The sequence below is a fragment of the Tursiops truncatus genome, chromosome 15 (assembly GCF_011762595.2).
Source record: "Tursiops truncatus isolate mTurTru1 chromosome 15, mTurTru1.mat.Y, whole genome shotgun sequence".
NCBI lineage: Eukaryota > Metazoa > Chordata > Mammalia > Artiodactyla > Delphinidae > Tursiops > Tursiops truncatus.
In genome coordinates, this window is record NC_047048.1 from 57,331,337 (window position 1) to 57,439,864 (window position 108,528).

The 108,528-nt window shown below is 47.2% G+C and overlaps 3 protein-coding genes, 5 non-coding genes and 1 pseudogene across 14 annotated transcripts; 1 reads left to right on the plus strand and 8 right to left on the minus strand.

Moving 5' to 3' along the window:
* Positions 1-3,575: 3,575 nt before the first annotated feature.
* EBF4 (EBF family member 4) lies at positions 3,576-61,481 on the minus strand. Of its 5 annotated transcripts, none has more exons than XR_004522080.2 (18): positions 61,077-61,480; positions 60,441-60,562; positions 47,909-48,065; positions 47,606-47,669; positions 47,378-47,433; positions 45,667-45,740; positions 44,511-44,579; positions 13,116-13,197; positions 12,215-12,332; positions 11,982-12,115; positions 11,763-11,889; positions 10,133-10,221; positions 9,943-10,008; positions 9,668-9,845; positions 9,385-9,573; positions 6,089-6,170; positions 4,761-4,836; positions 3,576-4,522 (listed from the first exon to the last, which is right to left on the minus strand). XR_004522080.2 is itself a non-coding variant. In XM_033839976.2 (18 exons), the coding sequence occupies exons 1-17, from the start codon at positions 61,401-61,403 to the stop codon at positions 4,766-4,768; spliced, it is 2,121 nt and encodes a 706-aa protein (XP_033695867.1). In that variant the 5' UTR covers positions 61,404-61,480; the 3' UTR covers positions 3,576-4,522; positions 4,761-4,765. The 5 variants fall into 5 exon arrangements, 4 of the variants coding, with proteins under 4 accessions (XP_033695867.1, XP_073648897.1, XP_073648895.1 ...); XM_033839976.2 differs by having other exon boundaries at positions 6,089-6,286; XM_073792796.1 differs by lacking the exon at positions 6,089-6,170.
* Positions 61,482-75,260: 13,779 nt separating this feature from the next.
* LOC101332413 (STE20-related kinase adapter protein alpha-like) lies at positions 75,261-76,729 on the minus strand (annotated as a pseudogene).
* Positions 76,730-86,288: 9,559 nt separating this feature from the next.
* On the plus strand, positions 86,289-91,430 carry IDH3B (isocitrate dehydrogenase (NAD(+)) 3 non-catalytic subunit beta). Of its 3 annotated transcripts, XR_002179551.2 has the most exons (13): positions 86,290-86,361; positions 86,481-86,561; positions 86,673-86,771; positions 86,870-86,990; positions 88,889-88,949; positions 89,027-89,159; positions 89,260-89,393; positions 89,484-89,586; positions 89,676-89,822; positions 90,062-90,156; positions 90,270-90,330; positions 91,019-91,216; positions 91,310-91,430. XR_002179551.2 is itself a non-coding variant. In XM_004317991.3 (12 exons), exons 1-12 carry the CDS (start codon positions 86,326-86,328, stop codon positions 91,103-91,105), a joined length of 1,158 nt encoding a protein of 385 aa, XP_004318039.1. In that variant the 5' UTR covers positions 86,290-86,325; the 3' UTR covers positions 91,106-91,430. The 3 variants fall into 3 exon arrangements, 2 of the variants coding, with proteins under 2 accessions (XP_073648898.1, XP_004318039.1); XM_004317991.3 differs by having other exon boundaries at positions 91,019-91,430; XM_073792797.1 differs by lacking the exon at positions 89,676-89,822 and having other exon boundaries at positions 86,289-86,361; positions 91,019-91,430.
* Positions 91,431-91,432: 2 nt separating this feature from the next.
* Positions 91,433-96,888, minus strand: NOP56 (NOP56 ribonucleoprotein). The gene is made up of 12 exons (XM_019950806.2): positions 96,809-96,888; positions 96,577-96,666; positions 96,008-96,122; positions 95,265-95,426; positions 94,909-95,107; positions 94,352-94,539; positions 94,119-94,270; positions 93,838-93,938; positions 93,325-93,473; positions 92,987-93,108; positions 92,665-92,802; positions 91,433-91,894 (listed from the first exon to the last, which is right to left on the minus strand). The coding sequence occupies exons 1-12, from the start codon at positions 96,809-96,811 to the stop codon at positions 91,526-91,528; spliced, it is 1,788 nt and encodes a 595-aa protein (XP_019806365.1). The 5' UTR covers positions 96,812-96,888; the 3' UTR covers positions 91,433-91,525.
* Positions 92,872-92,942, minus strand: LOC117308358 (small nucleolar RNA SNORD57). Its single transcript, XR_004522343.1, has one exon. It is a non-coding gene; the product is annotated as a small nucleolar RNA SNORD57 (small nucleolar RNA).
* Positions 93,196-93,267, minus strand: LOC117308359 (small nucleolar RNA SNORD56). Its single transcript, XR_004522344.1, has one exon. It is a non-coding gene; the product is annotated as a small nucleolar RNA SNORD56 (small nucleolar RNA).
* On the minus strand, positions 93,690-93,775 carry LOC117308376 (small nucleolar RNA SNORD86). Its single transcript, XR_004522358.1, has one exon. It is a non-coding gene; the product is annotated as a small nucleolar RNA SNORD86 (small nucleolar RNA).
* Positions 94,663-94,794, minus strand: LOC117308369 (small nucleolar RNA SNORA51). Its single transcript, XR_004522352.1, has one exon. It is a non-coding gene; the product is annotated as a small nucleolar RNA SNORA51 (small nucleolar RNA).
* On the minus strand, positions 95,583-95,650 carry LOC117308378 (small nucleolar RNA SNORD110). The gene has a single exon (XR_004522360.1). It is a non-coding gene; the product is annotated as a small nucleolar RNA SNORD110 (small nucleolar RNA).
* Positions 96,889-108,528: the final 11,640 nt, after the last annotated feature.

The following is a 108,528-nucleotide window of genomic DNA, read 5'->3' on the forward strand; positions in this document are numbered from 1 at the left end:
AGTATCTGACCCCCATCTTACTTCCACCCCATCGGCCCTGTGGAAAGAAAGCCTGGCAGTAGGCTGATGCTGGGAAGGGCCCCTTTGTCACCTGGCATCTTGGTACCTCAACTAGAAACAGTCTGAACAGAATTTCTGTCACCTGGTCCCAGGAGAGGCAGGACCTACAGATGACGAAAAATTCATAAACTTACTTCAACTAGGAAAAACTTCCTCTTCCACAGGCTGACTGCCCGGGGCCACCTCCAGTACACACTGTTGTGCCCCATCCAGACCCCCTCATCTTTACCTCTTCAGTGTACACCTGTCTGACCCCATCTGCCAGCACTGCATCTCTTCCCCTGAGAGCTTTCTCTAGCTTCTGTTACCACCTGCGAGGCCACCTAGAAGTTCCAGGAAGGTGGTGCTCCCCTCCTGCTGCCCCCGGAAACTTCTGATCACTGACTGACAGAAGTCGGTGTATAAGTAAGTACACAAGCTCCCTCGCCCCTCAGGTGGGAAATCTCTGAGGCGTGTGTTTTATACAGTTTCCCAGAGTTCCCTGGTGGGATTAAGCTCCAGAAAACTCACAGGAGTGACTTGCTCACCAGCACACTGTATTGGGCTCCCTTACTCTCCCTGCCTCCCTTCCCCCCTCCCTCACTGGTGCTTCCTGAGATTGCCTCCCAAATAAACCCTCTGAGCACAAATCTTTGTCTCAGGCTCTGCTCCTGGGGGAATCCACACAAAGACAACCTCCATTCCGGGTGCATGATGCCACTCTGACTGATATGAACGTAGGCACTGGGGCAAGGTTAGAACCTCCACCACTGGCCTGGGATGTCCAGCACCTGCAGGGGTCAGTCCCCATGAACCAATCAATCCTGTCTTGTCTACAAGGCCTCAGGACTGTCACTAGGCTAGGACCTGGTGATATGCTAGCATTTAGGGGCTTCCCTGGTGGCGCAGTGGTTAAGAATCTGCCTGCCAATGCAGGGGACAAGGGTTCGAGCCCTGATCCGGGAAGATCCCACATGCCGCGGAGCAACTAAGCCCGTACACCACAACTACTGAAGCCTGCGTGCCTAGAGCCCGTGCTCCGCAAAAGTGAAGCCACCACAATGAGAAGCCCGCGCACCCCAATGAAGAGTAGCCCCTGCTCGCTGTAACTAGAGAAAGCCCATGTGCAGCAACGAAGACCCAATGCAGCCAAAAATAAATAAATAAATATGCTAGCATTTACTGGGCAGTGGGTTCTCCATACAGATTTATGTAAGATCAAGACCGAGCTTCTGCCACTCAGTTTAATATCATCCTGAGTCAGGATGGCTGGATCTATGGAGAATGGTGTCCCTTTCGACTAGAGAATGTTGGAAGCCCAGAGAGGTGTTCTGGCTGTGAGGCCCAGGAAAAAATGCCCTTGTTGCTTTGCTGGAGTTGCTGCAGATCCAGATGCAGACCCAGACTTGGTTGCAGGCTTGTCTTGCACTGACCCATGACTCATGGTCCAGTTTCACTCACTCCTCACTGATTTATTGGCTACAAAATGACCTGGTGTGATATTTGCCAGATTTGGTTAATAGTTTTCATCTCAAGTGATGGCCCTGGCTAGAGACTGTGTTAAAAATGATTTTGTGACCCTGGTGGGTCTGTGGCATAGAACTGTTGGTTCTACTTGTTCATACCCCCTCAGACTCACTGCTCCAGAATTTGCTTACAATATCCTACAACAAAGTCTACTGATGGCTTTTTCTCTGCAGGAGGGACAGGCAGGCCAGAAGGGTCAGAGAGTTAATCTCCTGGGAGCAGCCCCCAGGCAGTGACAGATGAGGGCTGGAGGATCAATATCCCAGATCCTCTGCCCCTTGGGTGGGAAAACCCTGAGTTATGTTCTACACTGTCTTCCAGAGTTCTCCAGCAGGGAACCTGTCTCAGGTTCTGCTTCTTGGGGAACCAAAACCAAGACATGCGGGAAGAACATCGTGTTAGTCAGCCTGGGCTGCCATAATAAAATACCATAGACTAGGCAGCTTAAACAAAGAAATTTATTTTCTCATAGTTTCAGAAGCTAGAAGTCCCAGATCAAGGTGCAAGCTGATTTGAATCCTGGTGAGGACTCTTCCTGACTTGTAGGTGGCTGCCTTCTTGCCTGTGTCCTCACATAGTGGACAGAGAGCTCTGGAGTCTCTTCCTCTTCATACAAGGACACAGTTCTGTCAGATTAGGGCCCCACTCTTATGGCTTTATTTAACCTTAATCACCTCCTTAAAGGCCCTGTCTCCAAATATAGCCACAAAGGCAGAGGGGTTTGGGCTCCATGCATGAATTTTGAGAGGACACAATTCAGTCCAGAGCAAACATCATAGGGATTAGCTCTGCCTGCTGTGGATGAGGGAGTGGGCAGTATTTATCTATCTATCTACCTCTCTCTCTCTCTCTCTAACCTGCCACACTGTGCTGCTTGCGGGATCTTAGTTCCCTAAACCGGGACCCCTGGCAGTGGAGGTGCAGAGTCCTAACCACTGGACCACCAGGGAATTCCCAGGAGTGGGCAGTGTTGACTCAAATGGTGGCTTGAGGACAGTTGTGAGATCTATGAGGACAAATATCACATCTTACTTATACCAACCACGGCACCTGACCCATTCCAGGAACCGGTAATAACCTGCATCTGGTACAGATTAGAGCTCAGCAGATTATCAACCTGGGAGGGCCCTGGACCGTGGAAACTGCTCGGAGCCTGAATGGAGCAGGGCATGGCTGGCAGGCTTTGGGGCTCTGCAACACAGGCTGAAGGCAGGAACTGAGGGGAGGCCAGGCGAGCACTGAGAATAAAGCAGGATTCTTAGGTAGGAGGCTATCTCATCACAGGCCCCGGTGAGATGAATCCCAGGTATTGGCAGGAACACAAGAGAGGAAAGTGGAGGACTCTAAAGGACAGGGCCAGCCTATCTGCCTTGGCAAGTATTATTTGTCCAGAGGGCTGCAAGGCATGGGCTCATGGGTTGGGGAAGGACAGGTTTCCAGAGGTCAGAGCAAAGGACTGCTGTCGGGAGGAGAGAAAAGGAAGCTTGAGGCCTGGAGTTGGACCCTGGGATCTCTGGACAGTGCATCAAAAAAGTGGCTTCCAGTGTCAGAAAGCTAGACCTTTGGGGTCTAGGGAACACGTTTCAGGGGGACAACTGGGATTCATCCTAGAAGTTGGGTAGATGAGCCTGGGAATCTTGCCTTTCTACCACCCATCCTCCCAAACTCTGAGACAGGAGAGATGGAAAGTGCCTAGGCCTGGGAAGGAGGGAGGAGGTTTGGGGTGTCACTTAATTATGCAATCCTAGGAGGCAAAATTTGCCCCACCCAGCAGCCTTCAGTCAAGAAGGATTTCACTTCTGAGCCTCTGTACATCTGGGTAGTATTTAGTTGGCTCTGTTCTGGTTCCCAGCAATGTCCTTCTGACACCCCCAACTTTGGTCCTGCTCAGACAGCTGCGGGACTGAGTCCTCAGTGCCCAGAATGGGCTCCCAGCCAGAGTTCTCAGGGCTGAGCCCGTGTCCTGGGTCTTCCCACCCCTCCCCAAACCCCCCAACTCAGTACCCAAGAGCAGATATGGGGCAGGGAATACTTGCTCAGTTGAACTCTGATGCTGTTGAAAAAGTCCAAGGTATAAGAAGGCTGCCCAGGGACATGGTTTAGAGTTGCAGAGCTGCTGAGAAAAGCAGACCCACACCAAGGAAGCAGACAAGAGAGGCTGGGTGGCCACCTGCACCTGTGTTTATTGTTTTCTCCAACCTCAGCAGAGCAGAGTATGAGACCAGGGGCAGCTGGACTCGTTCCATGGTTCTATGGGGCCAGCCAGAGTCATCTGTGTGTGGGGCCAGAGTCCATGAGACATCCATTGAGGGCGAGATCCACAACCAGGGGGCCTGGCACCTCCTCTTCTGCACCCTTCATGCCCAAAGCCCCCACCGGGATTCACGATGTGGCAAGCGTGAGTGCTCAGGACTCAAAGGAAGTGGGGCAGCCACAGAATCAAGTGGCTGTCAGAAGCTCCATGGGAGCCTAGGCAGGCCTCCTGAGGCTGCTGGGCACCACCCCTTGTCCTGGAGAGTAGTTGGGACGCCGGGATGGTTGAGATGGGTCAGACGCAAACAGGACCTCCCCAGGCCACCTCTCCCTGAGCTCCTTATCATACTCCCCATCCCATGCTCCTGTCACCAGATGCCCTTGGTCTGCAAAAGGTCCATCTCTTCCAGAGGAACCGACCCAGCAAGTGAGGTCGGGCATCCAGCACCTCCACGGGATGCTCTCCTAACAAGAGCATCAGCACAGTGCTGGGGCTTCCAACCAGCCTCAAGGGAGGTGAGAGAAGCCTGTGGGACTGAGGGGCCCTTGAGCACAGGGAGGAAGGCCTCTCCCTGTTCAGGCCTGTGGGTTGAAGTCTGCCTGCAGCCCTGGCCCTGCATCTGTCTGTGCTGCCATCCAGGGCATGGGCGTGAATCCTGGAGGGACCACTAGTCCGGGCTCAGTGGGGACAACACCTGTAGGCCTGGTGGGGAGAGGAAAAGACGAAGGTCCTGTAGGAAGGCTGGCTGCAAGGGGACAGGAAGCCACTTCTCGCCTCTTGTTCAGCCTGGGCCACTGAGCTGGGCTATGTGGCCCAGACAGCTGTCTAGATGGGCCCTGGAGAGGGAGACATGGACCCCAACTCCCCATCCCTGCTAAAGTCTTTTGGAGAGAGCCCATCCAAGGTCAGGAAGGGAAGCAAGACTCAGCCAGAGACCTACCATAATTAGGAGTACGCCAGGCCCTGAAGCCCCCGAGCTGGAGAGTGGAACTTGTCAGAATCTTCAAAAGGCTGGTCTGCAGTAACCAAGCAGGGGAGCCATAAGCCATGTGTAGCCTGTGTCCCTCTCGACTGGGGGCAGCATGCAGGACATATGGCACTTTTTGAGGGCAGAACTATCAAGAGTCTTGAAGGTAGTCAGCCACCCCCAGTCCTAGCCTAGACCCAGCACTGCAGACAGTTAGGTGAGGTGTGCCCCCCAGACCTCTTAGGAGCTACAGCCCCAAGCCCTTGACCCCCTAGTTTCTTCAATCGAGAGACATGACTCTGGGCTCTTCTTCCCAGCCTGTCTCCTTCAGAGGGCCTGTCTCAAGGTGAGGAAGCAGACGGCCATGTATCAGGACAGCAAAGGGAAGAGGTCAGCCTCCAGGAGTACAGATACCTAATGCAGCGGTAGCAGCATGTCTTCCTCCCACACCCCCACGAAATTCATCACTTCCATCACCCTTGCCTCTTTCTAACCCCCTTCCCATGGTTTGCTGCAGGAGAAACTGGTGGCCTTCTGTCCTTCCTATTCCCTGCATTTTAAGATCCAGACACACTTAGTTTAAGAAAAATTATCCAAAACTTGGAAACAAGGCTAAATACAACTGTGTTCCACTTTGAGTTATCCTAGAGCATCACCTAACAAGCCCACCCCAAGAATCATCTTATTCTAAGGGATGCAACTCTTTTTGACTTGCTATATACACTACTGGTTAGAACCCAGGCTTTAAGCTGGATGTTGACTTGGAGGAGATTGATAAATGGCAAATAACAATCATTTCACTAATGGGCTGCAGGAGGGGTGACCTGGTCTCAATTCCCTATCTGTAAAATGGGGAAGGAGAAGCTGGGCTAAACCTTATCTAAGGTCAGTCCCCCTCCATCCAGCAAGTGACGTGGTCTCTCACAGTGGTGTATGCTATCCTCCAGTGGACATAGGGAGGTACAGGTCAAAGGTACACAGCCCACGGTGGGGTTTTTCCAGCTCTGCATGTTGGGTCTTTACTCTGGGCTCAACTGGATGAGGCCTCGAAGTGGTTTCCAGACCTTCTCCAACTGGTATTCTTGTCTCCTTGATGGTCCAGAGTGAGACCGTCCCAAGCTATGAGGCCCAGGGAAGTGGGGTCCAGATGGACCTCCTTGAACCCCTGCGGAGCTCCCTCCTCTGCAACCCCCAGGGAGAACTGGTCACCTGGCTTGAAGCTCTTGTGAGATGTGGATGGAGTGGGCTGCGCAGGCCCAGCTGTTCTGCCAGGTTCCAGCGAGGCAGCATGGAGCACTCACCTGGAAGCCCCTCTCCATGGGCTCTGGGGCAGGCCTGGGGTGGGGAGCTGGGTGGGCGCAGCACGGGGGCGAAAGCACTCCTCTGTTTGACAGCGGAGATCATGTTGACAGGCGAGAAGGAGAAGACGCTGGTGGTGGGGGCAGCCGCCGGGAGGGACATAGAGGAGGCAGTGGCCAGCGGGGGGCTAGAGGGCATGACTCCAGGGCGGGGAGGGGCAGGCGCAGCAGGGAAGGCGGTGGGAGACACAACAGGGAGACAGCACCAGAGTGAGCAGCTCGGTGGCTGCCCTGGCATGAGAAGTATGCCCTGTGTGGGCTGCTGACCTGGGTGCCAGGCTCAGCCCACACTGTGGGCTGTGAGGGTCCTGGGGAGACCAGTACAGGGTAGAGTCTGGAGGCAGGCTGGGAGCCTCTGGGGTTGCGGGCTAGCATTTGCCCTTTTGGGGGTTCTGGAGACCCTTTCTTAGCATTGGAGATGATAGGGCCAGATGAGGTTAAAAACAAACAAACAAAACCCAAAAAACGAAAGCAAAACCAGAACATCCAACAAAACCAGATACTGAGAGGTGCCCGCAAAGATGAGGCATGAGCAAGAAATGGAACAGGTTAGGATTCCTGCTGAAAACCACTGGGGTTCTGAGACACCAAGAAACACTGACGGGCCCTGGGGCATCAAGGTTAGAGTCAAAGGTCAGGGTTCATAGCAGAGCTGGGGCAAGTGGCCAGGGACGAAGTTTGGGGGGTACACATAGGCTCTTGTTATAAGGCCCCTCTGTCCAGGATCACAGCTCACACAAGAACCCTTACTCCCCCCACAAATATGTTCCCCTTACCAATTACACTCCCCCCAACCCCCGACACTTTGTTCTCTTCCAGCTTAATGCAGGTCCTCATCATATTCAGCCCTGGTCCTGGACGCCTCCTGTATCTCCCTCTTCCAGCAGGTCAATTTTAAAGAAAGGTACAGAGATCCAAATCCTCAGATCTTCCTGTTCCCTAACCCCCTAGCCCCCATGGCTGTGGCTTGCTCTCCTGGGAACAGCCAGGGAGCCTCCTGCACACAGCCTTTGCCTGCCCCTTTCTTGCAGCCTCCTCTCCTGGGGGCTCCTGCCCAGGCCATCTCTGGATTCCCCTTTCTACAACCTCATCTGAACACAATTCCCTGCCTCTCTCTTCTAAAGACCAATAAGTCTGTGATTTGAGTGTTGTCCAGGCAGCGGGCAATGGGATGAGGGTGGGGGTTTCCTGAAAGAAACCAGCAGCCTGAGAAAGATGCTTTTGGTATCAGAACACCCCCCACCCACCCCCTTTGGAACAGTGATGCCTTCAACAGCTGCCCCTGTTCCAAATGTACTCGGCCCCATGGATCACCGTCTCCTTTTAAGACAATGCTGACTGCTAGCTCATGAGGCCCATGGAGCTCCGTGGAGGGCTTGAAATAAATGCCAGAAAATGTACTGTATCTCTCAAGGCCCAGAGCTCACAGCCGCATTTTGTAGCTTGGGTAGTACTGGGAGATGTGGTTCAGTCCAGGGCTGCTGGCGGCTGAAGCAGAAGACAGAGGGGAGGTCCGAGCAGACAGCCTCTGGCAGGGACAGTTCCGGAGGTCATTACAGGCACGTCCTGGCAAACTCAATGAGAATGATGCCCACTGGAGCTTCACCACAAAGCGTCATGCACAAGGGGGAGTGGATGGGGACTGGACAGGACAATCCCACCAGATGGGACTGACCCTTAGGCCAGCCCAGGGTGTCCCCAGTTGATGCTGGAGTGAGGCTTAAGCAGCTGTAGAATTCTTGATCTCCTGGCTGAATGGGAAGACCCCGGGTGGCTGACTTTTGCCCACTGGGGCAGTGTGTTCCTCCACTGCTGACTGACTGCACTGTGTGTGCGGCGGAGAAGGGGGGCTGGTGTTCCAAACTCCACCAGCTTCGACCTGGGGGGCACCCTGAGAGAGGTGGTAAGAATACTGTCCAGAACTGAAGGGAAGTAGGAGCAGTGGAGCCTGCCCTGAGCAAAGGGGAGACGGGAGTCTTGGTGGGGACACCGGAGGGTCATGGTCTGTGTGGACACCAGCAACATGGGGCTTCTGGTCCCAAACACTGAGCCCAGGCCAGAGGTAGAGAGCCAGACTCAAACCCACAGCCAAAAAGAGCAGTACTCAGGATGTAGGCCATGGGAAGGAAGGCTAGGCAGGTGCCAGATATGTTGGTCTTCAGCAATAGCAAACATATGACAGGGGACAGGGGAAGGAATGGCAGGAAAAGCCTTCTTGGCCAGCCTTCCCCATTCCTCTGGCACAACAGCGTCTCCCAGGACTCAAGGTGCAATCTCTCTTACAATTGATGGGGAAGGCTCCTTGTAGGTGCGCAGGGGTGGAGCTATCCCCCAAGCTGGGTGCTTTAAAAACATGTCTGCTGAATAGCTAAGCTATAAGAACCTGCAGACAGGCTGTTCTGGAATTTGCTGTTGGAAGGAGGGACTCGAGGGCAGTGCATGGTAAAAGCATAAACGCCCTGTCGCCCATCCACCCAGCTCTGAGCTGCCCACCCCAAGAAGCCAGACAGAAGACGGTTAATGCCCACAGCCAGTGCTGGGATGTAAATTCACACACTCTTTCTGAACTGCGTCTGGGCCTTTTATGCACAGTGGCACATTCAGGTCTGAGAACAACCCTAGGCAACAGGTGGTACCGATCTGGTTTTACAGAGAGGAAACTGAATGTCAGACAGCTCCTGATTTGGACAAACTGTGAGTCCAGGTGTCTGACTACACAGAATTCTGGCTCTGCCCAACCAGATTGCTGGGAGCCACGTCTTTCCTCCTCAGGCCCCTGCCTCTCCTGGGGGGCGTGGGGCCAGGTGGAAACCTACTTTTCTTGGGCCCTGAGTTCCCTTGGGCTTCCGGCAGGGGGCACCAGCCCTCCTCCTGAAGTCCTGGCATAAGATTGGAAAGGTTGGCGGTCCACTAGGTTTAAGCAGGATGTCCCCGTGTTAAAGCTCGGAGGGGAAGGCTAGAAGCGATGTGCACAACTGCTGTCAGCAAAGAGAACTAAAAGTGCAAGAAGTGCCCCGGCGCCGGGGTTGAGGGCTGGGTCTCCAAAGGCACAGAGAGAGAGGTCGAACACAGAGAGGGCTGCCCTTGCCTCTGAGGGCAAGGCCAGGGTCGGTGCTCATGCGACAGGTGACAGGAGCTCCCCCCACCCCTCATAGGCTAGGATGGAGCTGGGCTGAGCCCCATTCTGCTCCCCGGGGCCTGGTCCCTCCCCCACTCCCCGGGAGGCAGGGGACACTCACTGGCGAAGGGCGATGTGGCCGTGGAGCCATTGAGGAAGCTGGGGGACGCGGGAACACCGAGGCCGGCCACGCCCGGCGCCCCGTAGCCGCCGAGGCCAGCTCCGAGGCCGCCGCCGTAGCCACTCTGCTGCGAGCCCGGGCTGGGCGCGAACCCGCGGGGGGACGCACTGCCGCAGCTGCGCGCGTAGCCTGCGGGAGAGCGGCCGTCAGGGGCGCGCGCCGGCAGGGAAGGGGCAGTCCGAGCTGCGCCGGCGGCTGGGAGGGCGAGGGCGGCGGGACGCACCCGGCTCCGGCCCTGGCGTGGCGTCCCCGACGGCAATGGCCAGCGGGCTGCTGAAGGCGTTGATGCCCACGACGGCGGGGTGCGGGTGGCTGGGGGCCAGGGGCCCGAGCGGCGCGGGCGCGCGGGGGGCGCTGTACAGAGCCTCGGCCACGTCTGCTGCGCGCTTCAGGAGGAGCTCCTGCGAAGACAAGAGCGGGCACGGCCGGGGCAGCCGCGGGCACCGGGAAGCGGGCAGCCCCGGGCCCGGCGCGGGGAGGCGGGCGGAGGCGCCATACCTGGTTGCCGCCGGGCACTCCGTACAGGGCCTCCGCCAAGTCGGCCGCCCGCTTCAGCAGCACTTCCTGGGGGCAAAGAGGAAAACAGCCGGACGGAGGGGCGGCCCCGGGGGCGGCAGAGGGGCCGGGAGCCGCCTCTTCTCCCCTCGGCCACCGGACACCCTTCTCCCCGCCCCGCTCCTCTGAGTACCTTGGGCAGCCTCTCGGGGTCTCCGGGGTGTCTGGGAATGACTTTCTGTAGCCTCTGGAATCCGTAGTCAATGGTAGGCTCATTCAGGGCTGGGGAGAGGGGCGGTGTTTGGAGGACGCCCCTCCAGGCACGGCCCCAGAGCAGGGCCAAGCCCGCCAGCAACCAGTCCGGGAGCCTTGCTGCAGACCTCCTCCAAGGCCAGCCCAAGCCTCTCGGAAAACTCCGGGCACTCGGGTCAGCGAGGCTCGGGAAGTTTCCTCAGTTCCTTTCTTGCTCATTCATTCAACAAATGTTTACTGAGCCAGGCCCTGTGCCAGCTGCTTGGCATTAACACACATGCACTATACGATCCCATTTGTGATTAGAAAAAAGGCAACTGTATATATATTAGCTTCAGTATTCCTAGGGGCAGGACTGGAAAGTTTTGTCTGCATTTGGTCTTATCAGGAGTGAATTATTTATTATAAAAAAAGAAAAAAAAATAACCAACAGTCTTCATGTATCACAGCTCTGGTGGCCTCTCAGCGGCACCTGACCGTTAAGGGTATGCCTGTGTCCCAGGAGTGGGCTGCCCCACACCCAGGGCTCTGGGGAGGACGCTGCAGCCTCCTGACCTGGCTCCCGAAGCCCTCCTCCTCCTCCTCACCTCCTCCTGTAGCCTGGCCCCGACCTATCTTACCAGCCTCAAAGCCCTACCTACCTTCTCCACCTCCAACTCTAGATTTAGTGAATTTCCTTTAGTTTCCCCTAAAACGTAAGGCACTCCTTCACCGGTCTTCGTACTTGCCATTCCTTCTCCGGGGATGCCTTTTCCTCCTCATCTCTACCTCCTTATTCACCCCTCAGGTTCCAGCTTAGCAGTTTAGTCCACACTCGTGCCTGGAGGTTTTCTCTGACAACCACTAGCTCCTCTATTGTGTAACTCTACCCACCTCATGCTGTGTTCCCTGTGTTCCCCCCTCACTCTTATACTGGAGCTCCCCGACAGTAAGTAGGGTCACTACTGAGTGTCCAGTGCCCCTTGAAGGGCTTGGTGAATGTCTGTTAGGTGGGGTGGGGGAATGGGGAAAAGTGCCAGATGGTGGAGGTGGAGAGGATACAGGCCAGTGGTCAGATAGACCTGGGAAGGGGGATGAAGCCACATCTTCAGGAGTAGCTTACACTCCTGTCTTGTGTTAACTTCTCGCCCTGGCTTCATGCAAGGTGTGTGTGTATGTGTGTTCATGTGCATGCAACGTGAAGCCTGCGGTGGCTTGGGGGAACCAAGAGAACCGGGAAGATTTGGGGAGCAGCAAGCTATTTGGGGGCATCTTTGAAATAAATCTCCCTGTGGAGATGTTCTAGACACTGGGGAGTGCAGAAGGTGAAGGGGGTGGGGGGAGTTGCTCTGGAGAATGCCGGAGGCAGAGAGAATGTCCGGGCAGGGCGTCTGAGGACGTGGAGGCCAGGGAAGGAAACAGAAGCACAGGGAAAGAAGTTCCAGAGAGGAGGTGTCCTGGGATGTGGGGTGAGTGCCAGCAGGGGCTTAGGGGGCCTGGCTATTCGCTGACTCCTACACCAAGGCTGGTGTGTGCGGCGTGGGGCTCCATCCCAAAACCCTGGGCCTCCCTTCACCCCCCTGACTCCTTACCTGTGTAGACAAAGCGGCCGGGGGCTCCCTTGCAAAATTGCTTGGACTTGTAGGACAGGGTCACCTCCACCACCCCAGGGATGTGCCGTGGGGGCGTCTGCACCCGTATGGCATGGGGCGTGATGAGCTGCGAGGGGAGAGGGGAGGCCTGCGGGTTCTGACCCGGCGAGGGCAGGGTCCAGCCCCAGGCTGGGAGGGAGACCGGCGGGAGCGGCCCACCTCACTCCACACGAGCACGTTCCCAAACACGACCTGCAACCCGTCGAAGAAGTTGTCGCCGATGACAATGACGGTGGCGCCGCCCGTGGTCCAGCCCTCCCCAGGACTGATGGCCTTGATGCAGGGGGTGGCAGCTGGGAGGCAGGAGAGGAGCCAGGTCAGGGGCCCATGCCAAGGTGGGGACTGGGGCTGGCTGGGCCCGCGGCAGCCAGGGCTGGCCTGGGGGTCCTGACCTTCGGAGGGGTCCAGGCGGCGCGCCCTGCGGCCATGCTTGGAGTTGTTGTGCACAAACATGTTGTCGGACACGGCCAGCACGTGTCCATCCACGCTCACCGTTGTGGACACCACCACCTGTGGGGAGAGCCAAGGCCAGCCTGGCTGGGGCTTCCAGTAAGGGACTGCTGGGGGGCACTGGCAACTTGAGGCCGGTGGCTGGATACTGTAGTTCAGGGTCACTGGCATGGGGAAGAGCTTCAGCCCCTCTGGAGCTGAGTTGGTGGGAGGGGGACCAACTGGGTTAGGTGACACCCTCAAATGCACAATCTCTGGCTGCCCAGGGGAACCGATCTCCAGGAGCTAGAAAAATCAAAAGCCCTGAAGAAAAATCTCTGACTCCTTGGGCAGAGTGGCTACTGTTTTTGCACCCACATGTACCACAGGCTGTATCCCTAGCGCTCCAAGGCAGGAATGGGTCTTAGGCAAGTGGGAGTGAGTGTTTTGATGGAGGGGGAGCATTGGCCTGAGAGCCCATCAGCAGGAGCCCCCGCTCTTGGGAGGAAATTGGGGCTACCTCCTTCTCCCCCCTACCCTTCACTGGGCGGGGTGTGCAGGTTGGGGATGTGCTAAGGGCAGCTGCTCTCTGCTTCACGCTATGCAAATTAGCTGGGTTGTTAATCATGTAAAAATGTCACAATTAGCATCTCCTTAAGTGGGACTCTAATGAAGCCTCCCTTGGCAGCCAGCTTAAGTTGAGACAGAGCTGCCCCACCCCCAGCAAGCACCAGGCTCCAAAGCACTGGTCTGTGCAGGGGTCTGTCCCTGGGGCCTTTCTCAGGGTGGCAGGGCCACAGCCTCCCTGGCCGCCCCATCAGGATAGGGCAGGTTTGCAGGGGAGAACTCTCTCCTCAGACCCACCTGGAAGCGGCGCATGTCTCGGGGATTCCCCGCGTTCTTTAGGCAGTTCTGGTTGCATTTGAGGAAGAACTTGAGGAAGAACCTGAAACAGTGTGGTCGGTGGGCTCAAGGGTCTGGGGGTTCTAGAAACAGATCAAGATCCAACTGCTTCCTGCCACGCCCTCTCCCAGCAGGGTAACTTCCCCTCTGCCTGCTCACACGAGGCACATACCCCATATTCCCATCCTAAGCTGCATACACACAGGGTACATGTGACACATTCAGTAGACCTGTCCCAACGACAACTTCCCTATACAGAAAATCCCCCACCTCCACAGTGTACAGATCACACAGTGCTTAATTATCTCACAAAGTATATACTCATCACATCTATACACAGTACATTCATCCTAGAGAATACATCCATTATATATACTATATATACCTAGTACTCATGAATTATTATATACACCATATGTAGCAGGTACTCCCACTTACCTGTAAACTTAACCCACACCATGTATGTTTGTCATAGTATATGCCCATCACACACAGAGGGCATCCATATCACATAGGGTATCCTTCCCCCAGAGTATACCTATCAGCCAAGATGTTTACTTACAACAGTTTACCCATTATATCCACACTGTATATGCCTTATATACTACTACTCACAAGATACACCCATCACACATAATGGAGACCTACCACACTCAGGGTATACCTTCACAGAGGCGTACACAATATGTACTCCACATCAGGTTGGACTCATCACACACATGTGGTATGCTAATCACACAGACTCTATACCATCATGCACAGTGTGTGCCCATCCTACATAGTATATGCACAGAAAGAATATGAGTGTATGCATTAGTGCACCATTTTTATGTTGTATATGATTACCCAGAATATAGTCATTACAAATATTGTACCGTCATTACGGTAAAATATAATGTACTGTATGTAGAGGTCCCCCCTACAACAAATCCCTCTCACACACAATAGACTCCCTGCCCCGGCACATCCCCCGCAAACAGATCTCCCTCATACACATTCTGTATCCCTTATACACATAGCAAAAACCTAACCACACAGAGCGTGTAGCCATCATACACACATGGTATACCTGTCAGACACACCGTACAGATACACGGTGAATACCTCCTTTTTCACATACGGTAATTAGAAAAAAGCACAGTATATGCAGTGATGTGACTGCTTTTTAGACAAACACATGAGAACTTGATCCTCCAGTCCTTCCGGGCAGTTGATGCGGATGGTGAGGCCTTGGCCCTGCCACCCCGCCGTGAGGTAACCATGGATAATACTCTGGATTTGTACTCTTCATGAACTCAGGATACTATCAGTAATCTGCCTTCACCCCTACAGGACTCTGTGAGTATCCGGGAAGATGCCCTTTGCAAAGCTGTAGTGTACTGGGCTAAAGTCTGTGGGGGTCCTGGCACATGGCACAGCTTCCTGGGCCGCTCTATGAGCTCCTCCAGCAGCTGCCTGTTTATCAGCCCCCTGGTCTTGAACTCCAGATATGTATATCCATTTAACTCATCAGAGTTGCCTCCAAACTCTACGAACATGAAATCAGATTTATTACAAGCTCTGAAAGCTTAGTCCCCAAAGAGGAGGTCCCCAAGTTCTGGGAGGGGTGGGCACCACTCCTGGACAGAGGCGTCCCAAGGGGGCCATCCCTCATTGGGAGCTGGCAGCAGTCACTTTCCTGGAGATGCATCTCCCCTTGCACTCTGCCTGTGACCCCCTCAGCCCCTGTCATATTCCCCCACACAATGGGCACCCTTCTGGGAACCGTTTTTAGTTCCCTTTCCATAGAGACATTACATCGGCACACATTTTCATCCATAGTGGACACCACCCAAAGAATACTTTCATGTAGTGTAGACCTTCTATGCACCCCCGCAGAGCATTTGGAGGCGCAGACACCTCATGTGACCCCCAAAAGTGCACACTCGTGTAGACACCACACACGTGCCCTCTGTACCCAACCCCACTCCCAAACCTGCAGAACCCTGGGATGTGGCTGGAGATGAGGGCTTTCCAGGCACTGCCTCACTGTGTGGCCTGGGGTAAATCCTTTCACACCTCTGGGATCCTTCCTTATTCATGAACCAGGAGAGTAGCAATTGATGCTTGCTGAGGTCCCTTCCGATCCTGTCTTCATTTCAGCCTCCCAAAGCCTCAGGCTGCTGTTTCCTGCAGGATCCGGGCTCCCCCTGGAGGGTCCCCCTTGTCATCCCCTCCTGCAGCCCTTGCCTGGCAGGTCTCCTACCCCCTCCCTTCCCAGTACAGGTTGCATCTGTCCTTTGGGTCCACACCAATCCTCACTCCCTGTCTGGCCAACCTCTTCTGGCCCTTCTAGGCTTTGGAGACCACCCCTCCCTGAGAACCTCAGGGCCCTGCCGGTACCTCCATCTATGCAGGCCTGTCCTGGGACATTTCAGTTTCTGAGCCTCGTTGGCATTATCTGCAGAGTGGTGTTGAGTAAAAAGCAGCCACACAAGGCCTGGGCCTTCTGTGGGGGATACTGACGGTCAGTCCTCTTTTTCTTTCTCCCTGAGCCTCTAGCTCAGAGCTGCACACAGTCAATGCCATCAGTGGTGGAAGAAGGGTGGCTGAAATCTCACCCACCACCAGATGGTAGTCGGTGAGGCTGTGACCAGCCGGCACCCACCCAGTCACAGGCCAAGCCGATGCTAACACTGCAGACAGCCTGCAGCCCTACCACCAGTCTCAGGGTTGTTAAGCAAAATCACCTACAACTTGAAAATAAGGCAAAAAGATGACAGTGAGTCCTTTCAAAGTCATTCTGGAACAGTGGTTTTCAAAGTGTGGTGTCCAGACCAGCAGCAGCAGCATCACCTGGGAACTTGCTGGAAATGCAGAATCTCAGGCCCCACTGCAGACCACTGAATCAGAAACTCCTGGGGTGAGACTCAGCCATCTGTGTTTTCATAAGCCCTCCAGGTAATTCCGATGCACCCTGAGGTTTGAGAACCACTGCTTTACAGCTGCACTATCCAATATGGCAGCCACCAGCCCCGAGTGGCACTGAGCACTTGAGATTTGGTTAGTCTGAATTGCTGTAAGTATAAAATACATACTGAATTTCAAACACTTAGGAAAAAAGGAATGTAAAAATATCTCTTTATAAAGGAATGTAAAAATATCTCTTTATAATTTTTTGGTGTTGATTACATGCTGAAATAATATTTTGGATATCTTGGGTTAAATAAAATATATGATCAGAATTAATTTTACCAGTTTCATTTTGTTTTTTAAAATGTGGCTACTAGAAAATTTTAAATGACAAATGTATAATGGCTTACATCATATTTATATTGGACGTTACTGTTCCAGAGTATTACGCTGACAAAGCCACCTAAGAGTTAGCTGATTCTCTAGGAGAAAAAACTTTGACTAATATTTGCTACTAATTGGGGCCAGACTTATAAAGTTAGGTGCTAATTTGCAGAAAACTGATAAGGTGCAAATGATTTTTGTTGGGAGAAATAAATAACTTCTGTTTGGTAGAGAAATGAGCCCTAAAGCTTACAATTTTATTGTCCTATGGACATTAACTAGCTTTGTGTCTAACTTGGCAATCTTATTCAAGTATCTTTCACATATCCTGTTTTCTCTCCCTCCCTCCCTCCTTCTCTCTCTTCTCAACTCTTTCCTCAACTGTCTATATCAGTTTCTCTTAGCCTTCTTTGAACCAGCTTTGTCATTCTGCTGGTTCCTTCATTAATAAGTTACAGAAAACCTCAACACACGCTCAGTAATAATTTGTATGAGAATCATACTTCTAACATTTTGAATATTATGCTTTAAAAAGGGTGAGTAGCACCCAAAGGGTCCTGTCTTCCAAGGTTAGTCTTGAAATTCTGCAGCACATGGCCTGGAGTTGGGGGATTTCCATTCAGGTCTAGGAGTGCCCGGAAGCAGTGCCCAGACCTCTCACTCCTCCCAACAGTGCCTGGCTATTCTCAGCCTTGGAAAGGGGGCTCTGGGCCCTTCTTTCCCCACCACTGGGAGACAGACACACCATCCACACCCCCGGAAGCTGGAAGGCCAGGGTGGGAATAACGTGAGGACAGTCCAGGACACTTCTCCACAGGCTGGCACCACAGGGTGACACTTTGTTCCACCTTGGGGGGTGGAGGAGAACCCAGAGCAGTCCGGGAAGGATGAGAATGGTGTCGGGAAAAGGAAGGAGGGACAGCAGATCCTTCAAGCCATGTCTGTGCAGAGGATAGATGTGGAGGCTGGGAAGTGGAGAGGGTCAGGTAACCCAGTGGGAAAGGGAGCTGTAGGAGGACACCCTACAGGGACCTAAGGCAGGAAGGGATGTGCACTTTGTTGAGGGCCTGTAAAATCCTGCTTTTCACCAGGGAAGCACCCCCCCACCCCCCAAACCTGGATGAGCCCTAGTGCCAGTGTTTTTGAGCATATCCCCTCCCACCACCTAGGGGCTGGAAGAGAGGCTGGGGAAGCCCCTTTTCCCTGGCTGTGATGGGCCACAGCCCACAGGGTTGGCTGACCTGAGGGTGAGCATTTTAGGATGCCCCCTGGGTTGGGGCAATGACCTGTGCCCAGTGCCATCTCTATTGTGGCCTTAAGGTTCTCTGGGGGCACAGACTCCTCATCTGGGCCTCATAGAAAGGTCAAGTGCTAGAAGCTGCCATTAGAATTAGTAGAAGAAACCACCATAAATATAAGCATGAACTACAAATAAAATGCAAAACTATGCAAAAAAAATTTTTTAAGTGATCCAAGTCTAATCTATTGAGCACTTAGCAAGTGCCTGGAACTCTGCTGAGCCTACCACTTGCATTATCTTATTTAATCCTCTCATAATCCCGAGGTGGTGTGGTGTAGGTCTGCAATCATTCCCACTCTACTGATGAGAAAACCAAGGATCAGCAAGGCTAAGCTACAAAGTCACAGTAGATGCCAAAGTCAGGATACGAACTCGGGACTTTATGAACCACTGATACTGACAAGAGTCATGGAAAAGTCCCTGTAAGTGGGGTTTTCGAGTCCAACCCTGCCCCAGCCACGAGGCTGCCAATGCAGGACAGTGCAGCAAGCCTTCCTTCAAAATCAGCCGTGAGAGGCAGGCTGTGCAGGGACCAGATTAACCATTTCATGGGGATTTCCTCGAGGCTACAAATTCATCAGGGGTGCAAAGGAGAGACTCAGGTCCTAGTTGGGGCCTTTGGCTATTGTGACAGCTGCTCTCAGTCTGAGAAGATTTTCAGGATTAAAGATCAGGACTTTAACATGAGTCAAGAGTTGATCATTGTTGAAATTCAGTGAGGGACAGATGTGGTTCATTATTCTATTCTGCCTATATGTTCAACATTCTGTATAATAAAAAGTTCAATAAATAAAAGACCAGATGAAGAGCTCTGAACAGTGGTCATCCAGCTAATAAAGCATGTAAAAGGCGGAAGGTATGCATCACGACTCTGATGCCTATGATATAAGTGAAAGATAAGAGCAGTTCACCCACACACCTACCTTGCCACATCCTGAACTTAGTCTAGCCTTCCTAATCATTCCTATAAATGCTTTTTATTCCTCCCCGTAAACACAACTCAGGACGAAATTAAAATGGACTTTCCTTGTCAATGGAATATTCCATACCAAAGAAGCAAATGCTGGATTGAATATGACTCAAGTGCAAACATGTGACTTGCACATAACTTCTCAGGTGTGACACCATTGCACAAGGAAAGCTCCCCTCGCACAGTGCTTTACTCAAGAGACACTCAATACATAAGGAAAATGTGGAGATGATTGACGTGAGTCCACTGTTAAACTCTGGGTTCTCAGGGGGTGGAGAGCAGAGTGGGATGGAGCTGCTCTTTGGAAGGCTGTGCTCAGGTATCATGGTGAGTTGGTGCCTGCCTGGGTTCCCCCACTCGCAGCTCCTGTGAGTGTTGGCTATTAAAGGGCTCACAGCTGGGGAATTCCCTGGCTGTCCAGTGGTTAGCACTCTGCCCTTTCACTGGGGGGGCCTGGTTTCAATCCCTGGTCGGGGGGAACCAAGATCCTGCAGGCCGCGTGGTGTGGCTAAATAAATGCATAAATAAATAAATGGCTCACAGCTGCCCCCACTACTCGAGAATTATCCTCAGCCAGAAGCATATGCTCCTCACCAGCAGCCCACAACCAAAGAAAGACCGGCATCACAAGGAGGACCAACTCTTAGTACTATTCATACTCAAACTCCCCAAAGGATCAGGCTGAAGCTAGACTCCAGCTGAGACTGTCTCCTTGCTAAGCTGCTTCTCCTGCCCGCTCCTGCTTCCCTCACTCCTTTTCTCCCTAGAGCTCTCCTCCAATAAATCACTTTCACAAGAATCCCCATCTCCAGCTCTGTTTCTAGGAATCTCATCCTAAAAAATCAGGCACAGAACTTTCACCAGCTTTTCCCTCCCTACATCACTCTGAGATACTTACTTAGAGCTAAAATTATGTTTGCGCTTCCAAAGAGAAAGCTGTTAGGAACTGAAAGAGCTGGGCTGAGCCCAAGGATGCTTGCAGCTACAGGCCTGTCAGGAGCAGGGAAATGGAAATCTAGATCACAAATGTGGTCTGATAGAACTTTTCCAAAAATGATATCCACTAGCCACAGGTGGATTTTCTTTCCATTTTATTTTATTTTTAAAAATTGTTTATTTTTTAAAATTAATTTTTATTGGAGTAGATTTACAATGTTGTGTTAGTTTCTGTTGTACAGCAAAGTGAATCAGTTATACATATACATATATCCACTCTTTTTTAGATTCCCTTCCCATTTAGGTCACCACAAGCACTGAGCAGAGTTCCCTGTGCACATGTGGCTTTTGAGCACTTGAAATGTGGCTAGTGTGACTGAGAAACTAAAATTTCAAAATTTTTTTTTTTTGCCATGACACACACGGCTTGTGGGATCTTATTTCCTTGAGCAGGGATCGAACCCAGGCCCTCCACAGTGGAAGCAAAGAGTCCTAACCACTAGACCACTAGGGAACTCCCTCAATTTTATTTCATTTTAATTAATTTAAACTTAAATAGTCACATGTGGCTCATAGGCACCCTATCAGACAATATAGACCTAGAAAGAGGAAGAGCTGCAAGAGATACATGGGTTGGAGCAGGTGTTCAAAGCAAGTGTCCTATGAACGCTTTGGGAGAGAAAGCAGATTGAGAGCAAAGGGCAGAGTCAAACTAGAAATTTATTTCCAAGTGCAAAGTTGGCAAAGCAGCCTGTGGTGGGGAAATGGGGAGGGGGTCCTCCTAATTTTCACCCCAAAGGGCCTCGCCTTTGGGCTCATGAGCCTCAGAGGAAATGGAACATCTGGGACAGGGTCTGTGCTCTCCACTGTTTTCATTGTCTGCTGCTCTCTGTCCCCGGCTCAAGGACAGAGGAGGATACAGATTGCTGGACCATTCACTCACTCAACAAATCCATTAAAAAAGATGTATTAAACACCTGTTATGTCAGGCAGTAGAATCTAGAGGTGAAAAAGATCTTAAGGAAACGACAATCCAGCAAGAAAGACAAAAACTCAAAGTACAACCAGGAAGATAGAATGGTGGGCACAGCAGGATAACTGGCCAATCTGCGGCAGCCACTCTGGCTGGGAGAGGTAGAAGAAGTCCTAGAAGTCGCATGTGATCTTGGGCATTTTGGGTCTTGGAGGACTTGGGGCTTTTTTCCTTGAAGAGAAGTAGGATGCAGGAGCCCTCCATGCAAAAGGAAAAACAGTCCTGCCAAGAGGTAGGTGGTATGCATGGTGCCCAGTGGTGCCTGACAGGACTGAGGAGGGCAGCTATGGACCAGAGCTCTTGGGGGATTGGCACCAAAACATGCAGGATTTGGACCCTGTGGGTGATGGAGAGTCAGCAGGAGGTGCCTTATATTGGCTGTGTCATTTGGAAGAGTCATTTTGCTTCCAAGGAGAGCGAGGCACCAAAGGGCCTAGGCCAGGGAAAGGATGGTGAATGAGGAGGTTGGTGTGATAGTCTAAGCCCAAGTGGGGGTGGTCACAGTGGCGGTGGCACATGCTACTTCCTGGCCTTGGCCTGGGGCAACAGCTAAGGCTGAGTATCCCTAGGGCCATAGACCCCTGCCAGGCTTGGACCTGGCCTCCCTACCATGATCTCCACTTGGGGCAGAGGTGGCTGCAGTGCAGATGGGCTGGGGGACTATAAATAGCTGGGGCGCATACATTAGCATGCCAATGCACCCGCACCCCATCCTCTATGCTAATGGCCCACCATGTGCCTGAACACCTTCTGTTCCCCTGCATGCATTTGCATGCACAATTAGCATAATCTTGTATAATTAATGAACAGCGTCAATTTTAGCTCCTAAGTAATTTGATTAACATGTTGATAGGGCACTTACTAGGCTCTCCAAACCTCAGGGCTGGGCATGGGCCTGAGGAGAGGGGGAGAGGAGGTGGAGAGACTACTAAGGGGCCCCCAGCTGCCCATGAAGAGTGGTGGTGATTCTACTTTCCCTTAATGGGGCCTGAGGAGAGGGAAGAAGGGGTGAAGGGGCTGTTAATGGGAGGTCTCTGGGCACCCCATGTGGAGTGTCAGGGACAGGCTGGAGCAGTGGGTCACATGAGCATGAAGCCTGTTTATTCTTGTGTGGACACAGACATACACATATACCCCTTGCACATCCCCCAGCCTGGGGAATCTTCTGTGAATGCAGAATATTGGATTCCATGGGAAGAACAGAACAGGAGGAGGGACTGAGAAAAAGTAGGAGGGCTGGGCGACAGGGGATGGATGGGCAGATGGAAGCCACAGAGAAGGATGGTGTGCTTGTGAGTGATTTAGGGATGTAAAGGGGAAGGTGGGGTCCCAAGACTGAAGGGAGGAAGAAGTCATGTGTTCCTCTGGCCTTGGGTGGGTGAGCCAGGCTCCAAAGCCAGAGACCCTGGTACTTCCTATTTGTGAATCATGTGACAAAGAGGTGGGGGGTTGGCAAGCTTCCACAATGTGCCAAGCAACCCAGGGCAGAGAGAATAGACAGAAGGTTGAATGTTGCCCCTATCCTATTAGAGAAGGACCCATTCCCAGCTTAGACCTCCCAGGGCCCCTGGCAGAGGCTCACATTCCTCTCCTGCTCATCTGTGTGGTCAGAGTCAGGAAGTACTTCTCTGGCTCTAACTAAACTTCCCTGCTACTGTCTAGGCTCAGTTGTACTTACCCTCAAAGAGGATCAGTTGGGGTGAGGGTGGGATGGGGGATGAAATAATATTGTGGCAGGCGCTATGCTGGCACCGCATCAATACATCTTACCTAACTTTACACCACCCCTACCATCTGACGTCAGCTTCTTTTGACAAATGAGGAGACTGAGGCTGAAGAAGGTGACCTTGCTCCGAGTCATAGGACGAGACAGTCCAGGTTGGCACGAGTCCCCAGCACTGACTAGCCCTTTACAGAGAGAATTTATCATTCAAATTGCAGACAGTTCACTCACTAGCCACGTCCCACTCCACCTATTACAGTCCCCAGGCCTCTTCATGCCTGCACTCCCTCTCTCTTTCAATATCCTCTGGGGGCATTAACCACGGCTCTACTCCTGTCTCAGCACGGGGGCCACTCTGACCCCAGTTGCCCAGATGTCCTCCCATAAGTCCTTGCTCTGAATTAAGGGTGGCTTGGGGACCCTTGTCCTTGTGACTGGCATCCAGTCCACATGACTCCCAGTGTACATGGGGGAATTTCTTATTAACCCCTTCTGCATCTCCTTCCATCAAATGCACCTAGCTCTGAAAAGGCTGGAGTAGGGAAGGAAGTGCAGTTCATTCTGTAGGCAAGAGGGAAAACCTCAGTCCCACTTCAGCACTGACCCAGCAGGGAGGTTATAGGACCTCAGTTTCCCCAAGGGGAACTGCCAGAATGGGCCCTAGACACAAGGCTGTGTTTGCAGCATTAGTATGGGAGCCAAGAGACCCTACTGGAAAGCACAGAAGGAGACAGATGCTACTGTGAGCTTGTTTTGTGGCTGCAGAGAAAAAGAATGAATGTTACATTGACCACTGGGTTAGGAGGAGGGGCTGATTCTTTCACAGCTCCCACAACCCTTCTCATCAAATTGCATTTGTCAGGTTGTACCTGACCTACGCATTGGGGTCTAAGTTTGCCCACCATGGGGTAGACTACAGCTTACCTCTGCCAAGTGGCTCAGACATGACCTGTTTCAACAGTGTCACTGTACAACATCCACTGTTCACCAGACACAGCTACATGCCAGGGAGTATCCATAGCCCACAGTGCCTGTCCAACCGCAGGAGTCAGAGGAGGAGAGCTGTGGGCCTCCCATGGGAGGACATTTTCCCCATTCACTCCTATATCACAGTCATCCTGGCCAATCAAGTAAATATTTAGTCTTAGAGCTGTGGCATCCAGTAAGGTAGCCATATGTAGTTATTTAAGTTTGAATTAATTAAAATTAACTAAAATTTAAAATTCAATTTCTCAGCCACAGTAGCTACATTTCAAATGCCCAATAGGTACACGTGACTACTGACTACCATATTGGTCAGTGAAGCACATTTCCATCATTGCAGGAAATTCTTTTCCATAGTGTCGTCTTAAAGCCTTATATTGTTCTCTAGTTCCTCTTATCGTTATGTAAAGGCTTATGTAATTACGTTTTGTCTCTTCAACTGCTCTGTAAGCTTTCAGAGGGCAGGAATCATTGCTTAAACTTCTCTATCTTTTCCCAAGCATCTATCATAGTGCCTGCCCCACAGCAGGTACTCATTGATTCATAATTACTATGACAGGATGAATGCTGTATCAAAGCCCCCAAACAGAACTTTGAGAATTGCAGAGCAAGGATCTTTGAAAATCTGTTCCTCCATAAAGCAACAGGAACATAGGCAAAAACTGTCAAAATCAAAATTTTCAGAACTCTGAAAATTAACAAAAGGTTTACAACAATCCAAGGGGTGTTTATTCAAGAAAAATGGCTGAATCTTAGTAAAAACAGAGAATTTTGCAGGGGTTTTTGTTTTGTTTTGTTTTTTGGCCATGTTGCACAGCTTGTGGAATCTTACTTCCCCAGCGAGGGATTGAACCTGCTCCCCCTGCAGTGGAAGTGTGGAGTTCTAACCACTGGACCGCCAGGGAATTCCCTGTAGTGTTTTAATTTGCCCTATTCCCAGGCTTGCAACCATGGTAGTTGTAAAAACTAGCAGCCTAGTAGCCACTAAAAGGGACAGATTGGATTTGGAACTTCTCAACAAGTTGTATTCCCAGACAATTGCCACTATTTGATCTGTCTGGCAGTTTCCTGACAGCCCTATTTTCAGGACTTGTTATTTGACCTGACTTAGAACTTGCTTAGTGGGAAAAACCCTACTCTCAGGGTGTTTGTTGAAAACAACCTGTAGCAATTGTTGAACACTGCTGTTGCTTGAGACAGTGACACTGGTTGAGGCAAACGAGAGTCTGGCCAAAAAACTTTAAAGGAAAAAGTGGGAATGAGATGTTCATAGGGGGCTCTGAAAAGCTCTTATATATTTCTGGATATCTAAAAGGCCATGTGTATGTGCAGGGAAGAGAACATGTCAGGAAAGATCTCCAAAGGCCCTAGTCTCTCATCTCTGGCTGACCCTGAAACTCTGCACAAGCAGGAAGTAAAGGTTAAGGCAAAGTTGTAACTTGCTGGGGCATTGAAGGCATGCCACAACACACACACAGAACATTTTGGCAAGGGTTGAAGACTTACTGGTTCAAGGCATTTAAGGAAATGCCTGTCCAAACATGAGCTGACCACTAACCTAACTGAACAGAAACTTCTGTGGCCACACATGACAGAAAATATAGACTCTATATAATCAGTCCAGGAAAGTCACTAAACAAACAAACAGCAACAGCAACAAACACTGGGAAGGGGGATATGATATCAAGAGTTACCACATTATATTATTAAAATATTGAGTTCTCAACAAATAATCATGAAACATGCAAAGTAACAGGAAAGTATGGTCCAAATGTGAGACATAAAGCAGTCAATTGGAACTGTTCCTGAGCAAGTCCACATGTTAGACTTACTAGACAAAGACTTTAAATCAGCTATTATAAATACGTTTAAAGAACTAAAGGAAACCATGTCTAAAGAACTGAAGAAAAGTATGAGAATAATATCTCACCAAATAGGGAACATCAATAAGGAGATACAAATTATTATAAAGAACCAAATTTAAATTCTGGAGTTGAAAAGAAAAACAATTGAAATAAAAATTTTCTAGAAGAACTCAACAGCAGAAGAAAAATGAGTTGACAGAAGACAAATGTCAGTGAACTTACGATAAGTCAATTGAGATTATACAGTTCTGGAACAGAAAGGAAAAAGAATGAAGACTGAACAGAGCCCATGATGTTGTGAGACACCATCAAACATACCAACATATGCATAATGGGGGTCTCAGCAGAAGAGAAGAAAGGAAAAGGGGCAGAAACAATGAAGAAATAATGACCAAAAACTTCCCAAGTTTGATGAAAAACCTTATCCCACACATACAAGAAGCTTAATGAACTCCAAGTAGTATGAACTCAAAAAGATCCACATGTAGACAGACGCATCATAATCAAACTATTGAAAGACAAAGACAAAGAAGGAATCTGGGAAGCAGTAAGGAAGAGAAGCAACTCATCATGTACAAGGGAGCCTGAATAAGATTAACAACTGACTTATTACCAGAAACCATGGAGGTCAGAAGACAGTGGGATGATATAAAGTGCTGAAAGAAAATGACTGTCAACCAAAAATTCTATATCCAGCAAAACTATCCTTCAAACATGCAGGATAAATTAAACAAAATTAAATAAACATGAAAGATTAAGACATTTCTAGATAAACAAAGACTGAAAAAATTCATCACCAACAGATCTTTCCTATAAGAAATAGTAATGGGAGTCCTTTAGTGTGAAATGAAAGGATACAAGACAGTAATTCGAATCCCCATGAAGAAATAAATAATACTGGTAAAAGTTAACTACTCAGGTAAATATAAAAGACATTATAAATGCATTTTTGTCTGTAAATATTTTGTTTTCCTACCTAATTTAAAATACAACTGTGGGCTTTGAGAGTCTGCCTGCTGATGCAGGGGACACGGGTTCGTGCCCCGGTCTGGGAAGATCCCACATGCCGCGGAGCGGCTGGGCCCCTGAGCCATGGCCGCTGAGCCTGCGTGTCCGGAGCCTGTGCTCCGCAATGGGAGAGGCCACAACAGTGAGAGGCCCGCGTACCGCAAAAAAATAAAATAAAATAAAATAAAATAAAATAAAATACAACTGCACATGTGTGGGGCAGGGGGTACATGGAACACTGTACTTCTTACTCACATCTTCTGTAAACCTAAAACTACTCTAAAAATAAAATCTATTAAAGAAAACATCAGAAAGCAGTAATTATAAAACTGTGTTGATGGGCTTATAATGTGTAAAGATATAATGTGATTGACAAGGATGTGACAAGGAGAGGAGGGGGAATGGAGCTATATTGGAGCTATATATGGAATCCATTATATATTATTTTATATACTTGTATACTTAATTTTGAAATTAAGTTTATATTCATCTAAAATAGATTGTCTTAGGGACTTCTCTGGTGGTCCAGTGGTAAAGAATCTGCCTTACAATGCAGGGGATGTGGGTTCGACCCCTAGTCGGGGAACTAAGATCCTACATGCTGCAGGGCAACTAAGCCTGCGTGCCACAACTACCGAGCTCATGTGCCTCAATGAGAGAGCCCACGTGCCACAAACCACAGAGCCCACATGCTCTGGAGCCTGCGCACCACAACTACAGAGCCCATGTGCCCTGGAGCCTGAGCACCACAACTACAGAAGAGAAAAACCTGCCGCCACAACTAGAGAGAAGCCCACATGCTGCAATGAAGAGCTTACATGCTGCAGTGAAAGATCCTGCATGCCTCAACGAAGATCCTCTGTGCCGCAACTAAGATCCAATGCAGCCAAGAATAAATAAATTAAAAAAGAAATAGATTGTCCTAAATTAAGACACCGAATGTAATTCCCAGGGCAACCACTAAGAAGAAAAGCAGTAATGGAGGAATAGAGCAACTATATATATGACAGATAGAAAACATAGCAAATGGCAGACATAAATCCTACTTCATCAGTAATTACATTAAATATAAATGGATTAAACACTCCAATTAAAAGGCAAAAGTTGGAAGAATGGATTAGAAAACATTATCTATATGCTGTTTATGTGAGATATAGTTTAGATTCAAAGATAGAAATAAGTTGATGATAAAAGGGTTGTAAAAGATTTGGAAAAGGGTTAAGAAAGCTCTAACCAAAAATTTCTGGAGCAGCTATATTAATATCACACAGAATAGACTTTAAGACAAAATGGTTACATAAGACAAAGACAGACATTTTATAATTATAAACATGTCAATCTATCAGAAATAACAATTATAAACATATGTGCACCTGATAATAGAGCTCCAAAATACATGCAGCAAAAAATGACAGAACCAAAGGAAGAAATAGATAATTCAACAATAGTTGCAGATTTCAATGCCCTACTTTCAATAATGGATAGAATGACTAGACAGAAGATCAACAAGGAAATAGAAGACTTGAACAACACTCCTTATCGCAACTCACACAATAAATGAATTACATTTTACATAGCACCTTCAAGACTTAGCATAATAAAGATTTCATTTCCACCTACGGTGATCTAAATTAAACATGGTCTCCATAAAAATGACACACAATCAGAGTGTAAAGGCAACCTACAACGGCTTCCCTGGTGGCACAGTGGTTGAGAGTCTGCCTGCCGATGCGGGGGACACGGGTTCGTGCCCCGGTCCAGGAAGATCCCACATGTCGTGGAGCGGCTGGGCCTGTGAGCCATGGCCGCTGAGCCTGTGCATCCGGAGCCTGTGCTCCGCAACGGGAGAGGCCACACAGGAGAGGCACGTGTACCGCAAAAGAAAAAAAAAAAAAAAGGCAACCTACAATATGGGAGATAAGATTTGCAAATCATATATCTGATAAGGGGTTAATATCCATAATATATAAAGAACTCCTACAACTCAACAACAACACTACAACAAATAACCCAATTAAAAATTGGCAAAGGAATTCAATAGACATTTCTCCAAAGATGATGTATAAATGGCCAACAAGCATCTAAAAAGATGCTCAGCATCACTTGTCCTTAGAGAAATGCAAATCAAAACTATAATGATACATCATCTCACACATATTAGGGTGGCTACTATAAAAATGTAAAAAAACACAGAAAGTAACAAGTGTTGGTGAGGAAGTGGAGAAATCAGAAACCTGTGCACTGATGGTGGGATTATAAAATGGTGCAACTGCCATGGTAAAAAGTATAGTGTTTCTCAAAGAATTTAAAAAACAATCATATGATTCAGCAATCCCACTTCTGGTTATATATATCCAAAAAAACTGAAAGCAGGGTCTCAAAGAGATATTTTCACACTAATATTCATAGTAGCCAAGAGATGGAAGCATATGAATGTCTATCAATAGATGAATGTGGTATATACATAAAATGGAATACTATTCAGCTTTAAAAAAGAAGGAAATACACATAACGTAGCATCCTATTACATGCTACAACACGGATGAAACTTGAGGACAGTATGCTAGTTACAAAAAGACTAATACTGCATGATTCCACTTATATGAGGTATAAGTATATAAGTATATATGTATAAAGTAGCCAAATTCATAGAAAAAGAAAGTAGAATGGTGGCTATGAGGACTAGGGAAGGGGAAAATGGGGAGTTGTTGCTTAATGGGTATAGAGTTTTTGTTTTGCAAGAAGTTCTGGAGATCTGTTGCACCACGATGTGAATATACTTAATAATACTGGATTGTACATTCAAAAATAGTAAAGATGACAAATTTTATATTATGTGATTATTTTTTTTACCATAATTTAAAAAATGACATGAGGAAGTAATTCTTTGGTAACATAGACAATCTAACTGTAAGGTTAATATGAAAAATATGATTAAGAATAGTTGGGAAAACATAGAGTAATGAAGAAAGAGTACTAGATCTACCAGTTACCAAAATATTTTATAAATCTTCAAAAAGTAAAAAAGCATCATATTTCCATATGAATAAATAGATAGTAGGTATAATAAAATAGGATGGAAAGTTCAGAAATACATGCAATTACATTTAGACTATAGCATGGGTGATATTTACAATTGGTGGGAGAAAATGGATTATTCAGTAATTGCTGTTGGGACAACTAGCAGCTATCAGAAAAAAATATATAGATGGACCCATATTTCCTACCGTTCACCAGGGTAAATTCCAAATGGATGATTTCCTCTTCCAGCATTATGGCAGACTACATATCTTGAAGTGCCTTCCCATTATAACTAGATCCTGTGCTTTTATCTAAAAGGTAAGGAAAATCTCCAAGGATATTAAAAATCAAAAACAAGTGAGTTGAAATCTGAGTGGAAACCATGAACTATAAGCTAACACAAATATTAGGGTTGTAGTGGTAGCAAATGCCAATATAAACACTGGGATGGAGAACAGAGACACCTCAGAGGAGGGCCCTGGATCCTCTGAGGAACCTAGAAAGGTCCCAGGTTGGTAGCACCCCCTGTTCCTGTTAGAATCAAACACAAATCCTTCCAGAAGAAAGCATACCCCATTTTGGACCTGATTTGGTTCAACAAAATATGAGCTAAAATTATCACTACTACAACAATAATACAAAAGCACCAAACCAAGGAACAAGCTTCATGAATGAGAGTCAGCAGAAGTAATGAACAATAGATTTAGAACCCCAAGGACTTTAGATATTGGAACTATCAAATAGAGAATGTTGTGTTAGTTTGTGCTGTACTTTTCAGCAGCAACAATGGAAATATTTTCAAATTGCTAAGTAAAAAAAAAAACCACAAAAACTATCAATCTAGAATTATATTCCCAGGAAAACCATTTTTCAAGAAAGAGACTGATATAAAGACATTAATAGCAAAACAAAAGTGAGCGTGCTGTTTACCAACACAGACCTTCACTAAAGTACAAACTTCTTAAAAGATGTACTTCAGAAAGAGAGAAAATGACCCCAGAGGAAGTTGTGAGATGCACAGAGGAAAAGAAGAGCAACAAAATTTGGTAAATCTAAAGAAAAATTGTTCATCTATAACAAAAAGAATAATAACAATGTGTGGAATTTTAAAAGAATTAAATTTCTGTGCTACATGGCTTATAAATGTGACAGGGGTAAGAAAACAATCTAAGATCAGTGGTGTGCTGATAAATGTTTAACAACCACTTCTGGGGGGGAAAACCCCTGATTTATAATGTTCGTTGATTTCTATGGTTATAAATATATATGTTTCCCCCATGGCTGATTTCAAGCTACCAATATGATGTCATTAAATATGGAGTTGAGAAGAGATGCTAACAGTTAGCTCCTATGGACCAGTATGAGCCAGCTCCAGCACACCACTGTCAAAAATCCTAGTATTAGTCAGGAAAGGAATTACAATTTTGTTAGGAGTATATAGTAAATGTCAAGGGTAATAAATAAAAGCACAGAAATGAAGTGAATAAACTTCTAAACCAGTAAATGGAAAAACTGAATAAGAAATACATACACTACATCAAACAAAATATTCAATTTATTTTTTTAAATAGCAAGAAAGGAAAACAAAGAAACATGGAAGTGGAACAAATAGAAGGCTCAAAGCAAGATGGTAGAAAAGAGTTGAAATAAATCAATAATCTCAATAAGGTAAATGGATAAACTTGCCAGTTAAAAATAGACTAGATTAAAAAAATAAACTCAGTGATATACTGTTAAAAGAGAAATATCTGGGGCTTCCCTGGTGGCGCAGTGGTTGAGAGTCCGCCTGCCGATGCAGGGGACGCGGGTTCGTGCCCCAGTCTGGGAAGATCCCACATGCCGCAGAGCGGCTGGGCCGGTGAGCCATGGCCTCTGAGCCTGCGCGTCTGGAGCCTATGCTCCGCAACGGGAGAGGCCACAACAGTGAGAGGCCCGCGTACCGCAAAAAAAAAAAAAAAAAAGAAAGAAAAATATCTAAAACATAAGGACACATAATGGCTGAAAATAAAAGGACAGAAAAAGGTATATGAGGCAAATATAACCAAAAGTTGAGAGATCCTTTAAATAATATCAGATAGGGAATTCCCTGGCAGTCCAGTGGTTAGGACTTGGCACTTTCACTGCTGGGGACCTGGGTTCAATCCCTGGTCAGGGAATAAGATCCCACAAGCCTCGGGGCATGGCCAAAAATAAATAAATAAATAAATAAATAAATAAATAATATCAGATAAAATAGACTTTAAAGCAAAACTATTATTAGAAATAAAGGATCAATGCTGATAAAAGGTTCAATCCAAAAGGAAGCTATAAGATTTTAAAACCTGTCCACATTTAACAAAATAGCCTCTCTCTCTCTCTCTCTCTCTCTCTCTATATATATATATAATTAATTAATTTTATATTAATCTTCCACATGAAATTTCAGTTTATCTTTGTGGGATATAATTGATGAAACCCACAAAGGTAAGCTGAAAGTTCATGTGCAAGATTATAACCTGATCTCTCAATTTTTAATAGGTCAAGCAGACAAAGATAAATAAATACAGACCTGAACAACACAATTAATAATCTTGAAAAAATGGGCATATATAAAATGGTAGACTCCTAGATCCAAAAAGATCAATGAACTCCAAGCACAAGGAACATGAAGAAAACTACAACAAAGCACATCATAATCAAGTTGCTAAAAATGAATAATAAAGAAAAAAAATTTAAAGCAGCCAAAGATAAAAGAAATATGTACACAGGAATAAAGATAATAATGGTATCAGATTTCTTATTGGGAATGCAAGAGAAAAGACAGTGGAGCAACATCTTAAAACAACAACTACTACTACTACTGCCAACCTATAATTCTATACCCAGTGAAAATATCTTTCAAAAAATTACAAGAAATATTAAAGGATGCCCTTCAGGCATAAGAAAAATGATACAAGATGGAAATATGAATCTATGGAAAAGCATGAAGAGCAATAGAAATAGTTACATGGGTAAATATATGATATTTTTCATATAATTTAAATCTCTTTAAAAATAATTGACTGTTGAAACAAACATAATATCAATGTACTGTAGATTATAGAACATATATAAAAATAAAATTTAAGACAATAGCACGAAGTGGTATAATTGAAGGTACACTGCAATAAGTTAAAGATGTGTACTTTAAGCCCTAAATCAATTACTAAAATAACAAAATAAAGAATTTTGCTAATAAACCAACAAAGGAGATAAAGTTGAATAATAAAAAATACCTGAATAATCTAAAAGAGTAAAGAAAAAGGAAAAGAACAAAAAAGAGACCGAACACCATAGAAAGCCAATATCAAGGTGACAGACTCAAACTTAATCATATCAATAATCACATTAAATGTAAATGGTCTACACATACCAATTAAAAGGCAGAGATTATCAGATCAGATGAAAAACTGAATGACATGCTGACTATAAGAAATGCATGTTAAGGACTCAGGCAAAAAAAATATACAAATCAATTTTCACTGTAAAGTAAAGGAGCTGTTACAGTGGAGGATTACTGGACTGAATGTCAATATTATGACAGAAAAAAAAATATATATGTGTCACCTTGGGTGTGTTACTTAACTTCTTGTCTCATATGTAAAATGGGATAGTAGTAGTATTGTTGGGAAATTATGTGAGATAGTATATGTAATGTAGAGCACTTAGAATGGTATATGGTTCAACTAAAGACTATATATGTGTTTGCTTTCTTCATGGTATTTTATTGTGTATATGCAATATAATTAATTTAGCTAGTTTCCCATTGATCAATGTATAGCATTTTCAATTCCTCTGCTATTCCAATGTTGTTGTCAATATCCGTACATATCCATTACCATTGGCCAAAAAAAAAGATAGTCTCCTTATTTTTCTCCTAGATTAGCTTTTCATATTTAGATTTTCATTATTCTTATGGTTGTTTGATTTTTGTATTTGGTTTGTATTAGAAATCTATGACTATTCCCACTGCCACCCTTAAGTAAAATAAATCACCCTTAAATAAAATAAAATAAATCTCAAAAGTAAGTTAGCTATGGTGTTAGAAGTTAGGACAGTGGTCACCTTTAAGGAAGAAAGAAAGGTATAATTATATTTACTGACCAGGGTGGTAGGTGTGTTCACTTTGCTGATATACAATGATCTATAAACTAATGATTTGTACATTTTTCTGTATACATGTTGTAGTGGTGTGCTAAAGCTGGTTCACCCTAGTTCATGAGGGCCAATTGCTAAACGGGAATTTGTGAGTCAAGTGTCAAACTGTTGGTAGCTTAAAATTAACCATTAAGAGAGTATTTACATCATTAATTTAACAAAAATTACAAATGAGCAATTTTTCTTTTCCCAAACTGTATGTATTTGTTATACTGCAATAAAAAAAGTTTAAAAAAAAGAAATGCATGTTAAATATAAAGACACAAATAGATTAAAAATAAAACAATGGAAAAGATTTATCATGCTAATACTAGTCAAAAGAAAGCTTGAATGGCTATATTACTATATCAAAGTAGATTTTACGGATTCATAATAAAGGGGTCAATTAAACAAGAGGACATAAAATAATCCTATATATCTATGTACCTAATAACAGTTTTTCAAATTATATGAAACAAGACTGATAGAACCTCAAGGAAAAATAGACAAATCCACAATAATAGTTGGTCATTCCAATACCCTTCTCTCAATAACAGAAAAATAAAACAGGCAAAAAGTCAGTCAGGATATAGTAGACTCAAACAACACTTATCAACTAATGTGGCCTATTTGATATTTATAGGACACTGCATCCAACAACAACAGAAAACACATTCTTCCCAAGTGCACACAAAACATTTATCAAGGCAGGCTATATTCTGGGCCATAAAATGCATCTCAAAAGATTCAAAAGGATTCAATTTATACAAAATATATATTCCTTGACAATTGAATTAAATTAGAAACAAGTAATGGAAATATCCTAAGAGAATCCCCAAACTTTTTGAAACTAAATAACGTATGGGTTAAAACAAAACTCAAAAGGGAAATCAGAAAGTACTTTTAATTAAATGGAAATGAAAACATAACATATCATGATTTGTGGTATGACCCTAAGGTAATACTCAGAGAGTAATGCATAGCACTAAAAGTCTGTTTTAGACAGAAGGAAAGGTCTTAAATAAATGACCTCAGTTTTAACTCTAGGAGACCAGAAAAAGGAGAGGAAATTAAGCCCAAAATAAGCAGAAGAAAGGAACTAATAAATATCAAAATAGGAAATAGATAAACAATGGGGAAAATCAATGAAACCAAAAGGTTCTTTTAGAAGGTCAATAAAATGGATAAACCTGTAGCCTGACTGATCAGGAAAAAAGAAGACACAATTTGCCAGTATCAGAAATGGGAGTGCTGACATCACTGCAGATTCTAGAGATATTGGATAGGGAATATTATAAACAATTTTGTGCCAACAAATTCAACAACTTATAAGAAATGGACAAATTCCTTGAAAGATACAAATTACCAAAGTTCATTCTAGAAAAAGTAGATAGCCTATTCTATTAGAGACATTGAAATTATAGTTAAAATACTTGCCACAAAGAAAAGTCCAGGCTCAGATGGCTTCACTGGTGAATTCTACCAAGCACTTAAGGAAGAAGTAATACCAATTCTACACAAACTGTTCCAAAAAATTGAAGAGCTGGATATACCTCCCAACTAAATCTATAGGCCAGTATATCAGCACACCTGATACCAAAACCAGACAAAAAAGTTATAAGAAAATTAAAGACAAATATTCATCATGAACATTCAAAAACTCTAAACAAAATTTTATTAAATTGAATCCAACAATATATTAAAAAGATAATACACCATGACCAAGTGCAGCTCATCTGGGAAATGCAGGGTTGGTTTAACATCGGAAAACCAACTGATGTAATTCATCATATTAAACTAAAAAAAAATGATAATCTTAATAGATGCAGAAAAGCCCTTGACAAAAATCTAATACCAATTTCTGATAAAAACTCCAGTAACAAAAAATAGTAGAGAATTCTCTCAACCTGATAAAGGCATCTATGAAAAACCTATAGCTACACACACACACACACACACACACACACACACATACATACATACATACATTAAAAACATACATAATGGTGAAAGACTGAGCAATTTCCACCTAAGATCAGGAACAAGATAAGTGTCCATCCTCACCACTGCTACTATCAACATTGTACTGGAAGGTCTAGCCAGTACAATCAGGCAAGAAAGATAAATAAAAGTCATCCAGATTGGAAAGGAATAAATAAAAGTGTCTTTATTTGCAGATGACATGATTGTCTATAAAGATAATCTGTTGGACTCTTTGAAAAGTTACTAGAACTAATAAGTGAGTTTAGCAAGGCTGCAGACTACAGAATCAGTTATACAAAAATTCATATTTATATATACCATAAATAAACCATTGGAAATTGAAATTTAAAACAGCATTTACAATAGCATCAAAATAAAGAAATACTAAAGGATAAATCTGAACAAGCGATGTGAAAGATCTGCATTCTAAAAACTACAAAATATTGATGAGAGAGATTGAGGACGATCTAAATAAATGGAGAGATATGCCTTGTTCATGGGTTGGAAGGCTCAATATTGTTAAGATATCAATTTTCCCAAATTAGTCTAGAGATTCAGAGTCCCAGTCAATATCTCAATGGAATTTTTTGTAGAAATTGACAAGTTGATGCCCAAATTCATATGGAAATGCAAAGAAAAGAGTTGCAATGAAGAAACAAAGTTGGAAGACCTATATTACCTGATTTCAAGAATTGTTATAAAGCAACAGTAATCAAAACAGTGTGGTATTGGCATAAAAGCTAGACTAAGGAATCAATGGAACAGAATAGAGGCCAGAAATAACCCCACACATATATAAACAATTGATTTTTTACAAAGTTTACAAGAAATGGTGCTGGAACATATATATATATATATATTGCAAAACAAATATATATTGCAAAACAAAACAAAACGTCTTGAATCTATACCTCTCATCAGCTACAAAAATTAACTCAAAATGGTTCCTACTCCTAAACGTAAAACCTAGAACTACAAAACTTATAGAGGAAGGGGGAAATTTTCTGTGACCTTGGGTTAGGTAAAGATTTTTTAGCTATGACAACAAAAACACAATACACAAAAGAAAAAATTTATAATTTGGACTTTATCAAAATTAAAAACTCATGCTCTTCAAAAACACTCTTAAGAGAATGAAAAGACAAGCCACGGACTGGGAAAAATTTTCTGCAAAATATTTATCTGATTTTTATCCATAGTATATAAAGAACTCCCACAACTCAGAAATTAAAAAACAACCCTATAAAAAGGGAGGGGTGAACAAACACTTCCCCCCCAAAAAAATATAGATGGCAAATAAGCACATGAGAAGTTGTTCAACATCATTAGTCATTAGGGACATGCAAATTAAAACCATAATGAGATATCACTACACATCTATTAGAATGGCTAACATTAAAAACAGAGATCATTCTCATGCCGATGAGAATGTAGAGGAATTACAACTCTCACACTCTGCTGGTGGGAAACATAAAATGGTACAACCACTTTGGAAAATAGGCGACTACTTATGAAGTTAAACATATACTTACCATACACATACACATATACATATACAACCATTCTACTCCTACTTATTTTAGCCAAGAGAAATGAAAGCACTTGTCCATATAAGGACTTGTACATAAATGTTTATAAAGCTTTATTTATAATAGACAAAAACCGGAAAGAACCCAAATGTCTATCAAGAGATGAAGGCATATTTTGCTATATTCATACAATGGAATACGACTCAGCAATAAAAAGAAATGAACTATTAATACATGTAACAAAGTGGATAACACAAAAAAATTATGCTGAGCAAAAGAAGCTAGACAAAAGAAAAAGCACATACTGTATCATCCCATTTATATAAAACTCTAGAAAATGCAAACAAATTTATGATGACATAAAGCAGATCAACTGTTGCCTGAGGATGGAGGTAAGGGGAGAGAGGGAGAGATTCCGGGGGGGCATGAGAAAACTTTTGGGAATGAAGGATATGTTCACTATCTCAACTGTGGTGATGGTTTCATCAGTGTATACATATGTCAAAACTTTTCAAATTGTATGTCTTATGCCTGTTTTATTGAATATCAATTATACCTCATAAAGTTAATTTAAAAATAAAGAATAAGGAAACATACTTCTAAATAGCCCATGTATTAAAAGAGAAATCATAACAAATTTAACAATCCTTGGAACTGATAATGAAAATATGAGATATAATAATGTGACATAGGGACTTGCCTGATGGTCCAGTGGTAAAGAATCTGCTTTCCAATGCAGGGGATGAGGGTTTGATCCCTGGTCAGGGAACTAAGATCCCACATGCTGCGGGGCAACTAAGCCCCCGCGACACAACTACTGAGTTTGTGCACCTCAAGGAGAGAGCCCACGTGCCACAAACTACAGAGCTCCTGAGCCCTGGAGCCCACCTGCCACAACTAGAGAGAGAAAACCCGCATGCCACAACTAGAGAGAAGCCCGTGCGCTGCAACGAAGAGCCCACATGCTTCAACAAAAAGATTCTGCATGCCTCAACGAAGATCCTGCGTGCTGCAACTAAGACTCAACGCAGCCAAAAAAATAAATAAAAAATAATGTGACATAGAGGAAACATAGTATTTTAAGGAAATGTCATAGCCTTAAATGACTATATTAGTAAAGAAGGTCAACAATTAATGAGCTAAACATCCAACTTAAGAAATTAAAAAAGAACAACAAAATAAACCCAAAGAACTAAGAAGGGAGATGATAAAGATAAATGTAAAATTAATGTAATGTGAAACAAACATTAGAAAAAGATTGATAAAGCTGTCAGTTTTTAGAAGACACAAATAAAAGTAAAAATTGCTAGCAAAACTCACCAAGGAGAAAGATATGATACAAACAATTAATATCAGAAATGGAAAAGGTTCACAGCTAAAGATACAGCAGAGGGACTTCCCTGGTGATCTAGGGGTTAAGAATCCACCTTCCAATGCAGGGGACGCAGGTTCGAACCCTGGTTGGGGAACTAGGATCCCATCTGCCTCAGGGCAACTAAGCCCACGCACTGCAACTACTGAGTCCACGTGCTCTGGAGCCCGCACACCACAACTAGAGAGCCCACATGCCACAACTACTGAGCCCACGTGTTCTGGAGCCCACGCAACACAACTAGAAAGCCCGCACAACGCAACTAGTGAGCCTGCACAGCATAACTAGAGAGAAGCCAGCAAGCCACAATGAAGAGCACACGTGCTGCAACTAAGACCCGATGCAGCCAAATAAATAAATATTTTTTAAAAAGATACAGCAGAGATCAAAAAGATAAGAGAACATTATGAACGACTTTATGGAAACAAATTTGAAAACTTAGGCACATTTTACAAATTCCTTTAAAAATGTAACTCATGAAAATAGAGTAAAAAAGAAATAAAAGGCCTAAATAGTCCTATGACCGTTAAAATATGAATAAATGACTTAAAAATCCTCTCCTCCTCAACCCCACAAACTAAAACCAAATTGTAACAAATTTTCAAGGAACAAATCATTACAAACTAATACAAATTCATTCAGCAAATAGTAAAAGAAAGAACATGCCCCGTCTAATTATTTAAGGGTCTTATACCACAGACTGTCAAAATCATACTAGGACATTGTAAGAAAAGAAAATTACAAGCCAATCGTGTTGAACATAAATGCAAAAATCCTAAATACTATTAACAAAGCAAATCCTGTAGCATTTAAAGAAGATAGTAAATCATCATCAAGCTAGGTTTATACCAGGAGTAGTTCAGTATCAGAAAATCCATTAATGAAATTCAGTACATTAACAGTTTAAAGAAGAAAAGCCATATGATCAATTCAATACATGTAGAGAAAAACAACACATGAAATTCAACATCTGTTCATGAAAAAAACCCAAAAAACAAAAATTAAAAAACTCTCATACCAACCATTTTTAACTTGATCAAGTATAGCTACCAAATAGCTACAATTAGCAACATTTTAAATGGTGAAACACTGGAAGCATTTTCTTTAAAATAAAAAACAAGCCAAGACTGCCCATTATCACTCCTTATTTTTTCAAGGTTGTACTTGAGGTTCTAGTCAGTGCAGTAATGTAAGAAAAATAAATAAAATGCAAAAGAATTGGATAGGAAAAACAAGTCATTTTTTACATGTCTGTCTCTATAGAAAAAACAAAACAAAAGAAATCTAAAGACAAATATCTACATGCAAATATCAATCGTATTTCTTTATACTATCAACAAAGACTTAGAAAACATAGCAAAAGATATAATTTACAATAACAACAAAATATAAATTGTACCTAGAAATAAGCTACCCATACAGCTGAATGGTTCATTCCCTCACCTCTTCAAGTCCTTCCTCAAACTCCATCTTCTTAATTTGGCCTACTGTGACCACTCCATTTAAAACCACACCTCCCCCACCCCCAAATTCCAAATCAGTTTTATTTTTCTCTATTTTTTCCCACCTAACACCTTCTAACATACTTATAATTACTGTTTATTGCCCATCTCCCCAATGTCTTCTCTGTCCATGAATATGGATATTTTTTTCTGCTTTGTTTACTGTGGTATTCCTAGAACCTAGAACAGTGCCTGGTACATAGTAGATGCTCAATAAATATTTACTGAATGAGTGAATGAATGAAAGCAATAAGTGTATGTAGACTTTACTGAGAAAATTATAAACCTTTATTGAAAGGCTTTAAAGAAGATCTATATAAATGGAGAGATAAACCATATTCATGGATAGGAAGACTCAGTAGCATAAAGATGTGAATTCTCCTCCAAATTGATGTATAAGTTAACTGTACAAAACCCCCAGAGATATGTGTGTGTGTGTGTGTGTGTGTGTGTGTGTGTGTGTGTGTGTGTGTTGGTGTGGAACTTTCTACATGGATTCTAAAATTTATATGGAAGCACAAAAGGCCAAAATAGTCAGTTCTTCCCTGAAGAACAAGAGAAGATGGGAACCTTATCCTACACGCTTGTCTGTATTATTTTTATATAGATATAGTGATTCAAACAATGCCATGTTAGCACAGAGATTATCAAATAGATCAAGAGAATAAAACACAAGAGTCTAGAATCGGACACACAAATAGAAGGAAACTTGATTTAGGACATAGGTGGCACTGAAGCTCAGTAAGAAAGGATGAGTTATTTAATAAATGATACTAGAATAATTAGTGATTCATAAACAAAAATAATTACATTGATACCTTAATTCACACCATGCCCCCAAATTAGCTCCACATGGATTACTAACCTAAATGTACAAGGAAAAACTGTGAAATCTTTAGAAGAAAATATAGGAGAATATCTTTATGACTCAGCATAGAGAAAGGTTTCTTAAACAAAATGCAGAATGAAATCCATGAGGAAAATATTGATAAATGCAACTACACTGAGTTACTTGATATACACTTCCCTGACAAAGGATCAGTATCTAGGATCTAAAAAGAATCATTAAAATCAATTATAATTCCTGGTGATTTCAGTATCAATGTAAATAGATAATTCTTCCACACATTCTTCTCTCCATTCCTTGAGTATCTCTCCTCCAATGACCTTCTCTCTACCCTCCCTTGGCCACACATTACCAATAAACGGAATTTCCGAATAATCCTACCTACAGACAACCCACTCCCTAACCACCAGCTCCAACCCCTTCTAGTACCTCAACTCTAGTAATTCTTGGCCCCATCAAAACCTATGTTCCATTCATCCTGCCTTCTCTTCACTCTCCCATAGTCCTCTCCTTTCTGAGCTTAAATTCCTTGTTCCATTTTTGTAAACACTCCTTGCTTACACTTTTCACTCTCTTGCCCTCTCATGTTTCATCGTATTCATATAGCAAACCCCTAACTCTGGCTATATGCAACCACTCAGCTGTTCTGCACCTGCACTTGTACAGCTCAGCAGGACTGGGGAAATTGCTCACTTTTAATTTATGACCACAGGTAATTCCCTGATGGTCCAGTGGTTAGGACTCGGTGCTTTCACTGCCATGGCCCCAGGTTCAATCTCTGGTTGGGGAACTAAGATCCCGCGAGCCACGTGGCGTGGCCCCAAAAACATAAATTTTAAAAATAAATAAATTTATGACCACAGATCTTAGGTGGGCCCTTAGTGCCACTTGGCAATCACAGAACATTTCCATCGTCCATTCACTCTCTTGGACAACTGTTTCATGCCCTAGTGTCTCCCTCTCCATCCTCATCCTCAACTGTTGACCTTGCTTCCTATTTCACTGAGAAAACAAAGCAATCAGAAAAGAACATCCGTAAGCTCCTATGTTGGATATTCCCATTTACCCATGTCCAGGTTCTCTATCTTCCCTGCTGCCTCCATGGATAACGTCTGTGCTCTCAGCTAAAGCCAGTCCTCCACGTGTGCAGGAGAAACCCTGCCCTTCGCTGATTAGAGGACATTGCTTCAGCCATTCTCCCTTCTAACACTTGCATCATAATTTTCCATTTCCTACTGGGTTTTTGTCATCAGCATCTGAACAAGCTATATCTTTTTCTTGGCCTTACACTGTGCTCCTATCACCACCCTGTTCCATCCTGTTTCTTTGATCCCTTTAGGGTGAAAGTCCAGAGTTCCTTTAGTCACTGTCTCTAATCTCTCTTCTCCCATTCTCTCTTAGACATACTCCTATCAGAATTCTGCCCCTTTTGCCACTGAAATGGCTCCTGTTGAGGTCACCAATGTCCCCCACATTGCTAAATCTAATGATTAACCCTTAGTCTTTTTATCATATCCATGAGCAGGATTTGATGCAGTTGACTATTGCCTCCTTTTGGGATAATTTTTCTATCTAGGCTTCTGGCACTCCACTCCCCTGATTTTCCTTCTACTTTACTGGCAGCTGCTTCTCATTCTCCTTTGCTGGTTACACATCTCCATGACCTCTCAACATTGGACACCTCAGAATGCAGTTCTCGGACCTCTCATGTTTTCTTACAACACTCGTTCCCTCAATGATTTCATTCATTCAAATCTACATCTGTAGCCTGGACCTTCCCCTCGAGAGCCACACTCATGTGTTCAGCTCTTTTTCAACATCTCCACCTGGAGGTTTAGCAAGAACCTTAAATGTCATATGTCTCTCCTTCCATAACAAATCCTGTCAGTTCTGCCTATTAAGTGTATCCAGAATCCAACCACTTCTTACAAACTTCTCTATAACATCCCTTCTGTTGCAGCCTCCATCATCTCTCCTGGATTATTGTCATGGTTTCCTAACTCATCTCCCTGTCTCCACCCTTGCTTCCTGCGGGTCATCTTCAACACAGGAGCTAGAGTTAAAAACTTGTCAAAACATAAATCAGGTCATATCATTCTTCTCAAACACCCCCACTGGCTTCCATGTCATCCAGAATAAAAGTCAAAGTCCTTACAGTGGTTTACAAGAATGGCCTACATGCAACCTACAAGGCCCTGCATGGTCTGGCCTTCCTCCTGCCCCACCCATTGTATCTCTGACATCTTCATCTCCTACTGTCCCCCTCATTCCAGTCACCTGGGCCTTCTTGCTGTTCCTAAAACACAACAAGTACACTCTTGCCAAGAACATTCTTCTCCCAGATTCATACTTGGCTCGCTCCTTTATTTCCTTCAGGTCTTGGCTCAAATGTCATAGTTTCAGTGAGGTCTTCCTTAAATACTCTAAAATTGCAGTAGCCCCTTCCTGGGCACTCTCTGATCTTTCCTGATGGCTTTCTTTTTCTCCTTAGCTGTTATTACCATCTAACATGATGTACATTTTATTCAGTTAGTTTAAGTTTATGTCTATCTCTCCTACTAGATTGTAAGCCCATCGACACAAGACTTTTTGTCTGCGTTGGTCACTGCTTAATCCACAGCATATAGAAGAGACCCTGGCACAGGGTCCATATTAACAGTAGATGTTAACATTTAACAATAGATGTTAAAAAATTATTTGTTGAATGAATAAACAACATACTAATCGGCCAGAATACGGCAACAGGCATTCTCAAAATAGCTGGTACGAATATCAATTGGTATAATCTCCACAGAGGACAAACTGGCAGTAACTATCAAAAGTACAAATGCACATCTCCTTTGACCCAGAAATTCTGCTTCTAGTAATTTCCTTTATATAAATTCACACATGTGCTAAGTGACACATGGACAAAGTAATTCACGACAGCATATTTTATCCCTGAAAAAGAATGAAAACAGCCAAAATGTCCAGCAATAGAGACTAAAGAAATTATAGTTCATCCATACAATGGAATATTTTGCAGTAGAAAAAAGAATAAGGAGACTGCTTGTGTCTGCATTTTCTTGCACAGACTATCTCAGGAAGGATACCCATGAAACTGGTGATAATGCTTGCTTATTTGGAGGGCAACGGATGAGTCAGCAGCAGCGGTAGGAGACTTTGCTGTCAACCTTCCTAAACTTGAATTTTAGTACATTGTGAATGGTTTAATGGTTTACTAAAAGGAGAACAAGGCAGGGTTTATGTTCCAATATGGAATGAGTTCTAAGATATATTGTTACAAATAAAAAGGTAAGTACGAAAGACTGTGTACAGTATGCTATACATAGGGGTGGGGCAGACATACTTTTCGTTATTTACTCTTTTATACTTTTCGAATTTTGTACCTTATATATGCATTTCCTATTCAAAAAGAAATAAAATAATTTAAAAAAATCATGGTGGGAGAATGCATTTTCATATGCATCACCTTGACAATCCTATGATTGAAGCTTGCTAAGTATTTCCCTATTTTTTAAACAAAGGAAACAGATGATCAGAGAAGTCAAGTCAAACAGCACAGAGGCACCAGGCACCAGGACTAGAGCCCGCTTCCCTGCCAGGCCCTCCCAGCCCCTCTAGCCCAGCAGCCTCTACCACCCTCCACCCCTGCCCTCTCCAGCTCCTTCCCTCAGGACACAAAACTCTTATGCCCAGCCCCAAGAAGGTCTGCCACCAGGGGCTTCAGTCAGGGGACTGTTTCTCTTTGCTCAGAGTCACCAACAGGGTGGTGGGTGCCCCCGCGCTCTGTGGCTGATCCCAGCCTACCCTGGCCTTGCAGCTGCCAGGCCCTCTTCCCCTGGTCTGTACCTGTCAATGATGACGGGGTCTGAGGGTGTCTCATTCCGGTTGCCACAGCTCTTCCGGTCACAGCACCGGCTGAAGGAAAGATGAGAAGGGAGGGAAGGAGGAAGGGGGTGAAGGAGAGGGAGATTACAGCACGTGGTGTGTGTGTGTGTGTGTGTGTGTGTGTGTGTGTGTGCGTGTGTGCGTGTGTGTGTGTGTGTGTGTGTGTGTGTGTGTGTGTGTGGCTCTGGGGTGAGGATGCTGATGTCCTGTCTCTGAGTATGGAATCCCTGGGCCAGAGGGGCTCACTCTCAGGGCCCTGGGGGAGACAGGCAGTGAGGGTCCTACACAGGGACCTGGAGAGCCCTTATACCTGGGGTTAAGGATGGCCAAGAAACCCTTGTCCCAAAGGCATGCTGCTCCTGGAGGATCCAGGAAAGGGCAGGCTGCTGACCACCTACTCTCTCTGTACACTTTTTATACAAGTAGAAAAGAGCTCCAATTGTAAGCATGAACCTCATGAATTATCACAAAGTGAGCCCACCCATGTAACCAGCACCCATACCAAGAAATACCATGTGACTAGCGCCCCAGAAGCCCCCTCATGCCTCTTCCTGGTCACTGCCCTTCCCAAGGGTAGCCACTGTCCCAACCAGATTTTTGAACACTATTTTCTTTTCCATGTATGAAGAGCTGCCTCGGAGGACCCTTCCTGACTGACATCTCCTGGTGAGCCCTTGCCTAGAAATGCCAAGCTCTGGGGTAATGGGGAAGGGGAGTCTAGCACTGTGTTCCCTCTTCCCCATCCTGCCTGCCCAGGGGGTGCCCTTAAGTTCACATAAGAGGCAGCAAAGTTTCCTCCTCCAGCTTCTGAGCTAACCCAGGAGGCCCAGGCCCTGCCCCCATCTCCCAGGGAGCCCTCCCCAGAGCTTTATTAGTTAAGCTTCCCGGTAGCAGCAGGAGGCCTCTCTTACAAAAACACTCGGAGAAGCCACATAAACAGGCCCCGCTAATGGGTCCTCAAGGACCCTCTCCTCAGCCAGCACGGTGCCCAGGGGCCTCACTCTTCCCTCATCACCCCCCAACCCCAGGCTTCCCTGGGGATCAGTGGGGAGGGGGTTGGTGGCAGTGGCAGGGGTCGGGGCAAGAGGCCAGGGGCAGGTGACCTAGCCCTTCTCACCTGCACATGATCTCGTGGGTGAGTAGCACGCGGCACATTTCGGGGTTCTTGTCCTGCCCCTCGTAGATGATGGCCTGGGGAAGGGGAAGTGCGCAGGCTGGAGGGGAAGGAGGCTCCTCTCAAGGCCAGGTGGAAGGGCAGCTGGGCCCCCGCTCCCGGGGAAGAGTACGCCCTCCAACTCTCTCTGGGAGCCCAGGAATGCAAAGAGGGAGCTGGGAACCTGGCTTCCCAAACCAGTACCACTATCAGAATGGGCAAGAGTGGCATGAGGTCTACAGATTCTGTCTGTCCACAGGCAGCTCTTTCCGGAGCCAGCTCTGCTCAGGGGCAGGGAGGTCTCCAGATCACCATGACCAAGGTCAGGCTGCCGGGAGGGCAGACACACTCCAACCTCCGCGGTTCTCACAAGCATTGTCCCTCCAGGCTGTCCCGCTGGCTCCTTGGCCCCTCTCCCCACCCCTATCACCTCCGCAGGCCAGGCCAGTGGCTCCCTCTTGGACTGCTGGATCAGCCACCCCCCCCACCCCCCCACCCCCAGCCAGTCCCCCAGCCTCTCCTCCGCCCTGAAGCAAGGAGTGAGCTGCCCAAACCACACATTTGGCTTCCACCTTATAACCTCTGTGCCATGCAGCCATCCCTTATTTGTGGGTCCCTCTCTCTCCGGACGTTCTCCAACCCCTTCCACACTTGTTGACCATGCAATCCCACTTTGCCACTGCCTGGTCCGCCTCCCACACCATGGCGACCACAGGCTTCCTAGAAACACACCACTTCTTACTCTGCCCTGGGATTGGGTGGGGGCTGCTGGAAGACTGTCTGTGTGGGAAAGCCCAAGTCTCCACCTCAAGTTGCAGGCCACTGATTTTCACATCTGAGACTCAGCCCTGCTCCTTTACCAGCACACACAACCTCTCTGAAAAGCCTGAGGCTTGGGGCCCTGTGGCTGCACAGTCCGTCAGGGCTGACTCAGGTTTCAGTTGCCCCGAGCTCCTCATGCTGGTCCCTGAGCCTCCTTCTCTTGTCTTTTCAAGTCAGCAAGGTACTGAGGGCCTGCAGTGGAAGCTCTGGGGCCCCACTCAGTCCCCGCTCCTGGACCAGTGCACCCATCCCCCAGCTGTGGGTAGCATTAGCTGCTAAGGGCTTTCTCTTGAGAACTGCTCTCAGCAGACAGGAGCTTGCTTCCCCTGGAAATGTCTGGAAGGTTACACTCTCCCCTTGGGAATGGTCCCAGCCAGTAACTGACCAATACAGGGGACAGAATCCTGGCCTCCTTGCCTCAAGGGGGAACAACTCTGGTGCCATTCCTTCTCCAGGGCTCCTCGTGGATCAGGCTGAGGCTAGACTCCAGCTGAGACCACATCCTTGCTGAGCATCCCCTGCCCTGTCCTGCTTCTCCTCCCTCCCCTTCTAAGAGCTTCTTCCTTCCTCCCCTATAAACCATATGTACCTGAATCCCCATCTAGGCTGAACTTCTAGATAACAGGACCTAAGACAAAGTCGTTGAACAAATATTGTCTTTTTCTTGTCTAGAGAGCAAAAGCTACACATCCTCCTCCTGTGGACAGTGCTGAGAACTGTGGACAGCTAGACTGGTGAGGATGAAGGGCATAGGGGAAGTGGGGGCAGGGACAAGGATGCTTGCTCAGACCACAGGGAGATGGGGGTCAGAGAAGGGGCTGGACAGGCCTGAGCATCCCCTGGGCTGGCTCACCTGCTTGGACACGGAGTCGATGAGACGCACATAGAGGTCCTGTTCTGTCCGAAGTCCTAAGGGTGGAAAGGCAGAGAGGGCTTGCTATTTGGGGAGCCCCTGTGGCTTCTGATGACTGAACACACTCCACACCTTTCCCCGCTGAAGCCAGGCCCCCTCCACCCTGACAGTGGGGCACCAAGTGTCACATGGTGCTGCGGTACCCAGTGGGCAGTGGGCCTCACTCACCGTTGTTATATACCAGCCGGAGGCGATAATGGATCCCGTTGTTTGTCTTTTCAGCCCCGGGCTCCTGCAGGGACAAGATACGGAAGATGCATGGTGCTCCCGGGGATCCTCCAGCCACCGCCCTCCCCCCGACTCCCTTCCCACCCAAACTTCCTCCCTACCCCCCTCCGTCCCATCCATTCACCACCCCCTTCTCCACTTCTCCACCACCTATCCATCATCTGCTCCAGTGGGAGGGGGTTCCCTGAAACCCTCCCCAGCCCCCCACCCTGTTCCTTCCCAGCGAGCCCATGAGCCTCTCACTCGGTCCTTCTCCACAAAGTCGATGAAAGCTGTACGCTCCACCTCCACCGGCTGCCCCTGCCGGTCATACATGGCCAGCACGAAGTGGAAGAAGTTGGATTTCCTGAGGTTGGAGGGGGGCTGCTTCTCAAAATGTGCTCGTGCCAGGCCCACGCCACTGTGGGGAGGAAAGTTGCTGGGAAACCACTGGAAGTGCCCTCCAGAGAGGAAGACCCCATCACCTCTGACCAGGTAGGTGGGCTGGCCAAGACTTGGCTCTGATGTGTCAAGAGTTTGGGCAAGAAATTGGATGGGCCCATTCCACCCTTGCCAGGGCCATCTCAGTTCTAGAACAGGCCTCCGAGCCCTGAGGTTACCCCAGCCTGCTCCCATGGGAATAAGCAGCACAAGCACAGGTGACAACAGAGGCATCCCGGGCAGACTCCTTCCCAGACTTTTCGCTGGGCCTCACATTTTGGAAGGCTGATCTCTAAAACCAAATGAACAAGCAACCCATCTTACCGACCACAGGCTCCTGTGACTGCCCTTTAGGGCCTCAAGGGGAAGCTGGGAGGTTTTGGAATGAATATCCCACTGTACCCCAGCTCCTGGCTATGTGCATGAGCCTACGGTATTGCCTGGGAGATGATGAAGTCCATCAGACTCTCAAGAGACATTGAACTGGCTCAGGGCCACTAGTCTGGCCAGCCTGGATGCTGGGCTATGGCTGAAGGTGGGAATGTCCTCCCTAGGTATAGGGGGACCTGCCTCCATGCTTGGAGGAAGACACCACTGGCTCCCTTGGGCAGAAGGATCTTCTGGTCTGGCCTTGCTTTCTCCTGGCTCATCAGAAACCAGTCCCAGAAGCAAAGCCAGGGTGAGAGCAGGAGGAGGAGAAGAACCAAGGCCCTGTTCACCAAATATTTCCTGAACCCCAATGATGTACCAAGCACTGGCCACATGGCACCACGTGGGGCCAGAGTGAAACACCTGGAAGGGGAGGGAAGACAGATACAGAGAGCTGCAACACAAGACAGAGTGGTGGGTGCCCCCTAAGAGATGTCACTATATAAAAAACCGTAAAAGCAAAGGAAAAACGATTAATTCTTTCTGTGTGTGATGAAGGGAAGACTTCACGGTGATGGTGGCCTTCCCCCGGGTCTTTGAGGAATGAATAGGAGCTCAACAGGGGCAGGAGGCAAAGGGGCAGAACTAACAGCATAAGAAATGGCTGTAGGTATGAGGGTTAGTATCACTGGACCACTTCAAAGACTGAAGTGAGGAGAGAAAGGGTTTTATTGGAAGTGCCAGACTATCCATGCAAACAAAAACCAGGCCATGGAGTTTAGACTTTCTTCTCTGGGCCAAGGTCTTCCAAAGTGTGTTCTTTAGCTCTCTCATGGCTCCAGATCCTCATTCTATGAAAGAGTGCTATACCCACAACTGCTGGGAAGTGCATACACAAGTGTATGTGGGGGGCCCTGGGACACCCTCCAGGAATGGACCCTCCTTGACCCGCTCAGGCCAGTGGTCCCCATGCGGTAGCGAGTCTCCAGGATGGTTCCCCATGATCCCTGCCTCCTGGTAGTCAGGTCCTTATATAGTTTCCTCCCATACTGTATCAGGATTGGTCTGTGTGGCCAATAGAATATGGCACAAGCGATAGCATACAATTTCTAAGGTTAGGTCATACAAGACACGTGGCTTCTGCCTTGTTCACTCTCTTGGATTAGTCACTCAGGGGGAAGCTGGCTGCTGTGTTGTGACGATACTCAAGCAGCCCTATGGAAGGTCCACGTGGAGAAGAACTGAGCCCTCCTGCCAACAGCCGGCATGAACTGATCAGCTGTGTGAAGCCTACCAGCCCCAGTCAAGCCTTCAGATCACTGAAGCCTCATAAGAAACCCTGAGCCAGAACTACCCAGCTACACTGCTCCCTGATTTCTAACTTTAAGAAACTGTGTGAGATAATGAATGTTGTTTTACGTTGCTGAGTTTGGGGGTGATTTTTTTTTTATGTGGCAACAGGTAACTAACACGCCATGCTTACTTGACTACAGAGCATTTTGGTGCAGGGATGTGGTATGGGAAGTATGACTAAAGGCCACCAGAAGGCTCTGGTCAGGCAGGGCTTAGAAGATGCTGTAAGCAAGGAGGGCACAGTGTGGTAGAAAAGTGAGAGGCTGCTTCAGGGATGCAGAGGTGAGGATGAGAATGGTGGAACTGTCTTGAGAGCCATTTAGACCAGAGTCCCATCATGGACATGCCACTGTGACAGCATCTGCCATACTCATCACTACTTAATATTTTTCTTCTTATAATTTTAAATCAACTTACTCTTACTTGGCTTCTTGCAAAGCCATAATATCTGAAATGTCATGGGCTTCAGAAGCTTGTTGTGTTTTTACTCATACAGATTACAGTAAATAAACAATAAAATGAAAACCGTTCCTCCTCTTGAAAGCCTGCTCGGGAGCCTCAGTCGTCCATGTAAAATGCTAATTTTGGAGGCAGAAGTGACGGGTCTTGCTTGTTCCTGATCAAGATGAGGAGGGGGCCACCAACACCTTCTCTTCCCCACCAAAGGTTATTTCTACACGTTCCTTGCTCCAGGATCATCCTCCTCCCTCCTGCCTCGGTGTCCCTCTCTTCTCCTCAGCCTCAGGCTTACAGTCCAAAGTCCAGGTCTTGACCCTCCCGCTTCCCACTTGCCAAGAGGCAGGGAAGCCTGAAGACAGCTTTGATCACAGCAGGTCCCTGATTACTGTTGATGAATATGCTAATGAGGCAGCAACCCTGACTCCTCCCTCCAGCCCCCAGGACCAGCTTAGGGGCAGTGAGGCTCCCCAGGGACAGGACCACCTGGGGGTAGATAAGGTCAGAAGGAGATGGGCTGTGGGGCCATCCCAGATCACTCTGCCCTTTACTCTGTCATCTAGCCCAGGAAAGGTGCCTGGAAGGCGCTCAGACAGTGAGGAAAGAGCTATAGAGAAAGAAAGAGGCCTTAACAGAGGAGGGGTGGAGGCTAAGCGAGCACACAATCCCCTGGACCCCTCAACATACCCTATCTACACAGACGCTCCTGTACTTCCCAGGCCAAGAGTCAATCAATAATGCTGAGCTTCCTCTCCCATCCATCCCTCTTGGCAAATACCCGTCAGTCCTGGGTCCTGGCTGCCTGGGGTTCCTACCAGGCTCCTAAGGACCAGACCTGGGAAGTCTGCCCTAAGCCCCAAGCCAAGCTCCCTTCACAGGGCCTGCCCTCTCAGCAGGAGGGAATTCCTAGGGAGAGTGGTTGGGGGGACCAGGGGAGGGGAAAGGGAGCAGGTATCCCTGCCTGGGGTCTGTGGACCAGTAGCCAGTGCTGCCAGCTGCAGGGCATCAAGGGGCTGCACTGACGTACTCCACAGTGGGATCAGGCTCAGTTCTACTTCCCTCGAGGCAGCCCAGCATCAGCCTCCATCCTCCACCTTGCTTAGTGGGTCTGAGGCACAATCACACACATCCACGCAAAGCAATGGGACAGAGGCGGCTAGTTTATAGCTCTGGGACAGGGATCACTATCATGAATGACAGCAGAACAATATGACCCCAAGCAGACCAGGAGAGGATGGCAGAATAGGCAAGACCCCTGCTGGGCATGCCCAGGACTGCTCCTGGTCTGCGAATGTCTCCAGTTTACCCTGTTCATACCCCTGTGAGACAAGTGAGAAGACCAAGGTGAAATGGAAAAGGTTTTGGTTTAAAGAAATTCTCAGGGCTTCCCTGGTGGCGCAGTGGTTGAGAGTCCACCTGCCGATGCAGGGGACATGGGTTCGTGCCCCGGTCCGGGAAGATCCCACATGCCGCGGAGCGGCTAGGCCCGTGAGCCATGGCCGCTGAGCCTGCGCGTCCGGAGCCTGTGCTGCGCAACGGGAGAGGCCACGACAGTGAGAGGCCCGCATAACGCAAATAAATAAATAAATAAATAAAATAAAATAAAGAAATCCTCATATTTCCTATGAACACAGAGGACATGAGGATTAGAACAGCAGCTAGAGTGCCAGATGCAAGTCTGTCTGGACTTCTGGTTCCCCTAGGCACCTCCATGGCCTACCTGCCCGTGCAGTGGGTGACCAATCAGCATCCCTGAGCAGAGCTGCAAGCTGCAAAGGGAGAGGGTGCAGAGCGGGAGGGGGAGACTTCTGCTCTTCTCCCCTTGGGAAGAGCTGATGCTCTTGTAATGAGAAAGCAAACCAAGATTAAAGAACAGAAAGAAAGAGACACAGAAATATGCTCAAACAGCTCAGAAGATAGACCTGGGCCGTGGAGAGGTCTGAGAGGCCTGCTGGGGCACCCTGGGAGAAGACATGTGCTCCCACAGTACCTTAGAGGCAGAGATGTGGATGAAGGCCAAGGTCTCTGATTCTGTGGTCTCCAAAGTGGGGTGGCCCTTGCAGAGAAACTGCAAGGATGTTTATTGATAGGAATCCTTTATCTAGAAGAAGGGAGAGAGGCAGGAGGAGAGCCCCAGAAGTCTGGAGAGGCAAGTGTTTTATCTGGGTTTCCCCAGAAGCAGACCCTGAGACAAGGATTCATATGTGAACACTTTATGTGGGAGGTGTCCAGGAAACCTTGGCGGGTATGGGGAGTGAGAGAGAGAAGGAAAGGCAGTCCCTAACAGGTGCATTATCCATGAGTAACCACTGTGGGCAGCTGCAGCTCAGCCGCCAGGGAGCTCTGGAAACAAGTCTAGAACATGTGCTTCAGCTAGTCAGAGGGCTGAGCAAGGGAGCTGGGGTCTTCATCGTCCAACTCCAGTCAGTCACTGGCTGAGGGCTTCTGGGGCGTCATCTCTCAGGTGCTTCTGGCCTGTTGTGCAGGTGGGTGGAGCAGGCTCTGGCCATCTAAGAGTCTTAGGAGGCAGTTGCTGGCAGAGGAAGCAGACCCTTTCCCAAGGGTCCCCAGGGACATGGGTGGGGTAGCAACTCCCAGCCATCCAGAGGCCTGCGGTGTGATGGAAGCCAGCAAAGCTACAGCCCAAGGGCTTGCGTGCAGCCTGGCAATATGCACGAGAACTGCCTCACCTGGTGCGTGTATTGCTGGAGCCTGTAATTCAGAAACGTCTCATTCACTTAGCGTGATTAGTGCACAAAGCGTGCCACATACACGCCTTTTCCAGGTAAATGCAGCTGAGTGATGAAAACAGCCACATTAACCACTTTTGTGAGACTCCCAAATGATTTACACATCTCCTTGCTTTCTTAAAAAGATTGTTTTCAACAAAATGTTCAAAACACTTTCCTATCAACTCCGGAGTGTGCTGAGGCGGTGGGGCATGTGCTCCTGTAAAGAGCACGGATGTGGGAGGAGAAAGTGCTCATCTTCATATTTCCACCAGGGCCCACTCACCCCCTTCCCATCTTTTGAAATAGCCCCCAAATTAAAGGAGACTGGGACAGAAAAGCTTCGGTGTGCACAGCTATTTTTTTGGTTGGAGGACATCCGAGCATAGGTGTGTGTGGGCTTCCCGAGTACTGTGCTGGGAATCCAGGTTGAAGGTGACACCAAGGGCAACCTGACCTTCACAGCCTGAGTCATTCAGGTAACCTGTGCTTCAGAGTACAGGGGGATGCATCTGGGGGCATCTGGGGGCTGCAGAGTTGTCTGGCTGCTATTGCTTGGCCACCCAGGAGTCCCTGGAGATGCTCCTTTTCGAGGCTGAGCAGGTTGCCCCAGGAACCTTCTTGCAGCAGCTGGACCTCGCCACAGCTGTCTAGGACAGAGGACGCCTCCCTCACAGTCAGTCTCGGCTCTCGGGTCAGAAGTCCATTCATAAGTCTTTACATCCTTGATTAGGTACTTATTATAAGTGCTAGCAATTTAAAACAAGCATCTCAAATCCCACAGAGGACAATGGCCGAGACTGGAGCTTTGGCCTTCTCCCAGAGGCACCTTCAGGCCTTTGTCTCCCCTGCACCCCTCTGCCCTCTACTAAATGCTAACTCTTGCCTGCCTTGGCAGCCCAAGGTTCCGAGCAGTGCCTTGGCTTGGGCCTGATCCATCTTGGAATCTGGGATGCTGGGGAAATGGGGAGAAGCCCTGTTGTTATCAGCAGTTGCGGGAGGCTCCTTTTTGATCCCCCCTCCACCCTGGAGGTGGAAGGAGTAAAAGTGTGTATTTCCTGCATCTCATCCTTTGTCTCAGATTTCCCTACTGTCTCTGCTAAATCTAGATCTTCTTTTCCCCATCCTAGCATGGTTGCGTAAGTCCCACCTTCTCCTCCTCTGCATCCTCTCTTCCTCCAAGCATCCTACTGGCCGTAGCTCTCCCTGCAGGCATCCTTTGGGTCCCTGGGACTGCTGATAATCATCAAGCTGGGCCTGGCATTCCTGACTCCAGCCAAGATCTATTGGCCTAGCCCAGAGCCTGGGAAGATAAAAGCAGAGGCTCACTGGGGTGCGACAGTGCAGGCAGGAGGACCTGGTGCCTAGAGGCAGCTGCCCAGAACCTGGGTCTAGAAGGGCCTGCCAGAGATGAGGCTTTGGGGCTGCTTCATATCCCCTGTCCCACTGCCCCAGCAGGGGCTCTGCTCACTTGCCCCAGGAAATTATCTCAGCCATCAGGTCCCTGGATGAGGGGGGAGGGGAGGATCTCACTAGCCAGCTTTCCCATGTTTCCTCTTGCTCTCAATTCTACCCAAAGACTGTCCACCCTCTTCTCTGTGCCCACCCCCCTCGCCACCCACCCACAGGCCTGCCTGCCAGGTCCCAGGCTGAGGAAGAGCTATTAATTATTAAAGCAAACAAAAGCATTTCCTAGCAGGGATGCTAGCCTGCTGCTGCTTACAGGAAATGCGGCCCCAGCTGGCTTCCCTCTCATGGCCCAGCTAGTGTTCTGGGACCAGCTCAAGGGGGAGGGCTAGCCTGGGTGCTCCAGGAGTCTCCCCAGGCTGGGAGTCACATCAGAAGGAGAGTAGAACTGCTTCTGTGCTGAGAGATAAAGTCCTGTTGGCCCAGGGTAGGCCAGGGATCCTTGTGCAGAGTTCCCCACCAGGAAGACCCTGCCAGCCTTCCCTCTTACCTCCAGTGTATGGTATGCAGCCTCTCTTTTCTCCCTACCCCTCTTGCGCTCAGAACTTTCCTTCCTGTTGGCAGGCCCTCCCTCACTGATCTTAGCAGGCTCTGGGCTTTCTCCTCCTTCTCCACCTTCTGAAAAACCCTGGCGCTGTAAAGCTGGGCAGCAGCAGCTGCTCCAGTACCTGGTTCCTGGGGTCAGGTAGATCACCAACGTGGACAGCGGAGCCCAACAAAAACGGACTTAGTAACCTTCTAACACGCACTCCTGCTTCCTGCAGCAGATACTCATTACCCCCTATTGACTGCTCGAGCCTGGTGCTGTGGACACGAGGATGAATGAGCCACCATCCATGCCCTAAAGGAAGGTGTAGGCTGGCAGGGCAAGGAAGCCCAGGACAGGCAGGGCACAGCTGACTCTGGCCTGTGAGAAGCATCCTTAGACAGCACTAAGAACTGCTCCCCTGGGCCGGATGGGAGGGCACAGAGAGAGAAGGTGCTGGGGGGAGGGTTCCAGAGGTTGTAAGATTTTATTCAGTGGGTGTGTGGGTGCTGGGAGCAGGGGAACTGTTTCAAGAGACATTGTTGGATGCCAAGAGTCATACAGAGGCTGAGAGGAAGCTTGGGATCAGACTGTGATGGGCCTTGAATGCTGAGTATCTGGGAGGAAGTGTGTGTGTGTGGGTCACTGAAGTTTTTAATTGGGGAGGGACACAATCAGAGAAGAGTTCTTTGGAAATGTTTCTTTGGCCCCTGGTGCATGGCAGACGGTTTGCGGGGGCGGGGGCGAGGTGGGAGGCTGGGACAGTGGGCTAGCAGGCTGAGGTGATACACTGGGGTTAACCTTCAAGCCAGGGAGGAAAGTCATGGAGGGCAAGAGTGTGTGTCATGGTTACGAGCTGGCCGTGGGCACTGTGATTAGGAATAAGACCCAGAGGCACCGTCCAGAAGCCTTGACAAGCTGGCGGCTGGGGGGTGAAGGCAAAGAGCGCATCAAAGACAGCTGTCAGACCCCAAGCAACCTAGCAGGGAGTGTTCCAGGGCAAGTTCCTCCGAGACAGAGGGAGAGGAGCCTTCGGAGGTGGAAGAGAGGGGCGGGGCAGGGAAAGGAATTCCTGTCATTGTTGTTTTAGGATGAAAAGACCCAAATAGAGGACTGATGGAGGATCAAGAACCAACGGATGAGATGATGACATCTCAGGAAGAATGAGAAAGAAGTACCTCCCACCTGCTCCCATCGGCAGGAGGTGCCCAGAGGCAACCAAACGTGTGGGGGCTCCCAATCTGTGTCCTGAGACAGAGAAGCCTCTGGACTTGGAGATGAGCAGCCCAGGCCTGAAGAAATTCCTCTCTTCAAACTGGGGAGGCCTTCTGAGTCCTGGTGATGTGGCCCTGGGGACTCAGACTGGACACCTCAACCCCACTCAAGACCTCTTCCTGGAGACTTCCGGGAAGATGGCAGAAGAGTAAGACGCGGAGATCACCTTCCTCTCCACAGATACACCAGAAATACATCTACGCGTGGAGCAACTCCTACAAAACACCTACTGAACGCTGGCAGAAGACCTCAGACCTCCCAAAAGGCAAGGAACCCCCCACGTACCTGGTTAGGGCAAAAGAAAAAACTAAACAGAGACAAAAGGATAGGGACGGGTCCTGCACCAGCGGGAGAGAGCTGTGAAGGAGGAAAAGTGTCCACACACTAGGAAGCCCCTTCGCGGGTGGAGACTTCGGGAGGCGGAGTGGGGGAGCTTGGGAGCCGCGGAGGAGAGCACAGCAACAGGGGTGCGGAGGGCAAAGCGGACAGATTCCAGCGCAGAGGATCGGGCCGACCGGCACTCACCAGCCGAGAGGCTTGTCTGCTCGCCCGCCGGGGCGGGCGGGACTGGGAGCTGAGGCTCCGGCTTTTGTCGGAGCGCCGGGAGAGGACTGAGGTTGGCGGCGTGAACACAGCCTGCAGGGCGTTGGTGCGCCCCGGCTGGCCGGGAGAGAGTCCGGGGAGGGGTCTGGACCTGCCGAAGAGGCAAGAGACTTTTACGTCCCTCTTTGTTTCCTGGTGCACGAGGAGAAGGGATTAAGAACGCTGCTTGAGAGAGCTCCAGGGACGGGCGCGAGCCGCGGCTAAGAGTACAGAGCCCAGAGACGGACATGGGACGCTAAGGCCGCTGCTGCCGCCGCCAGGAGGCCTGTGTGCGAACACGGGTCACTGGCCACACGCCCTTCCGGGGAGCCTGTGCAGCCCGCCACTGCCAGGGTCCCGGGATCCAGGGACGGCTCCCCGGGAGAGCGCACGGCGCGCCTCAGGCTGCAGCGTCACGCCGGCCTCTGCCGCTGCAGGCCCGCCCCGCACTCCGTGACCCTCCCTACCCCCCGGCCTGGGTGAGCCAGAGCCTCCGAATCAGCGGCTCCTTTAACCTCGTCCTGTCTGAGCAAATAACAGACGCCCTCCGGCGACCTACACGCACAGGCGGGGCCAAATCCAAAGCTGAGCCCCTGGGAACTGTCAGAACAAAGAAGAGAAAGGGAAATCTCTCCCAGCAGCCTCAGAAGCAGCGGATTAAAGCTCCACAATCAACTTGATATACCCTGCATCTGTGGAATACCTGAATAGACAACGAATCATCCCAAATTAAGGAGCCCTGTGGATGAAAGGCTCTTGGTGCTGCAGCCAGGACTCAGTGCTGTGCCTCTGAGGTGGGAGAGCCAACTTCAGGACACTGGTCCACAAGAGGCCTCCCAGCTGCACATAATATCAAACAGCAAAAATCTCCGAGAGATCTCCATCTCAACGCCAGCACCCAGCTTCACTCAACGACCAGCAAGCTACAGTGCTGGACATCCTATGCCAAACAACTAGCAAGACAGGAACACAACCCCACCCATTAGCAGAGAGGCTGCCCAAAATCATAGTAAGTCTACAGACACCCCAAAACACACCACCAGACGTGGACCTGCCCACCAGAAAGACAAGATCCAGCCTCATCCACCAGAACACAGGCACTAGTACCCTCCACCAGGAAGCCTACACAACCCACTGAACCAACCTTAGCCACTGGGGACAGACACCAAAAACAACAGGAACTACGAACCTTCAGCCTGCAAAAAAGGAGACCCCAAACACAGTAAGATAAGCAAAATGAAAAGACAGAAAAACACACAGCAGATGAAGGAGCAAGATAAAAACCCACCAGACCTAACAAATGAAGAGGAAATAGGCAGTCTACCTGAAAAAGAATTCAGAATAATGATAGTAAGGTTGATCCGAAATCTTGGAGATAGAATGGACAATAGAATGGACAAATTGCAAGAATCAGTTAACAAGGACCTAGAAGAACTAAAGATGAAGCAAGCAACGATGAACAACACAATAAATGAAATTAAAAGTACTCTAGATGGGATCAATAGCAGAATAACTGAGGCAGAAGAACGGATAAGTGACCTGGAAGATAAAATAGTGGAAATAACTACTGCAGAGCAGAATAAAGAAAAAAGAATGAAAAGAACTGAGGACAGCGTCAGAGACCTCTGGGACAACATTAAACGCACCAACATTCGAATTATAGGGGTTCCAGAAGAAGAAGAGAAAAAGAAAGGGACTGAGAAAATATTTGAAGAGATTATAGTTGAAAACTTCCCTAATATGGGAAAAGAAATCGTTAATCAAGTCCAGGAAGCACAGAGAGTCCCATACAGGATAAATCCAAGGAGAAATACGCCAAGACACATATTAATCAAATTGTCAAAAATTAAATACAAAGAAAACATATTAAAAGCAGCAAGGGAAAAACAACAAATAACACACAAGGGAATCCCCATAAGGTTAACAGCTGATCTTTCAGCAGAAACTCTGCAAGCCAGAAGGGAGTGGCAGGACATATTGAAAGTGTTGAAGAAGACCTCTTCCTCAGGTGCAGACAACAATCTCATGGGAAGAGCCTCAACACACTTCCTGCACCCACACAGGCTACAAGGGCACTGCCTCCTTCCCATCGGCTTCCTGCTCATCAAACCTGCTGACAGGGACAGAGGGGAGTGTCAGAGAGAAGTAGGAACCTTAAACCATGAGGCCCCACTGGAAAACTTCGTCCTCTCTTACAAGGAGCTCTCATCACAAAGGCGGTGGTGGAGAAAAAGACAAAGAAATTGACCAACTCAAATTAAGTGAAAAACCAGAACCAAAAGAAAAACAAACAGGATACAGAATTATATGTATAACACAGGAAAAAAATATGTTAATGGGAAGATGGGAAGGAAATACACTAAATTATTGACAGTAGCTATTTAGAGAGATGGGGTTTTGTTTTCATTTTTTTTCTAGAAAAGTTATATCATGAGTAAAAATATGGATATTAATTCATAGGCAAGACCCTTTCTCTTCCTAAAAAGGTGAGCTCCAGAGAGAGGCCCTGGTGCTCCCTCTGGACAGTCATGAAAGCACAGGAATGCAGGAACACCATTCAGTTTGAACATGAAACAAGGTGTGTGTCTGTTAAGGGGTGAGGTTGGGGTTGGTGGTGGGGTGGTATCCCCTGAACAGGATTGGGGATGTGAATGTGTGGCTGGCATCCAGGTCTGGTCTGCCCTGGAAACCCCCCAGCAGAATCCCTTCCAGCTGCTGGACAATCAGCTGCTCAGACCTCTGGGAAGCCCAGCTCCCAAGTGTCCCATATGTCTGCAGAGGCAGCACCTCCCTAGTCCCAGGCACTGAGAACTCCAGGTAGGATGTCTAACCTCCCCTCCCCTTGCTCACAACTGGGGATACAAAAAGCCCAGGTGCTGTGGGGGGCTGGTCAACGAACCATTATGCTTCCTTTCCAAATCCAGGAGTCCATCCCCCACCCAGGCTCCCTGCCCAGACTCCTGAAAAGGAGTCAGAGGAGATAGGTGTGGGTGCTGGGTTCCCAGGGATCCCCTGCCTTGGGTAGGACCCACCAGAAAAACACCTGGAGGGACCTGAGCGGCCCTGACCCATCCTCAGCCCCAATCATTCCACCAAGCCGACTGCCCACCTCATCTCTTCCCCACCAGCCGCTTCTCCAGCTCCACACGTCCCCATCCTCCAACTCTGAGGGATGTGAGAAAGCAGAAAGGGGGCTGGGATTCGTGCCTTTCCTGGCCAAGATCTATGGAACTCGACAAGGAGGGGCACTTAACTGCCTGAGAAGGAGGGGTGAGCAGTTCCTTAACAGCTGGTGGCTGTGGGACTGCGGGCAGCCGGGAGACCTCCTCCTCTAGAGCCATGGACTGCTGGGCCAGCGAGCGGTAGTCAGAAATCAGAGCCGGGACATCCAGGAGTGGAGGCAGAAGCCCCGCCCCGGCCCGCCCCACATTCTCAGGAAGAAGCAGAGGCGCTCAGGGAGAGGTGGGCACAAGAGCTTGCCGGGACAGTGCAGAGTTGGGGCTTCCTCCAACCCCTCGCCCCAGCAGCTCAGCAAGCTGAGAGAAGGCGGCGCGGAGCCGTCCAACCCGAGCGCGCCCTGTCGCGTCCGAGCGCTTACCTCTGCGCCGCGGTGCTGGCGTCCAGGATGCCCGCGCCCTGCATCCAGGAGCGCACCGAGCCCAGGCCGGCGGGCAGCAGCGGCTCCTCCTTCAGGTTCAGCCCGCCGCGGGGCAGAGCGTCCTGCGCAGGAAACATAAGGGCGCGCAATCGGTGGGCGCTCCCACAGCCGGGGATCCGGTCCCGCCGAGGCTGCCGGGCGTCTCAGCTCCGCCCGCCCGACGGCACCCGGCGCCTGCAGGAGCGCAGCGCAGCGCCAGTCCCGGCCGCTCAGTGCGCGCCAGCCTCCTGGGCGCTCCCTCGGAGAAAGCGGGTCCGCGAGCGCCGGCGCTGTCCCCTCCCCTCCCGGGGCGCGGGGCGGGGAGATGGAGGGATTTCCCCGCGGCCTGAGCGCCGGCGGGCTGACTGAGCGCGGGGCGGTGAGGGAGGGGAGCGGAGACGGCACCCGGTCCGCGCAGAGGCGCCCTAGAGGCGCGCTCTGGCGGCTGCCCAGGGCCGCGGTCGTCGGAGGGGGGGGCCCGAGCACCCCTTGAACTGCCTCAGGCGAGGCGGGGGCGCGGGGCTGCCCGCCCTTTTCCCCTCGCCGCCCCCACCTCCCGCCCACCCGCCCGCGGCGCCGGCGCGGGACGCTGATTACCATCCAGGAGGAGGAGGCTGCGGGCGCGGAGCTCGGCGGCGGCGGCGGCGGCGGCGGCGGCGGCGACTGCGGCGGTAGCGGCGGCAGGAGCAGCAGCAGCCGTGCGTCCCGAGGAAAGGCAGGGGCAGCGCCGGGCCAGCAGACGCCTCCGCCGCCGGCGCCCCGCGTGCTCCGGCGCCCCGGCCCTGCCGCAGCCCCGGGCGGCAGCACCTGGAGCAGCAGTAGCAGCAGCCCGGCCGACTCCCCCCTGGGCCCGGTTCCCGCGCCGCCCCGCCGCGGCCGCCGCCGCCCGCCGCTCCCCGGAGCCTGGCCGCGGGCCCGGGCCATCCCGCCGCCGCCGCCACCGCCGCCGCTCCCGGGGGAGCGGGAGCCGAAGGCAGGGAGAGCGGGCGGGAGGAGGGATGGCGGGAGCTGGCGGGCCCAGGGGACTGGGGGCCGGGGGAGGCGGGGGCGGGGCGGCGCGGCCGGCCGAGGGGCGGCCAGGGACGTGACATCATCGGGGGAGGAGCGGCCGGGCCCGGGCCGCCGCGGCGGGGCGGACCCTGGCGAGTCGGTCGCCGGGGCTGGGGGCTGCGGCCTGCCCGAGGCCGCGGGAAGGAACGGGAGGGACCAGCGTGGGCCCGGGAGGCCCGGGCAAAGAGCTGACCGGGCTGCGAGGCGGGGGAGCCCGGGCGAAGCCGGAGGAGCGAGCAGGGCCGCACTCAGAAACCTCCACCGCCTCCGGGTCGCCACTGGACGAAGTCCCGGCTTCTTCTCCACTCATCTTCGTCTCCCAAGTACCCGCCGTACTCTCCACGCCGACGCCCGGTTCCTGCACTTGCCGCTCATTTTGACGCCTTCAGGCTTTTACTCTTGATGTTCTTTGCTCGCCCCATTGGTCCTGTCCGCCTTCCCCTGACCTCGGTTTAACCTCAGCCTGGGACTCAAACCTTTCTCCCTTAGGCTGGGCCCCAGACGCGCCGAGCGCCGTCCCTGCATCCCCCATCCCTAGTCCAGTCCGTGGCTTGTCTAAACACTAAAGCATTTTCGTTTCCAACCTGTGCCTTTCAGACACCTCTTGGTTTTTGATGCAAGTTGGATACTGAGTTAGGACTCACTTCCTCTTGTTCCCCAGCCAGAGAATCTTCCCTCTCAGATTTCATTCCTCTTAGTTCCCGGGCCAGAAATCATCTCGCCCTTGACCCGAGGGCTGAGCCGTTTCTGACCCTCTCCCCACATTCTGGCTTGGTGTGTCCTGACCAGGCTTTGAACAAGCCCAGAATGAGTCCAGCACTTTCCTGCAGAACAGCATGGGGGTGGCCTACCCAGCCTGCTGCTTCATTTTCAGACACCCCTGGAATATCACTTTCCTGCCCCCATCCCATCCTCTGACTCCCATCCTCTTTTGGGGGGCCTCCAAGTGTGCAGTTAGTGGTCCACCCCACATGGACCCAAATGAAGGTCCCAGGGCCACTACTGGGCCTCCTACTACCCCAGAGGCACCCCCACCTCCTTTTCTGACCTATGCCCCCCTCCGCATCACCTGCGGGGGCTGTCACTCCCACCCAGACTTCTCAAGGTCTCAGTTTTTACCCCAGGGATTATCAAAGGTAGTCTCTCCTTAAGGTGAATTCTTATACCAGTCTTTTTCTCCATCTCCTTATCTGACTCTAAATCCTTGCTCCTCCCAGTGTGGTCCCTGGACCAGCAGCTTCAGCATTAAGTGGGAGCTTGTCAGAAATGCAGAATCTTAGGCCCTGCCCAGACCTGCTAAATCAGAGCCGACCTTGTACCATGATTCCATGTGATTTGCATGCACATTACATTTGAGAAGCAATGCTCTAGAGAAACCCCCCAAGGCTGTTACATACTTGCTCCACCCCTCTCTCCAACCTTCAAACCTACCTCTGGCTCTCTAAAATTTCCAACAGACGCCTACCTCTTATTTACTGGAGAGATTACAGGGAATCTTGGCAGAATCCTGCTGGCCTTCTCAGCCGTCCATGTTTTTCCTCCTTTCTCAGTCTTCTCACCCATTCTTTTTTCCCCCTGCACCCAGAGAAGCATGTGGGCTCAGGGACCTCTTTGCTCAGTCCCTTCTTCTGCACCTCCTGATGTTGTCCCATGCAATCTGTTCGTGTGTTGACACTCCTTTCCTCTGCTCAGACCTCCCCATTCTTAAAAGAACCCTCCCTTTGTCCCCGCCTCCTCCTCCTCCTACTTGTGCCATTCCTGTTTCTGAGAAAGTTCACAGGTGCACTCCGCCAAGGCTGCCTTGCCAGGCCCCAGCAAGCCACTCTTGAAGCCCTGTTGGTCTGGCTCCCTTCCAGTTCTGCCGCTGTTTGTTCCTCTCTCTCGGCCTCAGGCCCTCTGAGCCCCGTGCAGCACTGGGCTCGGCGCACCTGCCTCCTCCACACACCTGGGAAGGCCATCCTGATGACCAGAGCACACCGTCTCTCCTCTTACCCCTGGGTGCGCCCCAGCTTGCTGTGTCCTGCTCCCTTCTCCTTTTCTTCTCTTAGAGAACTCAGGCTTTTCCACAGTCTCAGGGGACATCTTTGGGAAAATGATGTCCTAGTGTGGGCCTCCATCTGCTTCTGTCAGTCCTGAACATCCAATGGTGAGGACAGAGCTGTCCTTGACCCTTGGGGAGGAGGGGAGCACCTGCTTCCAGGGAGCGGCCCTCTCCCAAGTAGCTCTGCCCCTGAGCCGGGGCTGGGGTTGCTTCATCTCCACATGCCCAGCCACGTTCATGCCCATTCCCCACAAACCAGCTCTTCCTCCTGGCTCCCCTGTGTCTGTCCATGACACCTCCTCCTGATGCCCACCAGGTCTGGGGCCTAGGAGTTCATCTCTGATACTTTCCTTGCCTGCCCAATAGCCACCTCTTTGTCAAGTCTCAAGGATTCTCCCTCCTTGTCCTTCTCTCTACCCCAGGGCCCACAGTGAATATCTTTAACAATGAATTTACTTGCCCTCCACTGGACTCCACCCTGGCTTGGAAGAGGAATCTGCCCCAGTCTGAGGACAGCCTCCTTAGCTATCTTCTTGCCCCCACCTGTCTACCCGCAACCACCCTCCATCCTCCTGCCAGTTTTAAAAAGCAAGCCATCACCTGCTTAGAAACTTCCAAGTGTCTCTCTTGGCTCCCCAAGTAGACATTTAGGGACTTAGTTTGGGGACATTCTAGGCCCTCTGATGCCTGATCCAAACGTTCTTGCCAGCTTTCCCTCCATTCCCTTGCTGTGTGAGTCCCTTGCTTGCCTGACACAGAAGATCTACTGTTTTCCAAATGCAGACACAGGTCCCACACTCTCAACTCCGTGCCTCTACTCTGGCTGTGCCCTCCAGCTGTAGTGCCCTCACTTTTACAACACCTTTCTTCTCTGGGAGGCAACGGGGTCCACATTCTTTTCACGATGATTGAATGGCTTTGGTGTTGCAAGTCTTCATGGTTCTAGAAGCCTCTTCCTAAGGTAGATTTGGGGGATAGGTGCTCAGAATTAACCTGGGCAGAAAGGGGAGTCACTCAACCCAGAGATGGGCTCCTGACTTGTGTGGGTTTCTATCTTGTATTAACCACATGGACTAGAAAGAAACCAACCAGGATGGTGTTTGAGGCTTCCCAGGGCCTGCAGCCCCTGAGAAGGTCTTCTGGGTTAGAGCCGCTGAACCAATGGGCAAGGCCCTGGGTGATGAGAATACCAACTGGGCCCAGCAGGGCAAATTCTGAGTCAGCTTTTGGAGTCAGAGGTAAGTATCTCTGCTTTAGATCCAGGAAGTCTGTTTCTTGGAACTCCTTGTGTGTTTTTATTTTGTATTTTTTATCTTAGTTCCTTTGACAAAGTTCTCCTCTCAAACCGTTGTAGCTTCATGAGACAGGGATTTGGGGGCCTCCCGTAGCTGTGTTCACAGAGAGCTGGAGGGGTGGTAGTGACAGATAGAGGATGCTGGGTCCAAGGCCACAGAGAACGCCAATCCTTTCTGGCCCAGGCAGAGGCTCACCCCAAGCCACCAGTCCAGAGCCTCTGACCTCATCCTTCTCCATCATGGACATTTGTGCTCATACCACAGGAAGGGTTCTTGTCATGTGCCTGGTGCTAGAGAATAAGCAAAGCCTAAAACACAGGCTGTGTCTTTATGGCTACCACAGTGTGGTGGTGGGAGATGTGTAAACACTCAGTGTCACTCCAGAGTGACCTGGTCTGATAAAGATGCAGGTGCAAATACTGGGACCAGCACAGAGGAAGGGCCTGAGCCTAAGAGGGGAGAAAGCGGTCTTGGGCAGAAGGATCAGCATCTGTAACGACTGGCAGAGCTGAATGAGTGGGTTTGCAGCACTTGCTTCAAGGTAGAAGCTTCTAGCACCTGGAGCATCATGCTTGTGCCTAGGATGCCATGCTGAGGAGCATGGAATTTTTCCTGTAGGCCTGGGCCTTAAAACAATATTTAAAAAATCAACAGAACTCTCTCTCTCTCTCTCTCTCTCTCTCTCTCTCTCTCTCTCTCTCTCTCTCCCCCCCCCACCAAAGGGGGGTGCAGCACCGTAGAAAACAAATCCAAAGTGGCACATTAGGCAGAAGTGCCCTTGACCAGACTGTGTGTTGGGCCATAGAGCCCCCTGGAGGCCCCAAAGTGTTAAACCAGCACTCGGATCCACTTCATGTCAACTTCCCTGATGGGAATTAAAATATAGGAAGAATTTAACAATTAAAGCATGCACTAAATATGGCTGTTCGCATAGTTCTGTGAAGAAACAGAAATGGCTAGGGCCATCCCAGAAGGCTTCCTGATGGGCATGCCCCAGCTCTTAGCCTTCCTCCCTTTTGCCTCCTGAGGTCTTTTCAACTGCTTCAGGAAAACTTGCACTACAGGTGTTATTTGACCTTAGGATCCATCCCATTCCCCGCATCGAGGCTGAGTTATTAAATTTTATATAATAACTCAATGGGAGCCACAATGGTGGACACTTTTGTCAGGAGAGTTGTACTCCCATCTTCAGTCTCTGGGCTGGAGCACAGGCTATGTGTCCCCTCAATATTCCAAGTTGTTCACACCCCTTCCAATCACAAACCATCTCAAAGACAACCAATCTCAATCTCAGTCCCTGCTGAGGAAGAGGAAAGGAACCATTTCCCTTGTGGAGCAAGATCTGCACAGGGCTGACCCTTTGTTCATCCTCCAGGTTTCAGAGAGGGTCCAGGACCTGCAGGTTTCTAACCTAAATCTGTGACAGCACCAGCAGTATCCCTGGAGGGCTGCCCCTTAGCTACCCACAGGCAGTGGCAGAAAGTCTGAAATGACAGCATCAGCCCCCACCCCCAATTGTGTAAGCTTCAGTCAGCAGGGAGGAAGGCTAAGAGCTGGAACATACCCACCAGGAAGCCTTCTGGGATGGCCCTAGCCATTTTGTTTCTTCGTGGAACAATGTGAACAGCTATATTTAGTGCATGATTTAATTATATATATATATATATAACTTGGCATGGGGAAGGTCAAATTTCTTTTCTGATTGCTGTGGGGTCAACAAGAAAGGAAGCCATCACCCCTGAAGTGGAGCAGGGTGGGTAGGGGTCAGGGGAATGGAGTGGGTAGGTTGGAGGGGGCCATTGTTCACCTTGTCCTGGGTGAAGTGGGGAGAAGACCTGGCAGAGGCTGATTCTCCAGGAGGCTTAAGCTCATCCACACAGGCCCTTTCCAAGGCCCTTCACAAACTCCTTGCAATGTGTTCCCATGCTTATATATAATTGTGTATTTGTAATGTTGTATTTTTCTTCTTAGAGGGCCACCCTCCAATTGTATAAGCTTAAGCCCCACCCCACCCCTCCCCCAAACCTAAATCTTCCCTTAGGATCTGGAGTTGGGTAGGAACAGTTAGGTAGGCTACATACTCAGTCCCATAATACTCTGTTTCTCCTTGGCCCTGCCTGACTCATCCGCCACCATTTCTTCACCCCAAAAAACATCTGCCACACCCTTCAGAACCCTTCTCCCTAATTAGCCAACTTCCTCATATTCTCAACATATATTTTAAAGGTTTCTCTCATCTCTAGCCTTAACTGAAACCTGGATGACACCTGTTATGGACTGACTCTTTATGTCCCTTTGAAATTCATATGTTGGAGCCCTAACTTCCAATGTGACTGTATTTGGAGACAGGGCCTGTGAGGAGGTGATAAAGGTTAAATGAGGTCATAAGGATGGTGCCCTGATTTGATAGGGCTGTGCCATTAGAAGAGGAAGAGATACCAGAGCTCTCTCCACCATGTGAGGACACAGCAAGAAGGCAACCATCTGCAAGCCAGGAAGAGAGTCCTCATGTTACCACATCGAACCTGGATTTGCTCTCCTGATGTGCAGCAAAGCAAATCTACTGACATTGGATTGTGGTGATGGAAAGTACAGCCTTTATTTGCAGGGCGCCAAGCAAGGAGAATGGGTAGTTAATGCTCAAAAGACCCAAACTCCTCAATGTTTTTTAGGGAAGTGTTTTTGAAGGCAACATTAGGGTTAAGGGTTGTGGGGTGCATGATCAGCTCACGGACAGTCTTCTTATTGGTTGGTGGTGAGGTAACAGGGTGGTGTTTTGGGAATCTTAATCATTAATCTTCTAGCTCCAAACAGTCTAAGGTCTTTGTGTTTGTGGTCAGCACTTTCTATCCATTGGGGTCCTGATTTCTGTAAAACAACTCAAAGATATGTGTCAGATTGTATTTTTACCCCTTGAGGAGGAACTAGGGGTCCTGTGACTCTATTTTATGGCTGAACTATTGTTTAAGATATTATTACTTTTCTTGCTTGACTGATTTTCCTTTATTCTCTGTATTCCCTCACTTCTCTAATTAGTAACTGCTTGAGTCTGCTCTTTGGAATGTGGTCAAGGCCTAGGATACTAAAGCCTTTTTTTTTTTTTTTACAAACAAGAAATGGGGGACCCAGAGGGGTCTGCCACTGGGAAGGTTCTGCAGGCTTCTGCTCGGTTTCACTCACCAGAACCTGAATTGGCTAGCGCCTTGATCTTGGACTTCCCAGCCTCCAGCACTGTAAGAAAATAAATCTCTTTGTAAGCCACCCAGTCTTTGGTATTTTCTTATGGCAGCCTGAGCAGACTAAAGCAACACCCTAGGACACCCTTTCTCCTAAGGCTCTTTCCAGCAGTTATTGTTTATTTTCTTTCACCCCATGGCATGTAAGTACTTGGAATTTGATTTTGCCCTACTTTCAAGCTAATAGGTTTACCTGTTACTGTTTCATGGTTGCTGGCAGAAGACATGAAATTCCTGGATCAGAGACAGAGAACTTTATTACTCAAAGCAAAGCAAGTAGCAAGAGCATCATGCTTGCATCAGTTCCTCTTGCCCCCACTCCCAAGTCCCATAGGGGCAGTGTGAAGGAGCCCTGCGGGTGCTCTGCATACAAGTGGGTTTGTGTTGCATCTGAGCAACAGGAGAATGGGGGACCCACCTCTTTTATAGAAGGCAATAAACAAGCTCTTTGTCCTGGAGAGAGAAATTACTTTGTTCCTTAAGGTTGCTGTATGCACACACAACCCTGAGAAATAGTGCAGGCAGAGTGGTCAGGACCTTATATTCTTGGCATGCCACGTAAAAACGTGCAGTGATGCACAGGGCCTGTGGTGTCCAAATTCTTTCAACAATTGGCCCTACACATTCTTGGCTGAACTTGACAATTCACATGAATATGCCACTCCATTTGCCACACTGTTTAGTCTGATCAAATAGAGGCTGAGACCAAATCTGCTCAATCTGTCTCATACAGAATTTAATTAAGGCTACTATCAATAGAACTTCAAGAAGGAAGATGAGGCTAACCTGAAGTGTTGGCTTCAACCATGCCACCCAGGGTCCCAGATTCAGTCATCTGTAAATCCCAAGGGGATCAGTAGGTCTTATTTCAGACAGCCAGGATATAGTCTAAACCCAGGTTATTATCCACTAAAATTCTCACAAGTGAATTTTAGACTAATCTGCTGATCTTTGGTGTCATTGCCAATAATTATAGGAGGCATTAGATGGGCCCAAAAGTACTCCCCATCCCTGATGGAGAGACATTCCATGGCCCACATACAAACACACACCCCAATAGGTTACGTGTCATTCCAGTTTAAGATTTCTTGTTAAATCTGATTTGCATCACCATGTGGTTAAGCCACATGGGCAGTGTCACCAAATAGTTGCAAGCTTAGTTGCCATGTAGGAAGCAAGGCCACCCAGGTGACAGGAAAATTATGTGCATTTGTACCAGTTGGATTGAAACAAGGTTGTGCTGGATGGCTGGATGATGTGTTTGTACTACCAGCACAGGGAAGGGGGGAGGTTCCATGTTCAAGAGCTGCCGCTGATGGCAAAGGGCACAGCCAAATTGTTTCAGACCAGCCATGCCCACATGGGTTTCCTGTTTCCATAGCATGTGGACAGGATGACAAACCTAGAGGGAAGGGATCAGATTGCCAGCTGAAACTTGGCTCATGTGAATGAGGTGATGGTGTTGCTAGGCTGCACTGCTGCATCTAGGGGACAAAGAGAACACTAATCGTCCCCCCTCCCTGTACCTGCTGGCACCTAAGATGTCTTCTCGCCAGTCCTCCATAGCCACGGAAGCAGTGTATCCCACGCCAGTACCCATATCTTCACCTTTTCCCCAGTATTCCCCTACTCATACCCTGACCTTTTAATTGGAGGGGCCAGGTGTGAGGGGAGCAAAATATACAGAGACCCCTTCTATTGATATATCCCACCTTGGACTGTGTGCGCCACTGTAGGGGGACTTGGTAAGCAGTATATTCAACCAAGTGGTCATTACATTTATGATTCAGGATCACGTTAATCCACCAAGAGAATCTAGGTGGCTAAACCAGAATTAAGTTTGAACCCCCTAGGCCCCCTTTTGCTAATCTGACACCTGGAGGTTATACCACCTTGGTTAGCCTGGGATTGTTGTTAGGGAGAAAAAAGAAGCACCATGCCCAGGAATAGTCAGAATCCCAAATCTTCCTCCACGCTTTTTGTCCTGATCATTAACTAGGAAATGGCTGAGAGGAGATGATCCTTGTCTGGGGATGGCTGCATTCAGTGACCACACTGCCTCACTGAGGTGTGTGGACAAAAGGAGATGAGGGAAGTAGTCAGAAGTTTTTGTGTTTATTTTTGAGGAGGCCATTCCAGTGCTCAATAATACAGGGTGCCAGCAGGTGGTAGGGAGTATGGCACAGCCATTGGATACCTTGACTATTGGCCCCTGGTTGAGTGGCTTTTGCAACGAAGGGTGCATCACTGTCAGGCTGTAGATGATCTGAAAAGCCAAAAACTTGACATGGCTTAGTTACAAGGGCCACAATGGTGGTGGCCAGAGTCTCCTGATCAGACTAGAACAGCAACACTGTAACTTGAAAATGTGCCCCAGAGCAGTGAGGCACCAACGATAGTCCAAAGAAGGGGTCAAAGGTCTGGAGTAGTCAATCATCCAGGAGTAGGTGGGAGCAATGCCCTGTGCAATGTGGCCTCTTTACTATAAGACAAACAGCTCAACTTTTGGGAGGTGTCACAAGTCTGGTAGGTAGTGGTGGCTTCTGCATCAGAAACATATAGTTCTTTACTTTGTGCCCCATCCATGATGGTGGATGTGTTGCTGCGTCTGGTGCAAGGATGGATCCAGGCAGCGATGGTGGTTGTATGGGCAGTACAGGCTGGATCAACAGCTTGATTTAAGTTGGTCTTATTAGAGAAGGGCCCTTACCACAGGCATCTCCATGGGAGACCCAGGTTGTCTGATTGGCAGCTGAATTTGTTTCCACAGTTTGCAGCTCCAAAGAAGAATGCCTTTAATTTGCCAGTCTTGCAGACAAGACAGCTAGGCCGTTGGCAACAGCACAAAAGTCAGTAAAAATGTCCTAAGTTTCTTCAGGGGAGGTATTGGCCAGGACTATGAGCACTGCCTTGAGTTCTGCCCATTGAGCAGAATGACCATGCCTGCTTCTGATTCTGCATAGCTGATGCTGAGGTTGAACATGGACATTGCTGGTGTGCTTGAAAACCAGGCAGGCACTTAGGGGACCCTCTGTGAACTGAGGGTCCCATTGAGCTAGCAGTTATGCTTCAGGTGATGAAGTGAGGAATAAAGTTTTTCCCAAAGGGATTGCTGCCACCCTTTCATGTAAAACCCAGATGTAATGTTAGAGCTAGGTCAGGTGTGCTCTTGAATACAGTAAGTCCACTACATACGAACCTTCAAGTTGCAAACTTCCAAAGAGGCGAACGTGTGTTCCCATGTCCAATCATGTAAGTTAGTTCACGCATCTGGCGTACATCGTCACATGCGTGCATCCTCTACACAAGTGGTTGTGCTTTGTGTACTTTACTGTACAGCATTGTATAGAGTACGGTAGTATAGTATTTTTATTTCAAGCCCAGGATGTACAGAAGCAAGAGTAAAAGCAGTGGTGATGTAGCTGGTACTGCTAAGAAGCGCCAAGTGATAAAGATGGAAACAAAAGTGAAAATAATTGAGAGAGTGGAGTGAGGCAAAAAGATGGTAGACGTCTCTTATTCTTATAACATGAATCATTCAACCATTGGCACGATTCTAAAGAACAAGGACAAGATCATGGGGCATGTGAAGTCTGCTGTGCCAATTATGTCAACAATAATATCGAGGAAGCGTGGAAAAGTGATGGAAGAGGTGGAGAAACTTCTCAGTGTGTGGATACAGGATCAGCATCAGTGTCAAGTCCCACTCAGCTTAATGCTGATTTAAGAGAAAGCTAAAAGCCTTTATGAAGACTTGAAGAAGAAACACAGTGAAGAATCAGAGGGTGCAACTTTTAATGTCAGCCATGGTTGGTTTCATTGCTTCAAGGCTAGAGCCAACCTTCAGAACGTAAAAGTAAGTGGCAAGGCAGCGAGTGCAGATACAGTAGCTGCCTGGGAATTTCCTGAAACACTTCCAGAAATTATTGATGAAGGCACATATTTACCCGAGTAGGTTTTTAATGTGGATGAGACAGGACTGTACTGGAAGGGGATGTCAGACCGAAGTTGCATCAGTAAGGAGGAAAAGTTGATGCCAGGTTATAAAGCAGCAAAGGATAGGCTAACTCTGTTGTTTGGTGACAATGCCTCTGGTGATGTGAACCTGAAGCCTCTCTTAGTTTATCATTCAGAGAACCCAAGAGCCCTTAAAAACATAGCCAAGGGCTCTCTTCCTGTTGTATGGAAGAGTAACCCCAAAGCCTGTGTTACACAGGCCATTTTCCAGGACTGGTTTTTCCACCACTTTATCCCAGAGGTAGAGAAATATTGCTTGGAGAAGGACATCCATTCAACATTCTTTTGCTGCTCGACAGTGCTCCAGGCCACCCCCCATTCATGGACGACTTTCATCCCCATGAATGTCAAAGTAGTGCATCTGCCACCAAATACCATGTCGCTTATCCAACCTATGGACCAGGGAGTTATAGCGACTTTCAAGAAATATTATTTACGTCACACTTTTCGTCAGGCAGTAAAGGTGAGTGACGAATCGGGAACAACTTTGTGACAATTTTGGAAGGACTATAACATCTACAAGGTCATAAAAAACATTGAATTTGTTTGGCGTGAGGTTACGGCGGTCACCATGAACGGGGTTTGGAAGAACCTTTGCCCACAGTTTGTTCATGATTTTCATGGATTTGAGAAGTTGGATGAAGAGTCCATAGAAGTCTTCAGCAACTTAGTGACCCTCAGCGAGAAGCTGCAGCTTGTTCCGCAAGAGGACGACTTCATTGAACTCTTTGCTGCGCAACACGAGGGGCTTACTAATGAAGACCTGATGGAATTGGAGGCCCAGAGAAAGCATGAGGAGAGACAAGAGGAAGAAGAAGTAACTGAAGAACCGAAGAGATTCACGACGTGGGAAATGGCAAGTGGGTTTTCTTTATTTGAGGAGACACTGTTAGTTTTTGAGGCACAGGACCCGAATGTAGAATGGTACACGAAGTTTGCAGGAGCCATTCAGAATGCAATCCAGTGCTACTGTGTCATCTATGACGAGAAAAAAAAAAAAAAAAAGAGCTGCTACCCAGACATCACTGGATCGTTTTTTCAAGAGGGTAGATAGAATTGAATCCAGCAAGGAACCAGAACCTGTGCCATCAACGTCAGGCGTGAATGAAATTGCAGCTTGCCCTCCATCTCCTATTGCTGATGATCCTTCAGCTCTACCATCTCCCACCTCCTCTCCCTCCTCCAGTCAGTAACTCTTCTTGCCTGTTCACTCGATGCCAGCCCCTGTATTCCAGCTGTTGTACTGTACTACTGTACTTTTCAAGGTACTGTACTGTAAGATTAAAAATGTTTTCTTTACTTTTCGTATTTGTTTTTTATGTATTATTTGTGTGAAAAGTATTATAAACCTATTGCAGTACAGTACTATATAGCCAATTGTGTTAGTTGGGTACTTAGGCTAACTTTGTTGGACTTATGAACACATTGGACTTATGAACGTGCTCTCGGAATGGAACTCATTCATATGTAGGGGACTTACTGTATAGCATTTCCATTTGACTAGCAAGGCCTTTTGTTCGTCCCTGGATAGCCACCAAATCCAAGTTTACCCATCCCCAAATGGGAATGTCAGGTTGAAGAGTCACAGGACTTCTATGGGTCAGTAAGTAAGAAATTAGCAGGTTCCAAAAGGAATGTACTTGGTGACTGTGTCCGAAAGGTGATGCTGTTGTGCAGGAAACTGGCCTCCTCTGAGTAATCGTGACCACTGAGTCTATTTCTTCCCGTTTTCCTTTCTCTTCTTGGAAGCTTATAGGGTTTCTCCTGGACCATCTTGGAGGATTCAGGAATCACCTCTGTACATACAGCAATCCCTGAATGAGCGAATCCCCTCTGACACTTATGGGCATTCACAGTACAAACCTGTACAAACATCAGTACCAATTATACTTCCAGCAGTGGCAGCTCCAACAGCAGTACACTGAATTGACCCAAAGGACCCACCGTAGGGCCAATTTAATTTCCTGTCCCCACTTTAAACTTTGCTCATAGCCCGTCAGCTGAAATTGGGTACTTTTTTTTTCTTCCAGTTTTACTGAGATATAATTGACATTCAGCACTGTATAAGTTTAAGGTGTACAGCACAATGCTCACATACATCGTGAAATGATTATCACAGTAAGTTTAGTGAGTATCCATCATTTCATAGAGATGCAAAATTAAAGAAATAGAAAATATTTTTTCCTTGTGATAATTCTTAGAATTTATTCTCTTTCATATATAACATACAGCAGTGTTAATTATATTTATTGTGTTGTACATTACATCCCTAGTACTTATTTATCTTATGGCTGGAAGTTTGTACCTTTTGACTACCTTCATCCAATTCCCCTTTTATACCACCCCGTCCCATAACCACAAATCTGATCTCTATTTCTATGGATTTGTTTGTTTGTTTTTGAAGTATAAGTGACCTACAACACTATGTGAGTTCCTGTTACATGACATAGTGATTTGATATTTCTATAACATTTCAAAGTGATCACCAATATAAAGTCTAGTTACAATAAAGTCTAGTTACAATATGTCACCTTACAGACATAAAAACCTTACAGAGGTTTTTTTTGTTTTTTTTTTCCTTTTGATTCTCTGGAAGTTTTAATTTGTTCTGTCAATGAAACTCACACGGCATAAGGACTTAGGCCCTCAGGCTAGGCAAGACATCATGGCCCTTGGAAGAAGCACCAAGGCTGCCTGCAGGAGACGGTAAGATGGACTCTTGGTGGGAAAGGAATGAGCTACACAGATGAACCAAGGGAAGGTTTTAGGGGTCAGGGCCCAAGTGAAAAGGGGGATGAGGATGGACTGCCATAGCCTTAACCTAGTGCTTAAAAAGAAAAAATACCCTTCCCTTCAGTTATTAGGGAGAGGTATGAGTGGAGGGGTTTCTTATTGCTTGCCCCTCCATGGACCTATAGGATCTGAGAGCAGGGGAGAAGAATGCAAGCAGGCTGGTAGGAGAACCAGAGTGAGAAGTCACACAGTTCCCTGGGTGGATGAGTCAAACCCTGGGCTTGGACTTCAGCCCCAAGGGCCAGAACAGCATCTCTTTCTTCTGAAGAGGTCAAGTCGCCTGAGCTCACAGGACTAGGAATGTCAGATTTCCAGCCCCTCCCGATCCATGGTTGTTGGGATTCCCTTGTGTCTCAAAAGCCTTGGAGCAGTAAAGAAAAGTTTCTCTCCAGGAATTTCTTTCCCAGTTAGTAAGCAGCCAACTTTTCTGGCAGAAATGTCCTTTCTGCCCAATCTGCCCCCAGGAGGGTGGGAATGTGGCTAGCCCTCAGGAAGTGTCCCAGAGGCTCATATGGCCCAGGATGGAGAATGTGCACCTTCTTCAGAGGCTCAGAACTCCCACTTGTCCACCTCCAGCTCTTCCAGGTTTGTTACCAGGCCAAAGATTCCACTGTGATCCTGAGACTGGCTGCCTTCAAAATTGGTGATGGGGGTGACAGGACAAAGCAACTCAGGCAAAGCCTCTGAGGCACGTCGCTTGATCAGCTTGAAGAAAGAATGGTTCAGGAGGGTGCAGGCACTTGGTCTTACATCTGGGTTGTGCTGAAGGCACTGCTCCACAAAGTGGTGGAAGTGGGGTGAGAAGATGCGGTGATAGGGGTGGGACAGTGAGTTGCCATTGGAGGTCCTGGGGGTGCTGGTGGTCAGGCTATCACTCAGGCCAGAGTTGGCCACTGAGCGCGAGATGCTCATGGTAAGCTCCTGGGCAGGGATGGTGCTGGTGTCCAGCAGGCAGGGCACAATGCCGTTCAGCTTCTCCAGTAACATCTGGGGGGCAGGCATATCCTTTAAAGGGGACATGGCTATTGGCCAGTTCACAGGCTGTGATTCCCACACTGTAGATGTCAAACTTGGTATCATAACCCTGAAGATTCTGCTGGAGGACCTCTGGGCTGAGCCAGGGCAGAACCTTGATACTGTACTTGGTAAAGTCGTGGACCACACGCTGCTGCTGCCCGTGGCTGATCATGCTGAGGTTGCTGCTTAAACCGGACAGGTAGACCTTCCCATCTGTGGAGATCAGAACGTAGGTGCCTGGCTTTGACACTCCTGTGCATATATCCAATGTGGTGGATGTAGTCCAGGGCCTTGAGCACCCCCTGCAGGATGTAAGCAATTCACAGCTCATTCATGCTGTCCATGAAGTATGTACAGATGAGGTCCTTTGCAGAGACATATGCCATGAATGATGTGATAACCCACAGCTCATTGTCTGTAACAAAGGTGGCTTGATATGGCAGGATATTGGGATGGCTGAAGATCTTAGAGACATGGAGCTCCCCTTGCAAGTATGTCACCAGCTCATTGGAACAAGCTTCTAGGTTAATCCTTTGTACAGTCACATACTTTCCCATTGGTTTGTACCTTGCTAGATTCACTGTCATCAGGTCCTCGAATCCTTTGCCTGTAACGGTGAGTAGCTCATAACACCCTCCCTCTGGCAGAAAGCTACTCATGATCTCCTGTTTAGTGAAGGATGCTATCGACTCTGAGCTTGCCTCGTTGGTCTCCATGGTTCCAAATCTCTTAAGCCCTCAACAATGAACTTTACCGAGACCAAATGGCTAATTCACTCTATTTACTTACAAGAAAAGACATGAGTTCCTAACATGTAGACCTACTTTAATTTCAAAAATTTAAACCCAGCTCCACCTCCTTGGTTTAAGGCTATACCAACACCAGGCCAATTGCTGGGAGGCCAGAGTTATTGACAATATTCCCCATACTGTACATTTCATACCACTGATTCATTTATTTTGCAACTGGATGTTTGTACCTCTTAATCTCCCTCACCTATTTCTTTCCTGCCTCCACCCCTCTCCCTTCTGGCAACCAACTCTTTGTTCTCTGTATCTATAACTCTGTTTCTGGATTCCACATATAAGTGAATTCATACAGTCTTTCTCTGTCTGACAATTTCACTTACCATAATACCCTCTAGGTCCATACATGTTGTTGCAAATGGCAAGATTTCATTCTTTTTTATGGCTGAGTAATATTCCATTTATTATATATACCACATCTTCTTTATCCACTCATCTAAGTGGACACTTAGGTTGCTTCTATATCTTGGCTATTGTAAATAATGCTGCAATGAACATAGGGGGACATATATCTTTTTGAACTAGTGTTTTTATTTCTTTGAGATAAATATCCAGGAATGGAATTGCTGGTTTATATGGTAGTTCTATTTTTAATTTTTTGAAAAAAAAAAACTCTCCATACTGTTTCCATAGTGGCTGCACCACCACCAATGGCATACAAGTGTTCCCTTTTCTCTGCAACCTCGCCAACATTTGTTAATTTATTGTCTTTTTGATAATAACCATTCTGATGAGTGTGAGGTGATATCTCATTGTGGTTTTTATTTTTTTTCATAAATTTATTTATTTTATATTTTATTTTTGGCTGCATTGTGTCTTCATTGCTGTGCTCGGGCTTTCTCTAGTTCCGGTGAGCAGGGGCTACTCTTTGTTGAGTGCACGGGCTTCTCACTGCAGTGGCTTCTCCTGTTGTGGAGCATGGGCTCTAGGCACGTGAGCTTCAGTAGTTGCAGCACGCAGGCTCAGTAGTTGTGGCTCACAGGCTCCAGAGCACAGGTTAAGTAGTTGTGGCGCATGAGCTTAGTTGCTCTGTGGCATGTTGGATCTTCCCGGTCCAGGGCTCGAACCTGCGTCCTCTGCATTGGCAGGCAGATTCTTAAACACTGCTCCGTCAGGGAAATCCCTACCATACTGTTTTGATGACTGTAGCTTTTCTTTCTCAAGATTGTTTTGGCTATCTGGGGTCTTTTGTGTTTCCATACAAATTTTAGAATTATTTTTTCTAGTTCTATGAGAAATGTCATTGGTATTTTGCCAGGAATTGCATTGAATCTGTAGATTGCATTGGGTAATATGGTCATTTTAACAATATTAATTCTTCCAATCCATGGACATGGTGTATCTTTCCATCTGTCTGTGTAGTCTTCAATTTCTTTCATCAGTGATTTATAGTTTTCTGAGTACAGGTCTTTTACCTCCTTAGTTAGAAGTATTCCTAGGTATTTTATTCTTTTTGGTGTAATTGTAAATGGGCTTGTTTTATTAATTTCTCTCTTGCTGACAGTTCGTTTTTAGTGTATAGAAACGCAACAGATTTCTGAAATTGGGTGATATTTTTACCTTATGGGAAAACAGACCAAGGGGTTTAATGTGTGTGGATCAGGAGCTACTGCAACAGCTTCAGGAGATCATGGTATTCCAGAAGGGAGAGCAGGAAGTGCTGGGTGGCAGGAGAGGCTAGTTCATGGCAGGGGGCAGGCAGCTGGAAGACTTTCATTTTCTCTTGGCCTCTGGCTTCAGGGTTGGAGTGCCACTGCCTCCTCCCTCATGAACCTCCAGCATCAGTCCAGGGAGAACCTGAGCCCAGGACCATTTCTCCCCCAGTCCACACTGCATCCCTGGGTGCCTTCAGCCACCCCTGCCTGCATCCATCCACAGGACTGGATAAGATGCTGACATGGACATTGGGTTTGTAAGGGTTTGAGATCCTCAGCTCCATGAAGTTCCCAGCATACTCTGCTATTTCATCAAAGCAGCTGAGGGTGGAGTGTGGATGGGAGAGAGGGATAGGGAGCACAGGGTCAAAGAGTGGGTCTGTGCCAGTAAGCAAGGCTTTGTGTTTGTTCACTTTGGGTTTGAATGCCATTTGTGGGGCTCAATCAAATAAACTTGTAATGTTTTTGGCTTATCTAAAGCTCTATTCCAAACATCCTGGCTGATGCCATTTATTTCAGCTTTGGGGACCCTTTGATTCAGCAGCCTCATCCACATTGACTTTTGGGTGGGGCTGTGCAGCTTGCTGCCCCATTGTCATAACATCCTTCCTCCTCCTGCATGGGGGAGAGTGAGCAGGAACCAAAGCACCATTCAGGTGGCTTGTTTCAATCCTGCCTCTCACTGCTTAGCCTCGTTGACAGGTAGGACAATGTGAGACGCTCACTCTAGCCACCCTTACCCTGCCACCCACTGTTTGGGTGAGAGGATTCACTAACATGTGCCAGGGAGTCTTTTCATATCCCCTGATCTGGTCCACAGGGTCCTTTGTCCTTCCTATTCCAGAAAGCCATATCTCTGTCAGCACCCTATCCTCATTGCCAAAACTGTCAGGGTCTGGCATTTGAATTTACCCTGCTGATAAGTGAATAATTAGCCTCTTACTGTTTCATAGATGCTGGCCAAGATGAGACTCTAGTGACAGAGACAAAGGACTTTATTACACACGGCACATTAAGCAGCATAAGCATAATGTTTACATTGGCTCCCTTGCCCCCCCAAGTCCCACAGGGGCAGCATGGAGGGCCCCAGTAGATGCCATGCATACAGTGGGTTTGTGTTGCATCTGAGTAACACTGAGCTTGGGGAACCCACCTGTTTTATAGCAGGAAATAAGCAAGCCTGCTTTTTGTCCTAGAGGGAGGTATTACTTCATCCCTCAAGGTTGCTCACTACAAACACAAGCCTGAGAAATGGCAAAGAGCAGTTAGGACCCTGTATCCTTGGGATACCCAGGAAGACTGGGCAGGGACGCCAGGGCTCATGGCCGGTTGCCTCTCCTAGTAGTTCCTACTCCATGTCCATTTCCAGGCCACGCTTGTCTCTTTTTTAAAAGCTCCGTTTCTCAGTCCTGATCAGCAGTTTCTGTTGCCCTTCTCTAGTCTGCCCAGACTGGATCATGGCAGCAGAAACAAAGAAAAGAGAAACTCAAGCTCTTTTTTTTTTCCCCACACTGTGGCACGTGGGATCTTAGTTCCCCTACCAGGGATCATATCCACATCCCCTGCATTGGAGGCATGGAGTCTTAACCACTGGACCTCCAGGGAAGTCCCCCCAAGCTCTTTTAAGATCACAGATGCAAAAGACTTAAATAGATCTTAGCAGATAAAATACAGCAGTATACTTAAAGAATAATATATCATAACCAAGCTTTTCTAACATATAAGGATGGCTCAGCATTAAAGTTTATCAATATGTATTAACAGATGCAAGGATAAATTTCATTCATTCATTTAGCAGATACATATGGGCCCAGGGTTGACAAAAATGACAAAATTCCAGCCCTCAATGAACTTACATTCAAGTGAGAGACACAGACAGAAAACAAAGAAACAAATACATAATATGACATCTAGTAGTGACTGGTAAAACTGAGAAAATAAAGCTCCAGTGAAGTGATAGATATCAGCAGTTTCACATGGTTTCACCTAATATATATGTGGGAATTTAATATTTGACAAAAGTAGAAATTCTTATCTGGAGGAACAGATAAATGATACTGAGGCAATTAGCTAAACTTTCAGAAAAAATAAACATAGGTATTTATATTTCACCTTTTATAAAACTACATTTCAGATAAATTAATGACCTAAACCAGAGAAACACACAAGACCATAATAGCATTAGAAAAAATGTTGGAGAATATGCTTATCACCTTAAGGTACAGGAAGCCTTCTGAAATGAAAGCTAGAGCATTGGAGACAGACTGACACATTTCTTTCTCTATCATGTGGAAGGAGAGAAGTGGTGTGTGCAACTGGCAGGAAGTGTCATTAAAGGGATGGGGGACTCTGCTCTCCCTCTTCCCTGTCCTCCTTCTTGCTGGGTGGAATGCATAAATGGTGCCTGGAGCTGGAATAACTGTCTTGAATCAACTTGGGAATGAAGACCTTGCAAGGTAGACCAACAGGATAATGAAGTCTGAACCTCTGACAGGATGGAGGCCAATCCAGCCCTGAACCAACTATCACTGAACTCTTATGTGAGCAAGAAATAAAGCCCTTTCTTGTTTGGGTTGTGGTTATGTTGGGCACTATCACTTTGCACCTGAATCTAATCCTAACTGATACACCTTCTCAGCCCTAGGTGAAAGATCATGATTGTTTGTGTAAGCCACTGGTTCTCAACTCTGGTTAACTTTTACAGTTATCCAGGGAGCTTTTAAAGAACACCAGTATCTCACCCCAGACCAATTACATCAACACCTCTGGTGGTAGGGTCCAGACATGGGTATTCTTAAAAAGTTCCCCTATGAGTCTAATACGCAGTCAGACTATGAAGAATTAGTTTAAGCCAATAAGGACAAACTTCTTCCCCTCCTTCCCAGTCTCCCTTGTAGTAGGAGAGGTCATGGACCTAGTTCTGGCCTGTGCTACCTAAGTGGAAATCCGCGGGATTTTTTCTGGGATACTGTTTACATTTCTGATAAAAAGGAGCATATGTGGCTATGACTGTTCTTTCTCCCCCTTTCTAGCTTTTTTTTTTTTTTTTTTTTTTTTGCGGTACGTGGGCCTCTCACTGTTGTGGCCTCACAGGCTCCGGACGCGCAGGCTCAGTGGCCATGGCTCACGGGCCCAGCCGCTCCGCGGCATGTGGGATCTTCCCGGACCGGGGCACGAACCCATGTCCCTTGCATTGGCAGATGGACTCTCAAACACTGCACCACCAGGGAAGCCCCCCTTTCTAGCTTTGAATCCAGAAGTGTTGTCCAGAGCCACAGCAACCATATATGGTGAGTATGAGGCACCAAGGATGAGGATACTAGACAATACACTAAGGCTGACAGAGTGAAAATTTCGAGAGCCTGGATCTCAGGGTGCATCACCACACAACTAAACCAATCCCATAACTCCTTACCTTCAGAAAAGAAGTGAAAAAACCCAACAACGCTTATTTGTTTAATGAGTTTTCTGTTTATTGCAGCAGATCACATTCATAACAGAAACATATACAGGTGTTTTGGATGCACTTTTGTAACATTTATCATGTGTACAAAAAAAATTGTACACAAATGTACACAGCAACATCGCTGGTAATAGCCCAGACTAGAAATCACCTAAGAATCCATTGACGTGAGAAAACCTCAATAAATTTAGTAAATTCACATTATATAATACTATGTAGCAAAGTAAAACAATAAGTCTGCTCATTTTCTAAAACATGGTATCTTAGATCTCTAAGACATGGTGCTGAGGGAAAAACGTAAATTATAAGACAGTAAGTATATAGAGTATGAAACCATTTATTCTGAAGCACACACCCATACACTAAAAACAATACTATATATTATTCCGTACGTGTAAGGGGGTGTGCTTGCATATGGAAAACGTTTCGGGGGAGACAGCTAGCTGCCTATAGGGACAGGGCAAAAGGATTGGGGCTGTGGCTGGGGTGGTAAGAAACTTTGGCATTATTTATAATTTATAAATTTTTTAAAAAGGAATGTAATCATTTACCTACTGTCCAATTAAAAATACTCAAGCAAAATTTTATATTAAAATTAACAAGAGGGGCTTCCCTGGTGGCTCAGTGGTTGAGAATCTGCCTGCTAATGCAGGGGACACGGGTTCGAGCCCTGGTCTGGGAGGATCCCACATGCCACAGAGCAACTAGGCCTGTGAGCCACAACTACTGAGCCTGTGCGTCTGGAGCCTGTGCTCTGCAACAAGAGAGGCTGCGATAGTGAGAGGCCTGCGCACCGCGATGAAGAGCGGCCCCCACTTGCCACAACTAGAGAAAGCCCTCGCACAGAAACGAAGACCCAACACAGCAAAAATAAATAAATAAACTCCTACCCCCAACATCTTCTTAAAAAAAAAAAAAAAAGGTAATAGTCTAAAATTAACAAGAAAAAAGAAGTTCTACTTTTTGGGGACTCTTCCCACTGAAATCACGTTTCTCATTCTCTGCCATCTCTGACCTCTTGGTCTCTCCTGTTCATCAAGAGCAGGCCCCAGCTCCTGGATCCTAGCCTTTCTCCTGCCTCTGCCATGACACTATCCTAGGTGACTCCCACGGGGACACAGATGACCCAATGTAGGTCTGAGTCCTCTCTGCAGAGGTCTCCTTGAGCTCTCTTTGGGATCACTCCCATAGTCCCATCTGGGACTCCTCTATCACTGGCATCTGCTCCATTTCCAAAACGGCTGGTGGAGACGCCCTCCTTTCCTTCCATCTTACTTGCTCAGTGACTCCCACGAGCACTATTCTGACTATTTTGGGATCTTTGATCCTTTTCTCACCTTTCTATCCATTAGATCACTGTCTTCACTTCCCTCCCGATCCCATTTTGCCAACACCCTCAACTCTCTTGTACCTCTCTCTGGCAAAATACATCTTTAGATGAACCCAAGTGTTGGCTTTCTCCATGAAATCACACATAATCATATCATGGTAAATTCATGGTCACCATTCCAACAGTGTCCTTAGTATTGCTTATTAATCCCTCTCCATTTCTCTCAGCTCTAGAACTTGAACCAGTCTTACTCACTACTCCTTACTGTACCTCATCTCCTCAAACATGCCTGCTCTCCTCACTGGGTCCCAGTGCACCATGGCCATTCTCACCTCCACAGAATAGTAGCTGCCTTCTCCAGTTCTTTTTTGCCAGCTGGTGCATCCAGTCCAACTGCTTCTGGTGTTGGTCATTAACTGCTCACAGCTACCCACTTCTCTGGGAGGGTTGTCCATGGTCAATGGAGCCTCCAAGAGCCAGAGATGCCTGGAAGATTAGCCCATGCAGGGCTGAAGCAGAGTTACTAAGCCTTGCCTCAAATTGGGACAACCCTGAGACATCATTCCTGCTCCAGGGCTCCCCAGAACAAGCTGAGGTAGACTCCAGCTGAGGCTACATCTTGCTGAGCTCCATCCCCTGCCCTCTTCTTAGGAAAGGATTCTAAATGCACAAACCAAAACAAATAGGATTACAAATAAAACTCATTACACTGATAATAATAATGCAACCTTGTAATACAGTGCTATTTGTGCTGCTTTATTAGTGCATTAAATAACAAAATCTAGCATTAGGTCAAATAATGTCAAAGTAGAGATCAGAGTAAAGGATATTTCAGGATATCTGCCACAACTGAAATGCGGTATGAATTATAATTTCTATTAGTGACAAAGTCAAGGGTACTAAAGGTAGCACTACAATTTCACTCTACATTCATAATGATAGGAAATACTAAATTTCAGTTAGAGTTTAGTGAGAATAAAGATGTGATTTTTTTTGATTTTCCCCTTCCAAGTTCATGGTACTGGTTTCTATTCATGGACACCTGGAGCTCTGGTTAGGACCCCATTCTGGACAATTTATAGGCCTAGGAAACTGACATTCAATTCATCCAGCCTCATACTGAACACTCATATATGCTTCATAACAGTTAGAAGGGACAAGATGGTTTAACCTCCCTCACCTGCCCAAGAGTCTGGTTAAGGAACTTTTCAAGGGTCCTGACTGAACTTCCCTATTCTCAGGTAGTATCAGCGAGAGATGCCTTAATAGGGACTCGAAGTCCAGGAGAACTCACCAAAGTCACCAGAAGAACACAATGGCCTTAGACAGTGATGGTCACATTTCCTTGGCCTGAATCAACTGGCATCCTTCATCAATTCCTTTCACCCTTTTGACAACCACATGGTGTTATACCAATTAGCAGATGTTGTTTGTCAGGCTGGGCTCAGATCTGTGCAGAATTTAGGGATGGAAATAATGTTGTAGTTGCCCTCAAGAAAATTAATATTTTCTGGGATGAAAAATAGATTATCAGAAATTAGACCAAGACGGCACTCTCTTCTTTCCCACCCTAAATTTCCTAAAGTAACAGAAAATATGGTTTTTAAAAAGTGTAAATCTCCCACTTTTTCTCCATTAGAAAGAGTAACATTTGGGGCTTCCCTGGTGGCGCAGTGGTTGAGAGTCCGCCTGCCAATGCAGGGGACACGGGTTCGTGCCCCGGTTCGGGAAGATCCCACATGCCGCAGAGTGGCTGGGCGAGTGAGCCATGGCCACTGAGCCTGAGCGTCTGGAGCCTGTGCTCCGCAACGGGAGAGGCCACAACAGTGAGAGGCCCGCGTACCACAAAAAAAAAAAAAAGAAAGAGTAACATTTGGAAGAGAAAAATGGTGGTGGATGGCAATAGCAGTGTGGAACCGGTAACTAGGGAGTCTAAGGAGGCAAGATGGTGTGAATGTTTTCTGGTTTTGATTCTGGAGATGGAGGAGTATGTCATATTAATATTATACATTGATAAATTATTCAATTAGCTACAATATTAACAGCTTTTTCAGGTGTTCAAGCACTTTTCATGTGTTCAGGTTTCTTACGCATTTATTATCTAATTTAAATCTTTTCACCCAACAGTAGAGAATGTCCTTCCTAAAGGAATGCAGAAAAGAGACACAAAGCTTGTGCTTTATCCCCAAGATTAGAACCACTGCATTCTTTCCCTTGGGCTGGGAGAATGCTCTGCACCTTTTTGGATGGATTAGGTATACAAATCACCTAGTTAGTGGTTCGTAAATCTGTGTGTATTACCTGGGGGAGCCTGTTAGACATGTATTTTCTGGCGCCCCAATTCTGAGATTTGGATTCAGCAAGTCTGGGGTGACACTCATAAGTCTGCACTTTTAACAAGTGCCCCTGGTCCACTTGTGTCATCTGTTTTAGCCATGTCGTTTGTAAACAGCATGTGACTGGAAATTTAAAAATAGGTCTTCAATTCCCTTTTAGTCACACTTACAAGCTTGTAATTTCTGTCTCCAATTACGATCCTGCTCAGAGGAGTTCAGGCCTAGGATACACTATTAGGGAAACAACTGTCAGAGCAAAGAACAAGCCCACCTAGGAAAAAACAACAAGGAAACTTGATTAATACAGAGTAACCGGGCAGGCTAGGAGACTGAAGAAGCCAGACACACACACCTTCTCCCATGGATTGTGTGGCGTTCATTAATGCCTTTAGTGTCGGACATACGATTGTTCAGTGAGAATTGATTAAAAGAATAACAAATACGTGGACACATAAACATTAAGAAAAGACAGATTCTCCAGTATTGTTTTTCAACTTGTTATTAAACTCGTTTGATAAAATAAAACCTCATATTCGCCTTTAATGTTATTTTGAAGTTTCAACATAAATACGGTGTCTGAAAATAAAGCAATAGACAAAGCGGCGCTGTGCAGCATCACGGTCCAAGGGAAGTGGTGAGTAGAAATGGATGAAGGCGGAGGAAGAAGAAACGGAGGAAGAAGAACGGATGGGAGGTTTCGGCTGGAGAAAATGAGCTTACCTCCCAGCATCAGTCCCGGACCGGAAATAGGGGCGCCGGGCCGCGCTGGCTTCCGGCGTCATTTCGCCGCGACTTCCTGTGGAGAGCATGGCGGCCCTTGGCGGTGTCCGCTGGGTGACCCGAGTGAGGCCCGGGGCATGCTGGGGTAGGCGGGAGGGCGGCGGGTTTGTACCGGGCTCACCGAAGTATTCGGGGAGCGAGGCTCCCAGATCCGACCTCAAAGGTTTATGTGACTGTCGTAGACGCTGGTCGCCGCCCCGAATCCCGGGGCATGGAGGAGCCTGTGTACCTCGGCCGTAGTGCAAGCCGCCTCGCGGAGCCAGGTAAGTGCAAGTCCGGCTCCGGTCTGGCCCACGCCCCGACCCCTCCTCTCCTGGCCTACCCCAGGACTCCTGCCCCAGCCCCAGCTCTAGCTCTGCTGACCCCGCTCGCAGGGCGAGGACGTGAGGGTGGAGGGCGCCTTTCCCGTGACTATGCTACCGGGAGACGGCGTGGGGCCTGAGCTGATGCACGCTGTCAAGGAGGTGTTCAAGGTGAGTGGCCTGGGGAGTCAGCCAGCAGGGGCGATGGCCTGGGTTGGAAAGGACTTACTCGATTCTGACCCTGCGATTTTTGACACCTGCCCCTGAAGGCTGCCTCTGTCCCAGTGGAGTTCCAGGAGCATCACCTGAGCGAGGTGCAGAATATGGCATCTGAGGAGAAGCTGGAGCAGGTGCTGAGTTCCATGAAGGAGAACAAGGTGGCCATCATTGGTATGCGTGCCTCCTTGCTACCCCACCCATGTTAGTTAAAATCAAACGAATAAATGTTCATTAATCTTACCTCAGCACACACATAATACATTAACTCTCCCGATCTCCCACCACTGGATTGGTGGCCATCAGTGAGAGCCCAGTTGGAAACCCAGGAATTGAGAGATCGTGTGCCTCTCATGCTGTCTATGCAGGAAGGCTCCATGAGTTTGTAGTCTGTCATGGGGCTACATTATGGGTCACCAAGTCTTGTTAACTGTGTTTCTAGAATGCCATTTCTAGCTGCTTCTTTTCTTTTGTCTTCCCTTCTGCTTTCCTACTGTAATCACCTCATTAGATTTTTTGGCTTTCATTTCTGCCCCTATAGTCCATCCTCTACAGCTCTTTTCTTGGAAAAACCAGCATGACTTTCAGGCCCAGCCTTAGTGTAGGAGAGTAAGCTCTTTATGAGCTGACCCTCAGCTTTTCTGCCTTTGTTTCTACAACACTTGTTGTGTGCTTTGGTCACACCAGACTATATTAGTTTCCAAATACATGTACTGTCTTGACTTTTGCTGTTTCTTCTGCCACAGTGTTCTCCTTTTGGTGCCACCTGTCAGAATCTTCCTCACTCACTGTATTAGTTTCCTAGGGCTGCCATAACAAATTACCACAAACCTGGTGGCTTAAAATAACAGAAATGTATTCTCTCCCAGTTCTGGAGGCCAGAATCCTGAAATTAAGGTGTAGGCAGAGCTCCTTCTGAAGACTTGGGTAGAATCCTTCCTTGCCTCTTCCAGCTGTTGGTGGCTCCTGGCAGCTGCTGGTATTCCTTGGTGTTTCTTGGCTTCTGGATACATCAGTTCAGTCTCTGTCTCTGTCTTGATATGGTTTTCTCTACTCTGTGTCTGTATATCTGTTTCTTCTTCTTTTCTTGTATAAGGACTTGTCATGGGGTTTAGGACCTACTTGGATCCAGTGTGATTCCATCTCAAGATCCTTAACTTATTATATCTGCAGACACTGTTTTCCCAAATAAGGTCACATTTACAGGTTCTGGGGGTTAGGACATGGGCATATCATTTGGGTGGTTCACTATTCAACCTAGTACACTCACTCAGCCTAAGGTCTGGCTGAAGTGCCAGCTGTTCTATGATACTTCCTGATGTTACCAGAGGGAATTTCTTCTCTGTGCTCCTGTGCGTGTTGGTAATATCTCTCCCATTGTATTTATCATTTCTTTCATATTAACTGTCTTCCCCCAATGCATTGTTTGCCCCTTGAGGACAGGAATTTGTGTTTTTTGGTTGATATCCCTAGTACCTGACACATGATATTCAATAAGTGCTGGTTGAAAAGATGTCAAATACATAGACATAGAAACATCAAGAATGGTCATGGATCCCCTAGATTGTTTCTCAACCTATTAAACCCAGGCTGCTTTTTTTTTTTTTTGAATATATTTATTTATTTATTTATTTTGGCCGCACTGGGTCTTAGGTGCGGCACACGGGATCTTTAGTTGTGGCATGCATGTGGGATCTAGTTCCCCGACCAGGGATCGAACCTGGGCCCCCTGCATTGGGAGGGGCGAGTCTTACCCACTGGACCACCAGGGAAGTCCCGAAACCCAGGCTCTTTGATAACATGAGAAAATTCTTTTCTGTCCTTTTAGGTCATTTTGAAGTTTCAACATAAATTAAATTTGGTGACTAGAAGTGAAACAGTGGGCAAAATGTTTCTGGTTTTAACTACATTATTTTCCTTTGCCCCGTGCCTCCAGAGGCATTTAATGTCACTCATTTGGGAGTGGGAGATGGGAGTCTGGGGGGGATCACTGAGGGGATTGGACACCAATCTGGGTTCCCTTGGGCTTGGCCTGTGCCTAACCACCCCCCACCTCAACTTTGTTTATGCAGGAAAGATCCACACCCCGATGGAGTATAAGGGGGAACTAGCCTCCTACGATATGCGACTGAGGTAGGTGGTGGGAGGACATGGGTGAGTGGGGTACTGGGGCACCAGGCACAGTGCTCATGGCTCTGCCCCATCCCCAGGCGTAAGTTGGACTTGTTTGCCAACGTAGTCCATGTGAAGTCACTTCCTGGGTACAAGACTCGACACAACAATCTAGATTTGGTGATTATTCGAGAGCAGACAGAAGGGGAGTACAGCTCTCTGGAACACGAGGTGAGGCCCTAGAAATCGCAGAGGGCAGGGTGAAGGGGGGAGAGAGGCACAGCTCCTTCCCTTTTTTCTAGCGTCCCCCAGCTGCTTCTCTCTTACACAGAGTGCGAGGGGCGTGATTGAGTGCCTGAAGATTGTCACTCGAACCAAATCTCAGCGGATCGCAAAGTTCGCCTTTGACTATGCCACTAAGAAGGGGCGGGGCAAGGTCACAGCTGTCCACAAGGCCAATATCATGTGAGGGACGTGGCTTTGCATGGGGTAGGTTCATGGGAAGGTAGCTCCCTGCACTCTTTCGGCTGAATGTTCCCTTTGGTCCATGGACAGGAAACTGGGGGATGGGTTGTTCCTGCAGTGCTGTGAGGAAGTTGCTGAACTGTACCCCAAGATCAAGTTTGAGACAATGATCATAGACAACTGCTGCATGCAGGTGAGGCCCTCCCGGTGTCCCCATTCTCAATGCTGAGCAAGGCAGGGAATAGGATTTACGTCTCCTCCATGCCCACATTTTGCTCCCAGCTGGTGCAGAATCCTTACCAGTTTGATGTGCTGGTGATGCCCAACCTCTATGGGAACATTATTGACAATCTGGCTGCTGGCCTGGTTGGGGGAGCTGGTGTGGTCCCTGGTGAGAGCTACAGTGCAGAGTATGCAGTCTTTGAGACGGTGAGTGAAGTCACCACCTCCCTCAGCCCTCTCTGTGCCCTTCTTCTGACCTCAGGTCCCCTTGATAGCTCTCCCCCAGTGCATCCTCCTCCTAAGTGACCCTGGCCTGCTTCTGTCCTCCCAACCCTTACATCTTCTCGGTGTTCCTGGCTTGACCTTTCATCCTAATGCCCTTCCCTGACCTCAGCTTCTGCAGAATGTCTGCCCCCAGTGACTCTGGCCTGCTTCTCTTTCCACAGGGTGCCCGGCATCCATTTGCCCAGGCGGTGGGCAGGAATATAGCCAACCCCACGGCCATGCTGTTGTCAGCTTCCAACATGCTGCGGCATCTCAAGTAGGTCACTGTCAGCCCGGGGAGGCAGCTGGCTGTTGTTCGGGGAGCACAGGTGGGGAAATCAGGGGGATGATGTGGGGGGAATCTCAGTTTCTTTCTGTCCACATTGACAGTCTCGAGCATCATTCCAACACGATTGCAGATGCGGTGAAGAAGGTGATCAAAGTCGGCAAGGTGAGTTTAGAAAGGCTGTGGGGTTTAGGGTCTCGGCAGGACTTTCTGGGGAACCTGAGTTGGGGCCTCCTTTCCCTCCAGGTCCCAAGAGCCTCTGCTCTCTGCTTTTCCCCCAGTCCTGTCAGGGCTGTTCATTTCCCTTCTCTTGGCTGTTTCATCCTCTTGATCTCTCCTTTGCCTCCTAGTTCCCATCTGCTATTCCCTCCTTCCTGCTCCGTCCATTGGCACTTTTAATTGGCCATCTTAATGCAGAACTTGCAGCTTCCTAAGGGGAGATGGAGGAGCAGAGGGAGATAGCTGGCAGGATGAGGCACCAGTGCCACTTCCTCCACACCTGGAAGCCCATCATCTGCCATTCCCCTGCCAGTCATCTGTGCTTCCACCTGGTCTTCTCTATTTCCCCCGAGGCATCCTTCTCCTGTCTCCAATCTGCATTTCCCTTCTCACTCATGCTCAGCTTCCCACCATCGCCCAGGCCACAGCAGAACTCGGAACAGTGGCTCTGGCCCTCAAAAGACAGGAATGGATGGGTCCATGCTCTTCCAAACCTGGCCACCTCCTTGCATCTCTGCTGCATTGTCTTCTTTTTCTGGCCTTGTCACCCTCTTTGGATTCCATTTCCATCATACTTCCCTGCCTTCATGGGCTCTCTTTTCTTCCCCACGGCTGTTGCCGGTGGTGGCTGTAGGTGCGGACTCGAGACATGGGCGGCTACAGCACCACAACCGACTTCATCAAGTCTGTCATCGGCCACCTGCACCCCTATGGGGGCTAGAGCCCTTTATTCCCTCCAGCCTCACAAGGACCATACACCTCCCTTCAGTACAGTGGACCAGAGAAGAGCCCTAAACCTGTAGACGATTATCACCTTCTGGGCAGAGCCTAGGTTGTCTGGGGCTGGCTTCCTTAGGGAACTTAGGTGGTGGGGGGTTAGGGATGGGGCCCAGGCCACAGAGGTGATGACAGTTCTCCCCCACAGGTTCGAACTTCTCACATGGGTGGTTATGCCACCTGCCAAGACTTCACTGAGGCGGTCATTGGTGCCCTGTCCAACCCATAGGTCCCACCATGTAAGGTGTCCAATAAAACATATGACATGATATGACTCGTGAATTTGTTTTTATTTTTATTGGGCTATAGGGGATGGGCTGGGAAATATCTCTGTAAGTTATGCCCTACTAGGGAAATGTCCATTCTAATTTTCCTGGGATAGCTTTCGGAGCTTTTTCTTTTTCTTGGAGCTGCTGTTCTTGCTGGCAGCAGCCTCTTCAGGTCCACTGCTAAGAGGCTCCTCCTTGGCAGAGAATTTCCTCTTTTTCTTGGGGACCCTCTTGTTTCCTGACTCTTCAGGGTCACTATCTGGTTCCTCTTTGGGGAATGATTTCTTTCTCTTGGTAAGACTTCCACTGCCAGCTGTCTCTTCAAGATCACTAACCAGCTCCTCCTTGGGAAAAGATTTCTTTTTTTTGGGTTTGGAGGAGACAGATGGGTCTTCCATTCCATTCTCCTGAGGAGCCTCCTGGGGCTTTTGCTTTTTCTTCTTTTTGGGTCTTTCACTTGTCTCCTGATGGCAGAAAGGGAAAAATGGGCATGAAAGAGTGTCATCCATTGTATGAACACGCGCACACACCCCGTTAGAATTCCAGCTGTTAAGTACCCAGGGCAGAAAGACTGGTGGATAGAAATGGTGTTAAAATTGTCCAGTGTTTCTGGGATGATTTTTAAATTGTATGGCTCTAACTCTGGAAATGCATGTCAAAGGTGACACCCCCCCCCCCGCCCCCCGGCCAATCACTTAGAAGGTAGGGAGAATACACAATTATCTAAACCCAATAAGTAATTTACAGAAAGCCCTACCATGCTGGTTGCAAAAGAATCATGACACCAAGTTCCAGAGTGGACCCTGAAACATTGGCAGACTGGGCACAACGACAATCCCAGGGAGAATGATTCTAACATAGCACACTGGAGCCCTCCCTGCCCTCAACCCCCAGTATGAAATGCTACCATTTCTAGATATGTCTGGGAACAAGCAGAGCAGGAATTTACACTACCCACAGTTGAGGACTCCTGGGAAGCAGCCAAGGACAGAACACACTAGCCCAGTGAACAGGTGTTGCTACAAACCAGCGCTCTGGGCTCTTGAGCGAGTTCTCTCAGCACCTATCTCCTTCCTATAGAATCAAGAGGTAGTTTTAGAGGTTTCAGATCCTTATTTCAGTCCAAAAGCCTGTATTCCAGACCTTGACTTGAGGTGGCATATCCTCTGTTCTGCTGTTTTCTGTCCTATGGCTTAAGATCTTCACCCAGGGGTAAGGGCTGTCTACTACTGACCTCACATTCCTCCAGAGTACTACTGCTGTTTTCTGAAGACGCCAGGGCAATCGCAGCCAGCCTTTTCTTTTCCTTCTTCAAGCGTTTCTTCTCCTGTTTCTCCAGCTTTCTAGTAATCTCAGCAGCCGCTTCCTCTGCCTGGCCAAAGAAAAGTGCTGAGAAGGCTTGAAGACCTCTGGTTCCCCAGGTCTCTCTCTTGGCTTTATTGGATCAGGCTCATTAAATCAGTTTTATGCCTCCACTCTACATGGTCAGGCTAAGACAGTTCATCAACTCCAACAGCCAGCTCTGGTTCTCCCCACCTGACCTGACCCAAACTGACCTGAACCATTGCCTCCTTCATGACATCCAGATTCTTTCGTGGAATCTCTCCAGTCTCATAGAAGGACAGCCGCTCCTCAACTTGTTCTCGAAGCTTCTCCCCAAATACACTGGTAGGTACCTCTGGATATGCATGTAAGTAAACATAGCACGTCAGTCTCTAAAGGGACAAACTACTCACCACCCCCAGTATTCCCTCTACCCTCAGCTTCACTCAGACCCAAAGTTATCAACACTCACTAGGTGAACTGCTGTTGACGAAAAATACTGCCATCATTGTAGAAGCTGCTAGGGTAGTCAGCCTCCCTCCCTCCCAACTGCCAACTTCCCCACCCATACCAGAGAAGCAATCGATTCGTGAGGCAATACTGCATTTGTTTGCCAGGTATCGGGAGATGCGGCCTTTGTTCTTGGCAGCTGCTCGGCCAATGAAGGTAGAGTGGAAAATGAGTCCATATTTTGGGGTGTTACCCCTTGTCTTCAGGGCTCTGGGAGAAGAATATTCAGCGGAGAGTTTTAAGATCAGAAATTTCAACCGCGTTAGCTAAGGCAGCGCCTCCCTTCCCCTCTTCCCCGTTTCCAGGTAAGCCTCAGGCCGGGATGGGTCTCTACCCCACCTCATGCCAAGCCACCACTCCCAGAGGCAGAGGGAAGGCATCCAATGTCGCTGACCTGGAAAGTTGGTCCCTGTGCTGGGCCCAGGGAATCACTCAGACACCAGGACTGGCCATCACCCCCATAGCAGAGGCCTGTACAGGTCAGGGAGCCCTGGTCAACCATCACCGTGATCCCCAAACAAGCAGTGGGCACCAGAAGTGGCACCTGAGTGTGGGCAGGTGCCCTCACTGGTACCTGAACAGGGCCTTTTCAGCCCCAAGGATCTGCACTGTGGATGCTGGATACTTGGCCAGATTGGTGAGACTGCCAGCGTGAGCAATGAGACGTGCACCTACCTGGAGAAGGATTCAAGGAATTAGAGAAGCTGGGATTGCCAACCTACCAACTGCATAATCCTGCTTCACCTCCTCCCCATCAAGTACAACTGAGGAAGATATGATGGGTCAGGACATACAGCAATACAAATATACATGGTAATTCCTTAATCCCCCATTTTTTGGTTTCCCATGACGCACCGCTTCCCCAATCAGGGCGGATAGGCTGGGGGCTACTTGGCTCATCTTGGATCGCAGGTAAGTGTGTAGGCTTTGGCGGTACTCTGACAAAGACACCACACGACTGGAGAAGCTCTCGATGTTTATCAAGTCAATGGCTGATATGTCCATGCCTAAGGGACATCAAGTATGAATGCAGGAGCCCAGTATTCAGAGCCCTGTACCTTATTTTGGCTGCCAAGCTCTATACTGACCCATGGAGGACCGCGAGGCATCCAGAATAGCCTTAGCCTTGGCTGCATCCATTGTCAGCTCCTCCAGCTTCTCCAACTTTTCTTCATTCAGCTCCCTTCGGTTTCCAATGAACTGAGCAAGGCGGCAGTATGTAGCATTGTCATTGATGATCTTTACCAGCTCAGGAAAGTGATATCCATACCACTCCCTGCAAAGAGCCACAATCACTCCATGGCCCAGCTGCCAAGTCTCAAAGCTATAGCCTCAGCCCTCTCCAGATCTACTTTTTGCCTGGAGGAAACCGGAACAAATCAGATCCAAAACCTCAACTCCATGTCCCCCCATTCACAATACAGACCAGGCAAAGGGCCTGGGCTGAGGTGTATATGAGGTGCGTTTACTCTGCCTCCTCTTTCTATACAGTCAGTGTAAGAACACAGCCTGTGGTAAGCACCAGGAGGCCCAGCTCCACCCCACGTGGTTCTACCCACAGGAGCCAGTCCTGATTTCAAGATTCAAAATTAGCTAAACCACAGACCCAAGACCTTGTTTCTAAGGGGTCACCCCTGCACTTTACCTGACACGCATGGAGAAGGTATTGATGTCCTTATCCAGCTGGTCCAGGAGGCTAATGGACTGGATAATCATATTGTCCACTCGGTTCACATTAAACTTAACTTTGGCACGAGAATAGCTGTGTCCCAGCCCCAGTTGGGCTTTACAAGCAGACAGATCAGTCAGACCCTTCACCAGGTTGTGGAAGTGCAGACGGACTCCTGGAGGAGGGCAACACTGTGAGCAAGGAAGGGCTGAGCTAGCTCCTGCACCCACGGGCACCAGCCAAGCAGGAGGGCTTCCAAAAAGCAACCTTAAGCCTAATGAGTTTCTAGACACCCCCACCCAGAATTCAAAAATGTCAATAGATGGTCTCACCTCGAAGGATCTCGGCTATGACACCTCCAGTCTGGCAGTTGTACCCTAACTCCTCTTGTATAGCAGCACCTATCTTGGGGTCCCCAACCCCCAGGAGCACTTTCTTCTTTTTGGATGGTAGGTGAGTCTCCAAGAGCAGGCGGAGGTCCTCATGAACAACACCTCAGGGCAAAGAACAGAGATCCCACTAACATGCTGAAGGATGCTTAAATTATAAAAAGGAATCCTGTCCCCTCAACTGATCACTGACAGACTGATCTTACGTTGGTCTTGCAGAGCATGCTAGGATGGTGTGCCTAGAGCCCTCCCCTTCAGGCTTTGCTCAGAGACATGGAGACATCAGTGATTATACTCAGGGGATTGACAGACTCAGGTCATCACTGCAAAGCCTGCATCAACCATGGGAGGAACACGACTCGGGCCCAATAACGTAAGTATAAAATACATTACTGAAAGCTTAAAAAACACCCTGGAGCACAACAGCATTTAGTACTGGATTTACCTTCTGGGACCAAACCTCTTTCTCTTGGGTTTTGGTATCCAAATCAATTGAACAAAGTAGCAGAAAACTACATTTGATTGGGTCTAGTATTATACCAGTCCCCCCACCCCAGCCAGATTTCATTTAGGAATCATTTATCACTACAGTGCCCACAAGAAATAAAGCCTACATCCTAGACTGTGCAATTTAAAAGGTTAACAGTAGCAGGTTATCTCCCTAAAATACTTAGTGGCAAACTCACCTTCAGACACAGCGTTGGCATTTTCCAAGGCAACCTGGGACGAGGAAAAGGGACAAAAAGCCACGAGACGAACGATGTTGTGGAACTTGCCCAGGTTCAGCACGCACTCCTCCACCTGGGGGAGAGAAAGACGATGAGTAGTTTCCTTCCCTCCCTCTTGCCTCTAGGGCGCAGTAAAGCAGCTGCAGGTCTGGACCAACCGAACACTTTAAAAATGAACGGATCACGGGCCCTAAATCCCGGTTCCGCTTCATCGGTACGGGGTGGAGTCCGGGAGACTTACTTTCTTATATTTTTGCATTTTTCATACAGAGTTTTATTTGCTCTTTACGCAAAAATGAAAATCTGCATTTTGTAGAGAGTGCACACAGATTCGAATGCGGGAGACTTAAATGCTTCTGACACGATTCTAATCACGAATGCAGGTAAGCACCCCCTGCTCTTGAGCTGTAGCGCACAGCGCACCCCCCAACGCGCGGCCGGCCACGTGGGAGCGCGCGGTGCATGCTGGGGCCCGCGCTGCCCGAGGGGCTGCGGCGCGGCCGGGAGAGCCCACCGCGTCCACTCACCTGCGGCAGCAGCAGGCTTATCTCCTCTACTTCCTTCAGCGCCAGCAGCGCGTAGCCAACCGCATGCTCGAAGAGCACGTGCAGCAGCACCTGGAAAAGGAGCCGGGGCGCGAGCGTCAGCGCGGCCCCCGCGTTCGCCTGGCTTCGATCCCCGGGCAGGCCCGGGCCCCGGCCAGAACCCAGGCCCAAACCATGGCCTCCGCCTCGCCGGCAACCCGCAACCACTCCTCACCATGGCGCTCGCTCCTGGCCCGGCTCGCACTGCGGCGAGCGGGTTCTGGAGCGCAGAACCAGGCTCCGGAGGCCGCGCCCCCGCGTCGTCGGCCAATCAGAGGCCGGGGACTGTACCTTTCCGCGCCTTCGGAGGGGGTTCGCCGGGGTGGTACGGCCCGCAGGGCTGGGGCGCAAGTGCGGATTAGCGGGCTTTTTCCGGCCTCGGCTGAGGCTTGGTTGCAGGGGACGCGCGGGGCCGAGGGGGCAAAACGGTTTGGAAAGGCTCTTTTCCGGATAACTGTCCAATCCCTCATGTTTTCATCCTGTAAATTACGGGCAGCAGAGCTCTGTGGAATCCGGGCTGGAGGCCCCCGCGCGGGCCGCGGCGATCCTTCCGGGCAGAAACTATTGCGGAGCCCACTGTCTTCAGCGCCGGGGATCTCTGGACCCAGGCGACCTCATGACCCCTTTCGGCCCCGCCGGGCACTGGGGACGACCCTGTCTGGAGCCCCGGGTCCGCGCGCCCTCCCCTCCTTACCGGGACGGAAGCGGGGCCTGGGGTGGGCTGGCGCAGACCCTGAGGCATCGTGATTCCTAGTGGCTGGCTTCGTGCTTTTAAATTGTTTTTTATTTCTTCTTAAAAATAAGGGCGTCAGACGCTGAAGTAAGAAAGAACGATGATCCCGCCTCTTCCTAGGTCGGTTTCTCGTTCCCTGCTTCTGCAGAACCCTGCTCCTTTTGCGGGGCCACGTGTCGCTCGCCCTAGTGCACGGCCCTAAATTCTTAACACCCGGTTAGCTCCGAGTGAACTGGAGCTGCTTCCGTGTCCTCGGGGCAGCTTTTGGGCACTCGGGCGACTATTTTGAAATTACTTTTGCTTTAATAATTAATATTAGAGTTATAAATCCAAATCCTGGTTACCCCAAAGTGGTATATATGCTGGTAAATTTAAAAGTAAGTCATCTTAAGGAGATTTTTTTATAACTTAAATTCCCACAGCTAACGTGCATTTATAATTTTAAGATATTTTCTTAAGCAGTTCAGTTATTTGACAAGATCCAATTACTGAGCTCACTCTTTTTTTGTAATTATTATTTATTTTATCTATTTATTTTTGGCTGCGTTGCGTCTCTGTTGCTGCGCACGGGCTTTCTCTAGTTGCAGAGAGCGGGGGCTACTCTTCGCGGTGCGTGGGCTTCTAATTGCGGTGGCTGCTCTTGTGGAGCATGGGCTCTGGCGTGCAGGCTTCAGTAGTTGTGGCACAAGGGCTCAGTAGTTGTGGCTCACGGGCTCTAGAGTGCAGGCTCAGTAGTTGTGGCGCATGGGGTTAGTTGCTCCGTGGCATGTGGGATCTTCCCAGGCCAGGGATCAAACCTGTGTCCCTTGCATTGGCAGGCAGATTCTTAACCACGGCACCACCAGGGAAGTCCCTGAGCACACTCTTAAAACCTAATAAACTTTACTTAATCTTAAATCTTAAAATCGCATAGTCTCAATATTGCTTGCAAATGTGCTTGAATTTTGTTACATGTATCCACTTACAGTCATGAGTCTGAATCAGTCACTCCATCTCACATTTTAAAATGGAATTGCAAAATTAATCTATTACATCAGAATATTAAATTCTCTTAAACATTATAATTACCAGATTAAATAGAAGTTTCCAAAATGTGATGGAAGGGCTTCCCTGGTGGCGCAGTGGTTAAGAATCAGCCTGCCAACGCAGGGGACACAGGTTTGAGCCCTGGTCAGGGAAGATCCCACATTCCATGGAGCAGCTTAGCCCCCGTGCGCCAGAACTACTGAGCCTGCGCTCTAGAGCCTGTGAGCCACAACTACTGAGCCCACATGCCATAACTACTGAAGCCCACGCACTTAGAGCCCATGCTCCGCAACAAGAGAAGCCACCACAGTGAGAAGCCCGTGCACTGCAACGAACAGTGGCCCCCGCTCGCTGCAACTAGAGAAAGCAGTTTGCAGAAATGAAGACCCAATGCAGCCAAAAATAAATAAATTTAAAAAAATGTAATGGAAAATGTTAATGCTATGACTGATTTACTTCGTACTTCTGTACTTAATCCTAAATATTCCTGGGGTTACAGGTGCTTATCTACTAAGGTAGGGGGTTTCAAAGGAGAAATTGAACTGGGATTGCAGAATTAATTTAGACATTCTTGGCCAGCATTAAAAAAGTAGGATGAAAGAATATATGAAATAATAATACATCACATAGAGTAAGGAGTATTGATTTATAAAACTTTTGTCTCAAACATACATATGTATACATGTAAATATACACATATACATGTATATACAAATATATATACCATATATGTAAGTTATATAAATGCACACTTCTGTGGATTAAATACAGAAAGCCTGAGAGTCACTGAGCTGAAAGTTAACCAGAGTCATACTTTGACTTAGAGAGTCATACTTTGCTAACTTAGAGAGGTGGCTGAAGAAAAGTGCACTTCCACTAGTGAGGCAGAAAAGCTTTTGATTAGATGGGGACATGGTATAAACAGTAAGAATATTTCTTTGGCTTCTTTACCTCCCTCTACTAAACTATCTTCCCTGGTACTTCATAATCCTGACCTCCATGGGCATCTCTGTAGCATGTGATGTCAAAGACCATATCTCCCTTGCCTTTGGGCTGTTTGTTAGGTTCACCAAATTTGGGGATGATTTTTAAGCAGCAGTGAATATGAATGAGTCAGCAAACCTGGGTTCAGATCCCAGCTCTGCTACTTACAAAGTGACCTTATGTTAATTGCCCAACCTTCCTGAGTTTTCATTTCTTTTGCAGAATGAAGATGGAGGATTCATTCATCCTGTCAACAAACATTTTACTGAACATAGGCCAGGTGTGACAGAGGTGTGGTAGCTAGTATGTGACACAGATGTGGTACCTGGCATGTAGTAGGAACGAATGTTAGTGGACTTTCATCTTGTTCTTTTGTCCCCCTTATCAATAAATAGTGATACATTTTTTTATCACAATATTTCATTTTACCTATTCTCAGTTGAGTCTCAGTTCTCCCATCACTTCCCATAAAATCTACTAAAACCCCATTTTTTATACACCCAGCTGCTCTGATTCATTTCTATCATGTTAGCCATTAACTTGCACATGTAGACAGAACACCTCTAAACATTTGTTTCACACAGGAAACAGTTTTGCATTTCATTTTTCAACTTCCAGTGGCAGTAGATGGACAGTTTACTGATTAAATGTTGTTGGAACCTGTAAAATATGTTCAGTGTGTAAACTTGCCAGTTACTGTTATCTCAGTTGTTTCAGGTTTAAACGGGGTTGCTAAGAATCCTTCAGATTTCCTCTCTTCTTCAGGTCTTTTCAAAATTGCACTAGGGGGCTTTCCTGGTGGCGCAGTGGTTGAGAGTCTGCCTGCCGATGCAGGGGACACGGGTTCGTGCCCCGGTCCGGGAAGATCCCACATGCCGCAGAGCAGCTGGGCCCGTAAGCCATGGCCACTGAGCCTGCGCGTCTGGAGCCTGTGCTCCGCAACGGGAGAGGCCACAACAGTGAGAGGCCCGCGTACGGCAAAAAAAAAAAAAAAAAAATTGCACTAGGGTTTATGGGAGCATTCTCATACCCTAGTTGCAGGGGAAAAGGGGGGCTCAGTTCTCTGTGCTCAGGATCTCTGTGTCTCAGTTCTCTGTGCTCAGGATCTGGTGCTGTGTCTTGGGACCCCATCAATCCCTGCTATAAAATGGCTGCTTTGGACTGGCCCCTGGACCTGTGTACTTTGTCCTCTGAGACACACTGATCTCAGCCAGGTGCTTGAAATCTCTGAGCTCTGGGTCTCCTTATGTCAGGCCTCTACTGGTTCCATGCCATGTGGCACCAGTGTATTTCCTCACTGAGGCAGGCGTGGTCTTTGGGATCATCTGCCTGCCACTCGTAGGCTGAGAGGACCAGGCTCATTACCAGAGGAACTTTTATCCTAACCTTTCCCTCATGAATGCTCTATAAGCTTTCCTGTGTTGCACTGACCATTGCATTGGGGTGAGTGTGGGACCTCTGGAGCGAGGTCAGTAAACCATGACCCTGGGACCAAATCTGGCCTGTGGCTTGTTTTTGTAGGGCCTAAGAGCTAAGAATGATTTTCACATTTTTAAAGGGTTATAAAAAAAAAATTGTGACAGAGACTATATGTGGCCCACAAAGTCTAAAATATTTATGATCTGACCATTTATGCAAAAGGATTGCCAGTTCCTGTTCTTGAGGTATGCGGCTTCATCTGTGCCATGTTCGGGGAGCATGGCAGAAGAGAACAGATATGATATTTGTAGAAATGAAAAACTCGTTGAAATTTAAAAGAAATGCATCGATTCATTAGCAAATTAGGCATGGCTTAAGAAAGTATTAGTGAACTGGAAGATCTAACCAAATAATTTATCCAGAACGCTACAAAGAGAGATAAAGAGGTGAAAGAGCGATTAGGAGATATAGAATGTGGAATGAGAGAATCTAGCTTCTGTTCTGCACAGAAAGCAGAAAGGATAAATAGGAGTGTATTAGTGAGGGTTCTCCAGAGAAACAGAAGCAATAGGATATAGCTATAGATACAGATATAGATATAAATATAGATAAGAGATTTATTATAGGAATTGGCTCACATGGTTATGGAGGCCGAGAAGTTCCTTGGTCTGCAGGCTGCGAGCTGGATGATGTAATTCAGTTTGAGCCAGAAGGCCTGAGAATGGGGGTGGAGGCAGCTGATGTTACAGACCCAGGTCTGATACTGAAAGCCTGAGAACCCAGAGTGCCAATGTCTAAGGGGAGGAGGAAATGGATGTCTCAGCTCAAGCTGAGATGGAACTAATGTGCCCTTTCTTCACCTTTTGGCTCTGTTCTGGTGCTCAGCGGATTGGAGGATGACCACCCACGTTTGGGAGGGCCATCTGCTTTACTCAGTTCAATTCAGATGCTAATCTCTTCCAGGAGCACCCTCACAAACACACCCAGATATAGTGTTTTACCAGCTATCTGGGCATCCCTCAGCCCAGTCAAGTGTACAACATAAAATTAACCATCACCAGGAAGAACAATATTTGAAGAGCTGGTGGATGCAGTTTCCCCAGAACTGATGAAAAGCATGGATCCAAAGGTGCAGGAATGCATCTCAAGCAGGATAAATAAAAAGAAATCCAGGCTTTCACCCATTGTAATAAACCAGCAAAACACCAAGAACAAAGAGGTCTTGAAAGCATATTTTAAATTATTAATTCAAATTTATAATGGCCACAGATTATTCAGGATTTCTACTTTCTTGGACCATTTTTGTTATAGTTTTCTGGGAATTTGTTCATTTCATCTGTGCTTTCACATTTTATAGTATAGATTTGAATTGGAGAATTTTTTATGTTTTCTGCATCATCTGTAGTTGTGATTTTTTTTATCCTTAATATTTATTTTTACTTTCTTTCCATCGGTCTTGTCAGAAAGTTTTTAATCTTATTACCATTTCAAACAATGAACTTTTGATTTTGTTGATTCTCTCTATTGTCTGTTTATTTTCTTTTAAATTAGTTTTTGCTCTTATATTTATTATTTCCTTTCTTCTACTTGTTTGGCTTTATTTTGCTGTTCTCTGTTTCATTTCTTAATATGAATGTTGGTTCATTGGTTTAAACTTTTCTCCTTCAATATGCATTTCCCTCTAAGTACTTCTTTAGCCGTATTCCGCAAATTTTGGCGTGCAATACTTTCATTATAATTCAATCCCAAATTTATTCTAGTTTCCATTATGATAGCTTCTATGACCCACACATTGTTTAGATGGGTGTTAAAGGTTGAAGTCTGCCTTGCTTTCCATTGCTGCTTTCTAAGCATTATTTCCTCCTCTTTCTCTTAGAAAATCCCCAGCCACCCATCACTGCCTGGTAGCATCCAATTTTGCACTGGAAAGGACACTACTTACTTTTTGGATGAGGAGGCAAGATGCTATTGATCAAAACAGTTTTGGGGTGCCACAAGCTGTTGCATTTCCTCACCTCAGATTTACTATCCTGATTGCATTGTTCCAGCTTCTGTCAATGTCAGACTAGTTCTTTAAGTTGCCAGTGTGGCCCTGACAGCTGGCATCATTTTATGTGTGTGAGGCCCAGGCGACTCATTTTAGTCTGCCGACACTTCACAGACAGGAAGATTGAACTGGTGGGGGTGGTGGGAGGGTGAGCAGAGAAATGAGCCCAAAGCTGCATCTATTCATCTTCTCAGAACCCAGACTAAGCAATGTAATTCAGCTGGTCTCTTTTGGGCCCCTGAGAACATAGGTATGTTTTGAGCTAGCAGGCACCTTGGAGACCATATGATCTAACATCTTCTTTTGTGGATGAGGAATCAGCTATAACTGTTAATGTTCAAGAAGCTACAGAATCAATTTTTCCATTCACCAAAAAAAAAAAGGGGGGGGGGAACTTCTCTGGTGGTCCAGTGGCTAAGACTCCACACTCCCAATGCAGGGGGCCCTGGTTTGATCACTGGTCAGGGAACTAGATCCCACATGATGCGCCTAGGAGTTTGCATGCCGCAGCTGAGGATCCTGCATACCACAGCTGAGGATCCCACATACTGCAACTAAAAGATCCCACATGTCACAAGGAAGATCCTGCACACAGCAACAGAGATCTGCGTGCCGCAACTAAAACCCGACGCAGACAAATAAATAAATAAATACTAAAAAAAAAGTGAGTGTGAAGGTACTGTAAGTGTACTTAAAAAAAAACAGGTTTTGTGTGCCTATTGCATGCCAAGTATCTTTTTAGGTGCTGAGGGTACAGTTGTAAACAAAACCAAGTCCCTGCCACCATGGAGTTTACACCCTAGGGGAGACAGAAAATCAAGTAAATATGTAGGACATCAGGCTTTGGTACGTGTTAAGGAATGTTGCATTGTTTTATAGAGACCATTGGTGAAGAGGCGACATTTTGAGTAGAGAGCTTAAGCGGATAAACCATGCAGAGATCTGGGAGGATAATAAAAGCGGTAGTAGTACTAACCCACGACCTCTTCCTTCAGAGACGTCACTGAAGACTTCATCTTCAAGTGCTAAGATGTTTCACCGTGGGAGGCTGACCAGGGTTCCTGAGGAAGATTTCAGGGTCAGGAGGGAATTTAGGTATTCACAGAAGAATGTGTAGGTCATTTGGAGATGGAGGGTGGAAAGAGAGTGAAGGCAAGAGGTGTAAGATCCATTCTGGTCAGTAGTTGGACAAAAGACTAAAGGATCTAGCATGTAAGATCCAGGATGTAAGAAGCCTTGAGTGAAAGCCAGGATGAGTGGCTTGGGTCTGATGAGACTCTTACTCTCCATAAAGCAGTGTTTGATTGGAGATTAGTTTGGAGGTGACGTACAAGACAGATTTCTCACCAAGTTCCAGCTGAGAAAATGTCCTGCACGGGCAGCAGGTCTGAAGCATGCTCCAGGCTCAGCTTTAAAAAGCCACATGGCAGATCTTCCCTGGTGGCGCAGTGGTTGAGAGTCCGCCTGCCGATGCAGGGGACACGGGTTCGTGCCCCGGTCCGGGAAGATCCCACATGCTGCGGAGCAGCTAGGCGCGTGAGCCATGGCCGCTGAGCCTGCGCGTCCAGAGCCTGTGCTCCGCAACAGGAGAGGCCACAACAGTGAGAGGTCCTCGTACAGCAAAAAAAAAAAAAAAAAAAAAAAGCTATGTGGGTCTTTTCTTTTCTCTGTGTTCACCCATTGGGAAGGATAATACACTATAGCATCTCTTCCTCTTTTCTTTTGCCCAGCCTTTGGCTCACTGTGTCATTTTGGTATAAATTAACACAGAGTTTTTACTCTGGGCAACACTAATGGGGATCTATGGAAATGAATGTGCTATTTAAGTTCCAGGGACCAGGGAAAGTTTCAGGAAAGGACATTGCATGAAACAACCACAGGATGGCGGCACTTCACACTCACTTCGTGAATTTTTCACATCAAATTTCAAAGGCTTCTAGCAATTCCTAGGCCAAAGAAACCCTGCAACATTCTTTGGTAATGAGTTACACATATATGCAACATTTCCTCACAAAGACTCAGAAGAATGGGAAGCCTTCTAGGACGATCATTTAGGAGTACAGGGTAAAAGTTTTGATCAGTCATTGCTGCTTGTGTTCATAACCTGAGCCTGAGGATGTTTGATCTTATAATAATATGTGATAATATCTGTTATTTATGGAGCGCTTAGCCTAATGCTTGGCACTTAGTCTTACATGTGTCTGCTTGTTGAATCTTCACAACAGAGTTTAGAAGTTGGGTTTATCTGATTAATTCTCCAGACACAGTCAGTGATAGAGAGATCTGTATGATCTACATACCTCATCTGCCTGACTATGATGCTGGGCCTTTCTTTACATTTTCCAAACTAATACTGCATTGAAGAATAAATTATGTGGCACAATACTACAGACAGCTCTCTTTAATAGAAATCTTCAGCACTCAAAACCAATCCCAATTTACAGAATTGGATGGCATGCACACACCTGGTGATTTTGCCCTTGAAGATTGAATTTCAGTTTTTGTTCCCTAGGAACCAAAAAGGATAAAGTCCATATGCACCTGTCCTTAGGTTTTAAAGGTATCCCTTGGAAACAGCACATGAGATATAAAAATATCCATCTGATGATCTTTGTCTGCTGTCTGGAGGGTTTAGTCCATTTGCATTTATTTTGATTCCTGATATATTTTGATTTATTTATATTTATATGCTTTGTATTTTTTGTGCTGTTTTTGTTTCTTTGCTCCTCCCTCCCCCCCTTTTTCTTGGAGGCACTAGTAACCCAAGATCACTTTATATTTTTATTTTTTTAGTAGCTAATGTTCTTTATTATTTTTCTTTTTTTAATTAAAATTTTATTGAAGTGTAGTTGATTTACAATTTTGTGTTAGTTTCAGGTGTACAGCAAAGTGATTCACTTATGTATATACATGTATCTATTCTTTTTCAAATTCTTTTCCCATTTAGGTTGCTACATAATATTGAGCAGAGTTCCTTGTGCTATACAGTAGGTCTTGTTGGTTATCCATTTTAAATATAGCACTGTGTACATGTCAATCCCAAACTTAACTATCCCTCCCACCCACCCTTTTCCCCTGGTAACCATAAGTTTGTTCTCTAAGTCTGTGAGTCTGTTTCTGTTTTGTAAATAAATATCTAGGAAGATATTGAATACAGTTCCCTGTGCTATACAGTAGATCCTTGTTGTTTATCTATTTTATATATAGTAATGTGTATCTGTTAATTGCAAACTCCTAATTCATCCCCCCCTTCCCCTTTGGTAACCATAAGTTTGTTTTCTATGTCTGTGAATCTATTTTTGTTTTGTAAATAAGTTGATTTGTATCATTTTTTTAAGATTTCACACATACGTGGTATCATATGATACTTGCCTTTCTCTGTCCGTCTTAGTGTGATAAACTCTAGGTCCATCCATGTTGCTGCAAATGGCATTATTTCATTCTTTTTTATGGTTGAGTAATATTCCATTGTGTGTGTGTGTGTGTGTGTGTGTGTGTGTGTATATATATATATTCCATGTATTCTTTATCCATTTATCTGTTGATGGACACTTAGGTTGCTTCCATGTCTTGGCGACTGAAAATAGTACTGCTATGAAGATTGGGGTGCATGTACCTTTTAGAATTAGAGTTTTTGTCTTTTCCAAATATATGCCCAGGAGTGGGATTACTGGATCATATGGTAACTCTATTTTCAGTTTTTTTAAGGAAACTCCATACTATTCTCCATAGTGGCTGCACCAATTTACATTCCCACAAATAGTTTAGGAGGGTTCCCTTTTCTCCATACCCTCTCCAGCATTTATTATTTTTAGACTTTTTGATGATGGCCATTCTGACAGGTGTGAGGTGATACCTCATAATTTTGATTTGCATTTCTCTAGTAATTAGTGAAGTTTAGCATCTTTTCATGTGCCTGTTGGTCATCTGTATGTCTTCTTTGGAAAAATGTCTATTTAGGTCTTCTGACCATTTTTTTTTTTTTTTTTTTTGCGGTACGTGGGCCTCTCACTGTTGTGGCCTCTCCCGTTGCGGAGCACAGGCTCCGGACGCGCAGGCTCAGCGGCCATGGCTCACGGGCCCAGCCGCTCTGCGGCATGTGGGATCTTCCCAGACCGGGGCACGAACCCGTGTCCCCTGCATGGGCAGGCGGACTCTCAACCACTGCGCCACCAGGGAAGCCCTGCTGCCCATTTTTTTGATTGGTTGTTTTTTTGATATTGAGCTGTATGAACCGTTTGTGTATTTTGGAAATTAATCCCTTGTTGGCTGCATTGTTTGCAAATATTTTCTCCCATTCCACAGGTTGTTTTTTCATTTTGTTTATGGCTTCCTCTGCTGTGCAAAAGCTTTTAAGTTTAATTTGGTCCCATTTGTTTATTTCTGCTTTTGTTTACATTACTCTAGGGATGAATCAAAAAAAACTATTGCTGTGATTTATGTCGAAGAGTGTTCTGCCTTTGGTTTTCTCTAGGAGTTTTATAGTATCTGGTCTTATATTTAGGTCTTTAATCCATTTTGAGTTTATTTTTGTGCATGGTGTTAGGAAGTGTTCTACTTTCATTCTTTCACATGTAGCTGTCCAGTTTTCTCAGCACCACTTATTGAAGAGAGTGTCTTCTCTCCATTGTATATTCTTGTCATCTTTATCATAGATTAATTGACCATAAGAGCGTGTGTTTATTTCTGGGCTTTCTATCCTGTTCCATTGATCTATGTGTCTGTTTTTGTGCCAGTACCGTACTATTTTGATTATTGTAGCTTTGTAGTATAGACTGAATTCAGGGAACATGATTTTTCCAGTTCTGTTCTTCTTTCTCAAGATTGTTTTGGCTATTCAGGGTCTTTAGTTTTTTCCATACAAATTAAAAAATGTTTTGTTCTAGTTCTGTGAAAAATGCCACTGGTAATTTGATAGGGACTGCACTGAATGTGTAGATTGCCTTGGGTAGTATGGTCTTTTTAACAATATTGATTCTTCCAATCCAAGAACACTATATCTTTCCATTTGTTTGCATGGTCTTTAATTTCTTTCATCAGCGTCTTATAGTTTTCGGAGTACAGGTTTTTTGCCTCTTTAGGTAGGTTTATTCCTAAGTATTTTATTCTTTTTGATGTGATGGTAAATAACCTAAGATCACTTTAAATTAAATTTTCCATTTGAGTTTTTTTTTTTTTGAACATGCAGCTGGTATGGGGATTTTGATTCTCTGTGTGAGCGCTGCCTTGTGGATATAAATTCTCAAAGGAGACTTTTTGTCCACCACTTTCTGCTGAGGTCAAGAGAGACAAATGTCCCTTTTGTTTGGCAGGCTTATTCCTTATTGTCTCTTATACAGCATGTGGAACTTTGGTGCCCCAGCTTTGGGTAGGGCTCTACAAAGCATATCTGAATTGAGGATCACCAGTGTAGTGGATGCTGTTGGTACCCTGCCCAGGTACCTACTGGCTGGTTCATCACTCCCAGTTTCTGTGAGTGTGTGAGTCACGGGGTGATCAGGTGCCCCCTTGATCTTCAGCAAAAGTGTGTTCCTACTTATGTGGTTCTGTGTATAATGGAGCTCTTTATAGACATTGAGCATGTATATTATTAGAAATGAAAGGATCAGCCTGTAGAAATAGTGTCTGACAGAAAAATTCAGTGTCTCTTTCATTTCCCTCCAGTAAGACAAATTCACAGACAAAC

Excerpts from the sequence above, each read along its gene's own strand:
- EBF4 (XM_033839976.2), bottom strand. The coding sequence starts at position 61,403 with ATGGCCCGGGCCCGCGGCCAGGCTCCGGGGAGCGGCGGGCGGCGGCGG. Across the intron at positions 47,434-47,605 it reads CCGGCTGGTATATAACAACG|GACTTCGGACAGAACAGGAC; the intron begins GTGAGTGAGGCC and ends TTCCACCCTTAG. Across the intron at positions 10,222-11,762 it reads CGGCCGCTTTGTCTACACAG|CCCTGAATGAGCCTACCATT; the intron begins GTAAGGAGTCAG and ends CCCTCTCCCCAG.
- IDH3B (XM_004317991.3), top strand. The coding sequence starts at position 86,326 with ATGGCGGCCCTTGGCGGTGTCCGCTGGGTGACCCGA. Across the intron at positions 86,772-86,869 it reads CTGTCAAGGAGGTGTTCAAG|GCTGCCTCTGTCCCAGTGGA; the intron begins GTGAGTGGCCTG and ends CTGCCCCTGAAG. Across the intron at positions 89,823-90,061 it reads AGTATGCAGTCTTTGAGACG|GGTGCCCGGCATCCATTTGC; the intron begins GTGAGTGAAGTC and ends CTCTTTCCACAG.
- NOP56 (XM_019950806.2), bottom strand. Across the intron at positions 95,427-96,007 it reads TGCCAACGCTGTGTCTGAAG|GTGTTGTTCATGAGGACCTC; the intron begins GTGAGTTTGCCA and ends CTTTGCCCTGAG. Across the intron at positions 94,540-94,908 it reads ACCTTCTCCATGCGTGTCAG|GGAGTGGTATGGATATCACT; the intron begins GTAAAGTGCAGG and ends GGCTCTTTGCAG.